This window comes from Lithobates pipiens, unplaced genomic scaffold (genome assembly GCF_037356315.1).
Source record: "Lithobates pipiens isolate NorthernLeopardFrog02 unplaced genomic scaffold, aLitPip1_a1.2 Scaffold_28, whole genome shotgun sequence".
In the NCBI taxonomy this organism is placed as follows: Eukaryota; Metazoa; Chordata; class Amphibia; order Anura; family Ranidae; genus Lithobates; species Lithobates pipiens.
This window is the reverse complement of record NW_027507789.1, coordinates 82,495,374-82,621,368: the sequence shown is the minus strand read 5'-3', so window position 1 is coordinate 82,621,368 and position 125,995 is coordinate 82,495,374. Positions and strand designations below refer to the sequence as shown.

Here is a 125,995-nt window from a genome sequence, read left to right as displayed (position 1 = left end):
GCATGCTTTAACACTGACCTGGTTCGGGCGCTGTAATGCATTCAAAATGATGGCCCTCCCTCGGATCTTATACATGTTCCAGACATTACCGATCCGGTTACCCCCAATTTTTTTCAGACAACTGCAGGTGCTGCTCCGGGACTTTATTTGGGCGCGCAAACCGCCCAGAGCCCGTTTGCAATTGCTTGCCAGACCAAAGGACAAGGGGGGTCTGGGTCTCCCAGATCTCAGACAATACTACAGAGTGACTCTGCTAGCGAGAGTCGTTGATTGGCATTGTAATGGCCCACACAAGCAGTGGGTGGAGATGGAGATTGAGGATGGTTCCATTCTCCTATTGACCTCCCCGTGGCTCCTGTCCTCCCTACCAAAAGACCTCAGACGTCACCCCGTAGTGGGAGCTACGTTGGCTGTTGTGCGGAGGTTGTTCCGCTGCACACACATTGCTCCCCTGCCATCACCAATGACTCCGGTTATAGGTAATCCAGACTTCCCACCGGGATTTACCAACAAGAAACTGCGACAGTTGACAGTGGTGGGGAAACAGCGTCTGGGAGAGGTGTGGCCCACGGGAGGGCTCCCGACCACGCAAACTGTCGCCGAGCTTTCTGACCCTCCGCTTGACTTGTTTAGTGCTTATCAACTTCGTCACTTTCTTCTGGCCATACAAAGGGCCCCCTACACTCCTAGAGACCTGACACCCTATAAATCCATCTGTCACAAAAGGGAACCTGTGCGACACACCCTCTCCCTCCTGTACAACCTATTGAGTAGTCAGGAGGAGGAGTCGACCCCACCATTTATCCACAAATGGGAGAGGGACTTAGGCATCACATTTACCCCACAACAGATAGGGAAGATCCTGACCTTAGTACATAAAGCTTCCATCGCAAACCAATATCAAGATACAAGATAGTCTCACGCTGGTATAGAGTCCCATACCTTCTGAATAAAATGGATAGATCGATCCCGGATGTTTGTTGGAGGTGAAATTCAGATATGGGGACCATGGGACACCTTTTCTGGGCATGCCCGACCTTGAGGAACTTTTGGGTTCCCAGTAGCGTTTCAACACAGATTCCGAAAATTGCCGAGCATGAACGGCGCCTGCGCACTGAGTCCAGGTTCTATCCCCACTATCCAAGTGGACATAGAGTAAGAATATAAAAGAGCCGAGCGCAGCGAGGCCAAGCCCGAAGCGTGGCGAGCGAAGCTCGCCTGCGAGGGGCCCTCTAATATTCACAACCCTATGTCCGCTTGGATGGTGGGGCTACCACCTCCACTCACCGCGCAGGCGCCGTTCAGCTTCGGAGATTTTCCGAAGCTTCGTCTGCTCCATACTGTGCATGCACAGTACGGCGCGGACACTATATCATGGCCGGACAGTATATGGCAGAACACCGGCACCAGTCAACCACCGGTGTCATGTGCGTCGCTGTGTAATATAGAGCAGGGTCCGGGGGCCAATACCTCCCCGCAATTTCGGTCGCAATAGCATTGCCCTACCAATACGCATATGTTTTCCGCGCCAGAGGAACTCGATAAAGATTGAGCGAACCGCATGTAAGAAAGTCTGGGGTATTTTGATAGGTAAGGCTTGTAGTAGATACAGAAGTCGTGGCATCGCGTTCATCTTCAACACATTACAGCGTCCGAACCATGACAGAGCTAGTGGGTCCCATCTTTTAAGGTCCGCTGTAAGCCCATAGGCTTCTTTTTATGTTGTTGGCTTTGACCTGTTTTTTTTTTGCTTGTTTCTCAAGGTGAGCATCTTGGCGTTTGTCAAGAGGGTTGGGCGTGTCTTGAGGAGAACGCTTACGGCCACATCAACCTGAAAGCACCCGATCTCGTCTGATTTCAGAGGCTAAGCAGCGTCAGGCCTGGTTAGTACCTGGATGGGAGACTCCCTGGGAAGACCAGGTGCCATAGAAGGATCTGGTCTGGTTAGTGTCTTGATTGGGAGATCGCCTGGGAATACTGGATGCCGTAGGCTTCTTTTTATGTTGTTGGCTTTGACCTGTTTTTTTTAGCTTGCTTCCCAAGGTGACCATCTTGGCCTTTGTCAAGAGGCTTCAGAGTGCCCAAAGAGAGTGCCTACGACCAAATCACTATACTATATATCTATATCTATAATAATAAATAATATTTTTAGTTATTATATATAAGATACTATATAGGTGATTTGGCCGTAGGCACTCTCTTCGGGCACTCTGAAGCCTCTTGACAAAGGCCAAGATGGTCACCTTGGGAAACAAGCTAAAAAAAACAGGTCAAAGCCAACAACATAAAAAGAAGCCTACGGCATCCAGTATTCCCAGGCGATCTCCCAATCAAGACACTAACCAGGGGGGCGTGGCCTAGGCATGAAGGAGTGAGGACACTCTTTTCCGGAGCTCCCGATCCGTGACCCCTCCGCACCCCTTTACCACAGTCTGGTCGCATATTTTGGCATCGCCGACATCCCCGCGCTTCGGCGGAACACAGCCAGCCGAGCGGGGTCCGCCGCTGCTGCCATGGACAGGTACTTGGTCCAGCTGCAGCCTCCGGCCTCCACGCCGGATCCAGCCAAGATGGCGCCCGCGGCCTCCGGCGCTCCAGGACACGCGGCACAGAGGGAAGGTGAGCAGACTGCTATGCAGGGACACGACATGCCCCCGTTCTCCCCGCCTAGTGACTTGTCCCCGTGTCTCCCCCGCTCACTGTCCATGGCCTCGCTTGACAGCCCGGACCATAGCGGCCTGCCACCCTGGTTCCCTCACAACTCCCAACTGTCCCAGAGACCCTCCCGCAGTGGAAGCCTCATCCCAGGACCGAATGGCCAGGCTGCTCTCGCCTCAGACACACAGGGGGACCCACCGCTGCCACCAGCACCGGCATTATTGGGGGACAAGGCCATCCTAGCTTTACTCCAAAACCTTCCCACTAAAGCAGACTTTAGCTGTATGGCAGCCAGGATTGAAACGACCTTGCGACATGAAATCGCAGGGGTCAAACGTGACGTGTCGGCTACGAACGAGCGGGTGACCACCCTGGCATCGGATGTGACCTCCCTGACCACTGATGTTTCTGGCCTGCAAGCCGCACATGATACCCTTGCTGACAGAGTGGCACAGTTGCAACTCCTAGTGGATGACCTTGAGAATCGCAACCGCAGACGCAACATCAGGATCAGAGACTTGCCCGAAGCCACTGGCCAGGCAGACCTCAAAGCCACAGTTACAGCTATATTTAACGCCTGTCTGGACCGCGCTGCTGACACAGTAATAGCCATTGATAGAGTCCACAGGACCCTGGGCCCCAGGAGCCCCACAGAGAACCGGCCACGTGACGTTTTATGCTGTCTCCACAATTACTCAGTTAGGGAGGATGTCCTGCAAGCGTCGTGGCGCAAAGGCAGCATTGATTTTGACGGGGCCCAAGTCACCCTTCTGCCAGATGTATCCCGCAAGACCTTCCAGATGAGACGCTGTCTGCGACCCCTTCTGGAACACCTAACTGAACGGAGGATTCCATACAAGTGGGGCCATCCGTTTCACCTTATAGTGCGCAAAAATGGGAGGCCCCTTGCGCTACGACACCCTTCGGAGGTCCCGTCCTTTCTGGAGGCTTTGGGCCTGCCCTCGGTTCAGGTCCCCGACTGGTTGGCTCCTGTTGTCCCCCAGGGAGCAGTGGCCCCGACGAACAACCCCTCAACCAGGCCACAGAGAGTGAGACGCCACCGTCGATCCCAACGTCAGAGATCGCAGGCCCCTCAAGATCGTGAACCCTGAGAGAGTACAGTAATTTTCCGTTATTCCTGTGTTATACCCTTTTTTTTTTGTTTTCTTTTTCTCTACCAACATAGACGGCTGGAGTATCCAGCTTTGTGTTGTTTACCATGCCACGGGCCATTGTTCCCAGCGCCCCCGCTAGGGGAGAGGAAGGACATTGGAAGAACAGAGTTGGACACTGCGCTTCCTGGACGAAGCCCTGAGTTATTGGCGGTACTGTTCACCATTCTCGTTACTGTTTATCTACAGGTGCCCTAGTCTCGGCGCTCTTTGTGTTTTTGGACTGCCTGGTGGTGCCCCCCGGGTGCCCCTGGGCGGCGTTCCCGCTCCCTCCCCCTCTCCTCCCCCCCCCCCCCTTTTTTCCATTTTTTTTTTGGGGGGGGGGGAGGGGCGGGTGCCTGGGTGGTATAAAGTTATCTATACTCTGTGTTGAAAAGTTTAATATGTTGGTCTAATTATGCACTGTTCTACTGTTGTTAACTGCCCGATACCTGCTGCAGTGATGTTCTATAATGCGTTTGATGTCGTAGTTAAGATGCCAAAGAAGCTCCGTGCACGCCCGATTGCGACTGCATGGACCATGGGATGCTGGAGGGGTACTGCACCGACGAGTTCCTCCCTCTGCAGTGCCTTACCTCTTCCCCCACTAGGCCCCTCTGCCCTAACCGGCAGGTTCTCTCCGATAGGAGCTTTAGCAATTCCCCGATCTATCCCCACCCCTCCTACCCTCCTCCTCCCTACTAACTCCGGACCTTCTCCGCTTCGTTACTGCTTTTCCTTTTTCTCCTCCTCTTCCTCTGTGCTTGAACTCTATATCTACTACTGACTCTGGTGGGGACCGCCGGCCGGGTACCACTGCCGTCATGGCCCTGAAGCTGGTTTCCTGGAATGTGAAAGGGCTGAATGTACCTGAAAAAAGGTCCAGCTGCCTGACAGAATTGTGGCGGATGAAGCCCCAAATAGTTTTCCTCCAGGAGACCCATTTCAGGACAGACCAAATACCACGGCTTTATAGTAAGCACTTCCCCCTGGCCCACCACAGCACGTCCCCTACTTCCAAATCGAGAGGAGTGTGTGTTCTTGCTAAAAACTTGCCGTGGCGCCTGTTAGCTGTCCAAGCCGATAGTGAAGGGAGATATCTCTTCATTAAGGGAACTCTCCACTCGCAAACTTTTACTCTTGCCAACCTATACATGCCGAATGTGGACCAGCTGCCGGCCTTAGAAGCATGCTTGGATGCCCTGGCTGCATTCTCAGAGGGTACTTTGATCGTTGGGGGGGACTTTAACCTCACCTTGGACCCCCGCAGAGACTCATCATCGGGCACCTCTGCGATTTCTGCGAGAACGCGTTCACACATAAGAGACCTGCTACACTCCCACCGACTGATCGATGTGTGGCGTACGCTTCACCCACAGGATAGGGACTATACGTTCTTTTTCACCGCTCATGGTTCTTACTCACGTATAGATATGTTTTTAGTCACCCACAATGCTATCCCGGCGGTCACAGACGCTCAGATAGGCCACATAGCCCTGTCTGACCATGCCCCGATTTCTTTGATGCTGAAGCTACAACAGGAGTCGCGTGGTCAGTCCTGGTGGAGACTGAACGAGTCTCTCCTGAAGGACCCTGAGACCCACGCAGACCTGCTTAGGGAATTAGAAAGTTACTTTGATCATAACCGTGATTCTGTTTCCAACCCCCTCATGTTATGGGCGGCTCATAAATGCTACATTAGGGGCATTCTTATTAAACATGGTCATAGACTCAAAGTGGCCAAAACTGAGGCTCTCTCCAAACTTATTGCCAAGTTGCATGCGTGTGAACAACGACACAAATCCCAGCCGACTGCTGCGCTGGAGGTAGAGGTGAGAGATCTTAGAGAACAAATCAGAGATTTCTCTCTCTTTCAGGCTAGAACCAGACTCATGTGGGTCCGCAGGACGTATTATGAATATGGAGACAAGTGTAGTAGGTCCCTAGCGAACTCCCTGCGTGCCCAACGCAACGCGTCCTTCATTCCAACCATAACCTCCCCTTCGGGTGCCAAGCTTCATGATTCACGGGAGATAGCGGAGTGTTTCCGATCTTTCTATGAAGCCCTTTATAACTTGCACCCCCGGGACTCAGGAGACGCCCTCCAGGCCGGCACAGCGGCCATTGACGAGTACCTAGCTTCGGCAAACCTCCCGTCGCTGACACAGGAAGAGATAGAGCTTCTCTCGCAACCTATCTCCCCGGAGGAATTGTCGGCAGCGTTAAGAGACTCACCCAAGGGCAAGGCACCAGGCCCAGATGGGTTTACGGTCCCTTATTATAAGGCCTTCCTCTCCCTGTTGTCCACGCCATTTGTGTCAGCTTTTAACGCCCTATTGGAGGGCCAGACCTTTCCACCGGAGCTGTTGCAGGCAAGCATCTCGGTCATACTCAAGCCGGAGAAGGATCCGCTTCTCTGTGCGAACTACAGGCCCATCTCCTTATTAAACAGCGACCTTAAGCTCTTCACTAAGATACTGGCGGAGCGGTTGGCGCCCATTCTCCAACGCCTGATACCTCTGGATCAGGTGGGGTTTATTCGTAACAGGGAAGCCCGAGACAACACTACCAGGACAATCAATGTTATAGAACGCGCCAGACGCCTTAAACTACCGATTATGTTGCTCTCTGTGGACCCAGAAAAAGCGTTTGACAGGGTGAGCTGGCCTTTTTTGCTAGCCACCCTGCGAAGCTTGGGTGTACCCCCCCATGCTTTCATGGGTTACAGCTCTTTACTCGTCACCGACGGCGATGGTTAGGGTCAATGGGTTTGCCTCGTCGCGTTTCACTATTGGCAATGGAACGAGGCAGGGATGCCCGTTGTCCCCCCTTTTGTTTGTCCTATCGCTTGAACCCTTGCTGCACCACATCAGGCAGAACATAGACATCAAGGGCCTGGACACCCCCTCACACCACCATAAGGTCGCAGCCTTTGCAGATGACCTCTTTTTCTATGTCTCGGAGCCTCACATTACATTGCCGAATCTCTTAGCGGAAATAAGACGATATGGCACCCTGTCAAATTTTAAAATTAACTTACAGAAATCGGAAGCACTCAACGTCTCCCTGTCTACCAACGCCCAGACGAGTCTAAGCACTAATTTTCCCTTTCGTTGGGCAACTGGGGCTATACAATATCTGGGTACCAAGGTTCCCCCGGACCCACATCTGATTTTCCAATTGAATTTCCAGCCGCTTCTAAAAAATTTTGCCATAGATCTAGAGGTGGTCAAAGTTGGCGACCTCTTGGTTTGGGAGATGCAATGTGCTCAAAATGAATGTAATGCCCAGACTCTTGTACCTATTACAAGCCTTACCGATAAAAATCCCCCAATCATTTTTTAAAGCCATGCGCTCCATCTTTATTCGATACGTATGGCAGGGCAGGCCTCCAAGACTCAGCCGAACATTACTGCTCAGATCAAAAGACAAGGGAGGGATTGGCCTCCCAGATCCGGCATGGTACTATACGGCGGTGCACATGAACAGAGTAGTTGACTGGTGCAGACACCTGAAGGATAAGCTGTGGGTTCGTCTGGAGCGTGAATCCGTACCATTTCCAGGTTTGCCCTGGAGTGGACCGGGCTGGTCGGGAGCGACGCGGCACACCCACTCATTGAGCAAACGTTACAAGAGCTAGACAGATATTTTACCCTGACGGGCGTGCCCAGTTTCCCTTCGCCCATGACTCCTATTATTGGACACCCACGCTTTGAACCCGGCATGACGGAAAAGTCTTTCCGCCTCGACCCTGACCGGGACCTTGTGCGGGCCTCTTCTTTTCTTGGCACTAGGATGTGGACAGCGGTCTCCACTATGTACGAGGCGTTAGCAACCACGGCCCTGGGACAGTGGAAGCTTGCCCAACTCTCCCACTTCTTGAAATCTTTGTCAAACAGTGGCGAATTCCGCAGACCCCTAACATCGTTTGAGGAGGTATGCTCAGGAGAGGGACCGACCCGAGGGTCTCTTTCCCTGTCATATCGCATCCTACTGGACCAACTCTCCCAGGGTAACCTGGTGTTCGTGGAAAAATGGGAGCGAGACCTGCATGTCCGGCTCTCGCCAGACCAGAAGAACCGCGCGCTTCTTTTTGCGCACAAGTCATCCCTATGTAGTAAATACCAGGAAATAGCTTATAAAATTTTGACCCGATGGTACAGGACCCCCACTGTCCTGGCGGCTATGTTTCCCGGTCACAGCCCTTTGTGCTGGAGATGCGGTGAACAAGCCGGCACGTTACTACATATCTTTTGGGAATGCCCTCAACTGGCCCATTTCTGGAGACAGGTTCTCAATATCATTTATGACCTCACGGCTATTGATCTCCAGAACAACCCAGCTGCGATCTTCCTCAATCTGACTCCACTCTCGAGCAAGAAGTACCATAAATCTCTCTTAAAACATCTTCTGAGTGGGGCCAGGGCATGTATACCTAGCATGTGGAAACAGCAGGCCGCTCCACTGGTGTCTCACTGGTTTGCAAGAGTTTGCGACATCTACCGTATGGAACAGCTCACATCAGCGTTAGGCGACAGGGAGGAAGAGCACACTGCTCGTTGGTTGTCGTTGGTTGTCTTGGAGCCCCCCATCCCCTTCTCCTGCCCATTTGCTCCCCCCTCTTTCCCTACCCCCTAACTCCCAAGTATAATTAAAATACATGGTGATTGCAAGGATCTTTTCGTTTTGTTCCCTCGATTTCCCAGCCAGGGGTTGGCGGCCCTCGGGGTGGTCCCGGCTGAGCTCTTTGACCAATAGAATGAAGGTGACCGATGTTAGAGGCCCCTCAGTCTGGGCCTTGAGGGGGATCGCCCCGCGGACTGCCCTGGTTTATAAGTAGACACTGAGGTGCCAGATCATTAGAGTGGGATAATGTGGTGGCCTAGCCACGGCTGGGGCTGCTGCTGACATAAGTTGTTAGGTTTCCCCCGGTCCCCCACAAAGTATTAACTATGTATTTTTGTTAACCTGGAAAACTGAGGGATCTATGTCTTTTACAGTTTGTCTCTGTATTACCTGCAATCCGTAAATAAAGAATTAAAAAAAAAAAAGACACTAACCAGACCAGATTCTTCTATGGCACCTGGTCTTCCCAGGGAGTCTCCCATCCAGGTACTAACCAGGCCTGACGCTGCTTAGCCTCTGAAATCAGACGGCATCGGGTGCTTTCAGGTTGATGTGGCCGTAAGCGTTCTCTTCAAGACACGCCCAACCCTCTTGACAAATGCCAAGATGGTCGCCTTGAGAAACAAGCAAAAAACAACATAAAAAGAAGCCTATGGGCTTACAGCGGACCTTAAAAGATGGGACCCACTAGCTCTGTCATGGTTCGGACGCTGTAATGTGTTGAAGATGAACGCGAGGCCACGACTTCTGTATCTACTACAAGCCTTACCTATCAAAATACCCCAGACTTTCTTTCATGCGGTTCGCTCAATCTTTATCAAGTTCCTCTGGCGCGGAAAACATATGCGTATTGGTAGGGCAATGCTATTGTGACCGAAATTGCGGGGAGGTATTGGCTTCCCGGACCCTGCTCTATATTACACAGCGACGCACATGACACCGGTGGTTGACTGGTGCCGGTGTTCTGCCATATACTGTCCGGCCATGATATAGTGTCCGCGCCGTACTGCGCATGCGCAGTATGGAGCAGACGAAGCTTCGGAAAATCTCCGAAGCTGAACGGCGCCTGCGCGGTGAGTGGAGGTGGTAGCCCCACCATCCAAGCGGACATAGGGTTGTGAATATTAGAGGGTCCCTCGCAGGCGAGCTTTGCTCGCCACGCTTCGGGCTCGGCCTCGCTGCGCTCGGCTCTTTTATATTCTTACTCTATGTCCACTTGGATAGTGGGGATAGAACCTGGACTCAGTGCGCAGGCGCCGTTCATGCTCGGCAATTTTCTGAATCTGTGTTGCTGTGTACTGCGCATGCGCAGTACACAGCGGTCACTATCCAATGGGGGACCATATGTGATAAGACACCGGCATGGGGAACTGAAGCTATGGGTCAAGCTAGAGCAGGAGATGGCGCGGGTTCCACTGGCTGGTATGCCTTGGGCGGGGAGGCCATTGGAGCCCTGTGTGACTACTCACCCGTTAATTGGCCCCTCGCTCGCCGAGATGGATAGTTTTTTTCACCTTTCCCACCTGACTAACTTCCCTTCTCCTATGACCCCAATTATTGGACATCCTAGATTCCCTCCGGGCCTGTCTGACCAGGCCTTTACCAGGCAAGCCCCGAAAGGGCTTCTGAGAGCAGCCCTATTTCTTGGACCCACGGGCTTGATTCCCATGGGGACCATACTGCTAGAGCAAGTACCTGTTGCATTGAATAGCTGGAGAGCTAGACAGCTAATCCATTTCCTCGGATCACTACCTAACCATTCGTTCTTCTCTAGACAGTTCCACCCCTTCGAGGAACTTTGCCTGGATGATGGCCCAATTCGTGGTTCCCTCTCTAGGTCCTACCAAATCCTGACAGACGCACAATCCTCCACGGATCCACCCTTCCTAGCTAAATGGAAAAGGGACTTACAAACTACATTCTCCAAACCACAGAAGGACAGAATACTCTTTTTCGCCCATAAGTCGTCACTCTGCAGTAAATATCAGGAGATCTCATTTAAGCTGATCACACGCTGGTATCGTACACCGGTGGTGTTGGCCAAAATATTCCCCGGTCAATCTGACCGCTGCTGTCGCTGTGGGCAACAGACTGGCACCATTCTCTACATTTTCTGGGAATGCCCTAAATTACAAACATTCTGGCAGCCTGTCCTGAGACTCATCCACAAGTTCACAGACATTTCCTTAGCCAATGATCCCGCAGCAGTTCTTCTCAATCTAACTCCTATGTCGAGAAAGCGTTATCATAAGTCCTTACTTAAACATCTCCTCAATGCAGCTAGGGCCTGCATCCCAAGTCAGTGGAAAGAGCAATCTGCTCCAATGGTGACCCAGTGGTTCGCAAGGGTAAATGATATTGAACGAATGGAAGACCTGACTGCCACAATGAGGGATAAAACATGGGAACAGATGGTTCTACTGGACCCAGTTTCGCTTTTCGGAAGAATACCTCCGTGAGACATAGTAAGCTCATGGTGATCGTTGGAGATCGCTGTTCCAAACGTTGGACAGCTGATGAGCTGGTGAGCCGAGCGCGTCTCTTGCTCCCTGGGAGGGGACTCTTGCTCCCTGGGAGGGGACCCCACCCTATCCACTCTACCCACGACACCCCCTTACCCCTTCTTTACCTTTTCTGCCATTTCCTTCCCCAATCTTCTCTTTCCCCTTCTCCCTCCTTTCAGTTCTACTATTTCCCTTCTTAACTCAAAAAAGGGAAAAGAAAATGGTATGTTCCGACCCCATTTGACTACTACACAATACTCTTCCCCTATCTATGGATATCTAAACTCTTCGAGGGTAGCAGGGCTAGTATCAATACTATTTTAAGTGATAGAGGATCCCAACGAGATGGAGCTTTAATCTCATCTTAATATGACCGCAAAGCTGTACACGTGCTATTCTCCTCAGACTTCTTACCATTGGCTCTGATATCCATGCAATATGATCGTTTGTTTGTAACTATTTGTATCACACATTCTGTGAAGTTGCCTTTGCATTGTATGTCGCATACTACTAAATAAAAAAAAAAAAAAAACAGAAGCCTATGGCACCTGGTATTCCCAGGCGGTCTCCCATCCAGGTACTAACCAGGCCCGACACTGTTTAGCATCCGAGATCAGACAAGATTGGGCGCTTTCAGGGTGATGGGGCCGTAGGTGATCTCTTCGGGCACTCTCAACCCTCTTGACAAATGCCAAGATGGTCACCTTGGGAAACAAGTGAAAAAAAAACAGGTCAATGTCAACAACATAAAAAGAAGAATACGGCACCTGGTATTCCAACGCCATCTCCCATCCAGGTACTAACTAGGCCCAACCCTTCTTAGCCTCAGAAAAGAGAAGAGATAGGGCTCTTTCAGGGTGATGCTGCTGTAAGCGATCTCTTTGGGCACTCTCAACCCTCTTGACAAATGCCAAGATGGTCACCTTGGGAAACAAGCAAAAAAAAGAAAACGAATCAACGCCAACAACATAAAAAGAAGCCTACAATAACTGGTAATCCCAGGTGGTCTCCCATCCAGGTACTAACCAGGTCCGACTCTTCTTAGCCTCCAAGATCAGACGAGATTGGGTGCTTTCAGAGTGATGTGGCCATAGGCAATCTCTTCAGGCACTCTCAACCCTCTTGACAAACACCAAGATGGTCACTTTGGGAAATAAGCGAAAAAAAAACAGGTCAACGCCAACAACATAAAAAGAAGTCTACGACACCTGGTATTCCCAGGCGTTCTCCCATCCAGGTACTAACAAGGCCCGACTCTATTAGCCTCCAACATCAAACGAGATCGGGTGCTTTCAGGGTGATGTGCCCGTAGGCAATCTCTTCAGGCACTTTCAACCCTCTTGACAAACGCCAAGATGGTCACCTTGGGAAACAAGCAAAAAAATAAAAATAAGTCGGAAGCTAGAGACAATACGGCCCGAGTCCTCAATTTAATCCATGCAGCGCATGTACAGGGAAGGCCCTTGCTTATGTTGTCAACGGACGCGGAGAAGGCCTTTGACAGGGTGGCCTGGCACTTTATGCAGGCCACCCTGGAACATATAGGTCTTGGCCCCAACATGATGAGCTGGGAAATGTCGCTTTACTCCACGCCATCGGCAGCGGTACGGGTGACCGAGTGGTGCTCGGACTCTTTCCCCATCACTAATGGGACGAGGCAGGGGTGCCCTCTGTCTCCCCTAATTTTAATTCTGACACTGGAACCACTTATGTGTCACGTTTGGAATGACCCGAATATTACTGGCATATCCAAACCCTCGGCACACCACAAAATTGCGGCGTACGCTGACGATCTAATTTTTTCCGTCTCCAATCCACACATTTTGCTTCCCAAAATACTTGCGTCTCTACAGCGACACGGCAGCCTATATGTATTGAATATATCGGTTCCGGATGGTGAGGCCAAGAGGCTCCGCTCCTCTTTTCCATTCTACTGGGCTGAAAAATCTATACGTTAACTGGGCGTTGACATCGCAGCGGATTTAGCGCAATTGTACCTGCTTAATTTTGTCCCTCTCCTGGATAGACTGAAATCTGATTTGGGAAACTGGCATGCTTTAACACTGACCTGGTTCGGGCGCTGTAATGCATTCAAAATGATGGCCCTCCCTCGGATCTTATACATGTTCCAGACATTACCGATCCGGTTACCCCCAATTTTTTTCAGACAACTGCAGGTGCTGCTCCGGGACTTTATTTGGGCGCGCAAACTGCCCAAAGCCCATTTGCAATTGCTTGCCAGACCAAAGGACAAGGGGGGTCTGGGTCTCCCAGATCTCAGACAATACTACAGAGTGACTCTGCTAGCGAGAGTCGTTGATTGGCATTGTAATGGCCCACACAAGCAGGGGGTGGAGATGGAGATTGAGGATGGATCCATTCCCCTATTGACCTCCCCGTGGCTCCTGTCCTCCCTACCAAAAGACCTCAGAGGTCACCCCGTAGTGGGAGCTACGTTGGCTGTTGTGCGGAGGTTGTTCCGCTGCACACACATTGCTCCCCTGCCATCACCAATGACTCCGGTTATAGGTAATCCAGACTTCCCACCGGGATTTACCAACAAGAAACTGCGACAGTTGACAGTAGTGGGGAAACAGCGTCTGGGAGAGATGTGGCCCACGGGAGGGCTCCCGACCACGCAAACTGTCGCCGAGCTTTCTGACCCTCCGCTTGACTTGTTTAGTGCTTATCAACTTCGTCACTTTCTTCTGGCCATACAAAGGGCCCCCTACACTCCTAGAGACCTGACACCCTATGAATCCATCTGTCACAAAAGGGAACCTGTGCGACACACCCTCTCCCTCCTGTACAACCTATTGAGTAGTCAGGAGGAGGAGTCAACCCCCACCATTTATCCACAAATGGGAGAGGGACTTTGGCATCACATTTACCCCACAACAGATAGGGAAGATCCTGACCTTAGTACATAAAGCTTCCATCGCAAACCAATATCACGATACAAGATAGTCTCACGCTGGTATAGAGTCCCATACCTTCTGAATAAAATGGATAGATCGATCCCGGATGTTTGTTGGAGGTGAAATTCAGATATGGGGACCATGGGACACCTTTTCTGGGCATGCCCGACCTTGAGGAACTTTTGGGTTCCCAGTAGTGTGCCTTCTACACTTGACCGAACAGCCTGTTCGAAAATACAAAAAAACCCTCACGATGCACCTCCTGAATGCCGCCCGGGCCTGCATTCCCGCACTGTGGAGGCAGCCTCAGCCCCCATCCAAGGTGCTGTGGTATTCCAAAGTCAATCATATTCTCCGGATGGAAGAATTGACCGCCACCCTTCACAACACTGAAGAGGCATTTAGTGTTACATGGAGGCCCTGGAGGTATTTTACTGTTACGCGAGACTACATTCGGGAGGTGAGCAGTGCCTCCGTCCCAGAAAACGACTGAACATCTAACGTTTACCTACGTAGGCCATGTCTGCCCTGGGTGGCATTCCCCCCCTCCCTTTTTGTCTTTATTTTTCTTTTTTTTCCCCGCCGCCATCCCCCCACCTCCTCTCTCTCCGTCTTTGCACTCTCTTCTTCCCCCGTCCTCCCTTTTGACTATGCCTTGTCTCCTTACTAGCCTTCGGGACCCAGAAGAACCCCAGGGTTCTGGACATGACCGGCTCATATTTTACTCTGGTTCACGTAGGTCATGATAAGCTGGCTCGCTGTGGTCCCAGTTGTTCTCCATGATTACATTTGTCCGAACGGAGTTGCACTAGTTATACTGTACTACATGTCGGAGGTGGGGTTTCTCTATTTTTTGCATGAAACTGTAGGACTCCCCTCTGAGAACCCAGAGTTATTTGGCTGCCTATTTTTTGTTAGCATGTAATTGTGACCCTGGCTCATGCTGTATGGTTGACTGTTATATTTATGTTGTTCTACTTAATAAAAGAATAATAAAAATTAAAAAAATAAGTCAATGTCAACAACTTAAAACTAAAGCCTATGGCATCGAGAAATCCCAGGCGGTCTCCCATCCATGTACTAACCATGTCCCAACCCTGCTTAGCCTCTGAGATCAAATGCACGCTCAACCCTCTTGACAAACGCCAAGATGGTCACCTTGGGAAACAAACAAAAAAAACAAGTCAACGCCAACAACATAAAAAGAAGCCTGCGGCATCTGGAAAACCCAGGCGGTCTCCCATCCAGGTACAAACCAGGCCCAACCCTGCTTAGCCTCTGAGACCAAACGAGATTGGGCGCTTTCAGGGTGTTGTGCCCGTAGGCAATTTCTTTGTGCACTCTCAACCCTCTTGACAAATGCCAAGATGGTCACCTTGGGAAACAAGGGAAAAAAAACAGGTCAAAGCCAACAACATAAAAAGAAGCCTACGGCATCCGGAATTCCCAGGCGATCTCCCAATCAAGACACTAACCAGGCCAGATCCTTCTATGTCACCTGGTCTTCCCAGGCAGTCTCCCATTCAGGTACTAACCAGGCCTGATGCTGCTAAGCCTCTGAAATCAGACGAGATCGGGTGCTTTCAGGGTGATGTGGCCGTAAGCGTTCTCTTCAAGACACGCCCAACCCTCTTGACAAACGCCAAGATGGTCGCCTTGAGAAACAAGCGAAAAAAACAGTTCAAAGCCAACAACAAAAAAAGTAGCCTATGGCACCTGGTATTTCCAGGCGGTCTCCCATCCAGGTACTAACCAGGCCCGACACTGTTTAGCCTCTGAGATCAGATGAGATTGGGCGCTTTCAGGGTGATGGGGCCGTAGATGATCTCTTTGGGCACTTTCAACCCTCTTGTTAAACGCCAAGATGGTCACCTTGGGAAACAAGCGAAAATAAACAGGTAAACGCCAACAACATAAAAAGAAGCCTACGGCACCTGGTATTCACAGATGGTCTCCCATACAGGTATTAACCAGGCCGTACACTGCTAGGCCTCCGAGATCAGATGAGATTGTGCGCTTTCAGGGTGATGTGGCCATAGGTGTTCTATTTAGACACTCTCAACCCTCTTGACAAATACCAACATGGTCATCTTGGGAAACAAGCGAAAAAAACCAAGTCATTGCCAACATTGGAGGCTAAGCAGGGTTGGGCAATCAGTTTCCTTGCCTGAAATAGGCATCTCAGAACTGCCATCTGGCTACTTCCCGGGTTTCCAACTCCTTCAACTAATCCCAGGAGACAATACTTCGCCTCCATCCTGGTGGAGGTTCCAACCACCCGATCAATGGTTCCTGTCACCTCTGTCCAGTAGCGGATCAATTTTGGGCCTCTCCAAAACATGTGCATCATGTCTCCCCTCATGTTCCCGCACCGGGGGCAACTTGCGTCCGGCCGTTCGGCCAAACTGAAAAAGTTTACGAGGAGCATAATAGGTTCTATATAATAAGAACAGATGTGACATCCTGTGTGAGGAGAGCCACAATTCACCACAGGCAGGATTCCTGTGGCCAATTATAGCTCGGGGGGTTTAGTACACACCCCACACTATATAAGGCCGCCAGCACGGCGGCCTTGTATAGTGTGTTGCGGTGGTCAGGGAAAGAGGACGATAGGCAGGGACAGTGTCTTTACTGCTTGGGAACCTAGCACTGTTACAGTGGGTGTTATGTGCCTCCTGCACAGTACACACCTGAAGCTACCCTTTATTACTGGTGTTCAATTTCTGCAATACATGCATCTGCAGTGCAGAAGTTAGAGTCGGTGTTGTGTGCCTCCTGCACAGTATACACCTTATTGCTGGTGTTCTGTTTCTGTAATACTGTTACAGTGCTAGGGTGTACAGAGAAGCTGGTATATATAGAAGACTACAGCATACAGAAGAAAGGCTAGTGAATACAGAATACAGGTTTCGTGTATGTAGATAGGCTTGAGTATACAGAGATGCTAGAGTAAACAGTGAGGCTGGGGTACACAGAGAGGCTAGTTTAAAGACAAATACAAAGATGTTAGTGTATATAGAGAGGTTAGTGTATAGAGAGAGTCGAGTGTATACAGAAAGGACAGTGCATATAGAGAAGCTAGTGTATACAGAAAGGGTATACATGAAAGCTGACATTCTATACAGAAGACTGGGTAGTGTATACAGAGAGTCTAGTGGGTACAGAAGACAGGCTGGTGTATTCTAGCTAGTTTTTACAGTCTAGTGTATACAGAAGACATAGAGCTTAGTGTATTCAGAGAGTCTAGTGTATACAGTCGGCGAGTGTATACATAAGACTGGCTAGTTTACACAGTGTTTACAGAGATGCAAGGGTGTACAGAGAAGCTGGTATATATAGAAGACTACAGCATACAGAAGAAAGGCTAGTTAATACAGAATACAGAAGACTCGTGAAGGCTTGAGTATACAGAGATGCTAGAGTAAACAGTGAGGCTGGGGTACACAGAGAGGCTAATTTAAAGAGAGGCTAGTATATACAAAGATGTTAGTGTATATAGAGAGGTTAATGTATAGAGAGGGTCGAGAGTATACAGAAAGGACAGTGCATATAGAGAAACTAGTGTATACAGAAGACAGGCTTGGGTATACATCCAAGCTGACAGTGTATACAGAAGACTGGGTAGTGTATACAGAGATTCTAGTGGGTACAGAAGACAGGCTGGTGTATTCTATCTAGTGTTTACAGTCTAGTGTATACAGAAGACAAGCTGTGGTATACAGAGGGTTTAGTGTATTACAGAGATGCAAGGGTGTACAGAGAAGCTAGTATATATAGAAGACTACAGCATACAGAAGAAAGGCTAGTGAATACAGAATAAAGGCTGGCTTCTACGGAGAGGCTACCACTACGGAGATGCAGAACACTACCTAGGGTATATAGAGAGGCTAGATTATACAGAGAGGCTAGTGCATAGAGTGAACCTATTGTATATAGAAGCCTGGTTAGTGTATACAGAGAAGCTAGTGTGTACAGAAGAAAGGCTAGACAGGCTATAAAGAGAGACAAGTTTTTATAGAAGACAGTTTGGGGTATACAGAGATGCTAGTTTATACAGAGAGACTAATGTATACAGAAGACAGGCTAGGGCATACAGAAGACAGAAGACGGGCTAGTGTATTCAGAACATAGGCTAGTGTATATCGAAGACAGGCTATTGTATGCAGAAGACCGGCTAGTGTAAACATGCTGGTGTATATAGAGAGGCTAGAGAATTTAGAGGGTAGGCTAAGTGATAACAGAAGACAATCTGGGCTATACAGAGACATTTCATCATTTCATCTAGCTCACATCTCTAATGGAGTTTGTCTCATTGCCATGTTATGCCTTTTCATTCTTATGCTAAATATAGATCACTACACGATTTTAATCATCCACATCAAGCATGCAATAAAACTATCATACATCAAAATAAACCATGTACTCTTTTGCTCTATTTTGCATATTTGTACCGGGACTGTGATTATGTGACAGTCCTGACACACCATCCTGACTTATTTTTCTTTATTTCTTATTAGAAATGGAGAGTACTATCTCAAAATCCGCTTAAATCTATTCACTTCCATGAGTTCTACCTCTAATTGTACCTTAATGCAAAATGTTCACAAAACCATCCATTTGCTACCAGACATGCTGCACATACTAAGAGTAATGTAACTATCGCTCTCTAACGATGTAAACAGTTTTATTGCTTTTCTGACATTGACCGAGTATCTCTGACATTAACTGAGTATCTCTCTGCACTATGATCTTAATAATAATAATAATAATAATAGGATTGTGTAATGCAAAGATCAACTAGTCTAATATAAGCTTTCTCATTGGTACCGGCATATCCTTTAAATTTAGACTAACGCAACTATTTCTCGGCCATTTTCAAGCTAAGCTTTCAATCTCTTACCTTTGAACAGCGATACTTCCTCCCTACAATATTAAGCCATTTAAATGTCCTATTGGTCGCCTATATTATACAACTCTTTGAAAAGCCTATATGTAGAGAATAAAACTAGTCTTACATCTTAATAAAACAGTTTTATTGCTCAACCAGTATCAGCTGTCATGACAAATAAACGTTTCCACTGTTTGACTCTATTTTCTGTATTACTTCTTTTTCTCCACCTTATCTGCCACAGTTAAAACACAGTGACAAAACATTTCTTTTTACCGCAGCAAAATGTGAGAAAAGCAGTATAAGCCGTCTTTCTGCCATATGCAACCATCTCTCGCTACCTCTATGCAATAGGATTCTCTTTCCAGTGGAAACGGAAAACAGTCAGTGTAAGCCGTCTTCGTGCGTAACAAAATTAGTGGAACGATTTACACGTTGGAATTTGCAAGCTACGTCAATTTACTGTTAAATAGAGTACCTTTGCATTTATCCCTTGACTTTGCAACTATCCCTTGATCCCTTTTGTGTATTCACTTTATCTCGACCTATATATAATGCCTCAATATTTTCCTAATTTGTTTTGCTATACTTATTATTATATTATAGAGATTACTAACTCTAAATCATTGTAAACCTAACCATAGTTATAATGTCTACAGCTAATTTTACGTTAAAGCAAAATTCACACAAAACCATCTTTTTAAAACCTTTACACATTAAGAGTAATGCAACCATCTCTCGCTACCTCTATGCAATAGGATTCTCTTTCCAGTGGAAACGGAAAACAGTCAGTGAAAGCCGTCTTCGTGCGCAGCAAAATTAATGGAACGATTTACACGTTGGAATTTGCAAGCTACGTCAATTTACTGTTAAATAGAGTACCTTTGCATTTATCCCTTGACTTTGCTACTATCCCTTGATCCCTTTTGTGTATTCACTATATCTCGACCTATACATACTGCCTCAAAATTTTCGTAATTTGTTTTGCTATACTTATTATTATTATTTTATAGAGATTACTATCTCTAAATCATTGTAACAAGTTATAATGTCTACAGCATTTTACGTTAAAGCAAAAGTCACACAAAACCATCTTTTTAAAACCTTTTACACACTGCACATTAAGATTAATGCAACCATCTCTCGCTACCTCTATGCAATAGGATTCTCTTTCTGACTCTATTTTGTGTATTACTTCTTCTCCACATTAACTGTCACACTGATAACCATTTGTAACACATAACACTTGCAACACATTTTTTAACAGCGGCAAAATGTGAGAAAAGCAGTGGGACGGTTTACTTGATTGAGAAGTGGTTGCAGTAGCAAAGCATAGCAATACAGTTTGATTACATTAATAACACATAATGCAACTATTTTACATTCATTTTACATTCACATCATGCATACATCCTAATGTAAGCTGTCTATCACTATTAATGTTCATGGTTACTGATACATTATGCCGATGACCAGTGGAAACGGAAAACAGTCAGTGTAAGCCGTCTTCGTGCGTAACATAATTCATGGAACGATTTACACGTTGGAATTTTCAAGCTACGTCAATTTACTCTTAAATACCCTTTAGCTGCTTAGCTCACACTTTGCTGTATGTAGCCGCGTTTACATGTAAGTAACCAATGGGGATTGACATTTCATGTCCATCTCACATCTCTAATGCAATTTGTCTCTTTGCCATGTCATACTTTGCCAGTTATTATACTTTCTCATCCGATAGAAACCTAGGCGTTGCTGATATTTCATGATTACAGCAATCATCTCATCTAATTGCTATTCCGACATTCTGCCTTGGTATTACTTTGCAATGCTCTATTGAACAATGTAAAGGTAAGCTAGATATTTTGTGTATTTCCAGTTAAACTCGACCTGTATATACTGTCTCAATATTATCCTTTCTAATTTGGCTAAATTAGATTATAGAGTTTGCTATGTCTAAATCCAGGTTACCTACTCACCTTTATTACGTATACTGCTAATTTTAGGATAATACAAAACCATCTTATTGCTTCTTTACACGCTGCACATATTAAGAGTAATGCAATGCTACCGTGAACAGTTTAATTGCTCGGGATAACTTTTACATTTAGAGTAATGAAATGATTTCTCAGTTTTTTTGGAGCTACTGCAACTATCGCTTCCGATCTCATTTCGACTGCAATACTTAATCTCTGCTATTGCAGAATATTTAGCTGCTGACACGTAATTAACTTGATTGATAAAAACCTACACACGTTGTTGCTGTTATTTCACGTATTTCCACTTAAACTCGTTATAGTTATTTTGCTATATTTATTACTAGTATAAACAGATTACTATCTCTAAATCCTGGTAAACCAGCTCACACTAAACCATCTAATTTCTACCTTACACGCAGCACATATTAACATATTAACATTTAGCCGGTATAGTGAAATAGTAAACGAAATGTGTAGATCACTCATCTAATATCGTCTTTTCAGTGCTACCGGAACAACTTTTAAATTTAGAGTAATGCAACGATTTCTCAGTTTTATGAAACTACTGCAACTAACGCTTTGGATCTCTTTCCTGATAAATTACGCTCTGCAATATTAAGCCATGTAAATTGTCCTATTGGTCTGCTAACAATGCTATGTATAATAATACAAATCTTTTAAAAGCAATATCGTCTCACTGCAATACTTACACTCTGCATAATATATATGAATAATGCGAATAATGCTAATAATAAAGTCGTGTAAAACTCGGCTATAAGTAGAGAATAAAACTATCTTACATCAAAATAAACCATGTACTGCCAAACCAATAATGGCCAATTACTCAACGTCTATCAGTCAATGACTTAACAAAATAAACTTTAGCACTCTTTTGCTCTATTTTGAATAGTTGTAGTTCTCCACATTAACTGTCACATTGATATCACCACTGACAACACACCACTTTGTAACAGCACCAAAATATGAAAAAAGCATTTTACATGTTTCAGAAGTAGTTGCATTAGCAAAAAATAAAGTCCTGTTTTCTTTACACGCTAGCTTTTCTGTATACATGAATCTCTCTGTGTACACTAGCCACTCAATATAGACTAGCCTCTCTGTCTTCTGTATACAGGTGCCCGTAATCTATATACACTAGCCTGCCTTCTTTTTACAATAGTCTCGGTGTCCCAGCCTCTCTGCATACACTAGCCTCACTGAATTCCCCAGACTGTCTTCTGTATACACAAGTCTATCTGTAAAAAAAATAGCCGGTCTTCTGCATACTCTAGCCTCTCTGTGTAACACAGTCTCTCTCTGGATTCCCTAGCCTACATCTCTGCATACCCAGGACCTTCCTCTGTATAATCTAGCCTATCTGTATACACTAGCCTGTCTTTTGTACAAATTAGCTTCTCTGTAGCCGGTCTTCTGTATACACGAGCCTCACTGTCTACTATTGGTTGTCTTTTGTATACACTAGCATCTCTTTATACATTAGCTCTCTGTATACCCAAGCCTCTCTGTATACACTAGTCCACCGGTATACACTAGCAAGTCTGCATACACTAGCCTCTCTTTGTAACTCAACTTCTCTCTCTGTATACCTTAGCCTCCATCTCTGCATACCCAGGACGTTCTTCTCTATAATCTAGCCTATGTGTATACACTAGCCGGTCTTCTGTAGACATTAGCCTCCCTGTATAAACTAGCTGGTCTACTGTATACACTAGTCCGTCTGTATACACTAGCAAGCTTGCATACACTAGCCTCTCTGTGTAACCCAGCCTCCATCTCTGCATACCCAAGACGTTCTTCTCTATAATCTAGCCTATTTGTATACACTAGCCTGTCTTTTGTACACATTAGCCTCTCTGTATAAACTAGCCGGTCCTCTGTATACACTAGTCCATCTGTATACACTAGCAAGTATGCGTACTCTAGCCTCTCTCTCTCTGTATACCTTAGCCTCCATCTCTGCATACCCAGGACGTTCTTCTGTATAATCTAGCCTATCTGTATACAATTGCCTGTCTTTTGTACACATTAGACTCTCTGTATAAACTAGCCGGTCCTCTGTATACACTAGTCCGTCTGTATACACTAGCAAGTCTGTGTAACCAAGCCTCTCTCTCTGCATACCCTAGCCTCCATCTCTTGCATAAACCAGGACCTTCTTCTGTATAATCTAGCCTATCTGTATACACTAGCCTGTCTTTTGTACAGATTAGCCTCTCTGTGTAAACTAGCCGGTCTACTGTATACACTAGTCCATCTGTATACACTAGCAAGTCTGCATACTCCTGCCTCTCTGTGTAACCCAGTCTCTCTCTCTGTATACCCTAGCCTCCATCTCTGCATACCCAGGACGTTCTTCTGTATAATCTAGCCTGTGTTTTGTACACTTTAGCCTCTCTGTATAAACTAGCCGGTCTTCGGCATACACGAGTCTCTCTGTATACCATTGGATGTCTTTTGTATACACTAGCTGCTCTTTATACATTAGCTCTCTGTATACCCAAGCCTCTCTATACACTAGTCCGTCTGTATACACTAGCAAGTCTGCATACACCAGCCTCTCTTTGTAACCCAGCCTCTCTCTCTGCATACCCAAGATGTTCTTCTCTATAATCTAGCCTATTTGTATACACTAGCCTGTCTTTTGCACACATTAGCCTCCCTATATAAACTAGCCGGTCTTCTGTATACACTAGTCCGTCTGTATACACTCTAGCCTCCATCTCTGCATACCCAGGACGTTCTTCTGTATAATCTAGCTTATCTGTATACACTAGTGTATACAGACAGACTAGTGTATACAGAGGACCGACTAATGTGTACAAAAGACAGGCTAATGTATACAGATAGGCTAGATTATACAGAAGAACGTCCTGGGTATGCAGAGCGCTCAGCTTCAAGGTATGGCCAACGTGAGTAATATGAGGGACACTCCTCACCCCCGCCCCCACCTACCAGATCTGAGTTTCATCCCCTTGCCCTCTCTGCCCCGGTCATCTGGTGGCAGTTTTATGCACTCCCTGGCCCCCACCCATTCATAATCCTTACCGACCTTTCTTTCCGCTGCTCACAGGAACACACTGAATGACTTGTCTAATTAACCAACTTGTACAAGACACCGCTATCCTCCTGTCTGACACCGGTCCCCCTTGGAGGCTTTACCCCTCACTTTTTGGGTGGTCCCTGCCTCTCCCTGGATGCTCCACATATACCACAACGACATTGTCAGAGGGGCACCACTTGACAGGACACGGGGCTTTCATTCCGGTGCCATCTCCCATTGGAGGAAGGGATGATGGCCCCAACCCCTTGGCAGCAGGTTCTTTCATGTACAGACCAGGGCGGCTCATCTTCCCTTCTGGAGTCTTGACCTTAGATGGGGGAGTTGCACTTTGGGGGGTCTGAGTGATACCTAATGCGCTGTACTGGAAGGGCTTGACATTCCCGCATATGTGTCCCCTCCCCCTGGATGCGCCCCTTGTCCCCCCCTCTGACTCCCACCTACTCTTTGCTGACATTGCCTTCTGCAGCTTTCGGGGACCCTAGATGACTTATTTATTGAGCCTATTGGTACGAGACACTGCTTCCCTCCAGGGTGACTCTGGACCCCCCTGGAGGATTTACCCCTTACTGTTTGGGCGGTCCCAGCCTCCCTCTGGATGCTCTACACAGCCCCCGATGGCGATGCAGGAGAGACACTAATTGGCGGGCCCCAGGACTGCTGCTCAGGTGAAGTCTCCCGTTGGATGGAGGGATGGTGGCCCCAGCCCCTTGCCTGCCGGATTTTCCATGCACCGACCAGGGCTGCTCCTCTTTCATCTTGATGTGGTGACCATGGAGGGGAGGAGTTGAAATTTATGGGGTCCGGGTGTTTGCTGGTGGGAGTGCGCTAAAGGACTTGACATTTCTGCATGTTTGTCCCCTCTCCCCTGTTTCCCCCCTCCCTCCCCCCCCTTCCCACCCCCCCCTTCCCACCCTTCCCTTCCCTCCTTTCCCTCCCCCTTTCCCCCTTCCACTCCCCCTTTCCCCCCTTCCACTCCCCCTTTCCCCCCTTCCCTGCCCCTTTTCCCCCCGGGGCGTGGACGGGGGAGAGGGGGGTAAGGAGAGGACAATCTGCCAAAGGGAGAAATGCATTTGTCCGGGGACTGCATGTACTTTAGGGGTATGGGACGGGGGGTGGTGGATCCCATTCTGTGATGCCTTTTCTGTTGTGACGGGCTCCCTCGTGCATGCCTATGTTTAGGGCGAGCCGAGGAGACCCCTCAGTGCTGACAGTTATATGCTCTACCTCTGTTTTGGTTATACTATTGTTTTTTGTTTCTTTGATGTTACTGATTGTCTTTTATTTGCATACCGGTATCAGACGTGACATTTACCACTGCCGGGACTGGGGGGACTAGGATTCGGGGGCTCCCTCTCCGACCTGTCTACCCAATAACCCAAGTAGGACAGCGCTTTAAACCCAGTGTACATCTGGTAAGCGCTATAGCATAATTGTGCTGTTTTAGTATACCCTTCCTGTACTGTTGAGTGCGGACAACCCTTAATTTCCCTCTCCCCCTGGGGTTGAGGTGCCCGGCCTCTTTTTCCCTTTACCTTTCCTTCCATTTGCCCTTCCTTTCTCCCCCTTAGTTCCCGCCATGCATTACCTACCCAAAACCTACCTTGGTTCAACTTTCTTTGCTTTTCTCTGATGTCCCCCTCCCCCTCCCCGAGGAGCGATGGCAGACTCAGTCAAGGTCACCTCTCTAAACGTTAAGGGACTGAACTCCCCTGAAAAATGGTGGATCCTCCTGTGAGAACTGAACACATCCTGTACTGATGTGGCCTTTATACAAGAAACACATTTTAAAAATACTAGCCTCCCCTTTCTATGGTCGAGATCCTTCCCTAAGGTCTACCACTCTACTAACCCCTCCTCTCCATTCTGATCTCTAGCAGGCTCCCCTGGGTTCTCCAGGATTCTCTGGTGGACCCTGGGGGCCAATATCTTTTTCTTAGGGGCCACATTGGAGAGCGCCTTTTTACATTTGCCACTGTGTACGCTCCCAATGATCACCAAGACACGTTCCTCAGAACTACCCTGCACAGATTATGTGACTTTCGGGAGGGCCAATTGATATTAGGTGGGGACTTTAATGTCCCCTTTCGCCATCGGTTGACACTTCTGCCTCTTGCTCCTCGCTCCCTACCCCTCACCTAGGTCTCTATTCTGGCACCTTAATGAGAGCCTCCTCCAGATACCGTAAGTTTTAGCAGATGTGACCAGGGAATTGGACCTTTATTTCCAAGAAAACTAAAGCAGGACTGTGACCCGGGGATAATTTGGGAGGCTCACAAGTCAGTACTCCGCAGGGTACTTATCAGGCACGGGGCGCGCATCAAACGAACACGGAAGGAACAGCTTGCTAATCTGTTTCGTGAACTTGCCTCTGTGTAAGCGAAACATAAACATACCCCCTTACGGACCTTAGAGATTGAATTGGGGACACTCCATACCCATATTGCTGTCCTACTCCATTATAAAGCGAAAGCGGCACTCCAGTTTTGTCGTAAACTGACGTAGGAATCAGAGGACACATGCAGAAAAATCTTAGCCAGGTCGGTAAAGGAGTTGAAATTTGGCTCTTACATACCACAGTTGATAGATGAGAATGGCCAGAGGGCCTCTACCCCAACCCAAATAGTCGAAGTCTTTGAAAAATGTTACTCTGATCTCTACAACCTGCCCGATTCAGGGTCTGGACAGGACAATATAGACAGATATGTAACCGGTTCTGGTCTACCAACCCTCTCATCGGAATCACGGGAGTACTTGGAGGACCCGATCAAACTGGAAGAAGTCCAGACGGCCGTGGGACCTCCGAAGGTGGGTAAGGCTCCGGGCCCTGACGGATATACCGCACAATACTTTAAGACCTTCCTCCCTATTCTCGGCCTGCGCTTGGTGAATTTATTTTCCTGAGGATACCCTTAGAGCCCACATCTCGTTGATAACTAAGGAGGGCAAGGACCCAGGCCTATGTGGGAGCTACAGACCCATTTCCCTCCAAAATTCGGTCCTAAAACTATTCTCTAACTCCTCGCCACGTGATTGGCACATTACTTGTAGTCCCTTATACATATTGACCAGTTAGGTTTTATTCCCACCAGGGAAGATAGGGACAACACCACTAAGGTGCTTACCCTGATCCGTAAAGCAAAGTCATCTGGGACCCCTTGTCTTTTCATGAGTACTGATGCCGAGAAGGCTTTTGATCGGGTCAAATGGACATTAATGTTCTCGGTCCTTCGCCATATAGGTCTGAGTGAACGGATGCTGGCATGGATAAGTAAGATATACTCACGTACTTACATTCCACCGGACATCGCGCGTACGTTTATGTTGAACTTCCCCCCACCCCTTGTCACTAAGATCCGCAGTTTGCTTCACGGGTGGCATTCTGGCCTCCATTCCTGGTTCAGCAGATGCAATCTCATTAAAATGAACATACTCCCTAAATTTACTTATCTTTTCCAAGCTCTCCCGATCCAGATTCCAGTCCTGTTTTTTAAGCAAGCTCAATCCTTGCTCACTCATTTTAACTGGGCCCACAAAAATCCCAGACTTAAGCGGTCACAGCTGACATTGTCTAAACAACAGGGAGGGTTTGTTCTCCCTAACTTGCGACGCTACTACCTGGCCTCCCATCTGGGGCATGTATTGGACTGGAATCGAAACAAACTTTCTAAGCTCACTCCCGAATTCCGCTAAGAAGCGCCATGTGGTGTTATAAGTATTCCCCCACAGAATTTATGTCACATCCCACTATAGGGGCTTAGTTGAAAGTCAGTCACCTGATCGCTACCCAAAACACACTCACGTCTTTGACTTCCCCCCTATTCCCTATACGTGGCCATCCAACCTTTGAACTGGGGACCCACTTAGAAATTCCAACCTAGACAATGCGTCTAAATTCGTCATTGATGGAAAATGGCCTTCTTTCTCAACCCTAACAGATCCGACAGGGCTTTTCCAACTGCCTTTTTGGAGAGCGGCGCAACTACATCATTTTCTCCATTCCATCCCCAATCCTCAAACGTTCGCCCGCCCTCAGTCGGAGTTTGAGACTCTATGCAGGAGCGAAGGCCCTTTGGCCCACATTCTCTCTCAAACAGATTACCCACACTTAACCTGTCTGTCCAACTGGGAAAAGGACCTTAATTGCTAATTTTCCCCAGCACAGAGACAACGCATTATCACTTTGGCTCTCAAAATGTCGCTGTGCACGAAGATACAGGAGACGAATTTTAAACTTCTCACCAGGTGGTATTTGACACCATCAAAGCTGCAGAAATGTTTCGAACATATGCTGGAGGTGTGGAGAAGAAGAGGGCACGTTGCTGCACATTTTTTGGTCCTGCCTCAGCTTGGTGGACTTCTGGACAGAGATCCGATGCATAACACAAAAATTCACAGACTTCTCCATCCAGGAAGAGGCTGCATTCTTTCTCTTGCACCATTCACAGATTCCCATTAAAGTGGAGGGCCGGTTATAAAAAAAAAAAAAAAAAATAAAAAAAGTCAGCAGCTGCAAACACTGCAGCTGCTGACTTAATAAACACACTCACCTGTCCAGGGCGCCCGCGATGTCGGCCGCCCGAGGCCGACCCGTCCCTCGGCTCTCGGGTCCCGGCGCCGCCATCCCTTGTAAGGGAAACAGGCAGCGGAGCCTTATGGCTTCACTGCCCGTTTCCTACTGCGCATGCGCGAGTCCCGCAGCTACTGCGCATGCGCGAGTCCCGCAGCGCTTTCTGAATGGGACGCGCTGTGTTCTGGAACACACAGTTCCCAGAACACAGCGCGACTCATTACCCAGAAGACGCCGCGACGAAGACAGAAGACAGAAGATCTCCGCGGAGGAGGAAGAGGAAGATTAGGAGAAAGTGCCTAGCAACAGGCATTTCTGGTAAGTAAAAAAAAAAATTTTTTTCATTTTTTTTTTTTTTAGATTTTTTGTAATTTTTAACATTTTTTTGTTTTTCAGGGTGGCCCTCCCCTTTAAGAAGTACAAAAAAATCTATTTTACGGCATGTGATAAATGCGGCGAAATCCTGCATCCCTCTCTATTGGAAAAAATGTTCCCCCCCTTTCATTACCCACTGGCTTAGGAAAATAGAGGACATTAAAAAAAATGGAGGACTTGATCCTCACATCACAAGGTATACAAGAATTTTTTAAACAAACCTGAGACATCTGGAATACCTTTATATTCTCGCTGGAAGGATGTCGCCTGCTATCGCCTTAGTGCTCTGAGCTTTCCTTGACTGGCCCCTTGGACAGTGGCTGCCATCGTGTCTCGTCCCCTCTTCTCCTTTTCTGATCTTTCAACCCTTCTCTTTTCTGCCTACCTCCCCTATCTCTCACCCCCTCCACCCCCTCTCTCTTTTGGAAAGAGTGGAAAATTGGGAATGACGGCCCCACACCCCCCTCTGGATGGATTATGCCGGAGGGACCTGGGGGTTTGTGTGACCCTGGATCTTGGTACAGTACTTTATCCGTGCCTCGAATCATTGTGATTGATGGAAGGCAGACTCACAGTTGCGAATATACCTGTATCAAGTATTGTTCAGCTGCTTTTTGCTCTGTATTTCTCTGTTGCATTATGTACTCGGGGGACCGTCTTCCCCTATTTGGAGAAAAAATTATATTTGAAAAAAAAAAAGAAGCCTACGACACCTGGTATTCCCAGGCGGTTTCCCATACAGGCATTAACCAGGCCTGCTGGTCTGCTTAGCCTCCAAGATCAGACGAGATGGAACAGATTCAGGGTGATGTGGCCGTAGCCGATATCTTCAGGCACTCTCAACTCTCTTGACAAACACCAAGATGGTCACCTTGGAAACAAGCGGAAAAAAATAGGTCAATGGCCACAACATAAAAAGATGCCTACGGCATCTGGAAATCCCAGGCGGTCTCCCATCCAGGTACTAAACTGGTCCCAACCCTGCTTAGCCTCTGAGATCAGATGAGATTGGGCTCTTTTAGGGTGGTGTGGCCGTAGGAGATTTCTTCAGGCACTCTCAACCTTGACTAATGCCAATATGGTCACCTTGGGAAACAAACAAAAAAATCAAGTCAACGCCAACAACATGAGAAGAAGTCTACAGCACCTAGTATTCCCAGGTGGTCTCCCATCCAGGTATTAACAAGGCCTGACCCTGTTTAGTCTCTGAGATCAGACGAGATCTGTTGCTTTCAGGGTTATGTGGCCATAGGCGAGCTCTTCAAGCACTCTCAACCCTCTTGACAAACACCAAGATGGTCACCTTGGTAAACAAAAAAAAAAAAAAAACAAGTCAACGCCAACAACATAAAAATAAGCCTTCAGCACCTAGTATTCCCAGGTGGTCTCCAATCCAGGTACTAGCAAGGCCCGACCCTGTTTAGCCTCTGAGATCAGAGGAGATCGGGCGCTTTCAGGCTTATGTGCCCATAGGCAATCTCTTTGGGCACTCTCAACCCTCTTGACAAATGCCAAGATAGTCACCTTGGGAAACAAGCGAAAAAAAAACAGGTCAATGTCAACAACATAAAAAGAAGACTACGGCACCTGGTATTCCAAAGCCATCTCCCATCCAGGGACTAACTAGGCCCAACCCTTCTTAGCCTCAGAGATGCGAAGAGATAGGGCTCTTTCAGGGTGATGCTGCTGTAAGCGAACTCTTTGGGCACTCTCAACCCTCTTGACAAATGCCAAGATGGTCACCTTGGGAAACAAGCGAAAACAAAACAAAACGAATCAAGGCCAACAACATAAAAAGAAGCCTACAATAACTGGTATTCCCAGGTGGTCTCCCATCCAGGTACTAACCAGGCCTGACTCTTCTTAGCCTCCAAGATCAGATGAGATTGGGTGCTTTCAGAGTGCTCGGACTCTTTCCCCATCACTAATGGGACGAGGCAGGGGTGTACTCTGTCTCCCCTAATTTTTATTCTGACACTGGAACCACTTATGTGTCACGTTCGGAATGACCCGAATATTACTGGCATATCCAAACCCTCGGCACACCACAAAATTGCGGCATGCGCTGACGATCTAATTTTTTTCGTCTCCAATCCACACATTTCACTTCCCAATATACTCGCGGCTCTCCGGCGATACGGCAGCCTATCAAACTATAAAATCAATTGCACCGTCGGCTGTATTGAATATATCGGTCCCGGATGGTGAGGCCAGGAGGCTACGCTCCGCTTTTCCATTCTACTGAGCTGAAAAATCTATACGTTACCTGGGCGTTGACATCGCAGCGGATTTGGCGCAATTGTACCCGCTTAATTTTGTCCCTCTCCTGAATAGACTGAAATCTGATTTGGGAAACTGGCATGCTTTAACACTGACCCGGTTCGGGCGCTGTAATGCATTCAAAATGACGGCCCTCCCGCGGATCTTATACTTGTTCCAGACATTACCGATCCGGTTACCCCCAATTTTTTTCAGACAACTGCAGCTGCTGCTCCGGGACTTTATTTGGGCACGCAAACCGCCCAGAGCCCGTTTGCAATTGCTTGCCAGACCAAAGGACAGGGAGGGTCTGGGTCTCCCAGATCTGAGACAATACAACAGAGCGACTCTGCTAGCGAGAGTCGTTGATTGGCATTGTAATGGCCCACACAAGCAGTGGGTGGAGATGGAGATTGAGGATGGATCCATTCCCCTATTGAGCTCCCCGTGGCTCCTGTCCTCCCTACCAAAAGACCTCAGAGATCACCCCGTAGTGGGAGCTACGTTGGCTGTTGTGCGGAGGTTGTTCCGCTGCACACACATTGCTCCCCTGCCGTCACCAATGACTCCGGTTATAGGTAATCCAGACTTCCCACCGGGATTTACCAACAATAAACTGCGACAGTTGACAGTGGTGGGGAAACAGCGTCTGGGAGAGGTGTGGCCCTCGGGAGGGCTCCCGACCACGCAAACTGTCGCCGAGCTTTCTGACCCTCCGCTTGAATTGTTTAATGCTTATCAACTTCGTCACTTTCTTCTGGCCATACAAAGGGCCCCCTACACTCCTAGAGACCTGACGCCCTATGAGTCATCTGTCACAAAAAGGAACCTGTGCGACACACCCTCTCCCTCCTGTACAACATATTAAGTAGTCAGGAGGAAGAGTCGACCCCACCATTTATCCACAAATGGGAGTTTGCATTTGGCAACACATTTACCCCACAACAGTTAGGGAAGATCCTGACATTAGTACATAAAGCTTCCATCGCAAACCAATATCAAGAATCAGGATACAAGATAGTCTCACGCTGGTATAGAGTCCCATACCTTCTGAATAAAATGAATAGATCGATCCCAGATGTTTGTTGGAGGTGCAATTCAGATACGGGGACCATGGGACACATTTTCTGGGCATGCCCGGCCTTGAGGAACTTTTGGGTGGAGGTGACCGGGACGATAAAAACTCTCAGAAATGTAGATATCGCAGACAACCCAGCAGCGTGCCTTCTACACTTGACCGAACAGCCTGTTCGAAAATACAAAAAAACCCTCACGATGCAACTCCTGAACGCCGCCCGGGTCTGCATTCCCACACTGTGGAGGCAGCCTCAGCCCCCATCCAAGGTGCTGTGGTATTCCAAAGTCAATCATATTCTCCGGATGAAAGAATTGACCGCCACCCTTCACAACACTGAAGAGGCATTTAGTGTTACATGGAGGCCCTGGAGGTATTTTACTGGTACTTGAGACTACATTCGGGAGGTGAGCAGCGCCCCTGTCCCAGAAAACGACTGAACATTTAACGTTTACCTACGTAGGCCATGTCTGCCCTGGGTGGCATTCCCCCCCCCTCCCTTTTTGTCTTTATTTTTCTATTTTTCCCCGCCGCCATCCCCCCCCTCCTCTCTCTCCGTCTTTGCACTCTCTTCTTCCCCCGTCCTCCCTTTTGACTATGCCTTGTCTCCTTACTAGCCTTTGGGACCCAGAAGAACCCCAGGGTTCTGGACACGACCGGCTCATATTTTACTCTGGTTCACGTAGGTCATGATAAGCTGGCTCGCTGTGGTCCCAGTTGTTCTCCATGATTAAATTTGTCCGAACGGAGCTGCATTAGTTATACTGTACTACATGTCGGAGGTGGGGTTTCTCTCTTTTCTGCATGAAACTCTAGGACTCCCCTCTGAGAACCCAGAGTTATTTGGCTGCCTATTTTTTGTTACCATGTAATTGTGACCCTGGGTCATGCTGTATGGTTGACTGTTACATTTGTGTTGTTCTACTTATACTTAGTAAAAGAATAAAACAAAAAATAAAAAATAAGTCAATGCCAACAACTTAAAAAAAAAGCCTATGGCATCGAGAAATCCCAGGCGGTCTCCCATCCACGTACTAACCAGGTCCCAAACCTGCTTAGCCTCTGAGATCAAATGAGATTTGGCTCTTTCAGGGTGATGCAGCCATAGTAGATTTTTTCAGGCACGCTCAACCCTCTTGACAAACGCCAAGATGGTCACCTTGGGAAACAAACAAAAAAAACAAGTCAATGCCAACAACATAAAAAGAAGCCTACCGCACCTAGTATTTCCACGCGGTCTCCCATCCAGGTATTAACAAGGCGCGTCCCTTTCTAGCCTCTGAGATCAGCGGAGATTGGGCGCTTTCAGGGTGATGTGTCCATAGGCAATCTCTTTGGGCACTCTCATCCCTCTTGAAAAATGCCAAAACCCTGGGAAACAAGCGAAAAAAAACAGGTCAACGCCAACAACATAAAAAGAAGAATACGGCACCTGGTATTCCAAGGCCGTCTCCCATTCAAGTACTAACTAGGCCCAACCCTTCTTAGCCTCTGAGATCAGAAGAGATAGGGTGCTTTCAGGGTGATGTGGCTGTAAGCGATCTCTTTAGGCACTCTCAACCCTCTTGACAAATGGCAAGATGATCACTTTGGGAAACAAGCGAAAAAAACAGGTCAACACCAACAACATAAAAAGAAGCCTGCGGCATCTGGAAAACCCAGGCGGTCTCCCATCCAGGTACAAACCAGGCCCAACCCTGCTTAGCCTCTGAGACCAAGCGAGATTGGGCGCTTTCAGGTTGTTGTGCTCGTAGGCAATTTCTTTGTGCACTCTCAACCCTCTTGACACATGCCAAGATGGTCACCTTGGGAAACAAGGGAAAATAAAACAGGTCAACGCCGACAACATAATGAGAAGCCTATGGCACCTGGTATTCCCAAGCTGTCTCCCATCCAGGAACTAACCAGGCCCATCGCTGCTTAGCCTTCGAGATCAGATGAGATTGGGCTCTTTCAGGGTGATTTGGCCGTAGGCACTCTCTTTGGGTACTCTGAAGCCTCTTGACAAAGGCCAAGATGGTCACCTTGGGAAACAAGCTAAAAAAAACAGGTCAAAGCCAACAACATAAAAAGAAGCCTACGGCATCCAGTATTCCCAGGCGATCTCCCAATCAAGACACTAACCAGACCAGATCCTTCTATGGCACCTGGTCTTCCCAGGCAGTCTCCCATCCAGGTACTAACCAGGCCTGACGCTGCTTAGCCTCTGAAATCAGACGAGATCGGGTGCTTTCAGGTTGATGTGGCCGTAAGCGTTCTCTTCAAGACACGCCCAACCCTCTTGACAAATGGCAAGATGGTCGCCTTGAGAAACAAGCAAAAAAAACAGGTCAAAGCCAACAACATAAAAAGAAGCCTATGGGCTTACAGTGGACCCTAAAAGATGGGACCCACTAGCTCTGTCATGGTTCGGACGCTGTAATGTGTTGAAGATGAACGCGTTGCCACGACTTCTGTATCTACTACAAGCCTTACCTATCAAAATACCCCAGACTTTCTTTCATGCGGTTCGCTCAATCTTTATCAGGTTCCTCTGGCGTGGAAAACATATGCGTATTGGTAGGGCAATGCTATTGCGACCGAAATTGCGGGGAGGTATTGGCTTCCCGGACCCTGCTCTATATTACACAGCGACGCACATGACACCGGTGTTGACTGGTGCCGGTGTTCTGCCATATACTGTCCGGCCATGATATAGTGTCTGCGCCGTACTGCGCATGCGCAGTACGGAGCAGACGAAGCTTCGGAGATTTTCATGCGTGGTGAGTGGAGGTGGTAGCCCCACCATCCAAGTGGACATAGGGTTGTGAATATTAGAGGGCCCCTCGCAGGCGAGCTTCGCTCGCCACGCTTCGGGCTTGGCCTCGCTGCGCATGCGCAGTACACAGCGGACACTATCCGATGGGGGACCATATGTGATAAGACACCGGCATGGGGAACTGAAGCTATGGGTCAAGCTAGAGCAGGAGATGGTGCGGGTTCCACTGGCTGGTCTGCCTTGGGCGGGGAGGCCATTGGAGCCCTGTGTGACTACTCACCCGTTAATTGGCCCCTCGCTCGCCGAGATGGATAGTTTTTTTCACCTTTCCCACCTGACTAACTTCCCTTCTCCTATGACCCCAATTATTGGACATCCTAGATTCCCTCCGGGCCTGTCTGACCAGGCCTTTACCAGGCAAGCCCCGAAAGGGCTTCTGAGAGAAGCCCTATTTCTTGGACCCACGGGCTTGATTCCCATGGGGACCATACTGCTAGAGCAAGTACCTGTTGCATTGGATATATATATATATATTAGACCTATATGTTTCAGGGTGGCCTGCATAAAGTGCCAGGCCACCCTGTCAAAGGCCTTCTCCACGTCCGTTGACAACATAAGCAAGGGCCTTCCCTGTACATGCGCCGCATGGATTAAATTGAGGACTCGGGCCGTATTGTCTCTAGCTTCCGACTTATTTTTATTTTTTTGCTTGTTTCCCAAGGTGACCATCTTGGCGTTTGTCAAGAGGGTTGAAAGTGCCTGAAGAGATTGCCTACAGGCACATCACCCTGAAAGCACCCGATCACGTTTGATGTTGGAAGCTAAGAAGAGTCAGGCCTTGTTAGTACCTGGAGGGGAGACCGCCTGGGAATACCAGGTGTCGTAGACTTCTTTTTATGTTGTTGGCGTTGACCTGTTTTTTTTCCGCTTGTTTCCCAAAGTGACCATCTTGGTGTTTGTCAAGAGGGTTGAGAGTGCCTGAAGAGATTGCCTATGGCCACATCACTCTGAAAGCACCCAATCTCGTCTGACTTTGGAGGCTAAGAAGAGTCGGGCCTGGTTAGTACCTGGATGGGAGACCACCTGGGAATACCAGTTATTGTAGGCTTCTTTTTATGTTGTTGGCGTTGATTCGTTTTCTTTTTTCGCTTCTTTCCCAAGGTGACCATCTTGGCATTTGTCAAGAGGGATGAGAGTGCCCAAAGAGATCGCTTACAGCAGCATCACCCTGAAAGAGCCCTATCTCTTCTCTTCTCTGAGGCTAAGAAGGGTTGGGCCTAGTTAGTAGCTGGATGGGAGATGGCGTTGGAATACCAGGTGCCGTATTCTTCTTTTTATGTTGTTGACATTGACCTGTTTTTTTTCGCTTGTATCTCAAGGTGACTATCTTGGCATTTGTCAAGAGGGTTGAGAATGCCCAAAGAGATTGCCTATGGGCACATAACCCTGAAAGCGCCCGATCTCCTCTGATCTCAGAAGCTAAACAGGGTTGGGCCTTGCTAGTACCTGGATTGGAGACCACCTGGGAATACTAGGTGCTGTAGGCTTCTTTTTATGTTGTTGGCCTTGACCTGGTTTTTTTTTCACTTGTTTCCCAAGGTGACCATCTTGGCGTTTGTCAAGAGGGTTGAGAGTGCCCAAAGAGATCACCTACGGCCCCATCACCCTGAAAGCGCCCAATCTCGTCTGATCTTGGATGCTAAACAGTGTCGGGCCTGGTTAGTACCTGGATGGGAGACCGCCTGGAAATACCAGATGCCATAGGCTTTTTTTTTTTTTTTTTTTTTTATTTAGTAGTATGCGACATACAATGCAAAGGCAACTTCACAGAATGTGTGATACAAATAGTTACAAACAAACGATCATATTGCATGGATATCAGAGCCAATGGTAAGAAGTCCAAGGAGAATAGCACGTGTACAGCTTTGCGGTCATATCAAGATGAGATTAAAGCTCCATCTCGTTGGGATCCTCTACCACTTAAAATATTATTGATACTAGCCCTGCTACCTTCGAAGAGTTTAGATATCCATAGATAGAGGAAGAGTATTGTGTAGTAGTCAAATGGGGTCGGAACATACCATTTTCTTTTCCCTTTTTTGAGTTAAGAAGGGAAATAGTAGAACTGAAAGGAGGGAGAAGGGGAAAGAGAAGATTGGGGAAGGAAATGGCAGAAAAGGAAAAGAAGGGGTAAGGGGGTGTCGTGGGTAGAGTGGATAGGATGGGGTCCCCTCCCAGGGAGCAAGAGACGCCCTCGGCTCACCAGCTCATCAGCTGTCCAACGTTTGGAACAGCGATCTCCAACGATCACCATGAGCTTACTATGTCTCGCGGAGGTATTCTTCCGAAAAGCGAAACTGGGTCCAGTAGAACCATCTGTTCCCATGCTCCTCCGTTTTATCCCTCATTGTGGCAGTCAGGTCTTCCATTCGTTCAATATCATTAACCCTTGCGAACCACTGGGTCACCATTGGAGCAGATTGCTCTTTCCACTGACTTGGGATGCAGGCCCTAGCTGCCTTGAGGAGATGTTTAAGTAAGGACTTATGATAACGCTTTATCGACATAGGAGTTAGATTGAGAAGAACTGCTGCGGGATCATTGGCTAAGGAAATGTCTGTGAACTTGTGGATGAGTCTCAGGACAGGCTGCCCGAATGTTTGTAATTTAGGGCATTCCCAGAAAATGTGGAGAATGGTGCCAGCCTGTTGCCCACAGCGACAGCAGCGGTCAGATTGACCGGGGAATATTTTGGCCAACACCACCGGTGTACGATACCAGCATGTGATCAGCTTATATGAGATCTCCTGATATTTACTGCAGAGTGACGACTTATGGGCGAAAAAGAGTATTCTGTCCTTCTGTGGTTTGGAGAATGTAGTTTGTAAGTCCCTTTTCCATTTAGCTAGGAAGGGTGGATCCGTGGAGGATTGTGCATCTGTCAGGATTAGGTAGGACCTAGAGAGGGAACCATGAATTGGGCCATCATCCAGGCAAAGTTCCTTGAAGGGGTGGAATTGTCTAGAGAAGAACGAATGGTTAGGTAGTGATCCGAGGAAATGGATTAGCTGTCTAGCTCTCCAGCTATCCAATGCAACAGGTACTTGCTCTAGCAGTATGGTTCCCATGGGAATCAAGCCTGTGGGTCCAAGAAATAGGGCTGCTCTCAGAAGCCCTTTCGGGGCTTGCCTGGTAAAGGCCTGGTCAGACAGGCCCGGAGGGAATCTAGGATGTCCAATAATTGGGGTCATAGGAGAAGGGAAGTTAGTCAGGTGGGAAAGGTGAAAAAAACTATCCATCTCGGCGAGCGAGGGGCCAATTAATGGGTGAGTAGTCACACAGGGCTCCAATAGCCTCCCCGCCCAAGGCAGACCAGCCAGTGGAACCCGCGCCATCTCCTGCTCTAGCTTGACCCATAGCTTCAGTTCCCCATGCCGGTGTCTTATCACATATGGTCCCCCATCGGATAGTGTCCGCTGTGTACTGCGCATGCGCAGTACACAGCAACACAGATTTCAAAAATTGCGAGCATGAACGGCACCTGCGCACTGAGTACAGGTTCTATCCCCACTATCCAAGTGGACATAGAGTAAGAATATAAAAGAGCCGAGCGCAGCGAAGCCAAGCCCGAAGCGTGGCGAGCGAAGCTCGCCTGCGAGGGGCCCTCTAACCACTTTCAGACCGGACCAATTTGCTGGTCAAAGACCAGACCACTTTTTGTGATTCGGCACTGCGTCGCTTTAACTGACAATTGCGCGGTCGTGCGACGTGGCTCTCAAACAAAATTAACGTCCTTTTTTTCCCACAAATAGAGCTTTCTTTTGGTGGTATTTGATCACCCCTGCGGTTTTTATTTTTTGCGCTATAAACAAAAATAGAGCGACAATTTTGAAAAAAACCCATTATTTTTTACTTTTTGTTATAATAAATATCCCCCAAAAATATATAAAAAAACATTTTTTTCCCTCAATTTAGGCCAATACGTATTCGTCTACATATTTTTGGTAAAAAAAATCGCAATAAGCGATTATTGATTGGTTTGCGCAAAAGTTATAGCGTTTACAAAATAGGGATAGTTTTATAGCATTTTTATTAATATTTTTTTATTATTTTATTTTTACTAGTAATGGCGGCGATCTGCGATTTTTATTGTGACTGCGACATTGTCGGGGACCCATCGGACATTTTTGACACATTTTTGGGACCATTGTCATTTATACAGTAATCACTGCTATATAAATGCAGTGATTCCTGTGTAAATGACACTGGCAGTGAAAGGGTTAACCAGTGAGTGGCAGTGTAGGGGTTAAGTGTTCCTAGGGGAGTGTTACTAACTGTGGGGGGGTTGGGCTTTCATTTAGTGTACACTGTTCTCTGCTCCAATCACATGGAGCAGAGATCAGCGTCACTAGTTGCTAGGCAGAATGAGAAAATGTTGTTTATACAGCATTTCCTCACTTCCGCCGCTCCGTGAGACGATCGCGGGGATGCCCGCGGCGATCGAGTCCGCGGGTCCCGCGACCGGACTCACGGGGGTCCCGACCAGCGCGGGAGCATGGACGTACATGTACGCCAATATGCCTGCCCGTGCCATGCTGTCGACGTACATCGTCGTGCGCTGGTCGGGAAGTGGCTAATATTCACAACCCTATGTCCGCTTGGATGGTGGGGCTACCACCTCCACTCACCGCGCAGGAGCCGTTCAGCTTCGGAGTACACAGCGGACACTATATCATGGCCGGACAGTATATGGCAGAACACCGGCACCAGTCAACCACCGGTGTCATGTGCCTCGCTGTGTAATATAGAGCAGGGTGCGGGAAGCCAATACCTCCCCGCAATTTCGGTCGCAATAGCATTGCCCTACCAATACGCATATGTTTTCCGCGCCAGAGGAACTTGATAAAGATTGAGCGAACCGAATGAAAGAAAGTCTGGGGTATTTTGATAGGTAAGGCTTGTAGTAGATACAGAAGTCGTGGCAACGCGTTCATCTTCAACACATTACAGCGTCCGAACCATGACAGAGCTAGTGGGTCCCATCTTTTAAGGTCCGCTGTAAGCCCATAGGCTTCCTTTTATGTTGTTGGCTTTGTCTGTTGTTCTCAAGGCGACCATTTGGCGTTTGTCAAGAGGGTTAGGCGTGTCTTGAAGAGAACGCTTACGGCCACATCAACCTGAAAGCACCCGATCTCGTCTGATTTCAGAGGCTAAGCAGCGTCAGGCCTGGTTAGTACCTGGATGGGAGACTGCCTGGGAAGACCAGGTGCCATAGAAGGATCTGGTCTGGTTAGTGTCTTGATTGGGAGATCGCCTGGGAATACTGGATGCCGTAGGCTTCTTTTTATGTTGTTGGCTTTGACCTGTTTTTTTTAGCTTGTTTCCCAAGGTGACCATCTTGGCCTTTGTCAAGAGGCTTCAGAGTGCCCAAAGAGAGTGCCTACAGCCAAATCACCCTGAAAGAGCCTAATCTCATCTGATCCCGGAGGCTAAGCAGCGATGGGCCTGGTTAGTACCTGGATGGGAGAAAGCTTGGGAATACCAGGTGCCGTAGGCTTCTCATTATGTTGTCGCGTTGACCTGTTTTTTTTCCCTTGTTTCCCAAGGTGACCATCTTGGCATGTGTCAAGAGGGTTGAGAGTGCACAAAGAAATTGCCTATGGGCACAACACCCTGAAAGCGCCCAATCTCGTTTGGTCTCAGAGGCTAAGCAGGGTTGGGCCTGGTTTGTACCTGGATGGGAGACCGCCTGGGTTTTCCAGATGCCGCAGGCTTCTTTTTATGTTGTTGGTGTTGACCTGTTTTTTTCGCTTGTTTCCCAAAGGGATCATCTTGGCATTTGTCAAGAGGGTTGAGAGTGCCTAAAGAGATCGCTTACAGCCACATCACCCTGAAAGCACCCTATCTCTTCTGATCTCAGAGGCTAAGAAGGGTTGGGCCTAGTTAGTACTTGAATGGGAGACGGCCTTGGAATACCAGGTGCCGTATTCTTCTTTTTATGTTGTTGGCGTTGACCTGTTTTTTTTCGCTTGTTTCCCAGGGTGACTATCTTGGCATTTTTCAAGAGGGATGAGAGTGCCCAAAGAGATTGCCTATGGGCACATCCCCCTGAAAGCGCCCAATCTCTGCTGATCTCAGAGGCTAGAAAGGGTCGCGCCTTGTTAATACCTGGATGGGAGACCGCCTGGAAATACTAGGTGCGGTAGGCTTCTTTTTATGTTGTTGGTGTTGACTTGTTTTTTTTGTTTGTTTCCTAAGGTGACCATCTTGGCATTTGTCAAGAGGGTTGAGCGTGCCTGAAAAAATCTACTATGGCTGCATCACCCTGAAAGAGCCAAATCTCATTTGATCTCAGAGCAGGGCCGGCGCTACCACTAGGCGAAGTAGGCAGCCGCCTAGGGCGCACTACCACCTAGGGCGCAACTACGGCCTCTGCCCAGTGTGAGCTCCTCTTCTGCTCTCTCGCCCCCCCTGTGGTGTTCCACCGGCGCCACCAATCCCCCATGTTTCCCGCTGAGCGCCCCACCGTACTCATCTCACAGCGCCGCTCCGGGACTCCTTTGCTCCAGCCTGTCCCTCTGGAGCTGCGCTGTGTGTCTGTGTGAGTGCAGCGGAGGGGCGGGGCTCGGCGGAGATGGGAGCTTCGAGAGGTCGGTCAGCTGACCTCCTGCCCGGCGGGGACATCATGGAGCGGGGTTGACGGCGCTGGCCTGGTCCCGGCGGGGATATGATGGAGGCGGAGCGGATGGATGGCGCTGGTGTGGCCCCGGCGGAGCGGGTGGACGGCGCTGGTGTGGCCCCGGCGGAGCGGATGGATGGCGCTGGCGTGGCCCCGGCGGAGCGGGTGGACGGCGCTGGCAGTGCGGAGGAGTCGGAGAGGCCCGGTGGGATGATGGTCGCTGAAGGCAGCATCAAAGAGCAGAGGTAAGGAGGAGGATGGATCCATTGAGCTGTATGGAGGGGGTTTGTGTGTGAGTAATGCAGGAAGTAGGAGTCAGGTAGGTCAGTGTGATGTGTGTCAGTGTCATGCCAGTGTGGTGTGTCTGTGTATGTGTCATGTCAGTGTGATGTGTCTGTGTATGTGTCATGTCAGTGTGATGTGTCTGTGTATGTGTCATGCCAGTGTGATGTGTTTGTGTATGTGTCATGTCAGTGTGATGTGTCTGTGTATGTGTCATGTCAGTGTGATGTGTCTGTGTATGTGTCATGTCAGTGTGATGTGTCTGTGTATGTGTCATGTCAGTGTAATGTGTCAGTGTATGTGTCATGTCAGTGTAATGTGTCAGTGTATGTGTCATGCCAGTGTGATGTGTCAGTGTATGTGTCGTGTCAGTGTATGTGTCATGTCAGTGTAATGTGTCAGTGTATGTGTCATGTCAGTGTAATGTGTCTGTGTATGTGTCATGTCAGTGTGATGTGTCTGTGTATGTGTCATGTCAGTGTGATGTGTCTGTGTATGTGTCATGTCATTGTGATGTGTCTGTGTATGTGTCATGCCAGTGTGATGTGTCAGTGTATGTGTCGTGTCAGTGTATGTGTCATGTCAGTGTAATGTGTCAGTGTATGTGTCATGTCAGTGTGATGTGTCAGTGTATGTGTCATGTCAGTGTGATGTGTCTGTGTATGTGTCATGTCAGTGTATGTGTCATGTCAGTGTGATGTGTCTGTGTATGTGTCATGCCAGTGTGATGTGTCTGTGTATGTGTCATGCCAGTGTGATGTGTCAGTGTATGTGTCATGCCACTGTATGTGTCATGCCAGTGTGATGTGTCGTGTCAGTGTATGTGTCGTGTCAGTGTAATGTGTCAGTGTATGTGTCGTGTCAGTGTATGTGTCATGTCAGTGTATGCGTCACTGTATGCGTCAGTGTATGCGTCAGTGCCATTTTATGTGTCAGGGTATGTGTTTTCAGGGTATGTGTTTTCAGGGTATGTGTTTTCAGGGTAGGTGTCAGCGTGATGGTCAGTGTAGGTGTCAGCGTGATGGTCAGTGTAGGTGTCAGCGCGATAGTCAGTGTAATTGGCAGTGTAGGTGCCAGGTGGGTTGGTGTAGGTGCCAGGTGGGTTGGTGTAGGTGCCAGGTGGGTCGGTGTAGGGGTCAATGTGATGTGAGTAGTGCAGGAAGTAGGAGTCAGGTGGATTAGTTTATGTGTCAGGGGGTCAGTGTAGGGGTCAGATAGGTCATGTGTAGCAAGGGCAGGTGGAGTCATGGGCGCAGCCGGGGGGGGGTGGCAAAATTAGGTTTTCGCCTAGGGTGTCAACGATCCTTGCACCAGCCCTGTCTCAGAGGCTAAGCAGGGTTGGGACCTGGTTAGTACCGGGATGGGAGACCGCCTGGGATTTCTCGATGCCATAGGCTTTTTTTTTAAGTTGTTGGCATTGACTTAATTTTTTTTTTTTGTTTTATTCTTTTATTAAGTATAAGTAGAACAACATAAATATAACAGTCAACCATACAGCATGACCCAGGGTCACAATTACATGGTAACAAAAAATAGGCAGCCAAATAACTCTGGGTTCTCAGAGGGGAGTCCTAGAGTTTCATGCAGAAAAGAGAGAAACCCCACCTCCGACATGTAGTACAGTATAACTAATGCAGCTCCGTTCGGACAAATGTAATCATGGAGAACAACTGGGACCACAGCGAGCCAGCTTATCATGACCTACGTGAACCAGAGTAAAATATGAGCCGGTCGTGTCCAGAACCCTGGGGTTCTTCTGGGTCCCAAAGGCTAGTAAGGAGACAAGGCATAGTCAAAAGGGAGGACGGGGGAAGAAGAGAGTGCAAAGACGGAGAGAGAAGAGGGGGGGGATGGCGGCAGGGAAAAAAAGAAAAATAAAGACAAAAAGGGAAGGGGGGGAATGCCACCCAGGGCAGACTTGGCCTACGTAGGTAAACGTTAGATGTTCAGTCGTTTTCTGGGACAGGGGCGCTGCTCACCTCCCAAATGTAGTCTCAAGTACCAGTAAAATACCTCCAGGGCCTCCATGTAACACTAAATGCCTCTTCAGTGTTGTGAAGGGTGGCGGTCAATTCTTCCATCCGGAGAATATGATTGACTTTGGAATACCACAGCACCTTGGATGGGGGCTGAGGCTGCCTCCACAGTGTGGGAATGCAGGCCCGGGCGGCGTTCAGGAGTTGCATCGTGAGGGTTTTTTTGTATTTTCGAACAGGCTGTTTTTATTGTCCCGGTCACCTCCACCCAAAAGTTCCTCAAGGCCGGGCATGCCCAGAAAATGTGTCCCATGGTCCCCGTATCTGAATTGCACCTCCAACAAACATCCGGAATCGATCTATTCATTTTATTCAGAAGGTATGGGACTCTATACCAGCGTGAGACTATCTTGTATCCTGATTCTTGATATTGGTTTGCGATGGAAGCTTTATGTACTAATGTCAGGATATTCCCTATCTGTTGTGGGGTAAATGTGATGCCAAATGCAATCTCCCATTTGTGGATAAATGGTGGGGTCGACTCCTCCTCCTGACTACTTAATAGGTTGTACAGGAGGGAGAGGGTGTGTTGCACAGGTTCCTTTTTGTGACAGATGGATTCATAGGGCGTCAGGTCTCTAGGAGTGTAGGGGGCCCTTTGTATGGCCAGAAGAAAGTTGATAAGCATTAAACAAGTCAAGCGGAGGGTCAGAAAGCTCGGCGACAGTTTGCGTGGTCGGGAGCCCTCCCGAGGACCACACCTCTCCCAGACGCTGTTTCCCCACCACTGTCAACTGTCGCAGTTTCTTGTTGGTAAATCCCGGTGGGAAGTCTGGATTACCTATAACCGGAGTCATTGGTGACGGCAGGGGAGCAATGTGTGTGCAGCGGAACAACCTCCGCACAACAGCCAACGTAGCTCCCACTACGGGGTGATCTCTGAGGTCTTTTGGTAGGGAGGACAGGAGCCACGGGGAGGTCAATAGGGGAATGGATCCATCCTCAATCTCCATCTCCACCCACTGCTTGTGTGGGCCATTACAATGCCAATCAACGACTCTCGCTAGCAGAGTCACTCTGTTGTATTGTCTCAGATCTGGGAGACCCAGACCCCCCTTGTCCTTTGGTCTGGCAAGCAATTGCAAACGGGCTCTGGGCGGTTTGCGCGCCCAAATAAAGTCCCGGAGCAGCACCTGCAGATGTCTGAAAAAGATTGGGGGTAACCGGATCGATAATGTCTGGAACAAGTATAAGATCCACGGGAGGGCCGTCATTTTGAATGCATTACAGCGCCCGAACCAGGTCAGTGTTAAATCATGCCAGTTTCCCAAATCAGATTTCAGTCTATTCAGGAGAGGAAGAAAATTAAGCGGGTACAATTGCACCAAATCCGCTGCGATGTCAACGCCCAGGTAACGTATAGATTTTTCAGCTCAGTAGAATGGAAAAGCGGAGCATAGCCTCTTGGCCTCACCATCCTGGACCGATATATTCAATACAGCCGATGGTGCAATTGATTTTATAGTTTGATAGGCTGCCGTATCGCCGGAGAGCCACGAGTATATTGGGAAGCGAAATGTGTGGATTGGAGACGAAAAAAATTAGATCGTCAGCGTACGCCGCAATTTTGTGGTGTGCCGAGGGTTTGGATATGCCAGTAATATTCGGGTCATTCCGAACGTGACACATAAGTGGTTCCAGTGTCAGAATAAAAATTAGGGGAGACAGAGGGCACCCCTGCCTCGTCCCATTAGTGATGGGGAAAGAGTCCGAGCACTCTGAAAGCACCCAATCTCGTCTGATCTTGGAGGCTAAGAAGAGTCAGGCCTGGTTAGTACCTGGATGGGAGACCACCTGGGAATACCAGTTATTGTAGGCTTCTTTTTATGTTGTTGGCCTTGATTCGTTTTGTTTTTTTTTCGCTTGTTTCCCAAGGTGACTATCTTGGCATTTGTCAAGAGGGTTGAGAGTGCCCAAAGAGATTGCCTATGGGCACATAAGCCGAAAAGCGCCAGATCTCCTCTGATCTCAGAGGCTAAACAGGGTCGGGCCTTGCTAGTACCTGGATTGGAGACCACCTGGGAATACTAGGTGCTGAAGGCTTATTTTTATGTTGTTGGCGTTGACTTGTTTTTTTTTTTGTTTGTTTACCAAGGTGACCATCTTGGTGTTTGTCAAGAGGGTTGAGAGTGCTTGAAGAGCTCGCCTATGGCCACATAACCCTGAAAGCACCAGATCTCGTCTGATCTCAGAGACTAAACAGGGTCGGGCCTTGTTAATACCTGGATGGGAGACCACCTGGGAATACTAGGTGCTGTAGACTTCTTCTCATGTTGTTGGCGTTGACTTGATTTTTTTGTTTGTTTCCCAAGGTGACCATATTGGCGTTAGTCAAGGTTGAGAGTGCCTGAAGAAATCTCCTACGGCCACACCACCCTAAAAGAGCCCAATCTCATCTGATCTCAGAGGCTAAGCAGGGTTGGGACCAGTTTAGTACCTGGATGGGAGACCGCCTGGGATTTCCAGATGCCGTAGGCTTCTTTTTATGTTGTGGCCGTTGACCTATTTTTTTCCGCTTGTTTCCAAGGTGACCATCTTGGTGTTTGTCAAGAGAGTTGAGAGTGCCTGAAGATATCGGCTACGGCCACATCGCCCTGAATCTGTTCCATCTCGTCTGATCTTGGAGGCTAAGCAGGGTCAGGCCTGGTTAATGCCTGGATGGGAAACCGCCTGGGAATACCAGGTGTCGTAGGCTTCTTTTTTTTTTCAAATATAATTTTTTCTCCAAATAGGGGAAGACGGTCCCCCGAGTACATAATGCAACAGAGAAATACAGAGCAAAAAGCAGCTGAACAATACTTGATACAGGTATATTCGCAACTGTGAGTCTGCCTTCCATCAATCACAATGATTCGAGGCACGGATAAAGTACTGTACCAAGATCCAGGGTCACACAAACCCCCAGGTCCCTCCGGCATAATCCATCCAGAGGGGGGTGTGGGGCCGTCATTCCCAATTTTCCACTCTTTCCAAAAGAGAGAGGGGGTGGAGGGGGTGAGAGATAGGGGAGGAAGGCAGAAAAGAGAAGGGTTGAAAGATCAGAAAAGGAGAAGAGGGGACGAGACACGATGGCAGCCACTGTCCAAGGGGCCAGTCAAGGAAAGCTCAGAGCACTAAGGCGATAGCAGGCGACATCCTTCCAGTGAGAATATAAAGGTATTCCAGATGTCTCAGGTTTGTTTAAAAAATTCTTGTATACCTTGTGATGTGAGGATCAAGTCCTCCATTTTTTTTAATGTCCTCTATTTTCTTAAGCCAGTGAGTAATGAAAGGGGGGGAACATTTTTTCCAATAGAGAGGGATGCAGGATTTCGCCGCATTTATCACATGACGTAAAATAGATTTTTTTGTACTTCTTAATGGGAATCTGTGAATGGTGCAAGAGAAAGAATGCAGCCTCTTCCTGGATGGAGAAGTCTGTGAATTTTTGTGTTATGCATCGGATCTCTGTCCAGAAGTCCACCAAGCTGAGGCAGGACCAAAAAATGTGCAGCAACGTGCCCTCTTCTTCTCCACACCTCCAGCATATGTTCGAGGAAGAGGAGAAACATTTCTGCAGCTTTGATGGTGTCAAATACCACCTGGTGAGAAGTTTAAAATTCGTCTCCTGTATCTTCGTGCACAGCGACATTTTGAGAGCCAAAGTGATAATGCGTTGTCTCTGTGCTGGGGAAAATTAGCAATTAAGGTCCTTTTCCCAGTTGGACAGACAGGTTAAGTGTGGGTAATCTGTTTGAGAGAGAATGTGGGCCAAAGGGCCTTCGCTCCTGCATAGAGTCTCAAACTCCGTCTGAGGGCGGGCGAACGTTTGAGGATTGGGGATGGAATGGAGAAAATGATGTCGTTGCGCCGCTCTCCAAAAAGGCAGTTGGAAAAGCCCTGTCGGATCTGTTAGGGTTGAGAAAGAAGGCCATTTTCCATCAATGACGAATTTAGACGCATTGTCTAGGTTGGAATTTCTAAGTGGGTCCCCAGTTCAAAGGTTGGATGGCCACGTATAGGGAATAGGGGGGAAGTCAAAGACGTGAGTGTGTTTTGGGTAGCGATCAGGTGACTGACTTTCAACTAAGCCCCTATAGTGGGATGTGACATAAATTCTGTGGGTAAATACTTATAGCACTACATGGCGCTTCTTAGCGGAATTCGGGAGTGAGCTTAGAAAGTTTGTTTCGATTCCAGTCCAATACACGGCCCAGATGGGAGGCCAGGTAGTAGCGTCGCAAGTTAGGGAGAACCAACCCTCCCTGTTGTTTAGACAATGTCAGCTGTGACCGCTTAAGTCTGGGATTTTTGTGGGCCCAGTTAAATTGAGTGAGCAAGGATTGAGCTTGCTTAAAAAACAGGACTGGAATCTGGATCGGGAGAGCTTGGAAAAGATAAGTAAATTTAGGGAGTATGTTCATTTTAATGAGATTGCATCTGCTGAACCAGGAATGGAGGCCAGAATGCCACCCGTGAAGCAAACTGCGGATCTTAGTGACAAGGGGTGGGGGGAAGTTCAACATAAACGTACGCGCGATGTCCGGTGGAATGTAAGTACGTGAGTATATCTTACTTATCCATGCCAGCATCCGTTCACTCAGACCTATATGGCAAAGGACCGAGAACATTAATGTCCATTTGACCCGATCAAAAGCCTTCTCGGCATCAGTACTCATGAAAAGACAAGGGGTCCCAGATGACTTTGCTTTACGGATCAGGGTAAGCACCTTAGTGGTGTTGTCCTTATCTTCCCTGGTGGGAATAAAACCTAACTGGTCAATATGTATAAGGGACTACAAGTGATGTGCCAATCACGTGGCGAGGAGTTAGAGAATAGTTTTAGGACCGAATTTTGGAGGGAAATGGTCTGTAGCTTCCACATAGGCCCGGGTCTTTGCCCTCCTTAGGTATCAACGAGATGTGGGCTCTAAGGGTATCCTCAGGAAAATCCCCATTTGAGCTCAGAGTATTAAATAAATTCACCAAGCGCGGGCCGAGAATAGGGAGGAAGGTCTTAAAGTATTGTGCGGTATATCCGTCAGGGCCCGGAGCCTTACCCACCTTCGGAGGTCCCACGGCCGTCTGGACTTCTTCCAGTGTGATCGGGTCCTCCAAGTACTCCCGTGATTCTGATGAGAGGGTTGGTAGACCAGAACCGGTTACATATCTGTCTATATTGTCCTGTCCAGACCCTGAATCGGGCAGGTTGTAGAGATCAGAGTAACATTTTTCAAAGACTTCTACTATTTGGGTTGGGGTAGAGGCCCTCTGGCCATTCTCATCTATCAACTGTGGTATGTAAGAGCCAGATTTCAACTCCTTTACCGACCTGGCTAAGATTTTTCTGCATTTGTCCTCTGACTCCTACGTCAGTTTACGACAGAACTGGAGTGCCGCTTTCGCTTTATAATGGAGAAGGACAGCAATATGGGTATGGAGTGTCCCCAATTCAATCTCTAAGGTCCGTAAGGGGGTATGTTTATGTTTCGCTTCCACAGAGGCAAGTTCACGAAACAGATTAGCAAGCTGTTCCTGATAAGTACCCTGCGGAGTACTGACTTGTGAGCCTCCCAAATTATCCCCGGGTCACAGTCCTGCTTTAGTTTTCTTGGAAATAAAGGTCCAATTCCCTGGTCACATCTGCTAAAACTTCTGGTATCTGGATGAGGCTCTCATTAAGGTGCCAGAATAGAGACCTAGGTGAGGGGTAGGGAGCGAGGAGCAAGAGGCAGAAGTGTCAACCGATGGCGAAAGGGGACATTAAAGTCCCCACCTAATATCAATTGGCCCTCCCGAAAGTCACATAATCTGTGCAGGGTAGTTCTGAGGAACGTGTCTTGGTGATCATTGGGAGCGTACACAGTGGCAAATGTAAAAAGGCGCTCTCCAATGTGGCCCCTAAGAAAAAGATATTGGCCCCCAGGGTCCACCAGAGAATCCTGGAGAACCCAGGGGAGCCTGCTAGAGATCAGAATGGAGAGGAGGGGTTAGTAGAGTGGTAGACCTTAGGGAAGGATCTCGACCATAGAAAGGGGAGGCTAGTATTTTTAAAATGTGTTTCTTGTATAAAGGCCACATCAGTACAGGATGTGTTCAGTTTTCCCAGGAGGATCCACCGTTTTTCAGGGGAGTTCAGTCCCTTAACGTTTAGAGAGGTGACCTTGACTGAGTCTCCCATCGCTCCTCGGGGAGGGGGAGGGGGACGTCAGAGAAAAGCAAAGAAAGTTGAACCAAGGTAGGTTTTGGGTAGGTAATGCATGGCGGGAACTAAGGGGGAGAAAGGAAGGGCAAATGGAAGGAAAGGTAAAGGGAAAAAGAGGCCGGGCACCCCAACCCCAGGGGGAGAGGGAAATTAAGGGTTGTCCGCACTCAACAGTACAGGAAGGGTATACTAAAACAGCACAATTATGCTATAGCGCTTACCAGATGTACACTGGGTTTAAAGCGCTGTCCTACTTGGGTTATTGGGTAGACAGGTCGGAGAGGGAGCCCCCGAATCCTAGTCCCCCCAGTCCCGGCAGTGGTAAATGTCACGTCTGATACCGCTATGCAAATAAAAGACAATCAGTAACATCAAAGAAACAAAAAACAATAGTATAACCAAAACAGAGGTAGAGCATATAACTGTCAGCACTGAGGGGTCTCCTCGGCTCGCCCTAAACATAGGCATGCACGAGGGAGCCCGTCACAACAGAAAAGGCATCACAGAATGGGATCCACCACCCCCCATCCCATACCCCTAAAGTACATGCAGTCCCCGAACAAATGCATTTCTCCCTTTGGCAGATTGTCCTCTCCTTACCCCCTCTCCCCTGTCCACGCCCCGGGGGGAAAAGGGGCAGGGAAGGGGGGAAAGGGGGAGTGGAAGGGGGGAAAGGGGGAGTGGAAGGGGGAAAGGGGGAGGGAAAGGAGGGAAGGGAAGGGTGGGAAGGGGGGGAAGGGAGGGGGGAAACAGGGGAGAGGGGACAAACATGCAGAAATGTCAAGTCCTTTAGCGCACTCCCACCAGCAAACACCCGGACCCCATAAATTTCAACTCCTCCCCTCCATGGTCACCACATCAAGATGAAAGAGGAGCAGCCCTGGTCGGTGCATGGAAAATCCGGCAGGCAAGGGGCTGGGGCCACCATCCCTCCATCCAATGGGAGACTTCACCCGAGCAGCAGTCCTAGGGCCCGCCAATTAGTGTCTCTCCTGCATCGCCATCGGGGGCTGTGTAGAGCATCCAGAGGGAGGCTGGGACCGCCCAAACAGTAAGGGGTAAATCCTCCAGGGGGGTCCAGAGTCACCCTGGAGGGAAGCAGTGTCTCGTACCAATAGGCTCAATAAATAAGTCATCCAGGGTCCCCGAAAGCTGCAGAAGGCAATGTCAGCAAAGAGTAGGTGGGAGCCAGAGGGGGGGACAAGGGGCGCATCCAGGGGGAGGGGACACATATGCGGGAATGTCAAGCCCTTCCAGTACAGCGCATTAGGTATCACTCAGACCCCCCAAAGTGCAACTCCCCCATCTAAGGTCAAGACTCCAGAAGGGAAGATGAGCCGCCCTGGTCTGTACATGAAAGAACCTGCTGCCAAGGGGTTGGGGCCATCATCCCTTCCTCCAATGGGAGATGCCACCGGAATGAAAGCCCTGTGTCCTGTCAAGTGGTGCCCCTCTGACAATGTCGTTGTGGTATATGTGGAGCATCCAGGGAGAGGCAGGGACCACCCAAACAGTGAGGGGTAAAGCCTCCAAGGGGGACCGGTGTCGGACAGGAGGATAGCTGTGTCTTGTACAAGTTGGTTAATTAGACAAGTCATCCAGTGTGTTCCTGTGAGCAGCGGAAAGAAAGGTCGGTAAGGATTATGAATGGGTGGGGGCCAGGGAGTGCATAAAACTGCCACCAGATGACCGGGGCAGAGAGGGCAAGGGGATGAAACTCAGATCTGGTAGGTGGGGGCGGGGGTGAGGAGTGTCCCTCATATTACTCACGTTGGCCATACCTTGAAGCTGAGCGCTCTGCATACCCAGGACGTTCTTCTGTATAATCTAGCCTATCTGTATACATTAGCCTGTCTTTTGTACACATTAGTCGGTCCTCTGTATACACTAGTCTGTCTGTATACACTAGTGTATACAGATAAACTAGATTATACAGAAGAACGTCCTGGGTATGCAGAGATGGAGGCTAGGGTATACAGAGAGAGAGGCTAGAGTATGCATACTTGCTAGTGTATACAGACGGACTAGTGTATACAGAAGACCGGCTAGTTTATATAGGGAGGCTAATGTGTGCAAAAGACAGGCTAGTGTATACAAATAGGCTAGATTATAGAGAAGAACATCTTGGGTATGCAGAGAGAGAGGCTGGGTTACACAGAGAGGCTGGTGTATGCAGACTTGCTAGTGTATACAGACGGACTAGTGTATAGAGAGGCTTGGGTATACAGAGAGCTAATGTATAAAGAGCAGCTAGTGTATACAAAAGACATCCAAGGGTATAAAGAGAGACTCGTGTATGCAGAAGACCGGCTAGTTTATACAGAGAGGCTAAAGTGTACAAAACACAGGCTAGATTATATAGAAGAACGTCATGGTTATGCAGAGATGGAGGCTAGGGTATACAGAGAGAGAGACTGTGTTACACAGAGAGGCAGGAGTATGCAGACTTGCTAGTGTATACAGATGGACTAGTGTATACAGTAGACCGGCTAGTTTATACAGAGAGGCTAATGTGTACAAAAGACAGGCTAGTGTATACAGATAGGCTAGATTATACATAAGAAGGTCCTGGTTATGCAAGAGATGAAGGCTAGGGTATGCAGAGAGAGAGGCTTGGTTACACAGACTTGCTAATGTATACAGACGGACTAGTGTATACAGAGGACCGGCTAGTTTATATAGAGAGGCTAATGTGTACAAAAGACAGGCTAGTTTATACAGATAGGCTAGATTATACAAACGAACGTCCTGGGTATGCAGAGATGGAGGCTAGGGTATACAGAGAGAGAGTGAGGCTGGGTTACACAGAGAGGCAGGAGTATGCAGACTTGCTAGGGTATACAGAGAGAGAGGCTAGAGTATGCATACTTGCTAGTGTATACAGGGGGACTAGTGTAATACAGAAGACCGGTTAGTTTATACAGAGAGGCAAATGTGTACAAAAGACAGGCTAGTGTATACAAATAGGCTAGATTATAGAGAAGAACGTCCTGGGTATGCAGAGATGGATGGCTAGTGTATACAGATAAGCTAGATTATACAGATAGGCTAGATTATAGAGAAGAACGTCCTGGGTATGCAGAGAGAGCAGTTGGGTTACAAAGAGAGGCTAGTGTATGCAGACTTGCTAGTGTATACCGGTGCACTAGTGTATACAGAGAGGCTTGGGTATACAGAGAGCTAATGTATAAAGAGATGCTAGTGTATACCGACGGACTAGTGTATACAGAGGACCGGCTAGTTTATACAGAGAGGTTAATGTGTACAAAAGACAGGCTAGTTTATACAGATAGGCTAGATTATACAGAAGTACGTCCTTGGTATGCAGAGATGGAGGCTAGGGTATACAGAGAGAGAGAGCGAGGCTGGGTTACACAGAGAGGCAGGAGTATGCAGACTTGCTAGTGTATACAGATGGACTAGTGTATACAGTAGACCGGCTAGTTTACACAGAGAGGCTAATGTGTACAAAAGACAGGCTAGTGTATACAGATAGGCTAGATTATACAGAAGAAGGTCCTGGTTTATGCAAGAGATGGAGGCTAGGGTATGCAGAGAGAGAGGCTTGGTTACACAGACTTGCTAGTGTATACAGACGGACTAGTGTAGACAGAGGACCGGCTAGTTTATACAGAGAGGTTAATGTGTACAAAAGACAGGCTAGTTTATACAGATAGGCTAGATTATACAGAAGAACGTCCTGGGTATGCAGAGATGGATGGCTAGTGTATACAGATAGGCTAGATTATACAGATAGGCTAGATTATACAGAAGAACGTCCTGGGTATGCAGAGATGGAGGCTAAGTTATACAGAGAGAGAGGCTAGAGTACGCATAATTGCTAGTGTATACAGATGGACTAGTGTATACAGAGGACCGGCTAGTTTATACAGAGAGGCTAATGTGTACAAAAGACAGGCTAGTGTATACAAATAGGCTAGATTATAGAGAAGAACGTCCTGGGTATGCAGAGATGGAGGCTGGGTTACACAGAGAGGCTAGTGTATGCAAGCTTGCTAGTGTATACAGACGGACTAGTGTATACAGTAGACCAGCTAGTTTATACAGGGAGGCTAATGTCTACAGAAGACCGGCTAGTGTATACACATAGGCTAGATTATAGAGAAGAACGTCCTGGGTATGCAGAGATGGAAGCTAAGGTATACAGAGAGAGAAGTTGAGTTACAAAGAGAGGATAGTGTAGGCAGACTTGCTAGTGTATACCGGTGGACTAGTGTATACAGAGAGGCTTGGGTATACAGAGAGCTGTATATGTATATGTATAAAGAGATGCTAGTGTATACAAAAGACAACCAAGAGTAGACAGTGAGGATCGTGTATACAGAAGACCGGCTACAGAGAAGCTAATTTGTACAAAAGATAGGCTAGATTATACAGAGGAAGGTCCTGGGTATGCAGAGATGTAGGCTAGGGAATCCAGAGAGAGACTGTGTTACACAGAGAGGCTAGAGTATGCAGAAGAACGGCTATTTTTTTTACAGATAGGCTTGTGTATACAGAATACAGTCTGGGGAATTCAGTGAGGCTAGTGTATGCAGAGAGGCTGGGACACCAAGACTATTGTAAAAAGAAGGCAGGCTAGTGTATATAGATTACGGGCACCTGTATACAGAAGACAGAGAGGCTAGTCTATATTGAGTGGCTGGTGTACACAGAGAGATTAATGTATACAGAAAAGCTAGCGTGTAAAGAAGACAGGACTTTATTTTTTGCTAATGCAACTACTTTTGAAACATATAAAGTGCTTTTTTCATATTTTGGTGCTGTTAAAAAGTGGTGTATTGTCAGTGGTGATATCAATGTGACAGTTAATGTGGAGAACTACAACTATTCAAAATAGAGCAAAAGAGTGCTAAGTTTATTTTGTTAAGTCATTGACTGATAGACGTTAAGTAATTGGCCGTTATTGGTTTGGCAGTACATGGTTTATTTTGATGTAAGATAGTTTTATTCTCTACTTATAGCCGAGTTTTAGACGACTTTATTATTAGCATTATTCGCATTATTCATATATATTATGCAGAGTGTAAGTATTGCAGTGAGACGATATTGCTTTTAAAAGATTTGTATTATTATACATAGCATTGTTAGCAGACCAATAGGACAATTTACATGGCTTAATATTGCAGAGCGTAATTTATCAGGAAAGAGATTCAAAGCGTTAGTTGCAGTAGCTTCATAAAACTGAGAAATCGTTGCATTACTCTAAATTTAAAATATGTTCCGGCAGCACTGAAAAGACGATATTAGATGAGTGATCTACACATTTCGTTTACTATTTCACTATACCGGCTAAATGTTAATATGTTAATATGTGCTGCGTGTAAGGTAGAAATTTGATGGTTTAGTGTGAGCTGGTTTACCAGGATTTAGAGATAGTAATCTGTTTATACTAGTAATAAATATAGCAAAATAACTATAACGGGTTTAAGTGGAAATACACGAAATAACAGCAACAACGTGTGTAGGTTTTTATCAATCAAGTTCATTACGTGTCTTTAATCATGTAGTGAATATACCCCAATATTGGAGCACAAGGATGAGAAAGCATAATAACTAACAGAGGATGACATGGCAAAAAGACAAACTGCATTAGAAATGTGAATATGAATTAGAGTTGAAATGCCAATCGCCACGGCTACGTACAGCAAAGTGTGAGCTAAGCAGCTAAATATTCTGCAATAGCAGAGATTAAGTATTGCAGTCGAAATGAGATCGGAAGCGTTAGTTGCAGTAGCTCCAAAATGACTGAGAAATCATTTCATTACTCTAAATGTAAAAGTTATCCCGGTAGCACTGAGTGGACTGATATTAGATGAGTGATCGTTGTAGTACAAATTCAGTTTCCTATAGCAGAGAGATACCAGCTAAATGTGAGACGAGCAATTAAACTGTTCACGGTAGCATTGCATTACTCTTAATATGTGCAGCGTGTAAAGAAGCAATAAGATGGTTTTGTATTATCCTAAAATTAGCAGTATACGTAATAAAGGTGAGTAGGTAACCTGGATTTAGACATAGCAAACTCTATAATCTAATTTAGCAAAATTAGAAAAGATAATATTGAGAGAGTATATACAGGTCGAGTTTAAGTGGAAATACACAAAATATCTAGCTTACCTTTACATTGTTCAATAGAGCGTTGCAAAGAAATACCAAGGCAGAATGTCGGAATAGCAATTAGATGAGATGATTGCTGTAATCATGAAATATCAGCAACGCCTAGGTTAATATCGGATGAGAAAGTATAATAACTGGCAAAGTATGACATGGCAAAGAGACAAATTGCATTAGAGATGTGAGATGGACATGAAATGTCAATCCCCATTGGTTACTTACATGTAAACGCGGCTACATACAGCAAAGTGTGAGCTAAGCAGCTAAAGGGTATTTAAGAGTAAATTGACGTAGCTTGAAAATTCCAACGTGTAAATCGTTCCATTAATTATGTTACGCACGAAGACGGCTTACACTGACTGTTTTCCGTTTCCACTGGTCATCGGCATAATGTATCAGTAACCATGAACATTAATAATGATAGACAGCTTACATTAGGATGTATGCATGATGTGAATGTAAAATGAATGTAAAATAGTTGCATTATGTGTTATTAATGTATTGCTATGCTTTGCTACTGCAACCACTTCTCAATCAAGTAAACCGTCCCACTGCTTTTCTCACATTTTGCCGCTGTTAAAAAATGTGTTGCAAATGGTTATCAGTGTGACAGTTAATGTGGAGAAGAAGTAATACACAAAATAGAGTCAGAAAGAGAATCCTATTGCATAGAGGTAGCGAGATATGGTTGCATTAATCTTAATGTGCAGTGTGTAAAAGGTTTTAAAAAGATGGTTTTGTGTGACTTTTGCTTTAACGTAAAATTAGCTGTAGACATTATAACTTGTTACAATGATTTAGAGATAGTAATCTCTATAAAATAATAATAATAAGTATAGCAAAACAAATTAGGAAAATTCTGAGGCAGTATGTATAGGTCGAGATATAGTGAATACACAAAAGGGATCAAGGGATAGTAGCAAAGTCAAGGGATAAATGCAAAGGTACTCTATTTAACAGTAAATTGACGTAGCTTGCAAATTCCAACGTGTAAATCGTTCCATTCATTTTGCTGCTCAAGAAGACGGCTTACACTGACTGTTTTCCGTTTCCACTGGAAAGAGAATCCTATTGCATAGAGGTAGCGAGAGATGGTTGCATTACTCTTAATGTGTAAAGGTTTTAAAAAGATGGTTTTGTGTGAATTTTGCTTTAACGTAAAATTAGCTGTGGACATTATAACTATGGTTAGGTTTACAATGATTTAGAGTTAGTAATCTCTATGATATAATAATAATAAGTATAGCAAAACAAATTAGGAAAATATTGAGGCAGTATATATAGGTCGAGATAAAGTGAATACACAAAAGGGATCAAGGGATAGTTGCAAAGTCAAGGGATAAATGCAAAGGTACTCTATTTAATAGTAAATTGACGTAGCTTGCAAATTCTAACGTGTAAATCGTTCCATTAATTTTGTTACGCACGAAGACGGCTTACACTGACTGTTTTCCGTTTCCAATGGAAAGAGAATCCTATTGCATAGAGGTAGCGAGAGATGGTTGCATATGGCAGAAAGACGGCTTACACTGCTTTTCTCACATTTTGCTGCGGTAAAAAGAAATGTTTTGTCACTGTGTTTTAACTGTGACAGATAAGGTGGAGAAAAAGAAGTAATACAGAAAATAGAGTCAAAACGTGGAAACGTTTATTTGTCATGACAGCTGATACTGGTTGAGCAATAAAACTGTTTTATTAAGATGTAAGACTAGTTTTATTCTCTACATGTAGGCTTTTAACCGAGTTGTATAATATAGGCGACCAATAGGACATTTAAATGGCTTAATATTGTAGGGAGGAAGTATCGCTGTTCAAAGGTAAGAGATTGAAAGCTTAGCTTGAAAATGGCCGAGAAATAGTTGCGTTAGTCTAAATTTAAAGGATATGCCGGTACCAATGAGAAAGCTTATTGATTGACTAGTTGATCTTTGCATTACACAATCCTATTATTATTATTATTATTATTATTAAGATCATAGTGCAGAGAGATACTCAGTTAATGTCAGAGATACTCGGTCAATGTCAGAAAAGCAATAAAACTGTTTACATCGTTAGAGAGCGATGGTTACATTACTCTTAGTATGTGCAGCATGTCTGGTAGCAAAAAGCGGTAGAAGTGAATAGATTTAAGCGGATTTTGAGATAGTACTCTCCATTTCTAATAAGAAATAAAGAAAAATAAGTCAGGATGGTGTGTCAGGACTGTCACATACTCAAGGTCCCGGTACAAATATGCAAAATAGAGCAAAAGAGTACATGGTTTATTTTGATGTATGATAGTTTTATTGCATGCTTGATGTGGATGATTAAAATCGTGTAGTGATCTATATTTAGCATAAGAATGAAAAGGCATAACATGGCAATGAGACAAACTCCATTAGAGATGTGAGCTAGATGAAATGATGAAATGTCTCTGTATAGCCCAGATTGTCTTCTGTTATCACTTAGCCTACCCTCTAAATTCACTAGCCTCTCTATATACACCAGCATGTTTACACTAGCCGGTCTTCTGCATACAATAGCCTGTCTTCGATATACACTAGCCTATGTTCTGAATACACTAGCCCGTCTTCTGTCTTCTGTATGCCCTAGCCTGTCTTCTGTATACATTAGTCTCTCTGTATAAACTAGCATCTCTGTATACCCCAAACTGTCTTCTGTAAAAACTTGTCTCTCTTTATAGCCTGTCTAGCCTTTCTTCTGTACACACTAGCTTCTCTGTATACACTAACCAGGCTTCTATATACAATAGCTTCACTCTATGCACTAGCCTCTCTGTATAATCTAGCCTCTCTATATACCCTCTCTCTATATATAGTGTTCTGCATCTCCGTAGTGGTAGCCTCTCCGTAGAAGCCAGCCTTTATTCTGTATTCACTAGCCTTTCTTCTGTATGCTGTAGTCTTTTATATATACTAGCTTCTCTGTACACCCTTGCATCTCTGTAATACACTAAACCCTCTGTATACCACAGCCTGTCTTCTGTATACACTAGACTGTAAACACTAGCTAGAATACACCAGCCTGTCTTCTGTACCCACTAGAATCTCTGTATACACTACCCAGTCTTCTGTATACACTGTCAGCTTGGATGTATACCCAAGCCTGTCTTCTGTATACACTCGACTCTCTCTATACACTAACCTCTCTATATACACTAACATCTTTGTATATACTAGCCTCTCTTTAAATTAGCCTCTCTGTGTACCCCAGCCTCATTGTTTACTCTAGCATCTCTGTATACTCAAGGCTATCTGCATTCACTAGCCTGTATTCACTAGCCTAATATATACTAGCTTCCTGCTTCTCTGTACACCCTTGCATCTCTGTACACTAGACTCTCTGAATACACTAAACCCTCAGTATACCACAGCCTGTCTTCTGTATACATTAGACTGTAAAAACTAGCTAGAATACACCAGCCTGTCTTCTTTACCCAATAGACTCTCTGTATGCACTACCCAGTCTTCTGTATACACTGTCAGCTTTGATGTATACCCAAGCCTGTCTTCTGTATACACTAGTTTCTCTATATGCACTGTCCTTTCTGTATACTCTCGACCCTCTAATTTATACCCTCTCCTTTATACACTCTATATACACTAACATCTTTGTATATACTAGCCTCTCTTTAAATTAGCCTCACTGTTTACTCTAGCATCTCTGTATACTCAAGCCTATCTACATACACGAGTCTTCTGTATTGTGTATTAACTAGCCTTTCTTCTGTATGCTGTAGTCTTCTATATATACCAGCTTCTCTGTACACCCTTGCATCTCTGTAAACACTGTGTAAACTAGCCAGTCTTATGTATACACTCGCCGACTGTATACACTAGACTCTCTGAATACACTAAACTCTCTGTATACCACAGCCTGTCTTCTGTATACACTAGACTGTAAAAACTAGCTAGAATACACCAGCCTGTCTTCTGTACCCACTAGACTCTCTGTATACACTACCCAGTCTTCTGTATAGAATGTCAGCTTTCATGTATACCCTTTCTGTATACACTAGCTTCTCTATATGCACTGTCCTTTCTGTATACACTCGACTCTCTCTATACACTAACCTCTCTATATACACTAACATCTTTGTATTTGTCTTTAAACTAGCCTCTCTGTGTACCCCAGCCTCACTGTTTACTCTAGCATCTCTGTATACTCAAGCCTATCTACATACACGAAACCTGTATTCTGTATTCACTAGCCTTTCTTCTGTATGCTGTAGTCTTCTATATATACCAGCTTCTCTGTACACCCTAGCACTGTAACAGTACTAGGTTCCTGTATTACAGAAACAGAACACCAGCAATAAGGTGTATACTGTGCAGGAGGCACACAACACCGACTCTAACTTCTGCACTGCAGATGCATGTATTGCAGAAATTGAACACCAGTAATAAAGGGTAGCTTCAGGTGTGTACTGTGCAGGAGGCACATAACACCCATTGTAACAGTGCTAGGTTCCCAAGCAGTAAAGACACTGTCCCTGCCTATCGTCCTCTTTCCCTGACCACCGCAACACACTATACAAGGCCGCCATGCTGGCGGCCTTATATAGTGTGGGGTGTGTACTAAACCCCCCTGAGCTATAATTGGCCGCAGGAATCCTGCCTGTGGTGAATTGTGGCTCTCCTCACACAGGATGTCACATCTGTTCTTATTATATAGAACCTATTATGCTCCTCGTAAACTTTTTCAGTTTGGCCAAACGGCCGGACGCAAGTTGCCCCCGGTGCGGGAACATGGGGGGAGACATGATGCACATGTTTTGGAGATGCCCGAAGTTGATCCGCTACTGGACAGAGGTGACAGGAACCATTGATCGGGTGGTTGGAACCTCCACCATGATGGAGGCAAAGTATTGTCTCCTGGGATTAGTTGAAGGAGTTGGAAACCCGGGAAGTAGCCAGATGGCAGTTCTGAGATGCCTATTTCAGGCAAGGAAACTGATTGCCCAACCCTGCTTAGCCTCCAATGTTGGCAATGACTTGGTTTTTTTCGCTTGTTTCCCAAGATGACCATGTTGGCGTTTGTCAAGATGGTTGAGAGTGCCCGAAGAGATCGCCTATGGCCCCATCACCTTGAAAGTGCCTGATCTTGTCTGATCTCGGAGGCTAAGCATTGTCGGGCCTGATTAGTAACTGGATGGGAGACCAACTGGGAATACCAGGTGCCGTAGCATTCTTTTTATGTTGTTGGCGTTGACATGCTTTTTTTTTTCCGCTTGTTTCCCAAGGTGATCATCTTGGCATTTGTCAAGAGGGCTGAGAGAGCCCAAAGAAATCTCTTACGGCCACATCCCCCTGAAAGCGCCCGATCTCATCTGATCTCAGAGGCTAAGCAGGGTCCGGCCTGGATAGTACTTTGACCTGTTTTTCTTTCGCTTGTTTCCCAAGGTGACCATTTTAGCATCAGTCAAGAGTTTTGAGTATGTCCCAAAGCGTTCGCCTGAGGTCACATCACCCTGAAAGCGCCCGATCTCAGAGGCTAAGCAGGGTCTGGGTCAGATGGGAGACCGCCAGGGTCTATGTTGTTGGCGTTGACCTTTTTTTTTTCACTTGTTTCCCAAGATAACCATCTTGGTATTTGTCAAGAGGGTTGAGAGTGTCTAAATAGAACACCTATGGCCACATCACCCTGAAAGTGCACAATCTCATCTGATCTCGGAGGCCTAGCAGTGTACGGCCTGGTTAATACCTGTATGGGAGACCATCTGTGAATACCAGGTGCCGTAGGCTTCTTTTTATGTTGTTGGCATTTACCTGTTTATTTTCGCTTGTTTCCCAAGGTGACCATCTTGGTGTTTAACAAGAGGGTTGAGAGTGCCCAAAGAGATCACCTACGGCCCCATCACCCTGAAAGCGCCCAATCTCATCTGATCTCAGAGGCTAAACAGTGTCGGGCCTGGTTAGTACCTGAATGGGAGACCGCCTGGAAATACCAGGTGCCATAGACTTCTTTTTTTGTTGTTGGCTTTGAACTGTTTTTTTCGCTTGTTTCTCAAGGCGACCATCTTGGCGTTTGTCAAGAGGGTTGGCCGTGTCTTGAAGAGAACGCTTACGGCCACATCACACTGAAAGCACCCGATCTCGTCTGATTTCAGAGGCTTAGCAGCATCAGGCCTGGTTAGTACCTGGATGGGAGACTGCCTGGGAAGACCAGGTTACATAGAAGGATCTGGTCTGGTAGTGTCTTGATTGGGAGATCGCCTGGGAATACCGGATGCCGTAGGATTCTTTTTATGTTGTTGGCTTTGACCTGTTTTTTTTCCCTTTTTTCCCAAGGTGACCATCTTGGCATTTGTCAAGAGGGTTAAGAGTACACAAAGAAATTGCCTACGGGCACAACACCCTGAAAGCGCCCAATCTCGTTTGGTCTCAGAGGCTAAGCAGGGTTGGGCCTGGTTTGTACCTGGATGGGAGACCGCCTGGGTTTTCCAAATGCTGCAGGCTTCTTTTTATGTTGTTGGCATTGACTTGTTTTTTTTTGTTTGTTTCCCAAGGTGACCATCTTGGCGTTTGTCAAGAGGGTTGAGCGTGCATTTGATCTCAGAGGCTAAGCAGGGTTGGGACCTGGTTAGTACCGGGATGGGAGACCGCCTGGGATTTCTCGATGCCATAGGCTTTTTTTTTAAGTTGTTGGCATTGACTTATTTATTTTTTTTGTTTTATTCTTTTATTAAGTATAAGTAGAACAATATAAATATAACAGTCAACCATACAGCATGACCCAGGGTCACAATTACATGCTAACAAAAAATAGGCAGCCAAATAACTCTGGGTTCTCAGAGGGGAGTCCTACAGTTTCATGCAGAAAATAGAGAAACCCCACCTCCGACATGTAGTACAGTATAACTAGTGCAGCTCCGTTCGGACAAATGTAATCATGGAGAACAACTGGGACCACAGCGAGCCAGCTTATCATGACCTACGTGAACCAGAGCAAAATATGAGCCGGTCATGTCCAGAACCCTGGGGTTCTTCTGGGTCCCGAAGGCTAGTAAGGAGACAAGGCATAGTCAAAAGGGAGGACGGGGGAAGAAGAGAGTGCAAAGACGGAGAGAAGAGGAGGTGGGGGGATGGCGACGGGGAAAAAAAGAAAAATAAAGACAAAAAGGAGGGGGGGAATGCCACCCAGGGCAGACATGGCCTACGTAGGTAAACGTTAGATGTTCAGTCGTTTTCTGGGACGGAGGCACTGCTCACCTCCCGAATGTAGTCTCGAGTACCAGTAAAATACGTCCAGGGCCTCCATGTAACACTAAATGCCTCTTCAGTGTTGTGAAGGGTGGCGGTCAATTCTTCCATCCGGAGAATATGATTGACTTTGGAATACCACAGCACCTTGGATGGGGGCTGAGGCTGCCTCCACAGTGCGGGAATGCAGGCCCGGGCGGCATTCAGGAGTTGCATCGTGAGGGTTTTTTTGTATTTTCGAACAGGCTGTTCGGTCAAGTGTAGAAGGCACGCTACTGGGAACCCAAAAGTTCCTCAAGGTCGGGCATGCCCAGAAAAGGTGTCCCATGGTCCCCATATCTGAATTTCACCTCCAACAAACATCCGGGATCGATCTATCCATTTTATTCAGAAGGTATGGGACTCTATACCAGCGTGAGACTATCTTGTATCTTGATATTGGTTTGCGATGGAAGCTTTATGTACTAAGGTCAGGATCTTCCCTATCTGTTGTGGGGTAAATGTGATGCCTAAGTCCCTCTCCCATTTGTGGATAAATGGTGGGGGTCGACTCCTCCTCCTGACTACTCAATAGGTTGTACAGGAGGGAGAGGGTGTGTCGCACAGGTTCCCTTTTGTGACAGATGGATTTATAGGGTGTCAGGTCTCTAGGAGTGTAGGGGGCCCTTTGTATGGCCAGAAGAAAGTGACGAAGTTGATAAGCACTAAACAAGTCAAGCGGAGGGTCAGAAAGCTCGGCGACAGTTTACGTGGTCGGGAGCCCTCCCGTGGGCCACACCTCTCCCAGACGCTGTTTCCCCACCACTGTCAACTGTCGCAGTTTCTTGTTGGTAAATCCCGATGGGAAGTCTGGATTACCTATAACCGGAGTCATTGGTGATGGCAGGGGAGCAATGTGTGTGCAGCGGAACAACCTCCGCACAACAGCCAACGTAGCTCCCACTACGGGGTGACCTCTGAGGTCTTTTGGTAGGGAGGACAGGAGCCACGGGGAGGTCAATAGGGGAATGGATCCATCCTCAATCTCCATCTCCACCCACTGCTTGTATGGGCCATTACAATGCCAATCAACGACTCTCGCTAGCAGAGTCACTCTGTAGTATTGTCTGAGATCTGGGAGACCCAGACCCCCCTTGTCCTTTGGTCTGGCAAGCAATTGCAAACGGGCTCTGGGCGGTTTGCGCGCCCAAATAAAGTCCCGGAGCAGCACCTGCAGTTGTCTGAAAAAAATTGGGGGTAACCGGATCGGTAATGTCTGGAACATGTATAAGATCCGAGGGAGGGCCATCATTTTGAATGCATTACAGCGCCCGAACCAGGTCAGTGTTAAAGCATTCCAGTTTCCCAAATCAGATTTCAGTCTATCCAGGAGAGGGACAAAATTAAGCAGGTACAATTGCGCTAAATCCGCTGCGATGTCAACGCCCAGTTAACGTATAGATTTTTCAGCCCAGTAGAATGGAAAAGAGGAGCGGAGCCTCTTGGCCTCACCATCCGGAACCGATATATTCAATACATATAGGCTGTCGTGTCGCTGTAGAGACGCAAGTATTTTGGGAAGCAAAATGTGTGGATTGGAGACGGAAAAAATTAGATCGTCAGCGTACGCCGCAATTTTGTGGTGTGCCGAGGGTTTGGATATGCCAGTAATATTCGGGTCATTCCGAACGTGACACATAAGTGGTTCCAGTGTCAGAATTAAAATTAGGGGAGACAGAGGGCACCCCTGCCTCGTCCCATTAGTGATGGGGAAAGAGTCCGAGCACCACTCGGTCACCCGTACCGCTGCCGATGGCGTGGAGTAAAGCGAAATTACCCAGCTCATCATGTTGGGGCCAAGACCTATATGTTCCAGGGTGGCCTGCATAAAGTGCCAGGCCACCCTGTCAAAGGCCTTCTCCGTGTCCGTTGACAACATAAGCAAGGGCCTTCCCTGTACATGCGCCGCATGGATTAAATTGAGGACTCGGGCCGTATTGTCTCTAGCTTCCGACTTATTTTTATTTTTTTGCTTGTTTCCCAAGGTGACTATCTTGGCGTTTGTCAAGAGGGTTGAAAGTGCCTGAAGAGATTGCCTACGGGCACATCACCCTGAAAGCACCCGATCTCGTTTGATGTTGGAGGCTAATAGAGTCGGGCCTTGTTAGTACCTGGATGGGAGACCGCCTGGGAATACCAGGTGTCGTAGACTTCTTTTTATGTTGTTGGCGTTGACCTGTTTTTTTTTCGCTTATTTCCCAAAGTGACCATCTTGGTGTTTGTCAAGAGGGTTGAGAGTGCCTGAAGAGATTGCCTATGGCCACATCACTCTGAAAGCACCCAATCTCGTCTGATCTTGGAGGCTAAGAAGAGTCGGGCCTGGTTAGTACCTGGATGGGAGACCACCTGGGATTACCAGTTATTGTAGGCTTCTTTTTATGTTGTTGGCGTTGATTCGTTTTTTTTTTTTTGCTTGTTTCCCAAGGTGACCATCTTGGCATTTGTCAAGAGGGTTGAGAGTGCCCAAAGAGATCGCTTACAGCAGCATCACCCTGAAAGAGCCCTATCTCTTCTCTTTTCTGAGGCTAAGAAGGGTTGGGCCTTGTTAGTACCTGGATGGGAGATGGCGTTGGAATACCAGGTGCCGTATTCTTCTTTTTATGTTGTTGACATTGACCTGTTTTTTTTTCACTTGTTTCCCAAGGTGACCATCTTGGCATTTGTCAAGAGGGTTGAGAGTGCCCGAAGAGATCACCTACGGCCCCATCACCCTGAAAGCGCCCAATCTCGTCTGATCTCGGATGCTAAACAGTGTCGGGCCTGGTTAGTACCTGGATGGGAGACCGCCTGGGAATACCAGGTGCCATAGGCTTCTGTTTTTTTTGTTTTTTTATTTAGTAGTATGCGACATACAATGCAAAGGCAACTTCACAGAATGTGTGATACAAATAGTTACAAACAAACGATCATATTGCATGGATATCAGAGCCAATGGTAAGAAGTCTGAGGAGAATAGCACGTGTACAGCTTTACGGTCATATCAAGATGAGATTAAAGCTCCATCTCGTTGGGATCCTCTACCACTTAAAATATTATTGATACTAGCCCTGCTACCCTCGAAGAGTTTAGATATCCATAGATAGGGGAAGAGTATTGTGTAGTAGTCAAATGGGGTCGGAACATACCATTTTCTTTTCCCTTTTTTGAGTTAAGAAGGGAAATAGTAGAACTGAAAGGAGGGAGAAGGGGAAAGAGAAGATTGGGGAAGGAAATGGCAGAAAAGGAAAAGAAGGGGTAAGGGGGTGTCGTGGGTAGAGTGGATAGTGTGGGGTCCCCTCCCAGGGAGCAAGAGACGCCCTCGGCTCACCAGTTCATCAGCTGTCCAACGTTTGGAACAGCGATCTCCAACGATCACCATGAGCTTACTATGTCTCGCGGAGGTATTCTTACGAAAAGCGAAACTGGGTCCAGTAGAACCATCTGTTCCCATGCTCCTCCGTTTTATCCCTCATTGTGGCAGTCAGGTCTTCCATTCGTTCAATATCATTTACCCTTGCGAACCACTGGGTCACCATTGGAGCAGATTGCTCTTTCCACTGACTTGGGATGCAGGCCCTAGCTGCATTGAGGAGATGTTTAAGTAAGGACTTATGATAACGCTTTCTCGACATAGGAGTTAGATTGAGAAGAACTGCTGCGGGATCATTGGCTAAGGAAATGTCTGTGAACTTGTGGATGAGTCTCAGGACAGGCTGCCAGAATGTTTGTAATTTAGGGCATTCCCAGAAAATGTGGAGAATGGTGCCAGTCTGTTGCCCACAGTGACAGCAGCGGTCAGATTGACCGGGGAATATTTTGGCCAACACCACCGGTGTACGATACCAGCGTGTGATCAGCTTATATGAGATCTCCTGATATTTACTGCAGAGTGACGACTTATGGGCGAAAAAGAGTATTCTGTCCTTCTGTGGTTTGGAGAATGTAGTTTGTAAGTCCCTTTTCCATTTAGCTAGGAAGGGTGGATCCGTTGAGGATTGTGCGTCTGTCAGGATTTGGTAGGACCTAGAGAGGGAACCACGAATTGGGCCATCATCCAGGCAAAGTTCCTCGAAGGGGTGGAATTGTCTAGAGAAGAACGAATGGTTAGGTAGTGATCCGAGGAAATGGATTAGCTGTCTAGCTCTCCAGCTATCCAATGCAACAGGTACTTGCTCTAGCAGTATGGTCCCCACGGGAATCAAGCCCGTGGGTCCAAAAATAGGGCTGCTCTCAGAAGCCCTTTCGAGGCTTGCCTGGTAAAGGCCTGGTCAGACAGGCCCGGAGGGAATCTAGGATGTCCAATAATTGGGGTCATAGGAGAAGGGAAGTTAGTCAGGTGGGAAAGGTGAAAAAAACTATCCATCTCGGCGAGCGAGGGGCCAATTAACGGGTGAGTAGTCACACAGGGCTCCAATGGCCTCCCCGCCCAAGGCAGACCAGCCAGTGGAACCCGCGCCATCTCCTGCTCTAGCTTGACCCATAGCTTCAGTTCCCCATGCCGGTGTTTTATCACATATGGTCCCCCATCGGATAGTGTCCGCTGTGTACTGCGCATGCGCAGTACACAGCAACACAGATTCCGAAAATTGCGGAGCATGAACGGCGCCTGCGCACTGAGTCCAGGTTCTATCCCCACTATCCAAGTGGACATAGAGTAAGAATATAAAAGAGGCGAGCGCAGCGAGGCCGAGCCCGAAGCGTGGCGAGCAAAGCTCGCCTGCGAGGGACCCTCTAATATTCACAACCCTATGTCCGCTTGGATGGTGGGGCTACCACCTCCACTCACCGCGCAGGCGCCGTTCAGCTTCGGAGATTTTCCGAAGCTTCGTCTGCTCCGTACTGCGTATGCGCAGTACGGCGCGGACACTATATCATGGCCGGACAGTATATGGCAGAACACCGGCACCAGTCAACCACCGGTGTCATGTGCGTCGCTGTGTAATATAGAGCAGGGTCCGGGAAGCCATTACCTCCCCGCAATTTCGGTCGCAATAGCATTGTCCTACCAATACGCTTATGTTTTCCGCGCCAGAGGAACTTGATAAAGATTGAGCGAACCGCATGAAAGAAAGTCTGGGGTATTTTGATAGGTAAGGCTTGTAGTAGATACAGAAGTCGTGGCATCGCGTTCATCTTCAACACATTACAGCGTCCGAACCATGACAGAGCTAGTGGGTCCCATCTTTTAAGGTCCGCTGTAAGCCCATAGGCTTCTTTTTATGTTGTTTTTTGCTTGTTTCTCAAGGCGACCATCTTGGCGTTTGTCAAGAGGGTTGGGCGTGTCTTGAAGAGAACGCTTACGGCCACATCAACCTGAAAGCACCCGATGTCGTCTGATTTCAGAGGCTAAGCAGCGTCAGGCCTGGTTAGTACCTGGATGGGAGACTCCCTGGGAAGACCAGGTGCCATAGAAGGATCTGGTCTGGTCTGGTTAGTGTCTTTTTTTTTTTTTTATTCTTTATTTACGGATTGCAGGTAATACAGAGACAAACTTTAAAAGACATAGATCCCTCAGTTTTCCAGGTTAACAAAAATACATAGTTAATACTTCGTGGGGGACCGGGGGAAACCTAACAACTTATGTCAGCAGCAGCCCCAGCCGTGGCTAGGCCACCACATTATCCCACTCTAATGATCTGGCACCCCAGTGTCTACTTATAAACCAGGGCAGTCCGCGGGGCGATCCCCCTCAAGGCCCAGATTGAGGGGCCTCTAACATCGGTCACCTTCATTCTATTGGTCAAAGAGCTCAGCCGGGACCACCCCGAGGGCCGCCAACCCCTGGCTGGGAAATCGAGGGAACAAAACGAAAAGATCCTTGCAATCACCATGTATTTTAATTATACTTGGGAGTTAGGGGGTAGGGAAAGAGGGGGGAGCAAATGGGCAGGAGAAGGGGATGGGGGGCTCCAAGACAACCAACGACAACCAACGAGCAGTGTGCTCTTCCTCCCTGTCGCCTAACGCTGATGTGAGCTGTTCCATACGGTAGATGTCGCAAACTCTTGCAAACCAGTGAGACACCAGTGGAGCGGCCTGCTGTTTCCACATGCTAGGTATACATGCCCTGGCCCCACTCAGAAGATGTTTTAAGAGAGATTTATGGTACTTCTTGCTCGAGAGTGGGGTCAGATTGAGGAAGATCGCAGCTGGGTTGTTCTGGAGATCAATAGCCGTGAGGTCATAAATGATATTGAGAACCTGTCTCCAGAAATGGGCCAGTTGAGGGCATTCCCAGAAGATATGTAGTAACGTGCCGGCTTGTTCACCGCATCTCCAGCACAAAGGGCTGTGACCGGGAAACATAGCCGCCAGGACAGTGGGGGTCCTGTACCATCGGGTCAAAATTTTATAAGCTATTTCCTGGTATTTACTGCATAGGGATGACTTGTGCGCAAAAAGAAGCGCGCGGTTCTTCTGGTCTGGCGAGAGCCGGATATGCAGGTCTTGCTCCCATTTTTCCACGAACACCAGGTTACCCTGGGAGAGTTGGTCAAGTAGGATGCGATATGACAGGGAAAGAGACCCTCGGGTCGGTCCCTCTCCTGAGCATACCTCCTCAAACGATGTTAGGGGTCTGCGGAATTCGCCACTGTTTGGCAAAGATTTCAAGAAGTGGGAGAGTTGGGCAAGCTTCCACTGTCCCAGGGCAGTGGTTGCTAACGCCTCGTACATAGTGGAGACCGCTGTCCACGTCCTAGGGCCAAGAAAAGAAGAGGCCCGCACAAGGTCCCGGTCAGGGTCGAGGCGGAAAGACTTTTCCGTCATGCCGGGTTCAAAGCGTGGGTGTCCAATAATAGGAGTCATGGGCGAAGGGAAACTGGGCACGCCCATCAGGGTAAAATATCTGTCTAGCTCTTGTAACATTGGCTCAATGAGTGGGTGTGCCTGTGTCGCTCCCGACCAGCCCGGTCCACTCCAGGGCAAACCTGGAAATGGTACGGATTCACGCTCCAGACGAACCCACAGCTTATCCTTCAGGTGTCTGCACCAGTCAACTACTCTGTTCATGTGCACCGCCGTATAGTACCATGCCGGATCTGGGAGGCCAATCCCTCCCTTGTCTTTTGATCTGAGCAGTAATGTTCGGCTGAGTCTTGGAGGCCTGCCCTGCCATACGTATCGAATAAAGATGGAGCGCATGGCTTTAAAAAATGATTGGGGGATTTTTATCGGTAAGGCTTGTAATAGGTACAAGAGTCTGGGCATTACATTCATTTTGAGCACATTGCATCTCCCAAACCAAGAGGTCGCCAACTTTGACCACCTCTCTAGATCTACGGCAAAATTTTTTAGAAGCGGCTGGAAATTCAATTGGAAAATCAGATGTGGGTCCGGGGGAACCTTGGTACCCAGATATTGTATAGCCCCAGTTGCCCAACGAAAGGGAAAATTAGTGCTTAGACTCGTCTGGGCGTTGGTAGACAGGGAGACGTTGAGTGCTTCCGATTTCTGTAAGTTAATTTTAAAATTTGACAGGGTGCCATATCGTCTTATTTCCGCTAAGAGATTCGGCAATGTAATGTGAGGCTCCGAGACATAGAACAAGAGGTCTGCAAAGGCTGCGACCTTATGGTGGTGTGAGGGGGTGTCCAGTCCCTTGATGTCTATGTTCTGCCTGATGTGGTGCAGCAAGGGTTCAAGCGATAGGACAAACAAAAGGGGGGACAATGGGCATCCCTGCCTCGTTCCATTGCCAATAGTGAAACGCGACGAGGCAAACCCATTGACCCTAACCATCGCCGTCGGTGACGAGTAAAGAGCTGTAACGCATGAAAGCATGGGGGGGTACACCCAAGCTTCGCAGGGTGGCTAGCAAAAAAGGCCAGCTCACCCTGTCAAACGTTTTTTCTGCGTCCACAGAGAGCAACATAATCGGTAGTTTAAGGCGTCTGACGCGTTCTATAACATTGATTGTCCTGGTAGTGTTGTCTCGGGCTTCCCTGTTACGAATAAACCCCACCTGATCCAGAGGTATCAGGCGTTGGAGAATGGGCGCCAACCGCTCCGCCAGTATCTTAGTGAAGAGCTTAAGGTCGCTGTTTAATAAGGAGATGGGCCTGTAGTTCGCACAGAGAAGCGGATCCTTCTCCGGCTTGAGTATGACCGAGATGCTTGCCTGCAACAGCTCCGGTGGAAAGGTCTGGCCCTCCAATAGGGCGTTAAAAGCTGACACAAACGGCGTGGACAACAGGGAGAGGAAGGCCTTATAATAAGGGACCGTAAACCCATCTGGGCCTGGTGCCTTGCCCTTGGGTGAGTCTCTTAACGCTGCCGACAATTCCTCCGGGGAGATAGGTTGCGAGAGAAGCTCTATCTCTTCCTGTGTCAGCGACGGGAGGTTTGCCGAAGCTAGGTACTCGTCAATGGCCGCTGTGCCGGCCTGGAGGGCGTCTCCTGAGTCCCGGGGGTGCAAGTTATAAAGGGCTTCATAGAAAGATCGGAAACACTCCGCTATCTCCCGTGAATCATGAAGCTTGGCACCCGAAGGGGAGGTTATGGTTGGAATGAAGGACGCGTTGCGTTGGGCACGCAGGGAGTTCGCTAGGGACCTACTACACCTGTCTCCATATTCATAATACGTCCTGCGAACCCACATGAGTCTGGTTCTAGCCTGAAAGAGAGAGAAATCTCTGATTTGTTCTCTAAGATCTCTCACCTCCACCTCCAGCGCAGCAGTCGGCTGGGATTTGTGTCGTTGTTCACACGCATGCAACTTGGCAATAAGTTTGGAGAGAGCATCAGTTTTGGCCACTTTGAGTCTATGACCATGTTTAATAAGAATGCCCCTAATGTAGCATTTATGAGCTGCCCATAACATGAGGGGGTTGGAAACAGAATCACGGTTATGATCAAAGTAACTTTCTAATTCCCTAAGCAGGTCTGCGTGGGTCTCAGGGTCCTTCAGGAGAGACTCGTTCAGTCTCCACCAGGACTGCCCACGCGACTCCTGTTGTAGCTTCAGCATCAAAGAAATCGGGGCATGGTCAGACAGGGCTATGTGGCCTATCTGAGCGTCTGTGACCGCCGGAATAGCATTGTGGGTGACTAAAAACATATCTATACGTGAGTAAGAACCATGAGCGGTGAAAAAGAATGTATAGTCCCTATCCTGTGGGTGAAGCGTACGCCACACATCGATCAGTCGGTGGGAGTGTAGCAGGTCTCTTATGTGTGAACGCGTTCTCGCAGAAATCGCAGAGGTGCCCGATGATGAGTCTCTGCGGGGGTCCAAGGTGAGGTTAAAGTCCCCCCCAACGATCAAAGTACCCTCCGAGAATGCAGCCAGGGCATCCAAGCATGCTTCTAAGGCCGGCAGCTAGTCCACATTTGGCATGTATAGGTTGGCAAGAGTAAAAGTTTGCGAGTGGAGAGTTCCCTTAATGAAGAGATATCTCCCTTCACTATCGGCTTGGACAGCTAACAGGCGCCACGGCAAGTTTTTAGCAAGAAGAACACACACTCCTCTCGATTTGGAAGTAGGGGACGTGCTGTGGTGGGCCAGGGGGAAGTGCTTACTATAAAGCCGTGGTATTTGGTCTGTCCTGAAATGGGTCTCCTGGAGGAAAACTATTTGGGGCTTCATCCGCCACAATTCTGTTAGGCAGCTGGACCTTTTTTCAGGTACATTCAGCCCTTTCACATTCCAGGAAACCAGCTTCAGGGCCATGACGGCAGTGGTACCCGGCCGGCGGTCTCCACCAGAGTCAGTAGTAGATATAGAGTTCAAGCACAGAGGAAGAGGAGGAGAAAAAGGAAAAGCAGTAACGAAGCGGAGAAGGTCCGGAGTTAGTAGGGAGGAGGAGGGTAGGAGGGGTGGGGATAGATCGGGGAATTGCTAAAGCTCCTATCAGAGAGAACCTGCCGGTTAGGGCAGAGGGGCCTAGTGGGGGAAGAGGTAAGGCACTGCAGAGGGAGGAACTCATCGGTGCAGTACCCCTCCAGCATCCCATGGTCCATGCAGTCGCAATCGGGCATGCACGGAGCTTCTTTGGCATCTTAACTACGACATCAAACGCATTATAGAACATCACTGCAGCAGGTATCGGGCAGTTAACAACAGTAGAACAGTGCATAATTAGACCAACATATTAAACTTTTCAACACAGAGTATAGATAACTTTATACCACCCAGGCACCCGCCCCTCCCCCCCCCCAAAAAAAAAATGGAAAAAAGGGGGGGGGGGAGAGGGGGAGGGAGCGGGAACGCTGCCCAGGGGCACCCGGGGGGCACCACCAGGCAGTCCAAAAACACAAAGAGCGCCGAGACTAGGGCAAGTGTAGATAAACAGTAACGAGAATGGTGAACAGTACCGCCAATAACTCAGGGCTTCGTCCAGGAATTGCAGTGTCCAACTCTGTTCTTCCAATGTCCTTCCTCTCCCCTAGCGGGGGCGCTGGGAACAATGGCCCGTGGCATGGTAAACAACACAAAGCTGGATACTCCAGCCGTCTATGTTGGTAGAGAAAAAGAAAACAAAAAAAAAAGGGTATAACACAGGAATAACGGAAAATTACTGTACTCTCTCAGGGTTCACGATCTTGAGGGGCCTGCGATCTCTGACGTTGGGATCGATGGTGGCGTCTCACTCTCTGTGGCCTGGTTGAGGGGTTGTTCGTCGGGGCCACTGCTCCCTGGGGGACAACAGGAGCCAACCAGTCGGGGACCTGAACCGAGGGCAGGCCCAAAGCCTCCAGAAAGGACGGGACCTCCGAAGGGTGTCGTAGCGCAAGGGGCCTCCCATTTTTGCGCACTATAAGGTGAAACGGATGGCCCCACTTGTATGGAATCCTCCGTTCAGTTAGGTGTTCCAGAAGGGGTCGCAGACAGCGTCTCATCTGGAAGGTCTTGCGGGATACATCTGGCAGAAGGGTGACTTGGGCCCCGTCAAAATCAATGCTGCCTTTGCGCCACGACGCTTGCAGGACATCCTCCCTAACTGAGTAATTGTGGAGACAGCATAAAACGTCACGTGGCCGGTTCTCTGTGGGGCTCCTGGGGCCCAGGGTCCTGTGGACTCTATCAATGGCTATTACTGTGTCAGCAGCGCGGTCCAGACAGGCGTTAAATATAGCTGTAACTGTGGCTTTGAGGTCTGCCTGGCCAGTGGCTTCGGGCAAGTCTCTGATCCTGATGTTGCGTCTGCGGTTGCGATTCTCAAGGTCATCCACTAGGAGTTGCAACTGTGCCACTCTGTCAGCAAGGGTATCATGTGCGGCTTGCAGGCCAGAAACATCAGTGGTCAGGGAGGTCACATCCGATGCCAGGGTGGTCACCCGCTCGTTCGTAGCCGACACGTCACGTTTGACCCCTGCGATTTCATGTCGCAAGGTCGTTTCAATCCTGGCTGCCATACAGCTAAAGTCTGCTTTAGTGGGAAGGTTTTGGAGTAAAGCTAGGATGGCCTTGTCCCCCAATAATGCCGGTGCTGGTGGCAGCGGTGGGTCCCCCTGTGTGTCTGAGGCGAGAGCAGCCTGGCCATTCGGTCCTGGGATGAGGCTTCCACTGCGGGAGGGTCTCTGGGACAGTTGGGAGTTGTGAGGGAACCAGGGTGGCAGGCCGCTATGGTCCGGGCTGTCAAGCGAGGCCATGGACAGTGAGCGTGGGAGACACGGGGACAAGTCACTAGGCGGGGAGAACGGGGGCATGTCGTGTCCCTGCATAGCAGTCTGCTCACCTTCCCTCTGTGCCTGGAGCGCCGGAGGCCGCGGGCGCCATCTTGGCTGGATCCGGCGTGGAGGCCGGAGGCTGCAGCGGGACCAAGTACCTGTCCATGGCAGCAGCGGCGGACCCCGCTCGGCTGGCTGTGTTCCGCCGAAGCGCGGGGATGTCGGCGATGCCGAAATATGCAACCAGACTGTGGTAAAGGGGTGCGGAGGGGTCACGGACCGGGAGCTCCAGAAAAGAGCGTCCTCACTCCTTCATGCCTAGGCCACGCCCCCCCTGGTTAGTGTCTTGATTGGGAGATCGCCTGGGAATACTGGATGCCGTAGGCTTCTTTTTATGTTGTTGGCTTTGACCTGTTTTTTTTAGCTTGTTTCCCAAGGTGACCATCTTGGCCTTTGTCAAGAGGCTTCAGAGTGCCCGAAGAGAGTGCCTACGGCCAAATCACCTATATAGTATCTTATATATAATAACTAAAAATATTATTTATTATTATAGATATAGATATATAGTATAGTGATTTGGTCGTAGGCACTCTCTTTGGGCACTCTGAAGCCTCTTGACAAAGGCCAAGATGGTCACCTTGGGAAGCAAGCTAAAAAAAACAGGTCAAAGCCAACAACATAAAAAGAAGCCTACGGCATCCAGTATTCCCAGGCAATCTCCCAATCAAGACACTAACCAGACCAGATCCTTCTATGGCACCTGGTCTTCCCAGGGAGTCTCCCATCCAGGTACTAACCAGGCCTGACGCTGCTTAGCCTCTGAAAACAGACGAGATCGGGTGCTTTCAGGTTGATGTGGCCGTAAGCGTTCTCCTCAAGACACGCCCAACCCTCTTGACAAACGCCAAGATGCTCACCTTGAGAAACAATCAAAAAAAAAACAGGTCAAAGCCAACAACATAAAAAGAAGCCTATGGGCTTACAGCGGACCTTAAAAGATGGGACCCACTAGCTCTGTCATGGTTCGGACGCTGTAATGTGTTGAAGATGAACGCGATTCCACGACTTCTGTATCTACTACAAGCCTTACCTATCAAAATACCCCAGACTTTCTTTCATGCGGTTCGCTCAATCTTTATCAAGTTCCTCTAGCGCGGAAAACATATGCGTATTGGTAGGGCAATGCTATTGCGACCGAAATTGCGGGGAGGTATTGGCTTCCCGGACCCTGCTCTATATTACACAGCGATGCACATGACACCGGTGGTTGACTGGTGCCGGTGTTCTGCCATATACTGTCCGGCCATGATATAGTGTCCGCGCCGTACTGCGCATGCGCAGTACGGAGCAGACGAAGCTTCGGAAAATCTCCGAAGCTGAACGGTGCCTGCGCGGTGAGTGGAGGTGGTAGCCCCACCATCCAAGCGGACATAGGGTTGTGAATATTAGAGGGCCCCTCGCAGGTGAGCTTCGCTCGCCACGCTTCGGGCTCGGCCTCGCTGCGCTCGGCTCTTTTATATTCTTACTCTATGTCCACTTGGATAGTGGGGATAGAACCTGGACTCAGTGCGCAGGCGCCGTTCATGCTCGGCAATTTTCGGAATCTGTGTTGCTGTGTACTGCGCATGCGCAGTACACAGCGGACACTATCCGATGGGGGACCATATGTGATAAGACACCGGCATGGGGAACTGAAGCTATGGGTCAAGCTAGAGCAGGAGATGGCACGGGTTCCACTGGCTGGTCTGCCTTGGGCGGGGAGGCCATTGGAGCCCTGTGTGACTACTCACCCGTTAATTGGCCCCTCGCTCGCCGAGATGGATAGTTTTTTTCACCTTTCCCACCTGACTAACTTCCCTTCTCCTATGACCCCAATTATTGGACATCCTAGATTCCCTCCGGGCCTGTCTGACCAGGCCTTTACCAGGCAAGCCCCGAAAGGGCTTCTGAGAGCAGCCCTATTTCTTGGACCCACGGGCTTGATTCCCACGGGGACCATACTGCTAGAGCAAGTACCTGTTGCATTGGATAGCTGGAGAGCTAGACAGCTAATCCATTTCCTCGGATCACTACCTAACCATTCGTTCTTCTCTAGACAATTCCACCCCTTCGAGGAACTTTGCCTGGATGATGGCCCAATTCGTGGTTCCCTCTCTAGGTCCTACCAAATCCTGACAGACGCACAATCCTCCACGGATCCACCCTTCCTAGCTAAATGGAAAAGGGACTTACAAACTACATTCTCCAAACCACAGAAGGACAGAATACTCTTTTTCACCCATAAGTCGTCACTCTGCAGTAAATATCAGGAGATCTCATATAAGCTGATCACACGCTGGTATCGTACACCGGTGGTGTTGGCCAAAATATTCCCCGGTCAATCTGACCTCTGCTGTCACTGTGGGCAACAGACTGGCACCATTCTCCACATTTTCTGGGAATGCCCTAAATTACAAACATTCTGGCAGCCTGTCCTGAGACTCATCCACAAGTTCACAGACATTTCCTTAGCCAATGATCCCGCAGCAGTTCTTCTCAATCTAACTCCTATGTCGAGAAAGCGTTATCATAAGCGTTATCATAAACATCTCCTCAATGCAGCTAGGGCCTGCATCCCAAGTCGTGGAAAGAGCAATCTGCTCCAATGGTGACCCAGTGGTTCGCAAGGGTAAATGATATTGAACGAATGGAAGACCCGACTGCCACAATGAGGGATAAAACGGAGGAGCATGGGAACTGATGGTTCTACTGGACCCAGTTTCGCTTTTCGGAGGAATACCTCCGCGAGACATAGTAAGCTCATGGTGATCGTTGGAGATCGCTGTTCCAAACGTTGGACAGCTGATGAGCTGGTGAGCCGAGGGCATCTCTTGCTCCCTGGGAGGGGACCCCACCCTATCCACTCTACCCACGACACCCCCTTACCCCTTCTTTTCCTTTTCTGCCATTTCCTTCCCCAATCTTCTCTTTCCCCTTCTCCCTCCTTTCAGTTCTACTATTTCCCTTCTTAACTCAAAAAAGGGAAAAGAAAATGGTATGTTCCGACCCCATTTGACTACTACACAATACTCTTCCCCTATCTATGGATATCTAAACTCTTCGAGGATAGCAGGGCTAGTATCAATAATAATTTAAGTGGTAGAGGATCCCAACGAGATGGAGCTTTAATCTCATCTTGATATGACCGCAAAGCTGTACACGTGCTATTCTCCTCAGACTTCTTACCATTGGCTCTGATATCCATGCAATATGATCATTTGTTTGTAACTATTTGTATCACACATTCTGTGAAGTTGCCTTTGCATTGTATGTCGCATACTACTAAATAAAAAATAAAAAAAACAGAAGCCTATGGCACCTGGTATTCCCAGGCGGTCGCCCATCCAGGTACTAACCAGGCCCGACACTGTTTAGCATCCGAGATCAGACGAGATTGGGCGTTTTCAGGGTGATGGGGCCATAGGTGATCTCTTCGGGCACTCTCAACCCTCTTGACAAATGCCAAGATGGTCACCTTGGGAAACAAGTGAAAAAAAAAACAGGTCAATGTCAACAACATAAAAAGAAGAATACGGCACCTGGTATTCCAACGCCATCTCCCATCCAGGTACTAACTAGGCCCAACCCTTCTTAGCCTCAGAGAAGAGAAGAGAAGAGATAGGGCTCTTTCAGGGTGATGCTGCTGTAAGCGATCACTTTGGGCACTCTCAACCCTCTTGACAAATGCCAAGATGGTCACCTTGGGAAACAAGCAAAAAAAAGAAAACGAATCAACGCCAACAACATAAAAAGAAGCCTACAATAACTGGTAATCCCAGGTGGTCTCCCATCCAGGTACTAACCAGGCCCGACTCTTCTTAGCCTCCAAGATCAGACGAGATTGGGTGCTTTCAGAGTGATGTGGCCATAGGCAATCTCTTCAGGCACTCTCAACCCTCTTGACAAACACCAAGATGGTCACTTTGGGAAATAAGCGAAAAAAAAACAGGTCAACGCCAACAACATAAAAAGAAGTCTACGACACCTGGTATTCCCAGGCGGTCTCCCATCCAGGTACTAACAAGGCCCGACTCTATTAGCCTCCAACATCAAACGAGATCGGGTGCTTTCAGGGTGATGTGCCCGCAGGCAATCTCTTCAGGCACTTTCAACCCTCTTGACAAACGCCAAGATGGTCACCTTGGGAAACAAGCAAAAAAATATAAATAAGTCGGAAGCTAGAGACAATACGGCCCGAGTCCTCAATTTAATCCATGCGGCGCATGTACAGGGAAGGCCCTTGCTTATGTTGTCAACGGACGCGGAGAATGCCTTTGACAGGGTGGCCTGGCACTTTATGCAGGCCACCCTGGAACATATAGGTCTTAGCCCCAACATGATGAGCTGGGTAATGTCGCTTTACTCCACGCCGTCGGCAGCGGTACGGGTGACCGAGGGGTGCTCGGACTCTTTCCCCATCACTAATGGGACAAGGCAGGGGTGCCCTCTGTCTCCCCTAATTTTAATTCTGACACTGGAACCACTTATGTGTCACGTTCGGAATGACCCGAATATTACTGGCATATCCAAACCCTCGGCACACCACAAAATTGCGGCGTACGCTGACGATCTAATTTTTTCCGTCTCCAATCCACACATTTTGCTTCCCAAAATACTTGCGTCTCTACAGCGACACGGCAGCCTATCAAACTATAAAAACAATTGCACCAAGTCGGCTGTATTGAATATATCGGTCCCGGATGGTGAGGCCAAGAGGCTCCGGTCCGCTTTTCCATTCTACTGGGCTGAAAAATCTATACGTTAACTGGGCGTTGACATCGCAGCGGATTTAGCGCAATTGTACCTGCTTAATTTTGTCCCTCTCCTGGATAGACTGAAATCTGATTTGGGAAACTGGCATGCTTTAACACTGACCTGGTTCGGGCGCTGTAATGCATTCAAAATGATGGCCCTCCCTCGGATCTTATACATGTTCCAGACATTACCGATCCGGTCACCCCCAATTTTTTTCAGACAACTGCAGGTGCTGCTCCGGGACTTTATTTGGGCGCGCAAACCGCCCAGAGCCCGTTTGCAATTGCTTGCCAGACCAAAGGACAAGGAGGGTCTGGGTCTCCCAGATCTCAGACAATACTACAGAGTGACTCTGCTAGCGAGAGTCGTTGATTGGCATTGTAATGGCCCACACAAGCAGTGGGTGGAGATGGAGATTGAGGATGGTTCCATTCTCCTATTGACCTCCCCGTGGCTCCTGTCCTCCCTACCAAAAGACCTCAGAGGTCACCCCGTAGTGGGAGCTACGTTGGCTGTTGTGCGGAGGTTGTTCCGCTGCACACACATTGCTCCCCTGCCATCACCAATGACTCCGGTTATAGGTAATCCAGACTTCCCACCGGGATTTACCAACAAGAAACTGCGACAGTTGACAGTGGTGGGGAAACAGCGTCTGGGAGAGGTGTGGCCCACGGGAGGGCTCCCGACCACGCAAACTGTCGCCGAGCTTTCTGACCCTCCGCTTGACTTGTTTAGTCCTTATCAACTTCGTCACTTTCTTCTGGCCATACAAAGGGCCCCCTACACTCCTAGAGACCTGACACCCTATAAATCCATCTGTCACAAAAGGGAACCTGTGCGACACACCCTCTCCCTCCTGTACAACCTATTGAGTAGTCAGGAGAAGGAGTCGACCCCCACCATTTATCCACAAATGGGAGAGGGACTTAGGCATCACATTTACCCCACAACAGATAGGGAAGATCCTGACCTTAGTACATAAAGCTTCCATCGCAAACCAATATCAAGATACAAGATAGTCTCACGCTGGTATAGAGTCCCATACCTTCTGAATAAAATGGATAGATCGATCCCGGATGTTTGTTGGAGGTGAAATTCAGATATGGGGACCATGGGACACCTTTTCTGGGCATGCCCGACCTTGAGGAACTTTTGGGTTCCCAGTAGCGTGCCTTCTACACTTGACCGAACAGCCTGTTCGAAAATACAAAAAAAACCTCACGATGCAACTCCTGAATGCCGCCCGGGCCTGCATTCCCGCACTGTGGAGGCAGCCTCAGCCCCCATCCAAGGTGCTGTGGTATTCCAAAGTCAATCATATTCTCCGGATGGAAGAATTGACCGCCACCCTTCACAACACTGAAGAGGCATTTAGTGTTACATGGAGGCCCTGGAGGTATTTTACTGGTACTCGAGACTACATTCGGGAGGTGAGCAGTGCCCCCGTCCCAGAAAACGACTGAACATCTAACGTTTACCTACGTAGGCCATGTCTGCCCTGGGTGGCATTCCCCCCTCCCTTTTTGTCTTTATTTTTCTTTTTTTCCCCGCCGCCATCCCCCCACCTCCTCTCTCTCCGTCTTTGCACTCTCTTCTTCCCCCGTCCTCCCTTTAACTATGCCTTGTCTCCTTACTAGCCTTCAGGACCCAGAAGAACCCCAGGGTTCTGGACATGACCGGCTCATATTTTACTCTGGTTCACGTAGGTCATGATAAGCTGGCTCGCTGTGGTCCCAGTTGTTCTCCATGATTACATTTGTCCGAACGGAGCTGCACTAGTTATACTGTACTACATGTCGGAGGTGGGGTTTCTCTATTTTCTGCATGAAACTGTAGGACTCCCCTCTGAGAACCCAGAGTTATTTGGCTGCCTATTTTTTGTTAGCATGTAATTGTGACCCTGGGTCATGCTGTATGGTTGACTGTTATATTTATGTTGTTCTACTTAATAAAAGAATAATAAAAATAAAAAAAATAAGTCAATGCCAACAGCTTAAAACTAAAGCCTATGGCATTGAGAAATCCCAGGCGGTCTCCCATACAGGTACTAAGCATGTCCCAACCCTGCTTAGCCTCTGAGATCAAATGCACGCTCAACCCTCTTGACAAACGCCAAGATGGTCACCTTGGGAAACAAACAAAAAAAACAAGTCAACGCCAACAACATAAAAAGAAGCCTGCGGCATCTGGAAAACCCAGGCGGTCTCCCATCCAGGTACAAACCAGGCCCAACCCTGCTTAGCCTCTGAGACCAAACGAGATTGGGCGCTTTCAGGGTGTTGTGCCCATAGGCAATTTCTTTGTGCACTCTCAACCCTCTTGACAAATGCCAAGATGGTCACCTTGGGAAACAAGGGAAAAAAAACAGGTCAAAGCCAACAACAAAAAAAGAAGCCTATGGCACCTGGTATTTCCAGGCGGTCTCCCATCCAGGTACTAACCAGGCCCGACACTGTTTAGCCTCTGAGATCAGATGAGATTGGGCGCTTTCAGGGTGATGGGGCCGTAGGTGATCTCTTTGGGCACTCTCAACCCTCTTGTTAAGCGCCAAGATGGTCACCTTGGGAAACAAGCGAAAATAAACAGGTAAACGCCAACAACATAAAAAGAAGCCTACGGCACCTGGTATTCACAGATGGTCTCCCATACAGGTATTAACCAGGCCGTACACTGCTAGGCCTCCGAGATCAATGAGATTGTGCGCTTTCAGGGTGATGTGGCCATATGTGTTCTATTTAGACACTCTCAACCCTCTTGACAAATACCAAGATGGTTATCTTGGGAAACAAGTGAAAAAAAAAAGGTCAACGCCAACAACATAGACCCTGCCGGTCTCCCATCTGACCCAGACCCTGCTTAGCCTCTGAGATTGGGCGCTTTCAGGGTGATGTGACCTCAGGCGAACGCTTTGGGACATACTCAAAACTCTTGACTGATGCTAAAATGGTCACCTTGGGAAACAAGCGAAAGAAAAACAGGTCAAAGCCATTAATATAAAAAGATTCCTACGGCACCTTTAATTAGGTACTATCCAGGCCGGACCCTGCTTAGCCTCTGAGATCAGATGAGATCGGGCGCTTTCAGGGGGATGTGGCCGTAATAGATTTCTTTGGGCTCTCTCAGCCCTCTTGACAAATGCCAAGATGATCACCTTGGGAAACAAGCGGAAAAAATAAACCATGTCAACGCCAACAACATAAAAAGAATCCTACGGCACCTGGTATTCCCAGTTGGTCTCCCATCCAGTTACTAATCAGGCCCGACAATGCTTAGCCTCCGAGATCAGACAAGATCAGGCACTTTCAACGTGATGGGGCCATAGGCGATCTCTTCGGGCACTCTCAACCATCTTGACAAACGCCAACATGGTCATCTTGGGAAACAAGCGAAAAAAACCAAGTCATTGCCAACATTGGAGGCTAAGCAGGGTTGAGCAATCAGTTTCCTTGCCTGAAATAGGCATCTCAGAACTGCCATCTGGCTACTTCCCGGGTTTCCAACTCCTTCAACTAATCCCAGGAGACAATACTTCGCCTCCATCCTGGTGGAGGTTCCAACCACCCGATCAATGGTTCCTGTCACCTCTGTCCAGTAGCGGATCAACTTCGGGCATCTCCAAAACATGTGCATCATGTCTCCCCCCATGTTCCCGCACCGGGGGCAACTTGCGTCCGGCCGTTCGGCCAAACTGAAAAAGTTTACGAGGAGCATAATAGGTTCTATATAATAAGAACAGATGTGACATCCTCTGTGAAGAGAGCCACAATTCACCACAGGCAGGATTCCTGTGGCCAATTATAGCTCAGGGGGGTTTAGTACACACCCCACACTATATAAGGCCGCCAGCGCGGCGGCCTTGTATAGTGTGTTGCGGTGGTCAGGGAAAGAGGACTATAGGCAGGGACAGTGCCTTTACTGCTTGGGAACCTAGCACTGTTACAGTGGGTGTTATGTGCCTCCTGCACAGTACACATATTATTACTGGTGTTCAATTTCTGCAATACATGCATCTGCAGTGCAGAAGTTAGAGTCGGTGTTGTGTGCCTCCTGCACAGTATACACCTTATTGCTGGTGTTCTGTTTCTGTAATACAGGAACCTAGTACTGTTACAGTGCTAGGGTGTACAGAGAAGCTGGTATATATAGAAGACTACAGCATACAGAAGAAAGGCTAGTGAATACAGAATACAGGTTTCGTGTATGTAGATAGGCTTGAGTATACAGAGATGCTAGAGTAAACAGTGAGGCTGGGGTACACAGAGAGTCTAGTTTAAAGACAAATACAAAGATGTTAGTGTATATAGAGAGGTTAGTGTATAGAGAGAGTCGAGTGTATACAGAAAGGACAGTGCATATAGAGAAGCTAGTGTATACAGAAAGGGTATACATGAAAGCTGACATTCTATACAGAAGACTGGGTAGTGTATACAGAGAGTCTAGTGGGTACAGAAGACAGGCTGGTGTATTCTAGCTAGTTTTTACAGTCTAGTGTATACAGAAGACAGGCTGTGGTATACAGAGAGTTTAGTGTATTCAGAGAGTCTAGTGTATACAGTCGGCGAGTGTATACATAAGACTGGCTAGTTTACACAGTGTTTACAGAGATGCAAGAGTGTACAGAGAAGCTGGTATATATAGAAGACTACAGCATACAGAAGAAAGGCTAGTTAATACACAATACAGAAGACTCGTGTATGTAGATAGGCTTGAGTATACAGAGATGCTAGAGTAAACAGTGAGGCTGGGGTACACAGAGAGGCTAATTTAAAGAGAGGCTAGTATATACAAAGATGTTAGTGTATATAGAGAGGTTAATGTATAGAGAGGGTCGAGAGTATACAGAAAGGACAGTGCATATAGAGAAACTAGTGTATACAGAAGACAGGCTTGGGTATACATCAAAGCTGACAGTGTATACAGAAGACTGAGTAGTGCATACAGAGAGTCTATTGGGTAAAGAAGACAGGCTGGTGTATTCTAGCTAGTTTTTACAGTCTAATGTATACAGAAGACAGGCTGTGGTATACTGAGGGTTTAGTGTATTCAGAGAGTCTAGTGTACAGAGATGCAAGGGTGTACAGAGAAGCGAGAAGCTAGTATATATAAGGCTAGTGAATACAGGCTAGTGAATACAGAATACAGACTCGTGTAAGCAGATAGGCTTGAGTATACAGAGATGCTAGAGTAAACAATGAGGCTGGGGTACACAGAGAGGCTAATTTAAAGAGAGGCTAGTATATACAAAGATGTTAGTGTATATAGAGAGGTTAGTGTATAGAGAGAGTCGAGTGTATACAGATAGCACCGTGCATCTAGAGAGACTAGTGTATACAGAAGACAGGCTTGGGTATACATCCAAGCTGACAGTGTATACAGAAGACTGGGTAGTGTATACAGAGATTCTAGTGGGTACAGAAGACAGGCTGGTGTATTCTAGCTAGTGTTTACAGTCTAGTGTATACAGAAGACAGGCTGTGGTATACAGAGGGTTTAGTGTATTACAGAGATGCAAGGGTGTACAGAGAAGCTAGTATATATAGAAGACTACAGCATACAGAAGAAAGGCTAGTGAATACAGAATAAAGGCTGGCTTCTACGGAGAGGCTACCACTACGGAGATGCAGAACACTATCTAGGTTATATAGAGAGGCTAGATTATACAGAGCTAGTGCATAGAGTGAAGCTATTGTATATAGAAGCCTGGTTAGTGTATACAGAGAAGCTAGTGTGTACAGAAGAAAGGCTAGACAGGCTATAAAGAGAGACACGTTTTTACAGAAGACAGTTTGGGGTATACAGAGATGCTAGTTTATACAGAGAGACTAATGTATACAGAAGACAGGCTAGGGCATACAGAAGACAGAAGACGGGCTAGTGTATTCAGAACATAGGCTAGTGTATATCGAAGACAGGCTATTGTATGCAGAAGACCGGCTAGTGTAAACATACTGGTGTATATAGAGAGGCTAGTGAATTTAGAGGGTAGGCTAAGTGATAACAGAAGACAATCTGGGCTATACAGAGACATCTCATCATTTCATCTAGCTCACATCTCTAATGGAGTTTGTCTCATTGCCATGTTATGCCTTTTCATTCTTATGCTAAATATAGATCACTACACGATTTTAATCATCCACATCAAGCATGCAATAAAACTATCATACATCAAAATAAACCATGTACGCTTTTGCTCTATTTTGCATATTTGTACCGGGACTGTGAGTATGTGACAGTCCTGACACACCATCCTGACTTATTTTTCTTTATTTCTTATTAGAAATGGAGAGTACTATCTCAAAATCCGCTTAAATCTATTCACTTCCATGAGTTCTACCGCTAATTGTACCTTAATGCAAAATGTTCACAAAACCATCCATTTGCTAGCAGACATGCTGCACATACTAAGAGTAATGTAACTATCGCTCTCTAACGATGTAAACAGTTTTATTGCTTTTCTGACATTGACCGAGTATCTCTGACATTAACTGAGTATCTCTCTGCACTATGATCTTAATAATAATAATAATAATAATAATAATAGGATTGTGTAATGCAAAGATCAACTAGTCTAATATAAGCTTTCTCATTGGTACCGGCATATCCTTTAAATTTAGACTAACGCAACTATTTCTCGGCCATTTTCAAGCCTTTGAACTGCGATACTTCCTCCCTACAATATTAAGCCATTTAAATGTCCTATTGGTCGCCTATATTATACAACTCTCTGAAAAGCCTTATATGTAGAGAATAAAACTAGTCTTACATCTTAATAAAACAGTTTTATTACTCAACCAGTATCAGCTGTCATGTACTGTATTACTTCTTTTTCTCCACCTTATCTGTCACAGTTAAAACACAGTGACAAAACATTTCTTTTTACCGCAGCAAAATGTGAGAAAAGCAGTGTAAGCCGTCTTTCTGCCATATGCAACCATCTCTCGCTACCTCTATGCAATAGGATTCTCTTTCCAGTGGAAACGGAAAACAGTCAGTGTAAGCCGTCTTCGTGCGTAACAAAATTAATGGAACGATTTACACGTTAGAATTTGCAAGCTACGTCAATTTACTATTAAATAGAGTACCTTTGCATTTATCCCTTGACTTTGCAACTATCCCTTGATCCCTTTTGTGTATTCACTTTATCTCGACCTATCTATGCTGCCTCAATATTTTTCCTAATTTGTTTTGCTATACTTATTATTATTATATTATAGAGATTACTAACTCTAAATCTTTGTAAACCTAACCATATTTATAATGTCTACAGCTAATTTTACGTTAAAGCAAAATTCACACAAAACCATCTTTTTAAAACCTTTTACACACTGCACATTAAGATTAATGCAACCATCTCTCGCTACCTCTATGCAATAGGATTCTCTTTCCAGTGGAAACGGAAAACAGTCAGTGTAAGCCGTCTTCGTGCGCAGCAAAATTAATGGAACGATTTACACGTTGAAATTTGCAAGCTACGTCAATTTACTGTTAAATAGAGTACCTTTGCATTTATCCCTTGACTTTGCTACTATCCCTTGATCCCTTTTGTGTATTCACTATATCTCGACCTATACATACTGCCTCAAAATTTTCCTAATTTGTTTTGCTATACTTATTATTATTATTTTATAGAGATTACTATCTCTAAATCATTGTAACAAGTTATAATGTCTACAGCTAATTTTACGTTAAAGCAAAAGTCACACAAAACCATCTTTTTAAAACCTTTTACACACTGCACATTAAGATTAATGCAACCATCTCTCGCTACCTCTATGCAATAGGATTCTCTTTCTGACTCTATTTTGTGTATTACTTCTTCTCCACATTAACTGTCACACTGATAACCATTTGTAACACATAACACTTGCAACACATTTTTTAACAGCGGCAAGAAGTGGTTGCAGTAGCAAAGCAAAGCAATACAGTTTGGTTACATTAATAACACATAATGCAACTATTTTACATTCATTTTACATTCACATCATGCATACATCCTAATGTAAGCTGTCTATCACTATTAATGTTCATGGTTACTGATACATTATGCCGATGACCAGTGGAAACGGAAAACAGTCAGTGTAAGCCGTCTTCGTGCGTAGCATAATTAATGGAACGATTTACACGTTGGAATTTTCAAGCTACGTCAATTTACTCTTAAATACCCTTTAGCTGCTTAGCTCACACTTTGCTGTATGTAGCCGCGTTTACATGTAAGTAACCAATGGGGATTGACATTTCATGTCCATCTCACATCTCTAATGCAATTTGTCTCTTTGCCATGTCATACTTTGCCAGTTATTATACTTTCTCATCCGATAGAAACCTAGTCGTTGCTGATATTTCATGATTACAGCAATCATCTCATCTAATTGCTATTCCGACATTTTGCCTTGGTATTACTTTGCAACGCTCTATTGAACAATGTAAAGGTAAGCTAGATATTTTGTGTATTTCCAGTTAAACTCGACCTGTATATACTGTCTCAATATTATCCTTTCTAATTTTGCTAAATTAGATTATAGAGTTTGCTATGTCTAAATCCAGGTTACCTACTCACCTTTATTACGTATACTGCTAATTTTAGGATAATACAAAACCATCTTATTGCTTCTTTACACGCTGCACATGTTAAGAGTAATGCAATGCTACCGTGAACAGTTTAATTACTCGTCTCACAGTAACTGGTATCTCTCTGCTATAGGAAACTGAATTTGTACTAGAACGATCACTCATCTAATATCAGTCCACTCAGTGCTACCGGGATAACTTTTAAATTTAGAGTAATGAAATGATTTCTCAGTCATTTTGGAGCTACTGCAACTAACGCTTCCGATCTCATTTCGACTGCAATACTTAATCTCTGCTATTGCAGAATATTTAGCTGCTGACACGTAATTAACTTGATTGATAAAAACCTACACACGTTGTTGCTGTTATTTCGTGTATTTCCACTTAAACCCGTTATAGTTATTTTGCTATATTTATTACTAGTATAAACAGATTACTATCTCTAAATCCTGGTAAACCAGCTCACACTAAACCATCTAATTTCTACCTTACACGCAGCACATATTAACATATTAACATTTAGCCGGTATAGTGAAATAGTAAACGAAATGTGTAGATCACTCATCTAATATCGTCTTTTCAGTGCTACCGGAACAACTTTTAAATTTAGAGTAATGCAACGATATCTCAGTTTTATGAAGCTACTGCAACTAACGCTTTGGATCTCTTTCCTGATAAATTACGCTCTGCAATATTAAGCCATGTAAATTGTCCTATTGGTCTGCTAACAATGCTATGTATAATAATACAAATCTTTTAAAAGCAATATCGTCTCACTGCAATACTTACACTCTGCATAATATATATGAATAATGCGAATAATGCTAATAATAAAGTCGTCTAAAACTCGGCTATAAGTAGAGAATAAAACTATCTTACATCAAAATAAACCATGTACTGCCAAACCAATAACGGCCAATTACTTAACGTCTATCAGTCAATGACTTAACAAAATAAACTTAGCACTCTTTTGCTCTATTTTGAATAGTTGTAGTTCTCCACATTAACTGTCACATTGATATCACCACTGACAACACACCACTTTTTAACAGCACCAAAATATGAAAAAAGCACTTTATATGTTTCAAAAGTAGTTGCATTAGCAAAAAATAAAGTCCTGTCTTCTTTACACGCTAGCTTTTCTGTATACATTAATCTCTCTGTGTACACCAGCCACTCAATATAGACTAGCCTCTCTGTCTTCTGTATACAGGTGCCCGTAATCTATATACACTAGCCTGCCTTCTTTTTACAATAGTCTCGGTGTCCCAGCCTCTCTGCATACACTAGCCTCACTGAATTCCCCAGACTGTCTTCTGTATACACAAGCCTATCTGTAAAAAAAAAAATAGCCGGTCTTCTGCATACTCTAGCCTCTCTGTGTAACACAGTCTCTCTCTGGATTCCCTAGCCTACATCTCTGCATACCCAGGACCTTCCTCTGTATAATCTAGCCTATCTGTATACACTAGCCTGTCTTTTGTACAAATTAGCTTCTCTGTAGCCGGTCTTCTGTATACATGAGCCTCACTGTCTACTCTTGGTTGTCTTTTGTATACACTAGCATCTCTTTATACATGAGCTCTCTGTATACCCAAGCCTCTCTGTATACACTAGTCCACCGGTATACATTAGCAAGTCTGCATACACTAGCCTCTCTTTGTAACTCAACTTCTCTCTCTGTATACCTTAGCCTCCATCTCTGCATACCCAGGACGTTCTTCTCTATAATCTAGCCTATGTGTATACACTAGCCGGTCTTCTGTAGACATTAGCCTCTCTGTATAAACTAACCGGTCTTCTGTATACACTAGTCCGCCTGTATACACTAGCAAGTATGCATACTCTAGCCTCTCTCTCTGTATACCCTAGCCTCCATCTCTGCATACCCAGGACGTTCTTCTGTATAATCTAGCCTATCTGTATACACTAGCCTGTCTTTTGTACACATTAGCCTCTCTGTGTAAACTAGCCGGTCTACTGTATACACTAGTCCATCTGTATACACTAGCAAGTCTGCATACTCCTGCCTCTCTGTGTAACCCAGCCTCGCTCTCTCTCTCTGTATACCCTAGCCTCCATCTCTGCATACCCAGGACGTTCTTCTGTATAATCTAGCCTATCTGTATAAACTATCCTGTCTTTTTTACACATCAACCTCTCTGTATAAACTAGCCGGTCCTCTGTATACACTAGTCCGTCGGTATACACTAGCATCTCTTTATACATTAGCTCTCTGTATACCCAAGCCTCTCTGTATACACTAGTCCACCGGTATACACTAGCAAGTCTGCATACACTAGCCTCTCTTTGTAACCCAACTTCTCTCTCTGCATACCCAGGACGTTCTTCTCTATAATATAGCCTATTTGTATACACTAGCCTGTCTTTTGTACACATTAGCCTCTCTGTATAAACTAGCCGGTCCTCTGTATACACTAGTCCATCTGTATACACTAGCAAGTATGCGTACTCTAGCCTCTCTCTCTGTATACCTTAGCCTCCATCTCTGCATACCCAGGACGTTCTTCTGTATAATCTAGCCTATCTGTATAATCTAGCCTATCTGTATACACTAGCCATCCATCTCTGCATACCCAGGACGTTCTTCTCTATAATCTAGCCTATTTGTATACACTACACTGTCTTTTGTACACATTTGCCTCTCTGTATAAACTAACCGGTCTTCTGTATACACTAGTCCACCTGTATACACTAGCAAGTATGCATACTCTAGCCTCGCTCTCTGTATACCCTAGCAAGTCTGCATACTCCTGCCTCTCTGTGTAACCCAGCCTCACTCTCTCTCTGTATACCCTAGCCTCCATCTCTGCATACCCAGGACGTTCTTCTGTATAATCTAGCCTGTGTTTTGTACACTTTAGCCTCTCTGTATAAACTAGCCGGTCTTCTGCATACACGAGTCTCTCTGTATACCCTTGGATGTCTTTTGTATACACTAGCTGCTCTTTATACATTAGCTCTCTGTATACCCAAGCCTCTCTGTATACACTAGTCCGTCTGTATACACTAGAAAGTCTGCATACAGCAGCCTCTCTGTGTAACCCAGCCGCTCTCTCTGCATACCCAAGATGTTCTTCTCTATAATCTAGCCTATTTGTATACACTAGCCTGTCTTTTGCACACATTAGCCCCCCTATATAAACTAGCCGGTCTTCTGTATACACTAGTCCGTCTGTATACACTAGCAAGTATGCATACTCTAGCCTCTCTCTCTGTATACCCTAGCCTCCATCTCTGCATACCCAGGACGTTCTTCTGTATAATCTAGCCTATCTGTATAAACTATCCTGTCTTTTTTACACATCAACCTCTCTGTATAAACTAGCCGGTCCTCTGTATACACTAGTCCGTCGGTATACACTAGTGTATACAGACAGACTAGTGTATACAGAGGACCGACTAATGTGTACAGATAGGCTAGATTATACAGAAGAACGTCCTGGGTATGCAGAGCGCTCAGCTTCAAGGTATGGCCAATGTGAGTAATATGAGGGACACTCCTCACCCCCGCCCCCACCTACCAGATCTGACTTTCATCCCCTTGCCCTCTCTGCCCCGGTCATCTGGTGGCAGTTTTATGCACTCCCTGGCCCCCACCCATTCATAATCCTTACCGACCTTTCTTTCCGCTGCTCACAGAAACACACTGGATGACTTGTCTAATTAACCAACTTGTACAAGACACAGCTATCCTCCTGTCTGACACCGGTCCCCCTTGGAGGCTTTACCCCTCACTGTTTGGGTGGTCCCTGCCTCTCCCTGGATGCTCCACATACTGTATACCACAACGACATTGTCAGAGGGGCACCACTTGACAGGACACGGGGCTTTCATTCCGGTGGCATCTCCCATTGGAGGAAGGGATGATGGCCCCAACCCCTTGGCAGCAGGTTCTTTCATGTACAGACCAGGGCGGCTCATCTTCCCTTCTGGAGTCTTCACCTTAGATGGGGGAGTTGCACTTTGGGGGGTCTGAGTGATACCTAATGCGCTGTACTGGAAGGGCTTGACATTCCCGCATATGTGTCCCCTCCCCCTGGATGCGCCCCTTGTCCCCCCCTCTGGCTCCCACCTACTCTTTGCCGACATTGCCTTCTGCAGCTTTCGGGGACCCTGAATGACTTATTTATTGAGCCTATTGGTATGAGACACTGCTTCCCTCCAGGGTGACTCTGGACCCCCCTGGAGGATTTACCCCTTACTGTTTGGGCGGTCCCAGCCTCCCTCTGGATTCTCTACACAGCCCCCGATGGCGATGCAGGAGAGACACTAATTGGCGGGCCCCAGGACTGCTGCTCGGGTGAAGCCTCTCATTGGATGGAGGGATGGTGGCACCAGCCCCTTGCCTGCCGGATTTTCCATGCACCGACCAGGGCTGCTCCTCTTTCATCTTGATGTGGTGACCATGAACTAACCGGTCTTCTGTATACACTAGTCCACCTGTATACACTAGCAAGTATGCATACTCTAGCCTCGCTCTCTGTATACCCTAGCAAGTCTGCATACTCCTGCCTCTCTGTGTAACCCAGCCTCACTCTCTCTCTGTATACCCTAGCCTCCATCTCTGCATACCCAGGACGTTCTTCTGTATAATCTAGCCTGTGTTTTGTACACTTTAGCCTCTCTGTATAAACTAGCCGGTCTTCTGCATACACGAGTCTCTCTGTATACCCTTGGATGTCTTTTGTATACACTAGCTGCTCTTTATACATTAGCTCTCTGTATACCCAAGCCTCTCTGTATACACTAGTCCGTCTGTATACACTAGCAAGTCTGCATACAGCAGCCTCTCTGTGTAACCCAGCCGCTCTCTCTGCATACCCAAGATGTTCTTCTCTATAATCTAGCCTATTTGTATACACTAGCCTGTCTTTTGCACACATTAGCCTCCCTATATAAACTAGCCGGTCTTCTGTATACACTAGTCCGTCTGTATACACTAGCAAGTATGCATACTCTAGCCTCTCTCTCTGTATACCCTAGCCTCCATCTCTGCATACCCAGGACGTTCTTCTGTATAATCTAGCCTATCTGTATACACTAGTGTATACAGACAGACTAGTATATACAGAGGACCGACTAATGTGTACAGATAGGCTAGATTATACAGAAGAACGTCCTGGGTATGCAGAGCGCTCAGCTTCAAGGTATGGCCAATGTGAGTAATATGAGGGACACTCCTCACCCCCGCCCCCACCTACCAGATCTGACTTTCATCCCCTTGCCCTCTCTGCCCCGGTCATCTGGTGGCAGTTTTATGCACTCCCTGGCCCCCACCCATTCATAATCCTTACCGACCTTTCTTTCCGCTGCTCACAGAAACACACTGGATGACTTGTCTAATTAACCAACTTGTACAAGACACCGCTATCCTCCTGTCTGACAACGGTCCCCCTTGGAGGCTTTACCCCTCACTGTTTGGGTGGTCCCTGCCTCTCCCTGGATGCTCCACATATACCACAACGACATTGTCAGAGGGGCACCACTTGACAGGACACGGGGCTGTCATGCCGGTGGCATCTCCCATTGGAGGAAGGGATGATGGCCCCAACCCCTTGGCAGCAGGTTCTTTCATGTACAGACCAGGGCGGCTCATCTTCCCTTCTGGAGTCTTGACCTTAGATGGGGGATTTGCACTTTGGGGGGTCTGAGTGATACCTAATGCGCTGTACTGGAAGTGCTTGACATTCCCGCATATGTGTCCCCTCCCCCTGGATGTGCCCCTTGTCCCCCCCTCTGGCTCCCACCTACTCTTTGCCGACATTGCCTTCTGCAGCTTTCGGGGACCCTGGATGACTTATTTATTGAGCCTATTGGTACGAGACACTGCTTCCCTCCAGGGTGACTCTGGACCCCCCTGGAGGATTTACCCCTTACTGTTTGGGCAGTCCCAGCCTCCCTCTGGAGATGCAGGAGAGACACTAATTGGCGGGCCCCAGGACTGCTGCTCGGGTGAAGTCTCCCATTGGATGGAGGGATGGTGGCCCCAGCCCCTTGCCTGCCGGGTTTTCCATGCACCGACCAGGGCTGCTTCTCTTTCATCTTGATGTGGTGACCATGGAGGGGAGGAGTTGAAATTTATGGGGTCCGGGTGTTTGCTGGTGGGAGTGCGCTAAAGGACTTGACATTTCTGCATGTTTGTCCCCTCTCCCCTGTTTCCCCCCTCCCTTCCCCCCCTTCCCACCCTTCCCTTCCCTCCTTTCCCTCCCCCTTTCCCCCTTCCACTCCCCCTTTCCCCCCTTCCACTCCCCCTTTCCCCCCTTCCCTGCCCCTTTTCCCCCCGGGGCGTGGACGGGGGAGCGGGGGTAAGGAGAGGACAATCTGCCAAAGGGAGAAAGGCATTTGTTTGGGGACTGCATGTACTTTAGGGGTATGGGACGGGGGGTGGTGGATCCCATTCTGTGATGCCTTTTCTGTTGTGACGGGCTCCCTCGTGCATGCCTACGTTTAGGGCGAGCCGAGGAGACCCCTCAGTGCTAACAGTTATATGCTCTACCTCTGTTTTGGTTATACTATTGTTTTTTGTTTCTTTGATGTTACTGATTGTCTTTTATTTGCATACCGGTATCAGACGTGACATTTACCACTGCCGGGGCTGGGGGGACTAGGATTCGGGGGCTCCCTCTCCAACCTGTCTACCCAATTACCCAAGTAGGACAGCGCGTTAAACCCAGTGTACATCTGGTAAGCGCTATAGCATAATTGTGCTGTTTTAGTATACCCTTCCTGTACTGTTGAGTGCGGACAACCCTTAATTTCCCTCTCCCCCTGGGGTTGAGGTGCCCGGCCTCTTTTTCCCTTTACCTTTCCTTGCATTTGCCCTTCCTTTCTCCCCCTTAGTTCCCACCATGCATTACCTACCCAAAACCTACCTTGGTTCAACTTTCTTTGCTTTTCTCTGATGTCCCCCCCCCCCCTCCCCGAGGAGCGATGGCAGACTCAGTCAAGGTCACCTCTCTAAACGTTAAGGGACTGAACTCCCCTGAAAAACGGTGGATCCTCCTGTGAGAACTGAACACATCCTGTACTGATGTGGCCTTTATACAAGAAACACATTTTAAAAATACTAGCCTCCCCTTTCTATGGTCGAGATCCTTCCCTAAGGTCTACCACTCTACTAACCCCTCCTCTCCATTCTGATCTCTAGCAGGCTCCCCTGGGTTCTCCAGGATTCTCTGGTGGACCCTGGGGGCCAATATCTTTTTCTTAGGGGCCACATTGGAGAGCGCCTTTTTACATTTGCCACTGTGTACGCTCCCAATGATCACCAAGACACGTTCCTCAGAACTACCCTGCACAGATGATGTGACTTTCGGGAGGGCCAATTGATATTAGGTGGGGACTTTAATGTCCCCTTTCGCCATCGGTTGACACTTCTGCCTCTTGCTCCTCGCTCCCTACCCCTCACCTAGGTCTCTATTCTGGCACCTTAATGAGAGCCTGCTCCAGATACCGGAAGTTTTAGCAGATGTGACCAGGGAATTGGACCTTTATTTCCAAGAAAACTAAAGCAGGACTGTGACCCGGGGATAATTTGGGAGGCTCACAAGTCAGTACTCCGCAGGGTACTTATCAGGCACGGGGCGCGCATCAAACGAACACGGAAGGAACAGCTTGCTAATCTGTTTCGTGAACTTGCCTCTGTGGAAGCGAAACATAAACATACCCCCTTACGGACCTTAGAGATTGAATTGGGGACACTCCATACCCATATTGCTGTCCTACTCCATTATAAAGCGAAAGCGGCACTCCAGTTTTGTCGTAAACTGACGTAGGAGTCAGAGGACAAATGCAGAAAAATCTTAGCCAGGTCGGTAAAGGAGTTGAAATCTGGCTCTTACATACCACAGTTGATAGATGAGAATGGCCAGAGGGCCTCTACCCCAACCCAAATAGTCGAAGTCTTTGAAAAATGTTACTCTGATCTCTACAACCTGCCCGATTCAGGGTCTGGACAGGACAATATAGACAGATATGTAACCGGTTCTGGTCTACCAACCCTCTCATCGGAATCACGGGAGTACTTGGAGGACCCGATCACACTGGAAGAAGTCCAGACGGCCGTGGGACCTCCGAAGGTGGGTAAGGCTCCGGGCCCTGACGGATATACCGCACAATACTTTAAGACCTTCCTCCCTATTCTCGGCCCGCGCTTGGTGAATTTATTTAATACTCTGAGCTCGAATGGGGATTTTCCTGAGGATACCCTTAGAGCCCACATCTCGTTGATACCTAAGGAGGGCAAAGACCCAGGCCTATGTGGGAGCTACAGACCCATTTCCCTCCAAAATTCGGTCCTAAAACTATTCTCTAACTCCTCGCCACGTGATTGGCACATCACTTGTAGTCCCTTATACATATTGACCAGTTAGGTTTTATTCCCACCAGGGAAGATAGGGACAACACCACTAAGGTGCTTACCCTGATCCGTAAAGCAAAGTCATCTGGGACCCCTTGTCTTTTCATGAGTACTGATATTGACCAGTTAGGTTTTATTCCCACCAGGGAAGATAGGGACAACACCACTAAGGTGCTTACCCTGATCCATAAAGCAAAGTCATCTGGGACCCCTTGTCTTTTCATGAGTACTGATGCCGAGAAGGCTTTTGATCGGGTCAAATGGACATTAATGTTCTCGGTCCTTCGCCATATAGGTCTGAGTGAACGGATGCTGGCATGGATAAGTAAGATATACTCACGTACTTACATTCCACCGGACATCGCGCGTACGTTTATGTTGAACTTCCCCCCACCCCTTGTCACTAAGATCCGCAGTTTGCTTCACGGGTGGCATTCTGGCCTCCATTCCTGGTTCAGCAGATGCAATCTCATTAAAATGAACATACTCCCTAAATTTACTTATCTTTTCCAAGCTCTCCCGATCCAGATTCCAGTCCTGTTTTTTAAGCAAGCTCAATCCTTGCTCACTCAATTTAACTGGGCCCACAAAAATCCCAGACTTAAGCGGTCACAGCTGACATTGTCTAAACAACAGGGAGTGTTGGTTCTCCCTAACTTGCGACGCTACTACCTGGCCTCCCATCTGGGGCGTGTATTGGACTGGAATCGAAACAAACTTTCTAAGCTCACTCCCGAATCCCGCTAAGAAGCGCCATGTGGTGCTATAAGTATTTACCCACAGAATTTATGTCACATCCCACTATAGGGGCTTAGTTGAAAGTCAGTCACCTGATCGCTACCCAAAACACACTCACGTCTTTGACTTCCCCCCTATTCCCTATACGTGGCCATCCAACCTTTGAACTGGGGACCCACTTAGAAATTCCAACCTAGACAATGCGTCTAAATTCGTCATTGATGGAAAATGGCCTTCTTTCTCAACCCTAACAGATCCGACAGGGCTTTTCCAACTGCCTTTTTGGAGAGCGGCGCAACGACATCATTTTCTCCATTCCATCCCCAATCCTCAAACGTTCGCCCGCCCTCAGACGGAGTTTGAGACTCTATGCAGGAGCGAAGGCCCTTTGGCCCACATTCTCTCTCAAACAGATTACCCACACTTAACCTGTCTGGCCAGCTGGGAAAAGGACCTTAATTGCTAATTTTCCCCAGCACAGAGACAACGCATTATCACTTTGGCTCTCAAAATGTCGCTGTGCACGAAGATACAGGAGACGAATTTTAAACTTCTCACCAGGTGGTATTTGACACCATCAAAGCTGCAGAAATGTTTCCCCTCTTCCTCGAACATATGCTGGAGGTGTGGAGAAGAAGAGGGCACGTTGCTGCACATTTTTTGGTCCTGCCTCAGCTTGGTGGACTTCTGGACAGAGATCCGATGCATGACACAAAAATTCACAGACTTCTCCATCCAGGAAGAGGCTGCATTCTTTCTCTTGTACCATTCACAGATTCCCATTAAGAAGTACAAAAAAATCTATTTTACGGCATGTGATTAATGCGGCGAAATCCTGCATCCCTCTCTATTGGAAAAAATGTTCCCCCCCTTTCATTACTCACTGGCTTAGGAAAATAGAGGACATTAAAAAAAATGGAGGACTTGATCCTCACATCACAAGGTAAACAAGAATTTTTTAAACAAACCTGAGACATCTGGAATACCTTTATATTCTCGCTAGAAGGATGTCGCCTGCTATCGCCTTAGTGCTCTGAGCTTTCCTTGACTGGCCCCTTGGACAGTGGCTGCCATCGTGTCTCGTCCCCTCTTCTCCTTTTCTGATCTTTCAACCCTTCTCTTTTCGGCCTTCCTCCCCTATCTCTCACCCCCTCCACCCCCTCTCTCTTTTGGAAAGAGTGGAAAATTGGGAATGACGGCCCCACACCCCCCTCTGGATGGATTATGCCGGAGGGACCTGGGGTTTGTGTGACCCTGGATCTTGGTACAGTACTTTATCCGTGCCTCGAATCATTGTGATTGATGGAAGGCAGACTCACAGTTGCGAATATACCTGTATCAAGTATTGTTCAGCTGCTTTTTGCTCTGTATTTCTCTGTTGCATTATGTACTTGGGGGACCGTCTTCCCCTATTTGGAGAAAAAATTATATTTGAAAAAAAAAGAAGCCTACGACACCTGGTATTCCCAGGCGGTCTCCCATCCAGGCATTAACCAGGCCGGACCCTGCTTAGCCTCCAAGATCAGATGAGATGGAACAGATTCAGTGTGATGTGGCCATAGCCAATATCTTCAGGCACTCTCAACTCTCTTGACAAACACCAAGATGGTCACCTTGGAAACAAGCGGAAAAAAATAGGTCAATGGCCACAACATAAAAAGAAGCCTACGGCATCTGGAAATCCCAGGCGGTCTCCCATCCAGGTACTAAACTGGTCCCAACCCTGCTTAGCCTCTGAGATCAGATAAGATTGGGCTCTTTCAGGGTGGTGTGGCCGTAGGACATTTCTTCAGGCACTCTCAACCTTGACTAACGCCAATATGGTCACCTTGGGAAACAAACAAAAAAATCAAGTCAACGCCAACAACATGAGAAGAAGTCTACAGCACCTAGTATTCCCAGGTGGTCTCCCATCCAGGTATTAACAAGGCCCGACCCTGTTTAGTCTCTGAGAACAGACGAGATCTGGTGCTTTCAGGGTTATGTGGCCATAGGCGAGCTCTTCAAGCACTCTCAACCCTCTTGACAAACACCAAGATGGTCACCTTGGTAAACAAAAAAACAAGTCAACGCCAACAACATAAAAATAAGCCTCCAGCACCTAGTATTCCCAGGTGGTCTCCAATCCAGGTACTAGCAAGGCCCGACCCTGTTTAGCCTCTGAGATCAGAGGAGATCGGGCGCTTTCAGGCTTATGTGCCCATAGGCAATCTCTTTGGGCACTCTCAACCCTCTTGACAAATGCCAAGATAGTCACCTTGGGAAACAAGCGAAAAAAAAACAGGTCAATGTCAACAACATAAAAAGAAGACTACGGCACCTGGTATTCCAAAGCCATCTCCCATCCAGGGACTAACTAGGCCCAACCCTTCTTAGCCTCAGAGATGAGAAGAGATAGGGCTCTTTCAGGGTGATGCTGCTGTAAGCGAACTCTTTGGGCACTCTCAACCCTCTTGACAAATGCCAAGATGGTCACCTTGGGAAACAAGCGAAAAAAAAAAAAAACGAATCAAGGCCAACAACATAAAAAGAAGCCTACAATAACTGGTATTCCCAGGTGGTCTCCCATCCAGGTACTAACCAGGCCTGACTCTTCTTAGCCTCCAAGATCAGACGAGATTGGGTGCTTTCAGAGTGCTCGGACTCTTTCCCCATCACTAATGGGACGAGGCAGGGGTGCCCTCTGTCTCCCCTAATTTTTATTCTGACACTGGAACCACTTATGTGTCACGTTCGGAATGACCCGAATATTACTGGCATATCCAAACCCTCGGCACACCACAAAATTGCGGCGTACGCTAACGATCTAATTTCTTTTGTCTCCAATCCACACATTTCGCTTCCCAATATACTCGCGGCTCTCCGGCGATACGGCAGCCTATCAAACTATAAAATCAATTGCACCTTTGTCTGTATTGAATATATCGGTCCCGGATGGTGAGGCCAAGAGGCTACGCTCCGCTTTTCCATTCTACTGAGCTGAAAAATCTATACGTTACCTGGGCGTTGACATCGCAGCGGATTTGGCGCAATTGTACCCGCTTAATTTTGTCCCTCTCCTGAATAGACTGAAATCTGATTTGGGAAACTGGCATGCTTTAACACTGACCTGGTTCAGGCGCTGTAATGCATTCAAAATGACGGCCCTCCCGCGGATTTTATACTTGTTCCAGACATTACCGATCCGGTTACCCCCAATTTTTTTCAGACAACTGCAGGTGCTGCTCCGGGACTTTATTTGGCCGCGCAAACCGCCCAGAGCCCGTTTGCAATTGCTTGCCAGACCAAAGGACAAGGGGGGTCTGGGTCTCCCAGATCTGAGACAATACTACAGAGTGACTCTGCTAGCGAGAGTCGTTGATTGGCATTGTAATGGCCCACACAAGCAGTGGGTGGAGATGGAGATTGAGGATGGATCCATTCCCCTATTGACCTCCCCGTGGCTCCTGTCCTCCCTACCAAAAGACCTCAGAGGTCACCCCGTAGTGGGAGCTACGTTGGCTGTTGTGCGGAGGTTGTTACGCTGCACACACATTGCTCCCCTGCTGTCACCAATGACTCCGGTTATAGGTAATCCAGACTTCCCACCGGGATTTACCAACAAGAAACTGCAACAGTTGACAGTGGTGGGGAAACAGCGTCTGGGAGAGGTGTGGCCCTCGGGAGGGCTCCCGACCACGCAAACTGTCGCCAAGCTTTCTGACCCTCTGCTTGACTTGTTTAGTGCTTATCAACTTCATCACTTTCTTTTGGCCATACAAAGGGCCCCCTACACTCCTAGAGACCTGACGCCCTATGAATCCATCTGTCACAAAAAGGAACCTGTGCGACACACCCTCTCCCTCCTGTACAACCTATTAAGTAGTCAGGAGGAGGAGTCGACCCCCACCATTTATCCACAAATGGGAGAGGGACTTTGGCATCACATTTACCCCACAACAGATAGGAAAGATCCTGACATTAGTACATAAAGCTTCCATCGCAAACCAATATCAAGAATCAGGATACAAGATAGTCTCACGCTGGTATAGAGTCCCATACCTTCTGAATAAAATGAATAGATCGATCCCGGATGTTTGTTGGAGGTGCAATTCAGATACGGGGACCATGGGACACATTTTCTGGGCATGCCCGGCCTTGAGGAACTTTTGGGTGGAGGTGACCGAGACGATAAAAACTCTCAGAAATGTAGATATCGCAGACAACCCAGCAGCGTGCCTTCTACACTTGACCGAACAGCCTGTTCGAAAATACAAAAAAACACTCCCGATGCAACTACTGAATGCCGCCCGGGCCTGCATTCCCACACTGTGGAGGCAGCCTCAGCCCCCCATCCAAGGTGCTGTGGTATTCCAAAGTCAATCATATTCTCCGGATGGAAGAATTGACCGCCACCCTTCACAACACTGAAGAGGCATTTAGTGTTACATGGAGGCCCTGGAGGTATTTTTCTGGTACTTGAGACTACATTCGGAAGGTGAGCAGCGCCCCTGTCCCAGAAAAAGACTGAACATCTAACGTTTACCTACGTAGGCCATGTCTGCCCTGGGTGGCATCCCCCCCCTCCCTTTTTGTCTTTATTTTTCTATTTTTCCCCGCCGCCACCCCCCCCCCTCCTCTCTCTCCGTCTTTGCACTCTCTTCTTCCCCCGTCCTCCCTTTTGACTATGCCTTGTCTCCTTACTAGCCTTTGGGACCCAGAAGAGCCCCAGGGTTCTGGACACGACCGGCTCATATTTTACTCTGGTTCACATAGGTCATGATAAGCTGGCTCGCTGTGGTCCCAGTTGCTCTCCATGATTACATTTGTCCGAACAGGGCTGCATTAGTTATACTGTACTACATGTCCGAGGTGGGGTTTCTCTCTTTTCTGCATGAAACTCTAGGACTCCCCTCTGAGAACCCAGAGTTATCTGGCTGCCTATTTTTTGTTACCATGTAATTGTGACCCTGGGTCATGCTGTATGGTTGACTGTTATATTTATGTTGTTCTACTTATACTTAATAAAAGAATAAAACAAAACAAAAAAAAATAAGTCAATGCCAACAACTTAACAAAAGCCTATGGCATCGAAAAATCCCAGGCGTTCTCCCATCCAGGTACTAAATAAGTCCCAACCCTGCTTAGCCTCTGAGATCAAATGAGATTTGGCTCTTTCAGGGTGATGCAGCCATAGTAGATTTTTTCAGGCACGCTCAACCCTCTTGACAAACGCCAAGATGGTCACCTTGGGAAACAAACAAAAAAAAACAAGTCAACGCCAACAACATAAAAAGAAGCCTACCGCACCTAGTATTTCCAGACGGTCTCCCATCCAGATATTAACAAGGCGCGACCCTTTCTAGCCTCTGAGATCAGCGGAGATTGGGCGCTTTCAGGGTGATGTGCCCATAGGCAATCTCTTTGGGCACTCTCATCCCTCTTGAAAAATGCCAAGATAGTCACCCTGGGAAACAAGCGAAAAAAAACAGGTCAACGCCAACAACATAGAAAGAAGACTACGGCACCTAGTATTCCAAGGCCGTCTCCCATTCAAGTACTAACTAGGCCCAACCCTTCTTAGCCTCTGAGATCAGAAGAGATAGGGTGCTTTCAGGGTGATGCGGCTGTAAGCGATCTCTTTAGGCACTCTCAACCCTCTTGACAAATGCCAAGATGATCACTTTGGGAAACAAGCGAAAAAAACAGGTCAACACCAACAACATAAAAATAAGCCTGCGGCATCTGGAAAACCAAGGCGGTCTCCCATCCAGGTACAAACCAGGCCCAACCCTGCTTAGCCTCTGAGACCAAACGAGATTGGGCGCTTTCAGGGTGTTGTGCTCGTAGGCAATTTCTTTGTGCACTCTCAACCCTCTGGACACATGCCAAGATGGTCACCTTGGGAAACAAGGGAAAATAAAACAGGTCAACGCCGACAACATAATGAGAAGCCTACGGCACCTGGTATTCCCAAGCTGTCTCCCATCCAGGTACTAACCAGGCCCATTGCTGCTTAGCCTCAGAGATCAGATGAGATTGGACTCTTTCAGGGTGATTTGGCCGTAGGCACTCTCTTTGGGCACTCTGAAGCCTCTTGACAAAGGCCAAGATGGTCACCTTGGAAAACAAGTTAAAAAAAACAGGTCAAAGCCAACAACATAAAAAGAAGCCTACGGCATCCAGTATTCCCAGGCGATCTCCCAATCAAGACACTAACCAGACCAGATCCTTCTATGGCACCTGGTCTTCCCAGGCAGTCTCCCATCCAGGTACAAACCAGGCCTGACGCTGCTTAGCCTCTGAAATCAGACAAGATCGGGTGCTTTCAGGTTGATGTGGCCGTAAGCATTCTCTTCAAGACACGCCCAACCCTCTTGACAAACGCCAAGATGGTCGCCTTGAGAAACAAGCAAAAAAAACAGGTCAAAGCCAACAACATAAAAAGAAGCCTATGGGCTTACAGCGGACCCTAAGAGATGGGACCCACTAGCTCTGTCATGGTTCGGACGCTGTAATATGAACGCAATGCCACGACATCTGTATCTACTACAAGCCTTACCTATCAAAATACCCCAGACTTTCTTTCATGCGGTTCGCTCAATCTTTATCAAGTTCCTCTGGCGCGGAAAACATATGCGTATTGGTAGGGCAATGCTGTTGCGACCGAAATTGCGGGGAGGTATTGGCTTCCCGGACCCTGCTCTATATTACACAGCGACGCACATGACACCGGTGGTTGACTGGTGCTGGTGTTCTGCCATATACTGTCCGGCCATGATATAGTGTCTGCGCCGTACTGCGCATGCCCAGTACGGAGCAGACGAAGCTTCGGAAAATCTCCGAAGCCGAACGGTAGCCCCACCATCCAAGCGGACATAGGGTTGTGAATATTAGAGGGCCCCTCGCAGGCGAGCTTTGCTCGCCACGCTTCGGGCTCGGCCTCACTGCGCTCGGCTCTTTTATATTCTTACTCTATGTCCACTTGGATAGTGGGGATAGAACCTGGACTCAGTGCGCAGGCGCCGTTCATGCTCGGCAATTTTCGGAATCTGTGTTGCTGTGTACTGCGCATGCGCAGCACACAGCGGACACTATCCGATGGGGGACCATATGTGATAAGACACCGGCATGGGGAACTGAAGCTAAGGGTCAAGCTAGAGCAGGAGATGGTGCGGGTTCCACTGACTGGTCTGCCTTGGGCGGGGAGGCCATTGGAGCCCTGTGTGACTACTCACCCGTTAATTGGCCCCTCGCTCGCCGAGATGGATAGTTTTTTTCACCTTTCCCACCTGACTAACTTTCCTTCTCCTATGACCCCAATTATTGGACATCCTAGATTCCCTCCGGGCCTGTCTGACCAGGCCTTTACCAGGCAAGCCCCCCGAAAGGGCTTCTGAGAGCAGCCCTATTTCTTGGACCCACGGGCTTGATTCCCATGGGGACCATACTGCTAGAGCAAGTACCTGTTGCATTGGATAGCTGGAGAGCTAGACAGCTAATCCATTTCCTCGGATCACTACCTAACCATTCGTTCTTCTCTAGACAATTCCACCCCTTCGAGGAACTTTGCCTGGATGATGGCCCAGTTCGTGGTTCCCTCTCTAGGTCCTACCAAATCCTGACAGACGCACAATCCTCCACGGATCCACCCTTCCTAGCTAAATGGAAAAGGGACTTACAAACTACATTCTCCAAACCACAGAAGGACAGAATACTCTTTTTCGCCCATAAGTCGTCACTCTGCAGTAAATATCAGGAGATCTCATATAAGCTGATCACACGCTGGTATCGTACACCGGTGGTGTTGGCCAAAATATTCCCCGGTCAATCTGACCGCTGCTGTCGCTGTGGGCAACAGGCTGGCACCATTCTCCACATTTTCTGGGAATGCCCTAAATTACAAACATTCTGGCAGCCTGTCCTGAGACTCATCCACAAGTTCACAGACATTTCCTTAGCCAATGATCCCACAGCAGTTCTTCTCAATCTAACTCCTATGTCGAGAAAGCGTTATCATAAGTCCTTACTTAAACATCTCCTCAATGCAGCTAGGGCCTGTATCCCAAGTCAGTGGAAAGAGCAATCTGCTCCAATGGTGACCCAGTGGTTCGCAAGGGTAAATGATATTGAACGAATGGAAGACCTGACTGCCACAATGAGGGATAAAACGGAGGAGCATGGGAACAGATGGTTCTACTGGACCCAGTTTCGCTTTTCGGAAGAATACCTCCGCGAGACATAGTAAGCTCATGGTGATCGTTGGAGATCGCTGTTCCAAACGTTGGACAGCTGATGAGCTGGTGAGCCGAGGGTGTCTCTTGCTCCCTGGGAGGGGACCCCATCCTATCCACTCTACCCACGACACCCCCTTACCCCTTCTTTTCCTTTTCTGCCATTTCCTTCCCCAATCTTCTCTTTCCCCTTCTCCCTCCTTTCAGTTCTACTATTTCCCTTCTTAACTCAAAAAAGGGAAAAGAAAATGGTATGTTCCGACCCCATTTGACTACTACACAATACTCTTCCCCTATCTATGGATATCTAAACTCTTCGAGGATAGCAGGGCTAGTATCAATAATATTTTAAGTGGTAGAGGATCCCAACGAGATGGAGCTTTAATCTCATCTTGATATGACCGCAAAGCTGTACACATGCTATTCTCCTCTGACTTCTTACCATTGGCTCTGATATCCATGCAATATGATCGTTTGTTTGTAACTATTTGTATCACACATTCTGTGAAGTTGCCTTTGCATTGTATGTTGCATACTACTAAATAAAAAAAATAAAAAAAGAAGCCTATGGCACCTGGTATTCCCAGGCAGTCTCCCATCCAGGTACTGTTTAGCGTACTGTTTAGCATCCGAGATCAGACGAGATTGGGTGCTTTCAGGGTGATGGGGCCATAGGTAATCTCTTCGGGCACTCTCAACCCTCTTGACATACGCCAAGATGGTCACCTTGGGAAACAAGTGAAAAAAAAAACAGGTCAAGGCCAACAACATAAAAAGAAGCCTACAGCACCTAGTATTCCCAGGTGGTCTCCAATCCAGGTACTAGCAAGGCCCAACCCTGTTTAGCTTCTGAGATCAGAGGAGATCGGGTGCTTTCAGGGTTATGTGCCCATAGGCAATCTCTTTGGGCATTCTCAACCCTCTTGACAAATGCCAAGATAGTCACCTTGAGATACAAGCGATAAAAAACAGGTCAATGTCAACAACATAAAAAGAAGAATACGGCACCTGGTATTCCAACGCCATCTCCCATCCAGGTACAAACTAGGCCCAACCCTTCTTAGCCTCAGAGAAGAGAAGAGATAGGGCTCTTTCAGGGTGATGCTGCTGTAAGCGATCTCTTTGGGCACTCTCAACCCTCTTGACAAATGCCAAGATGGTCACCTTGGGAAACAAGCAAAAAAAAAAAACCGAATCAACGCAAACAACATAAAAAGAAGCCTACAATAACTGGTATTCCCTGGTGGTCTCCCATCCAGGTACTAACCAGGCCCGACTCTTCTTAGCCTCCAAGATCAGACGAGATTGGGTGCTTTCAGAGTGATGTGGCCATAGGCAAACTCTTCAGGCACTCTCAACCCTCTTGACAAACACCAAGATGGTCACTTTGGGAAACAAGCGAAAAAAAAACAGGTCAACGTCAACAACATAAAAAGAAGTCTACGACACCTGGTATTCCCAGGCGGTTTCCCATCCAGGTACTAACAAGGCCCGACTCTTCTTAGGCTCCAACATCAAACGAGATCGGGTGCTTTCAGGGTGATGTGCCCGTAGGCAATCTCTTCAGGCACTTTCAACCCTCTTGACAAAAGCCAAGATGGTCACCTTGGGAAACAAGTGGAAAAAAAAACAGGTCAAGGCCAACAACATAAAAGGAAGCCTACAGCACCTAGTATTCCCAGGTGGTCTCCAATCCAGGTACTAGCAAGGCCCAACCCTGTTTACCTTCTGAGATCAGAGGAGATCGGGTGCTTTCAGGGTTATGTGCCCATAGGCAATCTCTTTGGGCATTCTCAACCCTCTTGACAAATGCCAAGATAGTCACCTTGAGACACAAGCGAAAAAAAACAGGTCAATTTCAACAACATAAAAAGAAGAATACGGCACCTGGTATTCCAACGCCATCTCCCATCCAGGTACCCACTAGGCCCAACCCTTCTTAGCCTCAGAGAAGAGAAGAGATAGGGCTCTTTCAGGGTGATGCTGCTGTAAGTGATCTCTTTGGGCACTCTCAACCCTCTTGTCAAATGCCAAGATGGTCACCTTGGGAAACAAGCAAAAAAAAAAAAAACGAATCAACGCCAACAACATAAAAAGAAGCCTACAATAACTGGTATTCCCAGGTGGTCTCACATCCAGGTACTAACCAGGCCCGACTCTTCTTAGCCTCCAAGATCAGACGAGATTGGGTGCTTTCAGAGTGATGTGGCCATGGGCAATCTCTTCAGGCACTCTCAACCCATCTTGGCCTTTGTCAAGAGGCTTCAGAGTGCCCAAAGAGAGTGCCTACGGCCAAATCACTATACTATATATCTATATCTATAATAATAAATAATATTTTTAGTTATTATATATAAGATACTATATAGGTGATTTGGCCGTAGGCACTCTCTTTGGGCACTCTGAAGCCTCTTGACAAAGGCCAAGATGGTCACCTTGGGAATCAAGCTAAAAAAAACAGGTCAAAGCCAACAACATAAAAAGAAGCCTACGGCATCCAGTATTCCCAGGCGATCTCCCAATCAAGACACTAACCAGGGTGGGCGTGACCTAGGCATGAAGGAGTGAGGACGCTCTTTTCCGGAGCTCCCGGTCCGTGACCCCTCCACACCCCTTTACCACAGTCTGGTCGCATATTTCGGCATCGCCGACATCCCCGCGCTTCGGCGGAACACAGCCAGCCGAGCGGGGTCCGCCGCTGCTGCCATGGACAGGTACTTGGTCCCGCTGCAGCCTCCGGCCTCCACGCCGGATCCAGCCAAGATGGCGCCCGCGGCCTCCGGCGCTCCAGGACACGCGGTACAGAGGGAAGGTGAGCAGACTGCTATGCAGGGACACGACATGCCCCCGTTCTCCCCGCCTAGTGACTTGTCCCCGTGTCTCCCCCGCTCACTGTCCATGGCCTCGCTTGACAGCCCGGACCATAGCGGCCTGCCACCCTGGTTCCCTCACAACTCCCAACTGTCCCAGAGACCCTCCCGCAGTGGAAGCCTCATCCCAGGACCGAATGGCCAGGCTGCTCTTACCTCAGACACACAGGGGGACCCACCGCTGCCACCAGCACCGGCATTATTGGGGGACAAGGCCATCCTAACTTTACTCCAAAACCTTCCCACTAAAGCAGACTTTAGCTGTATGGCAGCCAGGATTGAAACGACCTTGCGACATGAAATCGCAGGGGTCAAACGTGACGTGTCGGCTACGAACGAGCGGGTGACCACCCTGGCATCGGATGTGACCTCCCTGACCACTGATGTTTCTGGCCTGCAAGCCGCACATGATACCCTTGCTGAAAGAGTCACACAGTTGCAACTCCTAGTGGATGACCTTGAGAATCGCAACCGCAGACGCAACATCAGGATCAGAGACTTGCCCGAAGCCGCTGGCCAGGCAGACCTCAAAGCCACAGTTACAGCTATATTTAACGCCTGTCTGGACCGCGCTGCTGACACAGTAATAGCCATTGATAGAGTCCACAGGACCCTGGGCCCCAGGAGCCCCACAGAGAACCGGCCACGTGACGTTTTATGCTGTCTCCACAATTACTCAGTTAGGGAGGATGTCCTGCAAGCGGCGTGGCGCAAAGGCAGCATTGATTTTGACGGGGCCCAAGTCACCCTTCTGCCAGATGTATCCCGCAAGACCCTCCAGATGAGACGCTGTCTGCGACCCCTTCTGGAACACCTAACTGAACGGAGGATTCCATACAAGTGGGGCCATCCGTTTCACCTTATAGTGCGCGTCGATCCCAACGTCAGAGATCGCAGGCCCCTCAAGATCGTGAACCCTGAGAGAGTACAGTAATTTTCCGTTATTCCTGTGTTATACCCTTTTTTTTTTTGTTTTCTTTTTCTCTACCAACATAGACGGCTGGAGTATCCAGCTTTGTGTTGTTTACCATGCCACGGGCCATTGTTCCCAGCGCCCCAGCTAGGGGAGAGGAAGGACATTGGAAGAACAGAGTTGGACACTGCGCTTCCTGGACGAAGCCCTGAGTTATTGGCGGTACTGTTCACCATTCTCGTTACTGTTTATCTACAGGTGCCCTAGTCTCGGCGCTCTTTGTGTTTTTGGACTGCCTGGTGGTGCCCCCGGGTGCCCCTGGGCGGCGTTCCTGCTCCCTCCCCCTCTCCTCCTCCCCCCCCCCCCTTTTTTTCCTTTTTTTTTTTTCTGGGGGGGGGGGGGGGGGTGGGTGCCTGGGTGGTATAAAGTTATCTATACTCTGTGTTGAAAAGTTTAATATGTTGGTCTAATTATGCACTGTTCTACTGTTGTTAACTGCCCGATACCTGCTGCAGTGATGTTCTATAATGCGTTTGATGTCGTAGTTAAGATGCCAAAGAAGCTCCGTGCACGCCCGATTGCGACTGCATGGACCATGGGATGCTGGAGGGGTACTGCACCGACGAGTTCCTCCCTCTGCAGTGCCTTACCTCTTCCCCCACTAGGCCCCTCTGCCCTAACCGGCAGGTTCTCTCCGATAGGAGCTTTAGCAATTCCCCGATCTATCCCCACCCCTCCTACCCTCCTCCTCCCTACTAACTCCGGACCTTCTCCGCTTCGTTACTGCTTTTCCTTTTTCTCCTCCTCTTCCTCTGTGCTTGAACTCTATATCTACTACTGACTCTGGTGGGGACCGCCGGCCGGGTACCACTGCCGTCATGGCCCTGAAGCTGGTTTCCTGGAATGTGAAAGGGCTGAATGTACCTGAAAAAAGGTCCAGCTGCCTAACAGAATTGTGGCGGATGAAGCCCCAAATAGTTTTCCTCCAGGAGACCCATTTCAGGACAGACCAAATACCACGGCTTTATAGTAAGCACTTCCCCCTGGCCCACCACAGCACGTCCCCTACTTCCAAATCGAGAGGAGTGTGTGTTCTTCTTGCTAAAAACTTGCCGTGGCGCCTGTTAGCTGTCCAAGCCGATAGTGAAGGGAGATATCTCTTCATTAAGGGAACTCTCCACTCGCAAACTTTTACTCTTGCCAACCTATACATGCCGAATGTGGACCAGCTGCCGGCCTTAGAAGCATCCTTGGATGCCCTGGCTGCATTCTCGGAGGGTACTTTGATCATTGGGGGGGACTTTAACCTCACCTTGGACCCCCGCAGAGACTCATCATCGGGCACCTTTGCGATTTCTGCGAGAACGCGTTCACACATAAGAGACCTGCTACACTCCCACCGACTGATCGATGTGTGGCGTACGCTTCACCCACAGGATAGGGACTATACGTTCTTTTCCACCGCTCGTGGTTCTTACTCACGTATAGATATGTTTTTAGTCGCCCACAATGCTATCCCGGCGGTCACAGACGCTCAGACGCTCAGGCCACATAGCCCTGTCTGACCATGCCCCGATTTCTTTGATGCTGAAGCTACAACAGGAGTCGCGTGGTCAGTCCTGGTGGAGACTGAACGAGTCTCTCCTGAAGGACCCTGAGACCCACGCAGACCTGCTTAGGGAATTAGAAAGTTACTTTGATCATAACCGTGATTCTGTTTCCAACCCCCTCATGTTATGGGCGGCTCATAAATGCTACATTAGGGGCATTCTTATTAAACATGGTCATAGACTCAAAGTGGCCAAAACTGAGGCTCTCTCCAAACTTATTGCCAAGTTGCATGCGTGTGAACAACGACACAAATCCCAGCCGACTGCTGCGCTGGAGGTGGAGGTGAGAGATCTTAGAGAACAAATCAGAGATTTCTCTCTCTTTCAGGCTAGAACCAGACTCATGTGGGTCCGCAGGACGTATTATGAATATGGAGTCAAGTGTAGTAGGTCCCTAGCGAACTCCCTGCGTGCCCAACGCAACGCGTCCTTCATTCCAACCATAACCTCCCCTTCGGGTGCCAAGCTTCATGATTCACGGGAGATAGCAGAGTGTTTCCGATCTTTCTATGAAGCCCTTTATAACTTGCACCCCCGGGACTCAGGAGACACCCTCCAGGCCGGCACAGCGGCCATTGACGAGTACCTAGCTTCGGCAAACCTCCCGTCGCTGGTTCCCCCGGACCCACATCTGATTTTCCAATTGAATTTCCAGCCGCTTCTAAAAAAATTTGCCGTAGATCTAGAGAGGTGGTCAAAGTTGGCGACCTCTTGGTTTGGGAGATGCAATGTGCTCAAAATGAATGTAATGCCCAGACTCTTGTATCTATTATAAGCCTTACCGATAAAAATCCCCCAATCATTTTTTAAAGCCATGCGCTCCATCTTTATTCGATACGTATGGCAGGGCAGGCCTCCAAGACTCAGCCGAACATTACTGCTCAGACCAAAAGACAAGGGAGGGATTGGCCTCCCAGATCCGGCATGGTAATATACGGCGGTGCACATGAACAGAGCAGTTGACTGGTGCAGACACCTGAAGGATAAGCTGTGGGTTCGTCTGGAGCGTGAATCCGTACCATTTCCACTTGAGGGTTTGCCCTGGAGTGGACCGGGCTGGTCGGGAGCGACGTGGGCACACCCACTCATTGAGCCAACGTTACAAGAGCTAGACAGATATTTTACCCTGACGGGCGTGCCCAGTTTCCCTTCGCCCATGACTCCTATTATTGGACACCCACGCTTTGAACCCGGCATGACGGAAAAGTCTTTCCGCCTCAACCCTGACCGGGACCTTGTGCGGGCCTCTTCTTTTCTTGGCCCTAGGACATGGACAGCGGTCTCCACTATGTACGAGGCGTTAGCAACCACGGCCCTGGGACAGTGGAAGCTTGCCCAACTCTCCCACTTCTTGAAATCTTTGCCAAACAGTGGCGAATTCCGCAGACCCCTAACATCGTTTGAGGAGGTATGCTCAGGAGAGGAACCGACCCGAGGGTCTCTTTCCCTGTCATATCGCATCCTACTGGACCAACTCTCCCAGGGTAACCTGGTGTTCGTGGAAAAATGGGAGCGAGACCTGCATGTCCGGCTCTCGCCAGACCAGAAGAACCGCGTGCTTCTTTTTGCGCACAAGTCATCCCTATGTAGTAAATACCAGGAAATAGCTTATAAAATTTTGACCCGATGGTACAGGACCCCCACTGTCCTGGCGGCCATGTTTCCCGGTCACAGCCCTTTGTGCTGGAGATGCGGTGAACAAGCCGGCACGTTACTACATATCTTCTGGGAATGCCCTCAACTGGCCCATTTCTGGAGACAGGTTCTCAATATCATTTTTGACCTCACGGCTATTGATCTCCAGAACAACGCAGCTGCGATCTTCCTCAATCTGACCCCACTCTCGAGCAAGAAGTACCATAAAACTCTCTTAAAACATCTTCTGAGTGGGGCCAGGGCATGTATACCTAGCATGTGGAAACAGCAGGCCGCTCCACTGGTGTCTCACTGGTTTGCAAGAGTTTGCGACATCTACCGTATGGAACAGCTCACATCAGCGTTAGGCGACAGGGAGGAAGAGCACACTGCTCGTTGGTTGTCTTGGAGCCTGTTCAGGTTTTCCGACGCATACAGATCCTATCTGTAGGCTCTGGCACGTGTATAGAGGGAAGGGTCCGGTCGTGGGAACCCATCGGAGTCCTCTTTCTTTCTCTCCCTTCTCGTATACCACCCTGGTTCACTCTCTCCCCCGTCTGCCTCGTAGCACTGTTAGCCCCCTATAACTTTCATTCTTTCTACCCCCATACCCTTCTCCTGCCCATTTGCTCCCCCCTCTTTCCTTACCCCCTAACTCCCAAGTATAATTAAAATACATGGTGATTGCAAGGATCTTTTCGTTTTGTTCCCTCGATTTCCCAGCCAGGGGTTGGCGGCCCTCGGGGTGGTCCCGGCTGAGCTCTTTGACCAGTAGAATGAAGGTGACCGATGTTAGAGGCCCCTCAGTTTGGGCCTTGAGGGGGATCGCCCCGGGGACTGCCCTGGTTTATAAGTAGACACTGGGGTGCCAGATCATTAGAGTGGGATAATGTGGTGGCCTAGCCACGGCTGGGGCTGCTGCTGACATAAGTTGTTAGGTTTCCCCCGGTCCCCCACAAAGTATTAACTATGTATTTTTGTTAACCTGGAAAACTGAGGGATCTATGTCTTTTACAGTTTGTCTCTGTATTACCTGCAATCCGTAAATAAAGAATTAAAAAAAAAAAAGTCACTAACCAGACCAGATCCTTCTATGGCACCTGGTCTTCCCAGGGAGTCTCCCATCCAGGTACTAACCAGGCCTGACGCTGCTTAGCCTCTGAAAACAGACGACATCGGGTGCTTTCAGGTTGATGTGGCCGTAAGCGTTCTCTTCAAGACACGCCCAACCCTCTTGACAAACGCCAAGATGGTCGCCTTGAGAAACAAGCAAAAAAAAACAGGTCAAAGCCAACAACATAAAAAGAAGCCTATGGGCTTACAGCGGACCTTAAAAGATGGGACCCACTAGCTCTGTCATGGTTCGGACGCTGTAATGTGTTGAAGATGAACACGATGCCACGACTTCTGTATCTACTACAAGCCTTACCTATCAAAATACCCCAGACTTTCTTTCATGCGGTTCGCTCAATCTTTATCAAGTTCCTCTGGCGCGGAAAACATATGCGTATTGGTAGGGCAATGCTATTGCGACCGAAATTGCGGGGAGGTATTGGCTTCCCGGACCCTGCTCTATATTACACAGCGACGCACATGACACCGGTGGTTGACTGGTGCCGGTGTTCTGCCATATACTGTCCGGCCATGATATAGTGTCCGCGCCGTACTGCGCATGCACAGTACGGAGCAGACGAAGCTTCGGAAAATCTCCAAAGCTGAACGGCGCCTGCGCGGTGAGTGGAGGTGGTAGCCCCACCATCCAAGCGGACATAGGGTTGTGAATATTAGAGGGTCCCTTGCAGGCGAGCTTCGCTCGCCACGCTTCGGGCTTTGCCTCGCTGCGCTCGGCTCTTTTATATTCTTACTCTATGTCCACTTGGATAGTGGGGATAGAACCTGGACTCAGTGCGCAGGCGCCGTTCATGCTCGGCAATTTTCGGAATGCGCAGTACACAGCGGACACTATCCGATGGGGGACCATATGTGATAAGACACCGGCATGGGGAACTGAAGCTATGGGTCAAGCTAGAGCAGGAGATGGCGCGGGTTCCACTGGCTGGTCTGCCTTGGGCGGGGAGGCCATTGGAGCCCTGTGTGACTACTCACCCGTTAATTGGCCCCTCGCTCGCCGAGATGGATAGTTTTTTTCACCTTTCCCACCTGACTAACTTCCCTTCTCCTATGACCCCAATTATTGGACATCCTAGATTCCCTCCGGGCCTGTCTGACCAGGCCTTTACCAGGCAAGCCCCGAAAGGGCTTCTGAGAGCAGCCCTATTTCTTGGACCCACGGGCTTGATTCCCATGGGGACCATACTGCTAGAGCAAGTACCTGTTGCATTGGATAGCTGGAGAGCTAGACAGCTAATCCATTTCCTCGGATCACTACCTAACCATTCGTTCTTCTCTAGACAATTCCACCCCTTCGAGGAACTTTGCCTGGATGATGGCCCAGTTCGTGGTTCCCTCTCTAGGTCCTACCAAATCCTGACAGACGCACAATCCTCCACGGATCCACCCTTCCTAGCTAAATGGAAAAGGGACTTACAAACTACATTCTCCAAACCACAGAAGGACAGAATACTCTTTTTCGCCCATAAGTCGTCACTCTGCAGTAAATGTCAGGAGATCTCATATAAACACGCTGGTATCGTACACCGGTGGTGTTGGCCAAAATATTCCCCGGTCAATCTGACCGCTGCTGTCGCTGTGGACCAAATGTGGCACCATTCTCCACATTTTCTGGGAAAGCCCTAAATTACAAACATTCTGGCAGCCTGTCCTGAGACTCATCCACAAGTTCACAGACATTTCCTTAGCCAATGATCCCGCAGCAGTTCTTCTCAATCTAACTCCTATGTCGAGAAAGCGTTATCATAAGTCCTTACTTAAACATCTCCTCAATGCAGCTAGGGCCTGCATCCCAAGTCAGTGGAAAGAGCAATCTGCTCCAATGGTGACCCAGTGGTTCACAAGGGTAAATGATATTGAACAAATGGAAGACCTGACTGCCACAATGAGGGATAAAACGGAGGAGCATGGGAACAGATGGTTCTACTGGACCCAGTTTCGCTTTTCGGAAGAATACCTCCGCGAGACATAGTAAGCTCATGGTGATCGTTGGAGATCGCTGTTCCAAACGTTGGACAGCTGATGAGCTGGTGAGCCGAGGGCGTCTCTTGCTCCCTGGGAGGGGACCCCATCCTATCCACTCTACCCACGACACCCCCTTACCCCTTCTTTTCCTTTTCTGCCATTTCCTTCCCCAATCTTCTCTTTCCCCTTCTCCCTCCTTTCAGTTCTACTATTTCCCTTCTTAACTCAAAAAAGGGAAAAGAAAATGGTATGTTCCGACCCCATTTGACTACTACACAATACTCTTCCCCTATCTATGGATATCTAAACTCTTCGAGGGTAGCAGGGCTAGTATCAATAATATTTTAAGTGGTAGAGGATCCCAACGAGATGGAGCTTTAATCTCATCTTGATATGACCGCAAAGCTGTACACGTGCTATTCTCCTCAGACGTCTTACCATTGGCTCTGATATCCATGCAATATGATCATTTGTTTGTAACTATTTGTATCACACATTCTGTGAAGTTGCCTTTGCATTGTATGTCGCATACTACTAAATAAAAAAACAAAAAAAACAGAAGCCTATGGCACCTGGTATTCCCAGGCGGTCTCCCATCCAGGTACTAACCAGGCCCGACACTGTTTAGCATCCGAGATCAGACGAGATTGGGCTCTTTCAGGGTGATGCTGCTGTAAACGATCTCTTTGGGCACTCTCAACCCTCTTGACAAATGCCAAGATGGTCACCTTGGGAAACAAGCAAAAAAAAGAAAACGAATCAACGCCAACAACATAAAAAGAAGCCTACAATAACTGGTAATCCCAGGTGGTCTCCCATCCAGGTACTAACCAGGCCCGACTCTTCTTAGCCTCCAAGATCAGATGAGATTGGGTGCTTTCAGAGTGATGTGGCCATAGGCAATCTCTTCAGGCACTCTCAACCCTCTTGACAAACACCAAGATGGTCACTTTGGGAAATAAGCGAAAAAAAAACAGGTCAACGCCAACAACATAAAAAGAAGTCTACGACACCTGGTATTCCCAGGCGGTCTCCCATCCAGGTACTAACAAGGCCCGACTCTATTAGCCTCCAACATCAAACGAGATCGGGTGCTTTCAGGGTGATGTGCCCGTAGGCAATCTCTTCAGGCACTTTCAACCCTCTTGACAAACGCCAAGATGGTCACCTTGGCACTTTATGCAGGCCACCCTGGAACATATAGGTCTTGGCCCCAACATGATGAGCTGAGTAATGTCGCTTTACTCCACGCCATCGGCAGCGGTACGGGTGACCGAGTGGTGCTCGGACTCTTTCCCCATCACTAATGGGACGAGGCAGGGGTGGTCTCTGTCTCCCCTAATTTTAATTCTGACACTGGAACCATTATGTGTCACGTTTGGAATGACCCGAATATTACTGGCATATCCAAACCCTCGGCACACCACAAAATTGCGGCGTACGCTGACGATCTAATTTTTTCCGTCTCCAATCCACACATTTTGCTTCCCAAAATACTTGCATCTCTACAGCGACACGGCAGCCTATCAAACTATAAAAACAATTACGCCAAGTCGGCTGTATTGAATATATCGGTCCCGGATGGTGAGGCCAAGAGGCTCCGCACCTCTTTTCCATTCTACTGGGCTGAAAAATCTATACGTTAACATCGCAGCGGATTTAGCGCAATTGTACCTGCTTCATTTTGTCCCTCTCCTGGATAGACTGAAATCTGATTTGGGAAACTGGCATGCTTTAACACTGACCTGGTTCGGGCGCTGTAATGCATTCAAAATGATGGCCCTCCCTCGGATCTTATACATGTTCCAGACATTACCGATCCGGTTACCCCCAATTTTTTTCAGACAACTGCAGGTGCTGCTCCGGGACTTTATTTGGGCGCGCAAACTGCCCAAAGCCCGTTTGCAATTGCTTGCCAGACCAAAGGACAAGGGGGGTCTGGGTCTCCCAGATCTCAGACAATACTACAGAGTGACTCTGCTAGAGAGAGTCGTTGATTGGCATTGTAATGGCCCACACAAGCAGTGGGTGGAGATGGAGATTGAGGATGGATCCATTCCCCTATTGACCTCCCCGTGGCTCCTGTCCTCCCTACCAAAAGACCTCAGAGGTCACCCCGTAGTGGGAGCTAGGTTGGCTGTTGTGCGGAGGTTGTTCCGCTGCACACACATTGCTCCCCTGCCATCACCAATGACTCAGGTTATAGGTAATCCAGACTTCCCACCGGGATTTACCAACAAGAAACTGCGACAGTTGACAGTGGTGGGGAAACAGCATCTGGGAGAGGTGTGGCCCACGGGAGGGCTCCCGACCACGCAAACTGTCGCCGAGCTTTCTGACCCTCCGCTTGACTTGTTTAGTGCTTATAAACTTTGTCACTTTCTTCTGGCCATACAAAGGGCCCCCTACACTCCTAGAGACCTGACACCCTATGAATCCATCTGTCACAAAAGGGAACCTGTGCGACACACCCTCTCCCTCCTGTACAACCTATTGAGTAGTCAGGAGGAGGAGTCGACCCCCACCATTTATCCACAAATGGGAGAGGGACTTAGGCATCACATTTACCCCACAACAGATAGGGAAGATCCTGACCTTAGTACATAAAGCTTCCATCGCAAACCAATATCAAGATACAAGATAGTCTCACGCTGGTATAGAGTCCCATACCTTCTGAATAAAATGGATAGATCGATCCCGGATGTTTGTTGGAGGTGAAATTCAGATATGGGGACCATGGGACACCTTTTCTGGGCATGCCCGACCTTGAGGAACTTTTGGGTTCCCAGTAGCGTGCCTTCTACACTTGACCGAACAGCCTGTTCGAAAATACAAAAAAACCCTCACAATGCAACTCCTGAATGCCGCCCGGGCCTGCATTCCCGCACTGTGGAGGCAGCCTCAGCCCCCATCCAAGGTGCTGTGGTATTCCAAAGTCAATCATATTCTCCGGATGGAAGAATTGACCGCCACCCTTCACAACACTGAAGAGGCATTTAGTGTTACATGGAGGCCCTGGAGGTATTTCACTGGTACTCGAAACTACATTCGGGAGGTGAGCAGTGCCTCCGTCCCAGAAAACGACTGAACATCTAACGTTTACCTACGTAGGCCATGTCTGCCCTGGGTGGCATTCCCCCCTCCCTTTTTGTCTTTATTTTTCTTTTTTTCCCCGTCGCCATCCCCCCACCTCCTCTCTCTCCGTCTTTGCACTCTCTTCTTCCCCCGTCCTCCCTTTTGACTATGCCTTGTCTCCTTACTAGCCTTCGGGACCCAGAAGAACCCCAGGGTTCTGGACATGACCGGCTCATATTTTACTCTAGTTCACGTAGGTCATGATAAGCTGGCTCGCTGTGGTCCCAGTTGTTCTCCATGATTACATTTGTCCGAACGGAGCTGCACTAGTTATACTGTACTACATGTCGGAGGTGGGGTTTCTCTATTTTCTGCATGAAACTGTAGGACTCCCCTCTGAGAACCCAGAAATATTTGGCTGCCTATTTTTTGTTAGCATGTAATTGTGACCCTGGGTCATGCTGTATGGTTGACTGTTATATTTATGTTGTTCTACTTAATAAAAGAATAATAAAAATAAAGAAAATAAGTCAATGCCAACAACTTAAAACTAAAGCCTATGGCATCGAGAAATCCCAGGCGGTCTCCCATCCAGGTACTAACCATGTCCCAACCCTGCTTAGCCTCTGAGATCAAATGCACGCTCAACCCTCTTGACAAACGCCAAGATGGCCACTTTGGGAAACAAACAAAAAAAACAAGTCAACGCCAACAACATAAAAAGAAGCCTGCGGCATCTGGAAAACCCAGGAGGTCTCTCATCCAGGTACAAACCAGGCCCAACCCTGCTTAGCCTCTGAGACCAAACGAGATTGGGCGCTTTCAGGGTGTTGTGCCCGTAGGCAATTTCTTTGTGCACTCTCAACCCTCTTGACAAATGCCAAGATGGTCACCTTGGGAAACAAGGGAAAAAAAACAGGTCAAAGCCAACAACATAAAAAGAATCCTACGGCATCCGGAATTCCCAGGCGATCTCCCAATCAAGACACTAACCAGGCCAGATCCTTCTATGTCACCTGGTCTTCCCAGGCAGTCTCCCGTCCAGGTACTAACCAGGCCTGATGCTGCTAAGCCTCTGAAATCAGACAAGATCGGGTGCTTTTAGGGTGATGTGGCCGTAAGCGTTCTCTTCAAGACACGCCCAACCCTCTTGACAAACGCCAAGATGGTCGCCTTGAGAAACAAGCGAAAAAAACAGTTCAAAGCCAACAACAAAAAAAGAAGCCTATGGCACCTGGTATTTCCAGGCAGTCTCCCATCCAGGTACTAACCAGGCCCGACACTGTTTAGCCTCTGAGATCAGATGAGATTGGGCGCTTTCAGGGTGATGGGGCCGTAGATGATCTCTTTGGGCACTCTCAACCCTCTTGTTGGGCACCTGGTATTCACAGATGGTCTCCCATACAGGTATTAACCAGGCCGTACACTGCTAGGCCTCCGAGATCAGATGAGATTGTGCGCTTTCAGGGTGATGTGGCCATAGGTGTTCTATTTAGACACTCTCAACCCTCTTGACAAATACCAAGATGGTTATCTTGGGAAACAAGTGAAAAAAAAAAGGTCAACGCCAACAACATAGACCCTGCCGGTCTCCCATCTGACCCAGACCCTGCTTAGCCTCTGAGATCGGGCGCTTTCAGGGTGATGTGACCTCAGGCGAACGCTTTGGGACATACTCAAAACTCTTGACTGATGCTAAAATGGTCACCTTGGGAAACAAGCGAAAGAAAAACAGGTCAAAGCCAACAATATAAAAAGATTCCTACGGCACCTTTAATACTATCTAGGCCGGACCCTGCTTAGCCTCTGAGATCAGATGAGATCGGGCGCTTTCAGGGGGATGTGGCCGTAGGAGATTTCTTTGGGCTCTCTCAGCCCTCTTGACAAATGCCAAGATGATCACCTTGGGAAACAAGCGGAAAAAAAAACCCATGTCAACGCCAACAACATAAAAAGAATCCTACGGCACCTGGTATTCCCAGTTGGTCTCCCATCCAGTTACTAATCAGGCCCGACAATGCTTAGCCTCCGAGATCAGACAAGATCAGGCACTTTCAAGGTGATGGGGCCATAGGCGATCTCTTCGGGCACTCTCAACCATCTTGACAAACGCCAACATGGTCATCTTGGGAAACAAGCGAAAAAAAACAAGTCATTGCCAACATTGGAGGCTAAACAGGGTTGGGCAATCAGTTTCCTTGCCTGAAATAGGCATCTCAGAACTGCCATCTGGCTACTTCCCGATTTTCCAACTCCTTCAACTAATCCCAGGAGACAATACTTCGCCCCCATCCTGGTGGAGGTTCCAACCACCCGATCAATGGTTCCTGTCACCTCTGTCCAGTAGCGGATCAACTTCGGGCATCTCCAAAACATGTGCATCATGTCTCCCCCCATGTTCCCGCACCGGGGGCAACTTGCGTCCGGCCGTTCGGCCAAACTGAAAAAGTTTACGAGGAGCATAATAGGTTCTATATAATAAGAACAGATGTGACATCCTGTGTGAGGAGAGCCACAATTCACCACAGGCAGGATTCCTGTGGCCAATTATAGCTCAGGGGGGTTTAGTACACACCCCACACTATATAAGGCCGCCAGCACGGCGGCCTTGTATAGTGTGTTGCGGTGGTCAGGGAAAGAGGACGATAGGCAGGGACAGTGTCTTTACTGCTTGGGAACCTAGCACTGTTACAGTGGGTGTTATGTGCCTCCTGCACAGTACACACCTGAAGCTACCCTTTATTACTGGTGTTCAATTTCTGCAATACATGCATCTGCAGTGCAGAAGTTAGAGTCGGTGTTGTGTGCCTCCTGCACAGTATACACCTTATTGCTGGTGTTCTGTTTCTGTAATACAGGAACCTAGCACTGTTACAGTGCTAGGGTGTACAGAGAAGCTGGTATATATAGAAGACTACAGCATACAGAAGAAAGGCTAGTGAATACAGAATACAGGTTTCGTGTATGTAGATAGGCTTGAGTATACAGAGATGCTAGAGTAAACAGTGAGGCTGGGGTACACAGAGAGGCTAGTTTAAAGACAAATACAAAGATGTTAGTGTATATAGAGAGGTTAGTGTATAGAGAGAGTCGAGTGTATACAGAAAGGACAGTGCATATAGAGAAGCTAGTGTATACAGAAAGGGTATACATGAAAGCTGACATTCTATACAGAAGACTGGGTAGTGTATACAGAGAGTCTAGTGGGTACAGAAGACAGGCTGGTGTATTCTAGCTAGATTTTACAGTCTAGTGTATACAGAAGACAGGCTGTGGTATACAGAGAGTTTAGTGTATTCAGAGAGTCTAGTGTATACATAAGACTGGCTAGTTTACACAGTGTTTACAGAGATGCAAGGGTGTACAGAGAAGCTGGTATATATAGAAGACTACAGCATACAGAAGAAAGGCTAGTTAATACACAATACAGAAGACTCGTGTATGTAGATAGGCTTGAGTATACAGAGATGCTAGAGTAAACAGTGAGGCTGGGGTACACAGAGAGGCTAATTTAAAGAGAGATATACAAAGATGTTAGTGTATATAGAGAGGTTAATGTATAGAGAGGGTCGAGAGTATACAGTAAGGACAGTGCATATAGAGAAACTAGTGTATACAGAAGACAGGCTTGGGTATACATCAAAGCTGACAGTGTATACAGAAGACTGGGTAGTGCATACAGAGAGTCTATTGGGTAAAGAAGACAGGCTGGTGTATTCTAGCTAGTTTTTACAGTCTAATGTATACAGAAGACAGGCTGTGGTATACTGAGGGTTTAGTGTATTCAGAGAGTCTAGTGTAAAGAGATGCAAGGGTGTACAGAGAAGCAGGAAGCTAGTATATATAAGGCTAGTGAATACAGGCTAGTGAATACAGAATACAAACTCGTGTACGCAGATAGGCTTGAGTATACAGAGATGCTAGAGTAAACAATGAGGCTGGGGTACACAGAGAGGCTAATTTAAAGAGAGGCTAGTATATACAAAGATGTTAGTGTATATAGAGAGGTTAGTGTATAGAGAGAGTCGAGTGTATACAGATAGGACAGTGCATATAGAGAGACTAGTGTATACAGAAGACAGGCTTGGGTATACATCCAAGCTGACAGTGTATACAGAAGACTGGGTAGTGTATACAGAGATTCTAGTGGGTACAGAAGACAGGCTGGTGTATTCTAGCTAGTGTTTACAGTCTAGTGTATACAGAAGACAGGCTGTGGTATACAGAGGGTTTAGTGTATTACAGAGATGCAAGGGTGTACAGAGAAGCTAGTATATATAGAAGACTACAGCATACAGAAGAAAGGCTAGTGAATACAGAATAAAGGCTGGCTTCTACGGAGAGGCTACCACTACGGAGATGCAGAACACTATCTAGGGTATATAGAGAGGCTAGATTATACAGAGAGGCTAGTGCATAGAGTGAAGCTATTGTATATAGAAGCCTGGTTAGTGTATACAGAGAAGCTAGTGTGTACAGAAGAAAGGCTAGACAGGTTATAAAGAGAGACAAGTTTTTACAGAAGACAGTTTGGGGTATACAGAGATGCTAGTTTATACAGAGAGACTAATGTATACAGAAGACGGGCTAGTGTATTCAGAACATAGGCTAGTGTATATCGAAGACAGGCTATTGTATGCAGAAGACCGGCTAGTGTAAACATGCTGGTGTATATAGAGAAGGCTAGTGAATTTAGAGGGTATGCTAAGTGATAACAGAAGACAATCTGGGCTATACAGAGACATTTCATCATTTCATCTAGCTCACATCTCTAATGGAGTTTGTCTCATTGCCATGTTATGCCTTTTCATTCTTATGCTAAATATAGATCACTACACGATTTTAATCATCCACATCAAGCATGCAATAAAACTATCATACATCAAAATAAACCATGTACTCTTTCGCTCTATTTTGCATATTTGTAACGGGACTGTGAGTATGTGACAGTCCTGACACACCATCCTGACTTATTTTTCTATATTTCTTATTAGAAATGGAGAGTACTATCTCAAAATCCGCTTAAATCTATTCACTTCGATGAGTTCTACCGCTAATTGTACCTTAATGCAAAATGTTCACAAAACCATCCATTTGCTACCAGACATGCTGCACATACTAAGAGTAATGTAAATATCGCTCTCTAACGATGTAAACAGTTGTATTGCTTTTCTGTCATTGACCGAGTATCTCTGACATTAACTGAGTATCTCTCTGCACTTGGATCTTAATAATAATAATAATAATAATAGGATTGTGTAATGCAAACATCAACTAGTCTAATATAAGCTTTCTCATTGGTACCGGCATATCCTTTAAATTTAGACTAACGCAACTATTTCTCGGCCATTTTCAAGCTAAGCTTTCAATCTCTTACCTTTGAACAGCGATACTTCCTCCCTACAATATTAAGCCATTTAAATGTCCTATTGGTCGCCTATATTATACAACTCTCTGAAAACCCTATATGTAGAGAATAAAACTAGTCTTACATCTAAATAAAACAGTTTTATTGCTCAACCAAGTATCAGCTGTCATGACAAATAAAGTTTCCACTGTTTGACTCTATTTTCTGTATTACTTCTTTTTCGCTACCTCTATGCAATAGGATTCTCTTTCCAGTGGAAACGGAAAACAGTCAGTGTAAGCCGTCTTCTTGAGCATCAAAATTAATGGAACGATTTACACGTTGGAATTTGCAAGCTACGTCAATTTACTGTTAAATAGAGTACCTTTGCATTTATCCCTTGACTTTGCTACTATCCCTTGATCCCGATTTATACGTTGGAATTTGCAAGCTACGTCAATTTACTGTTAAATAGAGTACCTTTGCATTTATCCCTTGACTTTGCTACTATCCCTTGATCCCTTTTGTGTATTCACTATATCTCGACCTATACATACTGCCTCAAAATTTTCCTAATTTTTTTTCCTATACTTATTATTATTATTTTATAGAGATTACTATCTCTAAATCATTGTAACAAATTATAATGTCTACAGCTAATTTTACGTTAAATCAAAAGTCACACAAAACCATCTTTTTAAAACCTTTTACACACTGCACATTAAGATTAATGCAACCATCTCTCGCTACCTCTATGCAATAGGATTCTCTTTCTGACTCTATTTTGTGTATTACTTTTTCTCCACATTAACTGTCACACTGATAACCATTTGTAACACATAACACTTGCAACACATTTTTTAACAGCGGCAAAAAGTGAGAAAAGCAGTGGGACTTGATTGAGAAGTGGTTGCAGTAGCAAAGCATAGCAATACAGTTTGATTACATTAATAACACATAATGCAACTATTTTACATTCATTTTACATTCACATCATGCATACATCCTAATGTAAGCTGTCTATCACTATTAATGTTCATGGTTACTGAAACATTATGCCGATGACCAATGGAAACGGAAAACAGTCAGTGTAAGCCGTCTTCGTGCGTAACATATTTAATGGAACGATTTACACGTTGGAATTTTCAAGCTACGTCAATTTACTCTTAAATACCCTTTAGCTGCTTAGCTCACACTTTGCTGTATGTAGCCGCGTTTACATGTAAGTAACCAATGGGGATTGACATTTCATGTCCATCTCACATCTCTAATGCAATTTGTCTCTTTGCCATGTCATACTTTGCCAGTTATTATACTTTCTCATCCGATAGAAACCTAGTCGTTGCTGATATTTCATGATTACAGCAATCATCTCATCTAATTGCTATTCCTACATTCTGCCTTGGTATTACTTTGCAACGCTCTATTGAACAATGTAAAGGTAAGCTAGATATTTTGTGTATTTCCAGTTAAACTCGACCTGTATATACTGTCTCAATATTATCCTTTCTAATTTTGCTAAATTAGATTATAGAGTTTGCTATGTCTAAATCCAGGTTACCTACTCACCTTTATTACGTATACTGCTAATTTTAGGATAATACAAAACCATCTTATTGCTTCTTTACACGCTGCACATATTAAGAGTAATGCAAAGCTACCGTGAACAGTTTAATTGCTCGTCTCACATTTAGCTGGTATCTCTCTGCTATAGGAAACTGAATTTGTACTAGAACGATCACTCATCTAATATCAGTAGCACTCAGT

The 125,995-nt window shown here is 47.4% G+C and overlaps 29 pseudogenes; 8 read left to right on the top strand and 21 right to left on the bottom strand.

Annotated features, from left to right (window-relative positions):
• Positions 1-11,475: 11,475 nt before the first annotated feature.
• Positions 11,476-11,594, bottom strand: LOC143937680 (5S ribosomal RNA; annotated as a pseudogene).
• A 322-nt stretch (positions 11,595-11,916) lies between these two features.
• Positions 11,917-12,035, bottom strand: LOC143937767 (5S ribosomal RNA; annotated as a pseudogene).
• Positions 12,036-15,561: 3,526 nt separating this feature from the next.
• LOC143936625 (5S ribosomal RNA) lies at positions 15,562-15,680 on the bottom strand (annotated as a pseudogene).
• Positions 15,681-29,665: 13,985 nt separating this feature from the next.
• Positions 29,666-29,785, bottom strand: LOC143937084 (5S ribosomal RNA; annotated as a pseudogene).
• A 95-nt stretch (positions 29,786-29,880) lies between these two features.
• LOC143936913 (5S ribosomal RNA) lies at positions 29,881-29,999 on the bottom strand (annotated as a pseudogene).
• Positions 30,000-33,935: 3,936 nt separating this feature from the next.
• Positions 33,936-34,054, bottom strand: LOC143936893 (5S ribosomal RNA; annotated as a pseudogene).
• Positions 34,055-35,826: 1,772 nt separating this feature from the next.
• LOC143937429 (5S ribosomal RNA) lies at positions 35,827-35,945 on the top strand (annotated as a pseudogene).
• Positions 35,946-36,265: 320 nt separating this feature from the next.
• On the top strand, positions 36,266-36,384 carry LOC143936363 (5S ribosomal RNA; annotated as a pseudogene).
• A 101-nt stretch (positions 36,385-36,485) lies between these two features.
• Positions 36,486-36,604, top strand: LOC143936319 (5S ribosomal RNA; annotated as a pseudogene).
• A 9,374-nt stretch (positions 36,605-45,978) lies between these two features.
• On the top strand, positions 45,979-46,097 carry LOC143936487 (5S ribosomal RNA; annotated as a pseudogene).
• Positions 46,098-46,192: 95 nt separating this feature from the next.
• LOC143936995 (5S ribosomal RNA) lies at positions 46,193-46,312 on the top strand (annotated as a pseudogene).
• A 15,687-nt stretch (positions 46,313-61,999) lies between these two features.
• On the top strand, positions 62,000-62,118 carry LOC143937025 (5S ribosomal RNA; annotated as a pseudogene).
• Positions 62,119-65,649: 3,531 nt separating this feature from the next.
• Positions 65,650-65,768, top strand: LOC143937499 (5S ribosomal RNA; annotated as a pseudogene).
• A 322-nt stretch (positions 65,769-66,090) lies between these two features.
• Positions 66,091-66,209, top strand: LOC143937308 (5S ribosomal RNA; annotated as a pseudogene).
• Positions 66,210-78,332: 12,123 nt separating this feature from the next.
• Positions 78,333-78,451, bottom strand: LOC143937242 (5S ribosomal RNA; annotated as a pseudogene).
• Positions 78,452-78,779: 328 nt separating this feature from the next.
• On the bottom strand, positions 78,780-78,898 carry LOC143937497 (5S ribosomal RNA; annotated as a pseudogene).
• Positions 78,899-82,172: 3,274 nt separating this feature from the next.
• On the bottom strand, positions 82,173-82,291 carry LOC143936432 (5S ribosomal RNA; annotated as a pseudogene).
• Positions 82,292-82,985: 694 nt separating this feature from the next.
• Positions 82,986-83,104, bottom strand: LOC143936683 (5S ribosomal RNA; annotated as a pseudogene).
• A 16,027-nt stretch (positions 83,105-99,131) lies between these two features.
• On the bottom strand, positions 99,132-99,251 carry LOC143937054 (5S ribosomal RNA; annotated as a pseudogene).
• Positions 99,252-99,346: 95 nt separating this feature from the next.
• Positions 99,347-99,465, bottom strand: LOC143936867 (5S ribosomal RNA; annotated as a pseudogene).
• Positions 99,466-103,400: 3,935 nt separating this feature from the next.
• Positions 103,401-103,519, bottom strand: LOC143937039 (5S ribosomal RNA; annotated as a pseudogene).
• Positions 103,520-106,460: 2,941 nt separating this feature from the next.
• LOC143937748 (5S ribosomal RNA) lies at positions 106,461-106,579 on the bottom strand (annotated as a pseudogene).
• Positions 106,580-106,900: 321 nt separating this feature from the next.
• LOC143937257 (5S ribosomal RNA) lies at positions 106,901-107,019 on the bottom strand (annotated as a pseudogene).
• A 320-nt stretch (positions 107,020-107,339) lies between these two features.
• Positions 107,340-107,458, bottom strand: LOC143936413 (5S ribosomal RNA; annotated as a pseudogene).
• A 322-nt stretch (positions 107,459-107,780) lies between these two features.
• On the bottom strand, positions 107,781-107,899 carry LOC143936389 (5S ribosomal RNA; annotated as a pseudogene).
• An 8,467-nt stretch (positions 107,900-116,366) lies between these two features.
• On the bottom strand, positions 116,367-116,485 carry LOC143936805 (5S ribosomal RNA; annotated as a pseudogene).
• A 103-nt stretch (positions 116,486-116,588) lies between these two features.
• LOC143937398 (5S ribosomal RNA) lies at positions 116,589-116,707 on the bottom strand (annotated as a pseudogene).
• Positions 116,708-120,103: 3,396 nt separating this feature from the next.
• Positions 120,104-120,222, bottom strand: LOC143936965 (5S ribosomal RNA; annotated as a pseudogene).
• Positions 120,223-120,838: 616 nt separating this feature from the next.
• Positions 120,839-120,957, bottom strand: LOC143936828 (5S ribosomal RNA; annotated as a pseudogene).
• Between the last annotated feature and the right edge of the window lie 5,038 nt (positions 120,958-125,995).